This window comes from Hyposmocoma kahamanoa, unplaced genomic scaffold (genome assembly GCF_003589595.1).
Source record: "Hyposmocoma kahamanoa isolate Upper Pololo Valley unplaced genomic scaffold, ASM358959v1 263, whole genome shotgun sequence".
NCBI classification, from domain to species: domain Eukaryota; kingdom Metazoa; phylum Arthropoda; class Insecta; order Lepidoptera; family Cosmopterigidae; genus Hyposmocoma; species Hyposmocoma kahamanoa.
Window position 1 is genome coordinate 2,211,757 of NW_020653766.1, and position 116,516 is coordinate 2,328,272.

A 116,516-nucleotide genomic window follows, 5' to 3' on the forward strand; every position below is an offset into this window, starting at 1 on the left:
TGAAATATCTTAATGCTCGAGAGTAGTATTCTGAAATATTTTTTTTTAAATTCGACATTTATTTCAGGTCACGTGACCCATATAATATATACCTTAAGGATTAACATACAACAATATATGAAAACACTATTTCTGACTAATGTACACGAATTGCACTTGTCGGCGACGTGTGATGCAATCTGGTGTCAGGTAACCGGCCGCGGAACCGCCGATATATGACACCCTTCGGCCAAAATTCTTCCTTCATGAAGGTCAACAAATGTTCGGTCGGTACTTACAACACAAACGAATTGAAATTCTCATTGTGGCGGGACTCCAACCGCTCGATCCTCAGGGTGTATTTGGCTTTATGTCTGATGTACTCCACTGTCTCCTCAGACTTCGCCCCTGGTACAGCAGCGTCGTCGGTATGGCCGGACGCAGCAGGAGTAGTTCGGTCCTGTCGATGCTGTGCCACACGGGTTACTGCTGGCGGGCTTCCTCTTCTTATCCACTAAATATTATTTAATATTTCACGATAATATGCTCGAGTAATAAAAATTGTCACCGTAATGAGGCGGAGAAAAGAAATCTGAAGATTACCCAGCATCTGTCCTTCGTATTTGCAATAGTATAGAAACATCTATGCCTGTAGTGGCCTGGACGTTTACTTAGGTTTATCAATGCAAATTGTTTTTTTTTGCTATATGGTTTTATGGACTGATAAGATCAAGAAACATAAGACAATATATTAAAATGAAATAATTTAGAGCAGTCTACACAAAAGGCTTTGGAAAATTAAAATACAAGCTTAAAACTTTGCATTACTATATGGTATCTAATTACTGCGATAGCTAACCCTTGTCGCAATTCAGCAAAAAGCAGTCTGTGGAAAACGCGGAAAAGCTCAGAGATGGTAACCCTGACGTTAGGGCGGGGCGAGGCGGCGCGGGTGGAGGGGCCATCGAGGGCGCGGGGTGGGGCAGCCAGCAGCCGCCCGCCAGTCGGTCGCGGGGCGCCGCGCAGCCCGCTCTCGCGAAATGCGCGCCCTCTAACGTATTATGTTCCTCCCCGAGCTACCGCGAGCCTGCATGGTGGACGACGTAGCGACCTACCTCCAAGCGCCCTCCTCGGGACAGGTGGCTACAATATATTAACAACAACCCATATGTAATTAACAATGATCATATTAACAGATGTTGTGGGCTAATGTCGCTTGCCGAGGCAACCGCCGCCCGGGTATTTTCGGTACGTTCCGATTTCGCCGTCCGATCGATGGACGCACGTGATTGTCTGATGTGGTAGGTTGGATAAAGCTTTTGCTCGAAGTGTCTTTAAAATAAAAGAAAGAAACCTTTATTCCGAATCCAAAAAACGCACGTGTTCCCGCGGCACTCTGCCAATGTGTAAATCGATAACGAAGTATGAATCATGAAAGTAGACCAAAATAAACAAAACGAATCTAGAGTCAAATTCAAAATTCGAACATAAACTTTTTAAATCCAATAACAACGATATGAATCAATAAACGACTAAAGTAAAAATTTGCAAATATCAAGAAAGTTCCATAAAAAAAAACAAACTCTAAAGTCCTGATAACCCTGAAAAGGAACAAATGTAAAAAATACCAAGAAAAATAAAGAAAGAAAAGTCGGTACATAAAAAGAAGATAGTACTGTCGTAAAAGCGTTCAAAACAATGCGTGTAAACAGATCGATAATGAGCCGTGATGAACATGCATAGTAAGCCTTCGAGGTCGGGATATCTGGGAAAAGATTGGGAAAAAGGAAACAAAGACAGTGAGCTAAATAAGATGGTGACTCTGTGGAAAAGCAATGGTGAAAGATTGCGTAAGGGTTTATACTCAATTACTATTTTGTTATTGAACGGCGTTTGAAACAGGAAGTTCTGTGACGGAGGAAATGATCAAACATGTATGAAAATAAGATATTCCTCAAACGCGTGAATGATTTAAAGAATGAACAAAACGTAACGATCTAAAATAAACCACGCAGTAATTTTATAAAGTTCCAATTGTGTAAAAAAAAGGTTGAGTTAAAAAAAAAGAAATGTTGATTATGAAATGTAATTGCTTTTATTGAATATTATTATGTTTTCTGCCATGATTTTTTTTTGTGAAATTACTCTTACGGAGTATAAGTCAATGTTAAACCTCCTCAAGTTTTTATAGTTAATGTTGATTCATTCATACACAACGCGTAGATTTTAAAAATAAATATCATTATAACAGAGCAGTCGAAAACATTTTACAGATGCCGAAATTTATTTATTTGTGAATGGAATTGTATTAATGGATTTTCTAGACACGTTATTGTTGTGACGAATTATGTTAACATTAAAAAAACATTGACATATTTATTGTTATACATTTATTTGTTTAATGTAACTTGTTTTCATTAGAGATATAGCATAAATGATTGCAGCAAAAATTTTAAGCAATCAATTTAATCATGTTGTGATTGAGCCAATTAAAAATTCGCCAGGCAGACTAAAAATCGACTAGTTTGAATACGTTTTACATAAGACGTGCTTGACAGAAGCAGAAAAATAATTACTCAGAAATAGCAAATAAATAACGCATAAAGCAATGACAAATGTAATAGATGAATATAGTGACATTTAAAAATAAATTTATAAAAATTGTCAACCAAAAGTAAAAGACGTTTTCAAACATTGTAAACAATCACGTGTATTAACTCGTCTAAAAATAAAGAAATTACGTTAAATTCTAAATTTCGAATGTATTAATTTGAATATTTGAACAAAACTACTAAATCCTTGCAGAGCAATGCTGCAAGTTATGGATATAAACCCAAAAAACCATGCAGATTTATTGTAAGCCTCCGGCTAGATGGTAAATCGATATGGTGGAAGATGTGTAAGCTAACTGCAGTGCTGCGGCATAGAGTCGCATAACGCCCATATCTGCAGTTCAGTCGGACTTTACGTTTCTACTTTTTACATAGTGCGTCCTTTCTTTTACTCGATTTTGGGCTTAGATCATTTTAATCTGTATGATTTGTTTGAAACTAGAAATGTTGTAACGAAAAAGATTTGATGTGTCTAAGAAATATTTGAAACTTATCGTTCTAAAATTGAAATTGATAGCGTATATCATAAAGTTCATAGACTTTTTTTAAAGAAATTCTTTTTTTAAACTCAAAGAACATTAATATTACAACATACGAAAGATTGGTAGTTTTTCGAAAAATAATAGCAAAGCTATAAGAGTAACGCTATGTTAACAGTGAGAGCTGTAATACAATTAGAAATATAACTCACCTATACTTACCGAAAGATAAATATAATTTGTCATTTAATAATATTATTAGGCTCACACCAAAAGAACCTAAATCTGAAATAGAATTTAAAATAAAAAACAACATTTCAAATAGAAAAACAACATTTGAAATAAAAAAGCAACAACAACAAAATGAATTTCAAAAGAAGCCAACCTCTACGAAAGCATTTGTGCCTGTACATTTATGCTCCGTATGGGCTTAGTCAGCACTTGAGATCGGCAGAGCAGAACGGAGGTCTATGCCAGCGGTTCGGGGCAATTTACTTCTGTTTCAAGATTTGGGAAAATCTATTTTTGAAGATAGCATCTTATCTTTTATGCCACGATGGGACTAAATAGACAGAAACGAGATTTGAAATCGACATTTAAATTTTGAATATGTTCGGTTTTATTTTTTAGAAAAGTGCCTCTACTAATGAGATGGCGTGACAGTTCTCGCGCGTAAATATGTTATATACGTAATGTTGTTTTTTCTAGTGACCGCTAGGGGTGATGTATAATTTGCAATACAAAATTGTGAAGTAATTTGCGCGGTCGAAGTAATCTCGTGGTAGATGCAAAGGACAAACCATGACAATTTGTAATTATTTCAAAAATATTCTTAGACCGTGTAATATAAAATAAAAGTCTAAAAAGGTAATACATAAAAAAACAAATATGATGAAAAATAAATTTATTATCGGTGGACACTTTAAATAAAGATCTTCACGACATCGCGTCAAACCTGATGAAAGATAAGTGACTGTCTAAAGATAAATTCAAAATGCGTGGCAACCGCCAGCGTAATTTCAAATGCCGCAATTTAAAGGATACATTTAACTAAATATTTTACGCAAAGATACTTATAATTAGAGACAAAAATACATTGAAACATTCTGGATTTTAAACAACGTAATTTACAGAAAAAAAGAAGTGTTGTCATTAAAAAAATGTCCAAAAATACCCGGCCGGCAGTCGCCGTGCGGACCGCGCATCGGTGTGAAAAATTCGATGTTTTCTATCCCCCTCTATCTCGTTGTTTGTGTATATTTCTATCACTTTCTTGCCACTATCGGTGTTTGGATGTTTTCACTAACTGTTAATGTTGATAACCCTACCCTTTATTATAGTTTAATTTGGGTCCACATAGTTAAATGTCAAAATTGCATTTTGTAATTGCGATTTGTGACGTCTGTAATAAGTAAATTCAATTTTCGATTTAATGTAAAAAAAAATATTTAAAATTAGAACTTTTTATTGCTACATGTTGGCCAACCTAACCATGTGGTCCTTATGATTAACCTTATTAATGTTTAAAGTGAAACGTTACAATCTAATAAGTGATAAATACATTATTAATAGAATAATTTGTAACCGTTATTTTGTTATTTAAATATTAAATGTTGTAACGTTTCACAAAACATTCAATTTTATTTTTTAAATCTCAATGTCTATTATTTACTGGCTAGAAAAACTTTTGCCGCTCATAAATTTAAAATAAGAATGGCTCTTTTTTTCTAATAAAAAAAGGATTTGCGTGTTTTCACGTGCAAAGTCTCTTGCTTAATATAAAGAAACATGAAGTAATTTTCTGGCCAGTACAAAAAATACCGTAAATGTGCATGAATCCCGAATGCACCCTACCAGGAATGTTCTGCACGTTCCCCAGTGTTACTATTTTTTTACTTATTTTTTTAAATTTCCACTACGAAGTCAAAGGAAATTCCATTAGCGGATTAGTTACATATTGGGTGGTAATTTTCATTTCAACTGCAAGGTGGAGTTTACATTTTTGACTGGGATTTTACTACGTTGAATTTCTATCTATAGAGTGGTATTTATACTTGTAAAATTCACTTGTGATATAATTCTCTTTTTATTTCGATTAAACGTTCTGGCTTATAGTTCTGAATATGTCCATGGTATATTTTGTGCGACAGTAAAAAAAATAATTAACTATCAGGTTAGTTGTGGTTAATAATAACTAAAAACAATCATATTATTTAAATGATGTCACTAATTACAGGTTTCTTACCACGCTATGAGTTCTTTTTATGATATTTACGGTTACACGCACCATGATCCCTGGTTGACACTCACGGGTGACCTCGTGACTATGGCCCGTTCTAAAATATTATAAAAAAACCTCATACCGTGGTAAGAAACCTGTAATTAGTCATAATCATTTAGTGAATAACCACGAAAGCTAGCTAGCTAGCTAATTGTTAATATAATCTGCAATTTAATTTATTTGAATGGGATTCCTTTTTTAACCCGCCATACATGGACACTACTACATGTTTCCAAAGGAACGGCTACAACATGTGCATAAAAAATTGCTTGTGACAAATTATTTTTATAATGTAAGTACATTTAAATTTTGAAGCCTGCGACCGTTTATATATTTACTATTTTGACGTGCGATCCTTTTTGTTAACCTTCTTCAAAAAAAAAGGAGGAGGTGAGAACTTCGAACATATTTTTTTTGTACGCATGTTACGTGATAACGCGGCATCTGTGAACCGATTTTGATGATTCTTTTTTTGTTGGAAAGAGGGTACCTCAGTTTTGGTCCGATTGAAACTTGAAAAAAAGATTCCACCTCTAAGGTCGGCAAACTAGGGAATGAATCCGGTTTCGCGCACATTCCGGTAACCGATTTTAGTAAAACTTGGCGACCACGAACTTTTGAACTCTATTTTTTTTAATAAAAAAATAATTATATAATGTAATATGACTTTAACAACAAATGCGAACATTGTATACTTTGCTACTGATATTTGTATGCCATTACTGGCGCAACACACTGAACTATATGAGTGTATGAATAAACTTAAATAGGTAAACTGTATTAGCCGTGTATGCTAGCAAATAAACATATCTCATCTCTCTCTATCTCTAAAAATAACGCTTTTGCGCATGTTGAGAATTAAATTGACAATAAAAAGTTTTATTAGTACTTATTTTTAATAAGGACTTTAGTTTCCGAATTCCTTTTACTTTTAAATTTCCGAGTGACTCAATGTTTATAATTAACTTTTAAAATATAGTAAAGATTTAGTTGTATCATTGACAACGCTGAACGCAGTATTTCATGTCATAAGACTTTAACACTATTGGAATTGAACTTCTAAAAGTTTCTTCATTTCATTCTCTGATTTTTATGAATTTGTAATAGTTCGTTAAGGAGTATATTTGTAAAAAAATATATAATTCGTTTATTCGTTAGAAGTAAGCGATTCCACTATGGCAGGAATATTATGGATTTCATACAGAGATATATCTTTTTAGCAGCAGAGGAGCTCCCGTCCGTCCAGGGAAGTACTGCTACTAATAAGGTTGCTGAAATTGGTTGGTGAAATTACTGGCACATGGGACTTTCAACTTATGTCCCAGGGTGATGGGCGTAGAGACAGTACACAGATTTTTGCGATTTAAAGCTCTAAATGGCACTGCAACTGTTATGGACAGGCGTATCGCAAACCATCAGGCGATTTGTTGGTCTCATCACTTAGTAACATAAAAACAAAAGTGCGCCCTAACCCAATCTACCCTCAAGTTTCTCTTCACGTTCAATCTTGAAATTTGTGTCGGAATCCACCCCTTTCTATTGATGTACATAATTGATGACCTCCATGGTCGAGTGCTTGCCCGCTGGTTTTCATGGTGTCACCGTAGTAGTTAGTAGCAGTAGAGCTCCTTGTGAAAGTGAAAGAGGTCGTCCAGGGCAATACTGCCGCCTTACCTATGTAATGTTCACATTGCGTTTCGGTTTTGAAGGGTATAGGTGCTGGTGAAACTATAGGCACTTGGGACTTATCAACTTTTGTCTCTGGGTGTTGGGCGCTGCGGCTGTACCCCTCAGATTTTTGTGATTAAAAACTGAGTAGCACTGCAACTGTTAGGGACAGGCGTGTCGCTTACTACCAGGCACACGACTTGTTCGGCCCGTCACTCAGTAGTATATAAATAAAAACCTAATGGGGTCCTAGGTTCGATTTCCGGCCGGGTAAATGTAGAAAAAAACTAACGTTTCTGTAGTCTCGGGTCTAGGTGCTTGTGGTACCGTCGTTGTTTCCGATTTCCATAACACAAATGCTTTAGTTACTTACTTTGGGAGCAGAGTAACTTATGTGATAGAGTCTAGTATTTATTTGTTAAATTACACGATACAAAACTGCCGTGTCAAACCGATACACTGTAAAGTCACTTACAGTGTTTTTCTCTAGGCCTAATCTATACACTGACATTTCAACTTTGGAGGTATACTGATAAAACTTTATGCCTTTAAAAACCAAGATCTGTTTAGCTCAATCTCTAATTTTACCCTTCTTAAATTATGCAGATTCGTGCTATTTAGATGGCTAAATAAGTTTGAAAGGTTGCAAAATCTATGTATAAGGTTCATATTTGGCCTTCGTAAATATAATCGAATCTCGCACTATCGCAATCAGCTTAAATCGCTTCCCATTCGTTTCCGCAGGAATTTGCGTATCGTCTCTCTTCTTTACAACATTCTACATTATCCTTTGTCTCCCAGGTGTCTGAAAGAGCGTTTCAATTTCTCAGGACCCAGGATAAGCCTTGTCGCTCTCTCGTTAAGTCCCAGTTATGTTTTCCATCATTCAATTCCGGTTTTTATTCTCATTCTTTTATTGTTCATGCGGTCAGACTTTATAACGCACTTCTCATTACTGTACATGACAGTAAATCGTTAGCTATCTTTAAAATGCGAGTCAAGTAGCACTATTTATCCTCTGTACCATCCATTTTATAGATATTATAATATGAAATATTTATTTATCTAAGTATTTATAGAGTCTGTAGTAATTTAATATTTTTGCTGTTTTTTTATTATTTATTTTATTACATTATTTAATTTTGTTTTGTTGTGCACTTAAGCCCGTTATAATAATTATTGTGCCCAGTATTTTGGTCTGCAAGAAGAAATTTCTTGCAGAAATTAGCAGCACCTTTTCTTTGTGTTTTCCGTTTTACGTGTAAATCATGCCTGTGAACTAAGATGTCAAGCGGATGAAGGTGACGTATAATTAGCAAGTAGGGAGATAGGAATCATGTAGACAAGGGAAAGAAAATCCCCAATCTCATAAAGTCTTCATTTGATACTCCACGAACTTACGTGCATTGTAAAATTATCGAGACTGTACCTCTTCTATCTATATCCTTTTTTCCATTAAAACATAGTTTTTACTTAAATTGAAAATTTAAAAAAACTATTGCGAGTGTTGGGATCAAACATTTAAGTAATCAAAATTGTTAGCTTTTAAATACCTGTAAATAATTTATGTTTACACATTGGTACCGCTATAATAAAAAAATTTGAACTAAACCAAACCCGCGTTTATAAATACAGAGTTTCTACATATCGATAATTTGACTACAACACGCGGACCCAGTACCAAGTGTAATACGGCACTAGTGCAAGCAATTCATTGCGCGTCATTCGAATTGTTCTTTAGACGGCGGCAATGGCTAGCAACCAATGTATATTGTTATTACCAAGTTGCAAGAAAATAGTTTTGTTTCGAAATTATAATATTTAAAATATTAGAAAATACAGAGTTTTAGCACTTACCGATGGAAGAAAATCACTCCCGGAGTATTTTTTAAACTTTGGCTTCTTACGCTACATGATATAATGGCACAACTCGGCCGGCATATTTCTATTTTTTTTTCACAAAATAATCATGTATCACATTTGAACAACGACTGACGCGCTGTTGACACTCATATGCCCGTCTGGTGATAAGCTAGGTAACGCGGACCCCGCCCACTAACCAGTCTATTACTAGTATTTATGTCATGTGGTCTGTGGAAACAACTTACTTTCCAAAGTAAAATTATAAAGGATGTATAGATTTATTTAATATTTAATGTACAACGTAAGTTAAATGTATCTTTTTATGTTATTAACCTCAAAAATTACAAAAATCCTTTACGCAGCTTTTTAAAATGCTGTTTTTAACCGATTTCAAAAAAAGGAGGAGGTTCGTTTCCCGACCGAACCGACTTTGATAATTTTTTCTTGTTGGAAAAAGAAATTTGAAGAAAAGATTCCACCGCTAAAGATGGCAAACTAGGGGATGAATGGCTTCCGAGGTCGGTTTTTTACTACTCTGTACTGTTTTTTGTTAAATGTTCTATATATTTAACATTACAGTGCTTTGGTTCGACACGGTAGAAAATTTCATAATCATGTCATTAACCCTCATGGAGAACGGTATAAGTGGAGTTACGTCAAAAATGTTTATTGCTCCATTCCACAGAACACTGTTACCCACATCCTCTTCAATTCTTGTAACTATCGACAATATTAGTCGATAGAGTTACACGATGCCATTCTTCCATGAGAGGTGCGATTTGTCTTTCATTATTTCTAATTGATGTCAACAAACTACAAACAATACTGCAAATAACAAAGTTCCAATGCATGTAGCGGCATAAACTGAATTTATTCTAAATAAATTCATTTGATAAAATCGCAGAGCGAATTGCTAGTCGCAAGTCGGAACTCTCGAATGTGGACGACGCCTAATGAACTCGTTAGTTTAAGGGTTTTCGTCTGTTCCGTTCATTCATTTTGGGGAAGCGTTTCTGGAAACTTCCAGTTTGAAAAAGCATAAGTTAATTTTTTAAATGTGCTATATTGTTAATACTGTATCAATTCAAAATGTGTATTTTTTCACAATCGATGAAAAACGAATTGCTCACTTCCCGTGAAAGGTTATTTAAATTTATGTATTATAATATATATAATATAAATTTATATATTGTTCATAACAGACATCGAAACAATTGTCTGCTTGCCAAACATATGTAAAAATAAAAGGGATAAAATAATTTTATTGAATGACACGACAGACTCCTATGATATTCAATGATTTTTTGTGAAATTGCTTCATTAGTATGTTATAATTATTAATAACAAAGATCAAACACTTAGAAATGTTCCGTGGCTTAGTTCGCATAGCGTCTGCAAGAACGATGAAAAGCACGGTTTGCAAGAAGGCGTCGTTTCGATCGAAGGATTTTTTCTAAGTGTTCGATCTTTCTTATTAATAATTAAAACAAACCAGGGAAAAATAATTTCATATTATCGAGTAAAAACTGTTTTGCCCAGAACTAGCTCACATAAAGTATGCCTCGTTTTGAATGAAATAGATATCCAATAGTTGTTTCTTACAATGTTTTAACGATAATTTTATTGACATGCAGTGAATCAAATAGTTAGGCGGGGTAAGAGGAACATAGTTATTTTGAGTCAAATGTTTTAATAAGAATTTTGGAGTACACTAAACTTGCCTTTGACGACCTCCATGGTCTAGTGGCTTGGCTTGCCGGGTTTCATGGTGTCGTCATCTTTAAGGTCTCGGGTTCGATCACGGATATAGAAAAAACTAACTTTTCTATATTGTCTCTGGTCTGGGCCTGTACTCTCGCTCGCATTGTGCGAATGAGAGTACACATGATGCGAATGAAGAAGCTTCAGACTTCGTTTAGTTTACTTTTTAGTTTATTTCTCTCGACATTACAAATTTCATATAAATACAATTACATGTTATTTTATACTACTCTTCGAAAAGTGAGCGTCAGTTTGGAAAAAATGAAGAAATAATTATATAATAGTAAGTCACAAGTACACAATTCTGTACATAAACAAACCAACATAATTAATGAAACTAAATAAATAATTGAATTTAACAAACAATGTCAAGCGCATGCAGGAAAATGTCAATATGGATTTTTAATAACTAATAAATGAAAATAAAATTATAATAAATACGGTGAATGTCAAAATTCATTAATAATTATAATAATTTAATTGTTTATTAAGTACTTTAAGTGTACTCTGTTACTGAGTAAACGGACTTTTCCAATAAAAGGCTCAGTCTGCACCTAAACGTTTCCTCGCAACATTATTTTTTTATTTCGACAGGTAGGTGCTCGTAGTAGGTCGGTCCAATAACCATTGTCATTGGTTGAGTAATTACTTATTTGAGAGCATTGACTTACAATTATATGGAAGTCGGGTCCGCGCTAAAAAGAGTCCGAACTTATAGGGCGTTAAAATCGTATACAGAGCGTCATTCACGCTTTAGTCTTCGTTTGTTCGACTGACAGCGAAGCAAGCAAAATTAGACGGTACTGCAATGACATTACAATTTAAATTCAACGTTTTAGCTTTTTCATAATGCTTAGTTGGTATAGCGTCTGGCACGGTATGCTAGAAGACGTCGGTTCGAATCCGACCGGATCGAAGGAATTTTTTCTGAGTGTTCGATCTTTGTATTAATAATTATAACAAATTCTTTTTTGTTTGAAAGGGTGCACTCTCTAAGGGATCCATGGTGATCGAGGAAAATCCTAATACTTTTAGGGCATGTCAGTGTGCTTGCCGATTTCTCCGTCAATTGTGAACCGATTTTGGAAATTCTTTTTTGTTTGAAAGGGTACACACTTGAAGTGGTCCCTGCCGACAATGCCGTTCCGGGTTCGTTTGTGCTATCACAAAGTAATAAATTGTTTTCCGTAAATTAAAGTCGTCTTTTCACTTGATGAAATCACCGTGATCATGACAACCAGAAAAAAAATGTACAAGGGAGTCACAGTCCCATTGTCACCAAGAAGTCAGAATCTGAAAAAAGCCGATAAACACTTTATTTAGTTGGTTAGGTCGGTTTTTTTTTCAGTGAAAGTAATATATACTACGTATTGTCAAGATTTCACGAAATTGACCAATTTGTTTTGTAGATTTACAACTTGTATCATCCAAAAATATCGTTATTTTATGAGAAACCATGGTCTGAGGTCGGACACGTTAGTGTCATTTGGGTGTAGGAGCTTTATTAACCGAATGATTATCACTAGTATCAGGTTTCTTACCACGGTATGACTTCTTTTTATTTTCCCGATATTTCGGAACGGTTGCACGCTCCATAGTCACGGGTTGACTGGGAAGAAACCTGATACTAGTGATAATCATTTAGTGAATAACCACGAAAGTCTTAAAATCTTTATTAACCGACTTCAAAAATGAACGAGGTTCTCAATTTGACTGTATTTTTTTGCATGTGTCCGCGATTACGCGAATTTGTGAACCGATTTTGATGAAAAAACCACCGTAGTGGTTCCGTTTGAATTTGAACAAAATATTTCAGCTTTAAAGGAGGCAAATTACAGGATGAATCCGGTTTCGCGCACTCTCCGTTAACCGATTTCAATGAAATTACCAAGTTAAAACTACCAAATAGATGTAATTCCAATAAAAAAACCGATTAGCAAACTTTTCAGCTCGGTTTTTTTTTAATATTATAATTTTATGATATCAAGCGACTGGGCAAACAAATCGTGCGCCTGGTGATAAGCGACAGGTCTACCCATAACAGTTGCAGTGCCACTCAGGGCCTTTAATCGCAAAGATCTGAAGGTCACTGCCACTACGCCCGTCACCCTTCAAAACCCGAACGCATAATAACGTTACTGCTTGGCGGCCGAAATAGGTAAGGTGGCATTACTTCTCTGGACGTACTCTATAATAAGGAGGCTCTATTGCCACTAAACTGAAAATTATTATTAATATTATACATCCAGGAGTCCTATAAGTATGTTTAGTCGATTGCTCTGTTTATGACAGCAGGCTAGTTAAAACTTTATACGTAATAATAATAACCGAAGGTCAAAACAACCCTAAAAATTCAACGCAACGTTCATAAATGAAGCACGCAGTACTATCTTACGACAACGGAGATGTAGTAGAAAAATAACAATAAAAACATGGCGGAAAAGACGATAAATAAGAGGGGCGAAGTGGACGACAATTTATATGGAGAGACGAAACATAATTGCAGTTAGGCGGTTTATATTGCCTATGGCTGTATTGCAGACGGGGCGTAGACAAGAAATGCAGTATAACGACTTCTTTAAATATGCTGAAAATGAGTCCATTGGCTAAATTATAGAGTTTCATTAAGAGCAGTTTTCTCTTGAAGGGTATTAAAAAGGGGAAGGGGAATTTTTAGAGAACAGAAGACGCTTAATTGCAATGAAATTACACTGCATATTGATTTATAATGAACTGCACAATTGCGGGACACAGTGATCCCTCCCCTCGCATCGTCATTGAGGATAATTCTAATTAGTGATTGGATTAAGCATTGACTTACAATTATATGGACGTCGGGTCCGCGCTAAAAAGTGTCCGCACTTGTAAGGCGCTAAAATCGTATACAGAGCGCGACACTCCGCTTTAGTCTTCATTTGTTCTACTGACAGCGCGATACTGCGATGACATTACAATTTAAATTTCGAATAGGTTGACTTGGGACATTTTTTTCGTGGTTTTTGTATTAGACCCGTCGTCCATTTATTTGTAAGTCCATGGGATTAAGGGTAATTTTCAGGTAAGTTTTTTGTACTCAATTTTGGTGACAATTTCTTTTTATTTCAATATTTACAGTATATCATCATGAAGTATTATTTAATATTCGAGTGTGGTAACCTGAAATATTCTTTAATATTTCACGCTGATATATTCGAGTAATTAAATAATAAAAATGGTCACCAAAATTGAGTACAAAAAACTTACCTGAAAATTACTGAGTTATTGTAGTATGATGATACTATTGTTTTTGTAATAGTTTCCGTTTTTTATATACAAAGCTTTTTTTATAGACTTTTAAAATCGTTGATTGTATAATACCGTCTACTCTTTTGAATAGCGTTATGTGTTATTGTGCTTGTGCACGAAGGGGCGTAACTTACGTACATTTTCAAAGGAAAAAAGTTTATTTACTTTGTTGAATATAAGTTATAGAAACTTTATTCGCTTCCGGGATAACTTATTTGCTAAAATCAACTTACGTTTTATTTATTATATTAAACCATTTAAAAGTAACAAATATATATAACAAAATAATAATTATTATTGATAGAACTACTTTAATACGAGTAACATACACTTCATTGCCTAAACAAAATTCCCTAATGCTAGTTATGACAGTTGGGATAGCGATGAAATGTCATTTATTAGATAGCACATACAAAACTATACTGTAACTAAACGGAGGTATTGCTTTTTCAAATTTAAACGTGTTTTCATAAATTTTTTAAACGCCATTTTTTTTTACTTCATTGGTACGTATAGAGTGTTATACATTGGAATTAGGTCACTTTGTTCAAAGGAAAAATGTTATATACATAGTTCAATTCAGATTCTTTTGTTCCGTATAGTGATGTAGATAATTCGTTTTAGTTGAAATTGTAAGTTGCGTCTATTAGTGCTGTAAGGGGAAATATACTCCTGTTATATATCGTAGAACAGCATTAAGGGCTTAATGCGCAAGATAAGCTAGCAGAGTCTCGGTGCATCATATTGGAGCTTTAAGTACTGCCATCATCAACCAGGCAAGAGGGATTGTGTGTGCATAGGGGGTAAAGATTTATTTTTATTTTTATTTTAGTAATCAAATTGCAGTTGAAATTATCGAATTAAAATAAAATGTTATCAATTATTCGTAAGAATGATTCACCTGGAAAAATAAATAAGAAACTGGGAATTATTTGTTAATGTTTATTTACATTTATCATTTAGAAGCGGTAGAGTTGTTTGTGAAAGAGTTCGTCTAGGGAAATTCTGCCACTTATTTCTGCTACGTTTCGGTTTTTCGGTGCTAGTGACATTGCGGGAACATGGGACTTTTCAACTTATGTCTCAGGATGATGGGCGCGGTGGCAATGCCCCTCAGATCTTTGCGATTTATAGCTCCGAGTGGCTCTGTAATTGTTCATCATCAGGCACATGACTTACTCGTCCCTATACTTGGTATTATAAAAAACAGAAAATAATTCGTTTTATTTATCCAAATACCGTCGGTAGAAACAATCTTAAAAACAGGTAGCTATGAAGGATTTTACAATTACGTAGAACCTGTATAAAACATTTTGTATAAAGTTTTTGTTACACCATAGCTGTTAAACCTCGCGTAAACGGCAAATTTTGAATATCAACGGGAATCTTATTATAAGTGTATGCGTTAAATTAATTTGTGACTTCGTGAAGACGACTAACATGACCCTTGCATATTATTATGTCTATTACATTGACTTACAATTATATGGACGTCGGGTCCGCGCTAAAAAGTGTCCGAACTTATAGGGCGTTAAAATCGTATACAGAGCGTCATTCACGCTTTAGTCTTCGTTTGTTCGACTGACAGCGAAGCAAGCAAAATTAGACAGTACTGCGATGACATTACAATTTAAATTCAACGTTTTAGCTTTTTCATATTCCTTTACATGTCACTATGTTTAAATAGGTTGACTTGGGACATTTTTTTCGTGGTTTTTGTATTAGACCCGTCGTCCATATAATTGTAAGTCAATGTCTATTACTATTTTTTATGGTAAAATTAGCATTATACATTATAAGATTTTTAGTAAATGTATTTTTTCAACTTTTGTATTTTCTTTTGTTATAAAACATAACCTTATAACGCGTATATTTGTTTTTTTCAAACAAACCAACGTTTCGGGACTTCTACAGGTTCCATGGTGACCACGAGTGCATATACGCGAATAAAATCCTGCAAAATAGTTCAATTTACTATGTGTAACAATCGCGAAAACCTAAGAACTCGATATAATTTTCTAATATAAGTGTAACTTATGTATAGAAATTGTCCATAGTCAAATATCTTTTAACATCACTTAAGAAAAGAACACTTCGTTCATGTGTTCCTATGAACTATTCTTATTAATACTGCCACTTATATTTATTTTATTCACTATAATTAACTACACTACATTTGTATTGTATAGTAGATTATAGCCTTTATATTCACGTTATGTGTCTATATCTACGGGTTCTATACCTAAATGGCGATGCAGATCCTCATTTCGTATATACCAAGGTATATATTTCATAAATGTGTTGCGACGGCAGTATAATGTGGTTTAATTCCTTTAAAGTTATCTCTGGTATCCGGAGTCGCATACACTAGTATCCGGTTTGTAAATTGTCCTGGATGACAGAGATTCTATTAATGTTAGTAGCTTTAAATAGACACATAACACATAAATAAAGCAGGTCTTATCTCCGATACGCGACAACAAAAGTAAATTCGATATACTGTTATAATTTTTCTGTGGCATGACTGTAGAAGTTGCTTTGAAACTGCTATATGCGCTGTTTGGAGAACTTAATTGTATTTAGTATTTGAATGTATGTAGTAGTAAATCTGTTATGAAAGATTAAACTTGCTTTTAGAATTGGGTTCGTGGTGTATATAAGGGGTTCATCGAGTACATAATGGTAGGGGGTTAGGGAAAAGAGCTTTGTACAGAAAACTAAATCGTCTTAGACGCAGGATTTTCCTCAGCTTTCAAAAGTGAGCACTTTCCACTAATGGTCGTATAAACGACTCCAAAAAAAGGAGCAGGTAGTCAATACGGCCGTATTTTTTTGCCCGGCACTAGCCCGTAGAGCTAGTAGAGGGTAAGCTAGATATCCTCCGGTCTCTCCAGCTCCTTAGGTTACTAGGAACTGTAGAGACGTTATTTGACGTCGGGAAGTAAGCGTGTCTTACAGCTCCGCCATCGATGAGAAGATTTATATTAGTGGATTTAGAGTTGATAGCTTAGCGGTGGCAACCGCTGGTTGTGCATTGCGCAACGTGACTACAGCCTTTCCTACCTGGAAAATAGGGAGCGTGCTGCACTCGGGGCGGTTCATCCGAGGCAATAGCCTCTTGAGACCCGGATGAAGTTACTGACAACGGTTTTTTTTTTACAATACGTTACGAGACGAACAAGCGCCTGGTATCCATAACAGTTGCAGTGCCACTCAGAGCTTTAAATCGTAAAAATCTTAGGGACATGTGCCTGTAATGTCACCAGCACACTTACCCTTCTAAACCGGAATGCAGTCACATTACTGCTTGGCGCAGAAATAGGCAAGGTGGCAGAACTTCCCTGGACGAACTCTTTCACAGGGAGATCTGAATTTAGAGGGTTCCTGTGCACGGGTTATAGTGGTCCTGTTAACAGGTTATAGTGCCCTACTCGTATACCCTAAGGGTCGGTAGAGAGGGTACACTATAACCAAAACTAATGTAGAAAGATATGGGGCTGTATTTTTTTTGTGTGTACGTTAAGCGAATTCTCCGTCATTTGTGAACTGATTTCGATAATTCTTTTCTTATTAGAAAGGGGGTACTTCAGTAGTGGTCCTATTCAAATTTGAAGAAAACATTCCACCTCTAAGGGTGACAAACTAGGGGATAAAACCGGTTTATTAGATTTCACCCAATTTCGGTTAAGGAATTTCAGTAAAACTTGGAAAAAATTAAGAGGATAATTAAATTGATATTCAATTAATTTTTGTGAAATTACTCCGATAGTTTGTTATAATTATTAATACAAAGTTACCTAACTGGGTGACGAAAAACTTTCATAGATTTTTCATAGATATATCATCATTTCCTAGATATAGCGCTACGGCTAAAAAGTCGTTGAAAACCAAATACAAAGATCCGTCAAACAAGCACATGGAAAAAATCATGGTGAACGTTGGTTCGATCCGTGGTTTAGTTGGCATAGCATCTGCCACGGTTTGCTAGAAGACGTCGGACTTTGTATTAATAATTGAAATGAGAGGATATTAGTAGCAGTAGAAGTAGAGTAGTTTCCTTTGTGAAAATGTTCGTACAGGGAAGTACTGTAATTGAGAATCTCATCCTTTTTCGAAGTTGGTTAAAAATAGTTTCATTTCCAATTATATACCTTAATAACCTTCTTAACGTTACGCACTAAATTTAGAAGCCACAATGGCACATATCTTGAGAAATTAAAAAGATAAAATTCCAATCAATAATTACACGAAAATACGGTTGTGTACAGACAGACAACGCCACCACCAATAAAAATTTAATTACTACACGCACAAATTCCACAGGCAAAGAAACAATTTTATGTGTTAAATTTATTATATTTGCGAAACTAAATTACCACGTTGAAGGTTTCGAATGTCTGACATTACACCTTGAACAATTAAGCCTGAAGGGGTGGAAAAGCTCCTCTAAAAACACAGGTGATTAGAATTAAAAATTGCGAGTCACTGTTAAGCTCGAAACACACTGACAGCGGGTGCGGTTCGGATGTACAGCGCACAGTGGGCCCAAATTGATAATTCTTGGACATAGGAATAACTTGTGGAGTATCGAGCTAATTTTTTTTAATATGATAGATAATATAACAGTATTAACAATTTTTATTCTTGTATAATATAGAAAATGCAATGTAGAAAAAATAATCCGTCTGTATGTACTTGCGTCTTTGTAAGTAAAGGTGCGGCAAAATTTCTAATTTCTTTTATGTACTTTTTTAACAAAATACATGAGTTTCGACTAAAGAAAAATTAATTTTAGTGTAATTTAGGGAGTGTTATAACAATAACACGAAAGTTAAGTAGAAAGTAGTATATTGTGTTAAAAAATAAATAATAAATCTAAAATTTTGACCCCTTTTTACTCGTAAAGCCGCAAGTAACTGCAGATGGATTATTTTTTTCTTGATAGAGAATGATTGGACCTATGTTGTAAATAAACCACACACACAGACCACACAAAATTAGCTCGATACTCCACAAGTTATTCCTATGTCAAAGAATTATCAATTTAGGCCCACTGTGCGGCGGTGTATTTATATGAACGACAACACACCGCGTGCGAGCGCGCGACGGGCACAGATCTTATACGCCACTGAAAAATAGGCTTCTGAAAAACAATCTAGTATGTATAATTAAACTATTAATAAGTCATTATCATTGACGACGTCCATTAGTAGAGTGTCTTGTATACCGGTTTTTATGGTGTCACCATCTCTGAGGTTCCATGTTCGATCCTCGGCCGGGTCAATGTAAAAAACTAACTTTTCCATATTGTGTCGGATCTGGGTGTTTGTGGTACCGTTGTTGTTGCCGATTTCCACTACACAAGTGCTTAGGTTACTTAATTTGGGATCAGAGAAATGTACGTGATGTTGTCTAATATTGTCTAAATATTTATTTTACGATAATTATTTTCACAAAAATGATATTTTCTATACCTTCAACATTGACTTACAAATAAATGGACGACGGGTCTAATACAAAAACCACGAAAAAAATGTCCCAAGTCAACCTATTTAAACGTAGTGACATGTAAAGGAATATGAAAAAGCTTTTAAATTGTAATGTCATCGCAGTACTGTCTAATTTTGCTTGCTTCGCTGTCAGTCGAACAAACGAAGACTAAAGCGCGAATGACGCTCTGTATACGATTTTAACGCCCTATAAGTTCGGACACTTTTTAGCGCGGATCCGACGTCCATATAATTGTAAGTCAATGACCTTCAATGAAAACTAAGCCAACCTAATTTCTGGACATGTTCTGTTTTTAATTTGTTTTTGTTTCTTTCTCACAAAGTTTGTTTTTTGTTATTTTTCGAAATTCGTTTTTTATTTCTTTTTTTTCACCAAAATTGTGACTGTATTTTCACCAGCATCCTTACCCTTCAAAACCGGAACACAGTAATGCTGATATTATTGCTTTGCGGCAGAGATAGGTACTTCCAGAGACGAACTCTTTCAAAAGGTGCTCCACTGCTAAAACTAAAAATATAATATAATATACATAAAAAAGGATACATGTTTAAGTTAAACTTACGTGGGAGGTCTTGGTTAATGTTGGTTACATTTGCCATTGCTCTTTGTATAAAACGGCTTAAAACAAAAGTTGGTAGAAAAACGTTGCATCGTAGAGCGAAGAGCAATCAGGGAAACTAACTTTTTAATAGCAGAAATAAACGTTAGAGCGTGCGCGTATCTGATGCTGGAGTACCAAGTTTGGTGCCAAACGAGACCGTAGGCCTCACTACGTCTGTGGACCTTGAAATTGTGGCAGTTTTTAATGGGGTTCCGTTTTATATTAGGTTGACATTTGTATAAATGTTGTCCCACGCCCAGAGATGGGCAGTGGGTTAAAACCTAATCAAGCAGCCCGGGTTTTAACCGAGGTTTTACCCAAAACGCTTTGCCTAAAACGTTTTATACATTTCAACCCAAAATTGTGGGTGGAACGACGAATACGGAAATAGTATATATTTTTTAAATAATAACGCACACACTCAACATAGCCCCGCACTAGGGAAACCCTGTGTCGCGGATACCATGGACACACACATAGGCAACTACAAATTACACCCAAACTCACGAGAGAAATAAATGTAAGCATACAAATATTTTTCTCGGCCCGGCAATAGAACCTGGGACCTCTGTGTGGCAGTCCGGCACGGTAACCGTTCGGCCACGGAAACAGTTAAACTATACACTAAGTGATTTCTTTACTTTTAATTAGGGAACCTATAATATATGAAAAATTCAATAGTAAAAAATGCTATTTTGTGGTTTACAACACCTTACGTGTGAGGTATTGAGATACAGGTTCGCCTAGTTTGAGAGACAGGGTCGTACATAGCAGGATGCCCTGATCCACAATTAAATAGTGCCATCTTTGTTGAAAATAGATTTTTTGTACGTGTAAATTGTATTTCTGTAATAAATAAACAATTATTGTTCTTATAACGCAGTTGCATTTGACAGGAAGTTTTTTTTGCAGTAACTTTTGAGATATTGGCTCTTAATTTTTTTTTATTTAAAAAATGTCAATGACGTTGACATTGTGTAACAATAAAACTGACATAAAATTTTTATTGGTGATTTTACACCACTAGTTTGTTATAATGATTAATACAAACATCGAACATTTAGGAAAAATTGCTTCGACCTGGCCGGATTCGAACCGACATCTTCCGTGCCTGACGCTATGCCAACCAAGCCACGGAACGGACCAGCGGACCTCACGAATATTTCTATGTGCTTATTGTCGGATCTTTGTATTTGGTTTTTCAACGACTTTTTAGCCATAGCGCCATCTATGAGAAATATATGAAAGTTTTTCGTCGTAATAAAACTGAAACAAACTAAATAAGTAATAAAAAAAACCGCTTATAGGGGGTTGTAGATTTTGTTACGCTGATTTGATATCTAATAACTTCATTTCGACAAAAATGGCGATTACGTTAGTTATGATAAGGAAGACTGTATAAAGGTCATATGGTGACGGTTGACTTTGTTTGTAAGTCAATGGTTGACTTTTATAAAGTTAAACGAATGGCTTTGAAAGTTAGCAGTCCGATTGTCACCTAACAACGTGTACAGAAAATTCCGATATCCACAACTAGTTATTTTAGTATTAAGTGACTAGACAATGCGTCTATTCATTTCTATGACGTAAACAAAGGTAGGCGCTGGAGTTGGCAGGCACGTGCTGCTGCCTGGTGTCCCTGCCAACTGCCAGCTGGCCTTGACACCACAATGTCAATGCCACGCAGACATCTGTCAAGATTTTGGACTTCTATATGGATAATGGGGTCATGAATTAGGACCAAACTTTTTATACACGTTTGTGTAGGTCCGCATTAACGTTTACGTGTTCAGATATTACTATACACACATTTTACGCCGATTTCCCATCAGTGAAGACAGTTTTTTTTATAATATTATTAATTTTTTGTTATTTTATATTGTTTGAAAAAGCACATTGCATACATTTTTTTATAATACTGTAATTTTAATTAGTTTTGTTGTTTTAAAAGTTAAACACGGGTTTTTTGTTACGTCTATTCTGTTCTGCTCGGCTCCAACAGCAAATCAGCCAGTGTTAAGCTGAGCTGGTTAGCCTTTACGGCTATGAATTTTTTTTTTGAGTTTTAATTTAGATTCTTTGTATATTTTTTTATACCTGATAGCCGAATAAATGTTTCTTTCTTTCTTTCTTATATCAAGCGACGAGACGAACAAAGTAAGCGACACGCCTGTCCATACAACAGTTGCAGTATCGTAAACTAGTTATCTATTAAATCTATTAAACTCAAAGCTCTGAGGTACACAGCCACTGCGCCCTGTGACATAAAGTTAACAAATCCTATATACCTGTAATTTCACCAGTTTCCTTACCATTGAAAACCGAAATTTAGTAATGATCATGTTACTGATTGGCAGCAGAAATTAGTATGGTGGTAAGAAATCACTGCCTTCCACTTACTACGATCCTGACACACATATTTCTACTCATTAACACGCATCAATTCGATACTTAAGGGTAGGTACTCTTGTACTGGCCTTTTGTTGTCCTCAATTTGGTCGTGTGTGGTTCGCTTTTGAATGCCCTTAAAAAGTTATGAATCTGTTTTGTTTTTTTTTTCATTCGGCTACAAGGACGCATTGAACCATGTACCATAGTAACCATCGAGTATATAACCAGAAATAGTGGCGGAATAAGGGCCATCCATCCCTGGCAACTCATCAGGAAAATGTGCCTTATATCACTTTTAAATATCAACTCTCATTTGCGCTGAAATCACAAGTTAGAAAGCTGAAACAGTACAGCGCCAACAAATCACCTTTGTGTAAGTCTTTATATATTTCTCTAGATAATATCCCTAACAATTCCATTCTGTGGTGTGGAAAAAACTTCAAAATATCTAATTACAAAGCAAACCGAATCACATTTCGTCGGTAATTAAAACATGAAATATTTAATTTTTCAACTTCCGTCCATTATAGCAAAACTCAAGTTAAACTGGTCGATTTGAAGTAAAATGATTGACGACACCCGTCAAATGTTTCGATTTCGGGCTGACCAATCGGAGCGCAGCTGTCACCGTAATAATTTGGCAGAATAGTTTTTAAACGAATTTTGAACAAATGACATTTCGTCTCTATTTCTGGTTATATACTCGATGATAATAACTAAAATTACGTTACAAAACAAGAAACGCAGTTACTTATTTCAGGTCCTGTTCTCTCGTTCTCCAACCGACATTCATCGGAAACAATTACTGTCAAATAAGGAAGACTCAATCAAGTTAAAAGACGCATGATGCAAATGAAGCTTCATACTTGACATTGTCTGTCTGTTAAAATGCCCGGGGAACGAGAGTTTCATTCCCGGATCTCTTGGTGGCTTTAACTCTGTGGCGTTAGACTCCCAACCAGTTTGAGAAGCATAATTATTTCTAAATTCGTTCTGGTTTTTTTCTCTTTTTCTCTTTCTTCTTCGTACTGTGTATTTTATAGACAGTACGAAGAAGTATTTCCTCCAATGAAAAATCCCAAACAGACATAAGACTGCAGTACTAATTAATATGTTTTAGTTTATTCTAATTTCTATTAATAATAAATAATAAATTGAACTGAATAAAAATTCATTCAATAAAATAATTTGTAAAACTTAATATAGCGTAAATTGGAATGTTTTCTTTGTAAAATTAAAAATAAGGTATTTAATTAATAACTATTGTAACTATAGTGAAAAAATAGGGTGGTTTGCATCAATATTAGACATAACTGGTTGAAGACTGTACCACCTCAGTCAACCGTGACCATGGGACCTGTAAAGGGACCGAAACGTCGGTTTCTTTGAAAAAACAAATATACGCGATTTAAATCCGGAAAACTAGTTTCATTTCCTATGTGTAACAATCGCGAAAACCTAAGAACTCGATAAGTACGAAGAACTATTTAGTTTGAGACCTAGGATGTAATTCTATTGTTTTAGTAATTCATAAGGTTGCCATTGGAGATGTCAAACCTGAAATTTCTATGATTTTGGTACACTTTTTTAAATAACACTGCTTTTTAGCGAGAGAAAGAGTGTATCAAGTTTTTATTTTTCACAATTGTTACATAAATCGTGTACTTTTTCTAAACAAGCCTTCGTTTTGTGTCCTTTACGGATCCCATGGTCACGACCATAGATATATGACTGCAGTCTCAGTCAAAAGACGATATTGCATTGTATAAAACTAACTTTACCCGTAAGTCCAGTGTTTGCTTGTTTGGAATTAAAAAGTTATCATCATTCTGATTACGAGAGTCACAGTTTTTCATTGCTCTGTCAATCACATCGACCACTTCGCCGGTGGAGAAATTTGGCATTGAGTTTACATGACTTTGAAAATCAATATGGTTTTGATCCTTCATCATCCCCCTGATAATTAGTTTGGTTGTGTTATTAAAGGAGATCTATGCCTAGTTCTGGCACGTGCAATAGGTTGATGCTATTCAAGTTGATGCTGGAATAATGTCTTCTGTCAGAAGAGACTACGTTATAGTTCGCTAGTTCATCATAGTCCCCTTATGCAATTACATATTTATTATTTATTTATTTATTATTATTTTGCGTTCAAGACAAATTCATCAGATATCTTAAAAACTTTCTCAATTTCTTTAAAATGTCTTACGGAAAATACTCAACATTTTCAAAAGGAATTTATCTTCTGCCGGTGACAGGCTTGTTGATATTGTATCGGAATTGAGAGGTTGTACTTTTTGTTTCTTTTGCATCATCTCGTTTTAATCTTTTTCTTTTTGTCTATGGTAGGAAATATTGGAAAGCTTCTTATGTTGGTAGTATAGTCAAATTATTGACTGTATCAATTACGTCTGTGTTATGAATAAAAAAAAATTAAACAAAATATTTTGTTTATGGATTTTAGTAGTTACAGTTTTTACACGCATTAATTTTTAGTTCATAAGATATTACGTTTTAAGTTTCTTAATTATTGACCTAGTAGGTTCTTCATTATTTGCTATCTGTTTAAGCTGTTGGTTCTATAGCCAATGCAGAATAAATAAATAAATATATATTACACATTATGTACTCTGAAGGCGGAATCACCGTTGAGTCGATCTGTTTTCAGTTATTCCGTGAAATAAAAAAAATATTCTCTTTAAAAATAGGAGAGAAATGACGGATTTTTTGTGATTAAACATTCTACACAAATTAGTTTGAGTATATAACGTTTTGTTTTCCTTAACTATTTGTTACCTTTTTAGCTAACGGCTCTATGGCCAATGCTAATAAATTTAAAAAAAATAAAAGAGGAACTTAGATTCAAAATAGGTAGCAAAGATATAACGATTTCCCGTGAAAAAATTACAGAAAATGAAATTATTGAAGAAAAATTACAATCTACGATCTGGCAGAATGTTTAATTAGACGTTTTGTCTGTCCCAAACATTGACAAGGTCAATGGTCCTAAAGGACGGAAGAGGAACAACTTTAGTTTTTCCCGCGCTTGTGAGCCAACTTTCATAAAACCTGCTCTTCTTATTTAAGAATTCTCGTTGGTAGAATAATCGTCAATCATTTCTGTTATATATAGAGCCATAAACTAACTCCATAAAGTTCCATTTCGTAAAAACTCAGGAATTATCGAGTTCAAATGAATGTTCCGCGTTGAATATTGGCAAAAATTTGGTATTCAGTGCACTACTCGACGGAATTCCATACCGCCAACATTTGAACAATCAAAGAATCCAAAAGTTCGATGTTGAAAATTCGAAATTCAGAGCAGTACCCAATGGCGGCTTCTAGCGAGCATTTTTCCGATAATAGCACCCTCGCCCCGCGCGCCCGCCCTGCGCTAAGGCCCGGCTAAACAGGGCTCAGCCGGACTATATTTAGTTCTTTCTGCAACTGCACCGTGTCATGCCCATACCAAACATTAAACACGCATTAATGAGAACGTTCTACGTGATACTCTATTACCTAGAAATTAAGGGTCAAGACATTAGATTACAGCTTTTTTATTTTGTTGAATATTATGATTTCTACTTTCGGAGTAAACGCGTAAAATGCACACAACAAATTTAAAAAAAAAATGTGTTTTTTTTTTAAATAATGCTAAGAGATAGGAAGAACAAGTCGTGCGCCTTGTGTAAAGCGACATGCATATCCATAACATGCACATCCAGTCGCATTCGAGATATGGCAGTTTGAAGATCAAAAATGTTTCTCACTGTTGTATTATTTTCGAAACTTATAATGTCATGTAACTTCAGAGAAATTTATTTATGTTTATATGTTGTATATTTTTTACTGATCTAAGAGGTTAAACTTTAGGAACCGTTTGTTACATACAACCATTGACTTACAATTATATGGACGTCGGGTCCGCGCTAAAAAGTGTCCGAACTTATAGGGCGTTAAAATCGTATACAGAGCGTCATTCACACTTTAGTCTTCGTTTGTTCGACTGTTTTTATTTCCTTTACATGTCACTACGTTTAAATAGGTTGACTTGGGACATTTTATTCGTGGCTTTTGTATTAGACCCGTCGTCCATTTATTTGTAAGTCAATGCATACAACTCTTTTTTTGATAATTTTGTGGATTGGAACCTTTCTTTTCTTAACTACGCCCATTGCATTGTCACCCTGAGTCATAAGTTGACAAGTCCCATGTGCCTGTAATTTCACCACAGGCCTGGTGGTAAGCGACACGCCTGTCCATAACCGTTGCAGTGCCAGTCAGAGTTTTAAATCGCAAAGATCTGAAGGGCACTGCCTCTGGGCCCGTCACCTTGACACATAAATACACAAGTTCCATGTGCCTATAATTTCATCTGCATCCTTCCAAACCGGAACGCAATAATGGTCACATTACTGCTTGGCGGCAGAAATAGGTAAGGTGGCAGTACTTCCCTGGATGAACTCTTTGACAAGGACTCGCATTGCTATAAAAAAAAACAAATTGATAACAAAATAAATTCGACAAATTGGTCTAAGATTCTACGGAGGCCCGTGGCCTAAATTACAAACACTACTAAACAAAATCTTAAATATTCAGGAACTTTTTTATTATCACTCCCTACGTTGCCCTGCTGGCCAGGACCTTTTCTCTGCCACGCTGGTCTAATGTGGCTTGGGGACTTCACACTTTCCGAGGGTTGTCACGTGCAGTCTTCATCACGATGTATTCACAGAAAAGCTAATTTTAAAATTAAATCTCGCACTTAAATTCCGAAAAAGTCGATATCTGTAAAGATAACTTCGAATCCACGGCCTCTGCTCGAAAGGCGGTAGGTCAAACTATTAAGCTACCACGGCAAGAACTTTTTATTATTCATTTATTGAACATTGGTTAAGCGAAGCCAAGCTTAAAAAGTAACAAGCAATTAAGAAACTGAAACCTAATTTCAAAATTAATTCGTATAAATACTGTAACTATCTTTTCAAGAACTAAGAGTCGTATTCTAGAACTCTACTTAATGCTCAAGTCAGGATTTGAGTATGGTTAAAGCACTCGAAATCATACTCAAGTCCCTGCCATTAGGGTCGTATTTCTAGCACTTGTGTTTCCAGTGCAAACCTGACTTGAGCATTGATTACAGTTCTAGAATACGACCCTAAGAGTGCGGGTTTTAAAATATTTTCTTATGTATATACGGTATTCTTCATTTAATAGCAGTAGAGCTTCTTGTGAGTGAGCTCGCCCAGAGAAGTACTGCCGCATTACCTATTTCTGACGGCAAGCGGTAATGCTCACATTACAATGTTCCAGTTGTGAATCGTGCAGGTGAAATTACAGGCAGATGGAACTTGTCTATTTACGTGTCAAGGTGGCGGGCCCAGAGGCAGAGCCCTTCAGATCTTTGCGATTTAAAGCTCTGACTGGCACTGTAACGGTTACCACCAGGCGCACGATTCTTTTACAAACAGTATGGTAACTGGGTTAGTCAACTTTTTTACCAACACTCGGTTGTTTCTAATAAATAAATATTAAGTATTAGACAACATCACACGTTGCTCTGATCCCAAAGTACGTAACTAAAGCACTTGTGTTTTGGAAATCGGGAAAAACGACGGTACCAGAAACATCCAGATCCGAGACAATTTAGAAAAGTTAGTTTTCTACACAGACCCTCCTGGGGATCGAACCCGGGGACTCAGAGAAGGTGACACCATGAAAAACGGTGTGCGAGTCACTTGACCACGGAAGTCATCAAAATAAAATTGTAATAATTTATCTAAATTACTAAATTTATCTTTTAAGCCATGGGCGAGAATATGAAATAGTTATCCATAATATAATATGAAATTTATTTCTCTCTACAAACGTTGATTACAAAATATTTCTAACAAAATCGGCAGAAGATTGGAATCTAAAGCAGGTCAATAGAAACAACTCCAATTTGACTGTAGTCTAAATCGAACTTCTAAAAATTCTTCATTTATCGTCATTGACTTACAATTATATGGACGTCGGGTCCGCGCTAAAAAGTGTCCGAATTTATAGGGCGTTAAAATCGTATACAGAGCGTCATTGACGCTCTAGTCTTCGTTTGTTTGACTGACAGCGAAGCAAGCAAAATTAGACAGTACTGCGATGACATTACAATTTAAAAGCTTTTTCATATTCCTTGACATATCACTACGTTTAAATAGGTTGACTTGGGACATTTTTTTCGTGGTTTTTGTATTAGACCCGTCGTCCATTTATTTGTAAGTCAATGTTTATCGTAGTTTTATCAAATATTTGCAGAAAAGGTTACATAAATTCTGCGTGATCGGTAACGCCGTTGCCAGAGACAAAACTTCAAATAGTATACCATAAACGTGAATTTTCTTGAAGACTGAACATTCCATGAAAGAACTAATAATAAAAAAATGTGAGAACGTTTTCACGATAACGATAAGGTCGTAAAAAGTTGTGGTAACTTAGTAAATAAAGGGACAGAGAAAAGTTGAACTTTTTCATGAATACTTTCAAAATCATAAACGTCGCGGTATATCTTGAATTTTTTTATTTACGTATTTTTATTATAGTATTTTAATATACTCGAATATTCACATTAAATAAATTAGTTTTTCTGTTCAATTCATCAATTAAGTAGTTACAATTAATACTACAACATTTTAATATTATTCTTGAGGTGCCATCTCCTACAAGTGTATGAAAAGTCTAAAATACTATCTGTATTTTAGACTTTGCTACACGGAAGAAGGATCTAGTGCTAGTCCCGTCACTAGATATTAAAAAAAAAGACGGAATGATACTGCAGCGGAACTATTCCCTGATAACTTCCGTGGTCAAGAGGCTTGCACACCGGTTTTCATGGTGTCACCATTTCTGAGATCCCAGGTTCGATCCCCGGGTGAACTTTTCTATATTGTCTCGGGTCTGGGTGTTTGTGATACCGTCGTTGTTCCGGTGTGATGTTGACTAATATTTATTGATTTATTATTCCCTCAAATTCTTTCTTCTTCTCTCCTTACCAGAAGTACTGCCTTTTATCGACCTACGTTGTCGAGTGATTTTGCTCTGGATGATAAGATGGAGTAATTTGTACTTATTGTTCCTTGTGACGTCACAGAAGTACGACATCTTAATCACAAGCTCGTAAAAAATGGTTTTTCTTTAGTTTATTGCGTCCTTCTATATTTGTAACCCGGTCACGCCATGAGATTCCAAAAATACGACGGTAAACCCACGTCACACAATTCATAATTAATTTATTTGTGAAAACACAGGTATAGAAACTGTACGTACGACAATTTTTTTTATAAAAAAAAAACTGACATCAAACGTTTGTGGAATAACATTTGTTAGCCAAGTTTTATTGAAATCGGTTACCGGAAAGTGCGCGAAACCTATTTCATCCCCTGGTTTGACACCCTTACAGGTAGAAAATATTCTTCAAATTTCAATGGGTCCAATATTGAGGTACTGTAACTGGGACGTAGCTCGAATTGCGTAGCGAGAGGTACTTTTATGAATATAAACTGGAATAATCTTCAAAATATACTTTATTGCACTTTTTTACATGCTTACAGTGTTGGGTTACATTTCGATCTCTCAAGATGCTCTATTCTTTTTTTTTTTACATCATTTTCAAAACATTCTAATTACAAAACTATTCATTCAGCCAGTGATTCTATCTCATAGAGTAGAGCCTAGACTACATCTTTACTTTCCAGCAAAAAAGTATCATCTAAATCAGTTTACAAATACTGGTGAAATCGTGTAATATACATACAAAAAATAAAACAGTCGAATTAATAACTTCCTCCTTTTCTTAAAGTCGGCTTAAAATAATAAGTAAGTTTTACTAGGTCCAGCCAAACTTTAGGCATAACAATTTTGAAAGGTATGCTATACATTTACTCACGTGCTCTTCAACAGATTAAACCAGGTGTAACATGTTTGTTATTAATACTTTTTCGTAGCAGTTGACTTACCTGTTTCTGTCGCCAAGCAGTAATGTGGTCATTATTGCGTTCCGGTTTTGAAGGGTAAGGGTGCTGGTGAAACTACAGACACATGGGACTTGTCAACTTATGTTTCAGGGTGTCGGGCGCAGTGCCCCTCAGATCTTTGTGATTTAAAGCTCTGAGTGGCACTGCAGCTGTTAGGGACAGGCGTGTCACTTACCACCAGGCGCACGACTTGTTCGTCCCGTCACTTAGTATTATAAAAAAAAATATCACATGAATTTAAAACGTCGTTATATGGGTTAATTTTAATGATAACCATTGTAAATTGGAACTAAATGTCAAAATAATAGCAATAATAATTTAAATAACGGGCATTATTAGTAGTATACAGTAATATCAGCATTACTGTGTTCCGGTTTTGAAGGATAAAGGTGCTGGTGAAATTTTAGGCTCATGGGACTTGTCAGTGACACTGGCGCGCGACTTGTTTGTGTAGTAAAAAAATACAAATGTCAAAAATTAGACAATGAATTAGGGTATTTGTAATTTAAAAAGTTGGGACACTATATAGTACATTTTATTAGTTAATAAGTTGTTTAATTGTTTGTTATAATTATTAATACAAAGATCGAACACTCAGAAAAAACACTCAGAAAAAATTCCTTCGAACCGGGTCGGATTCGAACAGACGTCTTCTTGCATACCGTGACAGACGCTATACCAACTAAGCCACGGAACGAACCAACGGACCTCACGAATTTTTATGTGCTTGCGTCGTGTCTTTGTACTTGGTCTTTGAATGACTTTTTAGTCGTAGCGCCATATATGAGAAATCTATGACAGATTTATCACCCAGTTAGTACCTTTACAGCTACCAGTCCTGACGAGAGATGTCGCTGTTCACTGTATTAATTAAATTTTTATTGAATTGATATTCAATTATTTTTTGTGAAATTACTCCACTAGTTTGTTATAATTATTAATACAAAGATCGAACACTCAGAAAAAATTCCTTCGATCCGGTCGGATTCGAACCGACGTCTTCTTGCATACCGTGTTTAATTGTTTTTTAAAAGTTTTAATATACCTTAAAAGCCTTGAACTAAGAGGTTGGCTTACTTAACCTCTTTTTCACTTGCCTGAGTGGACATAAAAGGGTGCCACGGTGTCCATACAGACCCCACACTGCCCAGTTTCCATGATCTTTACGACATTTTTATATTCTAGTTATATAGAGAGAACACCGTACATTTTGGTTCATACGAGGGTGGCGTTGCAGAACTAATCGTATATCAGCGAACAGATGGCCCGACCAAAATTGCCGGCGACGTATCGGTGGCTAATTGAATATTATGCGGCAATTTGTGAGCCGAAAATCTGGCGTGGATTCCCTGTTATACGTGTACAGAGTTCTATAGGATTTACGGTAGGTTTTGTGCCGTTATGTCGATTGTACTCATAGGGAAATTATCAATCGCGATGACTAGTGTGCCCTCTACTACAACACCAAAACAAACAACAAATAAAACTGTATAAGTAGTACCTTCTTATGAAAGAGTTCGTCCGGGGAACTACTGCCACTTTATTTACGCCGCCAAGAAGTAATGCTGGCATTACTGCGTTCTGGTTTTGAATGCTGGTGACACTACAGTCATATGGAACTTGTAAACTTATTTCTCAGGATGACGGGCGCAGTGGCAATGCCCCTAAGGTTTTTGCGATTTAAAGCTCTGTAACTGCTAATGGACAGGTGTGCACAAGACCTTGTTGGTCCCGTCATTAAGTATAATAAAAAACAAACAACTAACAAAACTGTAGCAGTGGTGTTCGTTTTGAAAGAGTTCCAACTAGACAAGTAATGCTAACATTACTACTTGGCGGTAGAAATAGGTTAGATGACTGTACTTCCTTGGACGCACTTTTTTACAAAGGGACTCTACTGCTACAAGTTTTTGGAATTGACTACGTGGAGACGATTATCATTTTTTTATCTATTTATTAGAAAGGTAAAAACAATGGTTAGTGTTACTTTCGTTGTTTGACATTCTACAACTGAGACCACGAACAATAACATTAGAAATCAATACTAAAGCCTTTCACGGTCCCAAAATAATTTATCAACCACATTTACGTTGTTTTATCACGACGCATTTTCTTAAACTTTATTCCTATCTGAGAACAGAATCCTTTTTTATTATCTGTGGTTTTCGTTTTTTCTTCAGTTCTAATAAAGCTCTAGGGTGCAACTTATAAAGCCTATTTTTATTAACACAATTACAGGGCATTCGGATTTTTTTCTGAGTACGTTCACCTCCGTTTTTTTTCATGGTTCTGATGTAGACAATTTCTTAGCTTGATCCATATCATTCATATTTAAATATCGCATATATAACGTTACAATTTGCGTTATAATTTGGGCCTTTTAAAGGCGAGAGTGAAAAGGCATTATTTAGGTGTGCATGCTTTATCGTCGACCTCACCGTTACTTTTCATTAGATGCGGTGGATGTCAAATGCGCACTTATTTTATATTAAAAAAATACTGCACACAAGAATGTCAATACTTTTCTTGTCATAGCGCTTGTATTGATTCAATATTTATTATATTTATATATTAAATTAAATCAAATTTTAATTAGTAGCAGGTAGAGCTCTTTGTGAATGAGTCCGTCCAGGGTGGTACTGCCACCTTACCTATTTCTGCCGCCAAGCAGTAATGTCAGCATTACTGTCTTACGGTTTTGAAGGGTAAGGTTGCTGCTGAAATTACAGAGACATGGGACTTGTCAACTTGTATCTCAGGGTGACGAGCGCAGTGGCAGTGCCCCTCAGATCTTTGCGATTTAAAGCAATGAGTGGAACTACAACTGTTATGGACAGGCGTGTAGTTTACCATCAGGCGCACCCGTCACTTGATATTATAGTAAAAATGTCTGTGGAAACGCAGTAAGTGGCTATTACACAGATCTTGTAACTCGCACTGTAAAGGACGTACTTGGTTTTTTGAGATCCATAATATAGTAAATTGGGGTGCCCCGTAATATCATATTCTGATATTTTGCAGTTAGCGTTGTTACTGTCTGTGAACGGGTTAAAACCAGGTAATCGGAGTGGCTGTATGGTGCTTTATTATTATTTGGCGTGCAGCCATTTGATTCTATAATACTTCGTCTGCGTATGTTATTTTGACAATAAACATAAGTTGAATAAATAAATATTAGTACATTATTGTGTAAATGTTGCGCAGTTTCGACGTCATTATTCTATGTCCACGAGAATTACAATTTGAGTTAAAACAGCACTGGTTTAACTGTTATATAGCGCGGAAATTGTGTCGTAAATCTCAGTTAAAGAATACGTTAGTAGAGACTAACTTTTCCACTAAATTAGTATAATGTATCTACTTGTATACTAAATAAAAAAATATTTGTTACATACACAATTTATTCACGAATTTGACACAAGAGTCAAAATATTTTTTTTTGTCATAAGGACTATGACTCTATGAAAGTTTTTAGTAGCACTAGAGCTTCTTGTGAAAGAATTCGTCCAGTGAAGTACTGCCATCTTTCCTATTTTTGCTGCCTAGCAGTGATGTGAGCATTGCTGCGTTCCGGTGCTGGTGAAATAACAGACATATGGAACTTGTCAACTTATGCCTCAGTATGACAGCCGCAGTGGCAATACCCGTCAGATCTTTGCGATTTAAACCTCAGAGTGGCTCTGTAATTGTTATGGATAGGCACCATTAGGCACACGACTTGTTCGCCCCGTCATAAAAAAAAGTTCTTGTAACTAGACTATCTTCCTTGCACGTCGATGGTTTTAGTGTCCCTATGTAACCAGTCCAGTATTTTGCATCCGTATTGTGTAGTCAATGTTAACTATTTATAAGCAAAATGAGTAACTAAAAGGAATGCCGAAAATGTGCTATGTTTTCTTACGAATCTAGCAGGTTTTATCCGTCCGTTTGTCCCTCAAGGTGCGTCGCGGGGACATGGCTAAATTTAACCACACACGAGGCGGACCGTCTGATTTTTCACCGCTCCGTGCGCGTACGGCCGGCACTGTGCCAGCTACACGTCACACCTCTATTACCTCATAAACGAACTTTCAGAAAGGACTTTAAAATTAGCAAGGACGCCTGTTCACCATAGAGTATAGTTACACAGCGTGAAACACCGTTCGCGAACGACAAAAGCGCGCGGTAATTACGCAAGATGGCCGCCCGATCATGGCGGCAAAAGACGCGGGAGAGGAGAGATGAGCTGTCACGGGATATTTATGAAATTGGAACTAAAATAGACGCACTAGTAGCTGAACGACTTGAACGAGTCACCTTGACGCCGCGACCGTTATATAATTCGAAACGAATATTCGAAATTTGGAATTTAAACGTGACATTTCGAAATTTCAAATCCAAAATTGACGCCATCGATGACGTCTCGTGACGTGTTAGGGTTGCCACTCCTCCGTTCGACTAATAAATTTATTGTTTGGCATGTAAACGGATGCGTTCGAGCCAAGAAATTACAGAGTTCGGCAAAAAAAATATTGAATGAACCAGCGGAATGATGGGGCAGTGTAATCGGGCGCCTTGCAGCTTTGCCAAACACTATCGTGTTTATAGTTCCACAGTTGCACAAGATTTTTTCGATTATGGAATGTTTACCTTTCGCTTGATGTTTCTTTGTAAATGAGCGGACTTTTGTTCTTGAGATTTTTTTTATTGGACTTTTAATTACTTCTTTCTCTCCTAATGGCGGCGGTTCTATAGAGACCGGGTCTACTTAAATTTAAGAGTAGACGTGACTTCAGTTTCTTTGTTCCTAGAGCCTTGTACTTTTTGTTCCATATTTCCGGTGGCTGTTTTTAAAGATTTTCTTTTTTTTGGGTTTTCTTAGACGGCAAGGTTTTTTAAACAGTTTTTATTTAGACTTAGTGCAAGTATAATTCTTCTTTTTGGCCTTAGGTGTATATAGCATCTGAGTATTTAAATATTTTCGATGTTATTAATAATGTATCTTACGTAATTGTCGTTTCTATTCTTTCATAAAATAATTTTATTACAGAATTTCATTATTGTTTAACACCTTCATGGACAGTAGTAAAATAATATCGCACACAATAAGTCACTAGTTTTCTTTATGCCGTAGTGACCATATTGATTCGACATAATTATTACGCTTTATCACTGACAGCTGATCCAATCACACTCGTAGCAGCACTATAAGTACGGCTACGACAGAAGTATAGTGTTTTTATTTAATATATTTGAGCAAAAAAAGTCTAAATCCGTAAAATAACCCTTGCAGTATAAGAAGACAAATAAAAGTTAGTATGTACTAACAATTCCAAAAGAAACAATTACTAATTAGGTGATATTTAAGCAGTGAAGAAGGTTAGTAAGAGAGGTGATTTTTATTACTAATAGTACACTGTATGTATTGTTTAGTTGTTCATAAAATTTAAACGAAAATTAAGTAATTCATTTCACCTAGATAGCATAAAATACCAACCTAACTAATCTAATTTTAAGTGTGAAAACACGTTCAATTATCCCTTATTATAGTATAGGGTTTCTGCAGTACACGTTATTGGTTTATTGAATGACTAAAAAACTATGCATTTAGAGAAAAAAAATTGAGGGATTTTTTACTGTCAGAAAGTTCCAGCGCGCAAACAAACTACACAACCACAAAAGTAGCTGGCGACGCACTGACATGTATAAGTCTTACATTACCTAATACAAAAACGTCGGTATTCACCGTACTGTCTTGGTGTGCATATATGTGTGTGTAACGTGCACAAATATATCTCAAATAAATAATTCAATTTTGTCAGGACATTGTTGATACTTCTCTATGGAGAAGCAGTAGGCGGTACAAAGAAAGCACTTGGAATTCGCACGATATAGCCCGTAGTAGTTTTTATAAGATCCATAATCGAAACGTACTGCCCATGAAGGGGTTAAGAGATTTAACATTTTTACGTTACGTTATCTCTAGCAGGCATTATGTTAAAACCAATAAGTGTTTTAATATTTTTGTCTTTTTTTTTGTTTGGATTAGACAGACTATGTTTACCTAAACTTCAAGATATACATATAGAGTGGATATTACCTCCATCTAATATCCTGTAGCGACCAAAAATAAAGGGCAAAAATTGAACACAACATAATTTTAGTAGCAGTAGCGCCTTGTGAAAGAGTTCGTCCAGGGAAGTACTGCCACCTTACCATTACTGCGTTCCGGTTTTGAAGGGTAAGGGTGCTGGTGAAATTACGGGCACATGGGACTTTTCAACTTATGTCTCTAAGTGACGGGCGCAATCGGAGTGCCCCTTAGACCTTTGCGATTTAAAGCTCTGAGGCACTGCAACTGTTATGGACAGGCGTGTCGCTTACCACCAGGCGCACGACTAGTTCGTCCCGTCACATGGCATCATAATTTTTTTTATAGGAATTAATTAGTAATGAAAATGTTTTAATTTATATCTAATTTCCGTTTAAAAAATTTCAATTTTATAAGAAACATTCAATATTGCAGAGTGTCCTATCTTCAGGCGATTAAATAGTAATTTCTTAAATTCTGCACAATTATCGCAATTATAATTACACGTCTAAGTTTGTTGTAGACCTTCGTAGCTATTACTATTACACTCCGTTGAAGTAGAGCAGTTTTACATGATCTAGTTTTCAGTTAATCAGAACGAGGCGGCTGTAAGTAACTATCCGTTATTCTTGCTCTCAAACTGCAGGTACATGGGACTTGTCAACTTACCAGATCTTTGCGATTTAAAGCTCTGAGTGGCACTGCAACTATTATGGACAGGCGTCTAGCTTAGCATCACGTATTATAAAAAAAAGATCGCTATAACAATAGTTTCAGGATTACAGAAAGAAGTAAAAAGCACTCTATGTGTATCTCTGATATAACATAAGTTTGTTACACAAAAACATAACAACGACTAATAATAAAATTAATAGCAACACACAGTCGATAACGTGCACTGGGTTCAAGCCGCACACCGCAAACTGACAACACTATCATAACTCCACCTATATTTGCAAACCACTATGTTGGTATTTGATGTCGTTCCTCCTAAACTATAGTTAAACTTCGTGTACATAAGGGCGTATTTCACCTATCGTTTTGGACCTCTGATTTTACCGTTACACACACCATTTAGAGAAACAAAAAGTTGAGAATGTATTATACAAAATATAAATGACGAAACCAGGGAAAGATCGACCAAAGTTATTTAAAAACATGTTTAGAGGTAACGTCGCCATCCAATTCGTTAAACGCAAAGCGTATTTTGCCTAAATCAGGAATACTAATAAGGTTCAATATCCTGAAGAGTAAATTTTTGGTTTTAGTGGTTACACATGGTGACGTTAAACAGCAATGCAAGTGCGTGACTGCATCCGAAACAAATTCGATCGCGCTTGTAACCGCTCTTAGGCATAAAATGCTTGAGACTTCATGGTTGAAAAGTTGAATAACATTTATAAAGGTTTTTTTTAGGTAAAATGGATTACATAGGGTTACACACATTAGGCCAATATTGACGAAATTCCAAGTATCATTTTGCATGTATTTTCACCAACACTAAACTGTTTTCCAAATTAAAAGTTCTTTTTCTTCTAAAGTTCTTTTCCAGTGACTTTGATTATTCTTTACCTGGACTCTTTAAAATGACAATGACACTTTTTTGGACAAAAATAATATAAGCGAGAAAAAATCTATAACGGCACGCCAAACATGGCAGAGGGCAGAAGGAGGTGTCTCATCTTGTGCTGCCTGGAGCAGTTGTAGTAGGCAGCGCTGTTTTTCAGTCACTTTCTTGTCTTTAAGATTTTAGGTGGGTTTAAATGCAACGAATTTATATAGATTTCATTTAAGAAATCGTTTTTGACGCATGATCACATGAGGCTTTTTTATACCAAGGGTATTTTATAAGGGTTACGTTGTATGTCTTCTAGGCTCGATGGCCTAGAGAGCATCTCTCTATGAATTTAGCATTTTACTCATTGACTTACAAATAAATGGACGACGGGTCTAATACAAAAACCACGAAAAAAATGTCCCAAGTCAACCTATTTAAACGTAGTGACATGTAAAGGAATATGAAAAAGCTAAAACGTTGAATTTAAATTGTAATGTCATCGCAGTACTGTCTAATTTTGCTTGCTTCGCTGTCAGAAGAAACAAACGAATACTAGAGCGTGAATGACGCTCTGTATACGATTTTAACGCCCTATAAGTTCGGACACTTTTTAGCGCGGACCCGACGTCCATATAATTGTAAGTCAATGATTTTACTAGAAAAAAATTGTAATTTACGTTTTTGCATACAAAATGCGTGTAATACTTGTTAATGGCCATATATTGTTAATAAACAAGTTCATATATTTTTTAATCTTACTTGTACACTTAATAATAAAGTGACACATTTCCAAAAGCAAAATTTTTGGGTTAGTTACGGTACAAATTTAAAAAACATGATTTAAAACTAATTAATAGACAATTAAATTTTTATTGAATTGATATTCAATTCTTTTTTGTGAAATTACTCCACTAGTTTGTTATAATTATTAATACAAATCGATCGAAGGAATTTTTTCCGAGTGTTCCGAGTAATTTCACAAAAAAGAATTGAATATCAATTCAATAAAAAATTAATTAATACAGTGAATAGCGACATCTCTCGCCAGGACTGGTAGCTGTAAAGGTACTAACTGGGTGCTAAATCTTTCATAGATTTCTCACAGATGGCGCTACGACTAAAAAGTCGTTGAAAAACCAAATACAAAGACACGACGCAAGAACATAGAAAAATTCGTGAGGTCCGTTGGTTCGTTCCGTGGCTTAGTTGGTATAGCGTCTGGCACAGTATGCAAGAAGACGTCGGTTCGAATCCGATCGGATCGAAGTATTTTTTCCGAGTGTTCGATCTTTGTATTACTAATTAATAGAATTTTGTAATATTTAAAGCACCAGGCAAATGGTACATATACTTGTATTTTATAAAATGCATACAATAATCATTCATCTGTATTCTATTGATGAAACCATAAAATAAACAAGTAGTAGAAGGCAAAAAAAACCGAACACATTAAATAACAAAAACTTGAAGAAACTTAATAAGTTACTCACAGGTGGTGCTGGCGGCAAAAAAGAACGTTCAGAAATTTGTAATCTGCTGATTCGTCAGTAGTTTAGTTGGTTAAGTGCGGTAGCCCCGGCATGACAACAGACACTGGTTCCAATCCAGGCAGATCTAAGAAATTTTTCTTGGCGTTGTTCAATCTTCATTCTATCTAGTAGCAGTACTGCCACCTTGCCTATCTCTACCGCGAAACAGTATTGTGAGTGACTTGTCAAAATGTCCCAGGATGACGGACGAGTAAAAAATACATACAATTAAAAATTTGACTTGGTATGATAAAAAAAACTTTGTTTATCAATAACAATAACAAAAACTCGTTCATATTCATGACAAAACATGAATTCACATTTTAAGTTACAATGTTTACGTAGAACACACGCAGTACTGACTATAAAAAACAGACTATACAGCTTAAGCAGTGGTTTGTATACATAATTCACAAGATCATACATTCTCTGTTAGGTGGAGGTATTGTCACCTCGTACGTAACTATGGAAAGCCCACACGTAATCCCACTGTCTACAGGCAATACAAACTTACTAGCACAATATCTTAGGGTAAGCCATGACTAGCTAACTTGCCGGGATTAGGGTGGTAATCCGGGTTTCCGGAACTGCGGGATTTGCATGCAATTGCCATTAGGTGTCAGACGTCTTCGTGTTTGGGACGATTATGAGTGTTTGTTCTTGATGTTGGCCAACATTTAGTGACAATAGGTGTTTATAAAGTTTCAAATACTTCAGTTGTGTGGAACTAGGATGTCTGTACATATGGATAAAAATAAACCAGTTGTTTTTGACAGTTGTCTTCGTAGTAGCAAATTTATTTTTTTACCTACTTCAAAAAAGGAGGAGGTTCTCAATTCGACTGTATGTTTTTTTTTGTATGTATGTTACGCGATAACTCCGGTATTTGTGAATCCATTTTCATGATTCTTTTTTTGTTGAAAAGAGGGCACCATAATGGTCCCATTTGTCCATTTAACTCATTTTAACTGCCTCTGTGGCCGAACGGTTACCATGCCGGACTGCCATGCAGAGGTCCCAGGTTCGATTCCCGGGTCGGGAGAAATATTTGTATGGCCTACATTTATTTTTCTCGTGAGTTTGGGTGTAATTTGTGCTCGCCTACGTGTGTGTCCATGGCACCCGCGACACAGGGTATCCCTAGTGCGGGGCTATGTTGAGTGTGTACGTTATTATTATTATTATTTCATTTCGAAGAAAATAGCATAAATAGCGCCTAAATTTTACTTAAGGAGCAATTATTTTAATGGTTGGTTTTGCTATTCTCCAATTCAAGGCGTTTTTCTCTCTCAATATACTTTGAGCAGTGAGAACCGATTTTTATTATCTCCAGTGTCAAATCCTGTATAGTGGCGAACTAGGGGATATTTCAATGAAACTTAGCAAATAGACGTAATTCCACGTACTTTTGAGGTAGGTTTTTTTTGGTACTCTGTACTGAGATTATTTAATTTTTGTAAGGTATTATTATATATTACATGGTAATGTGACGGGCAAACAAGTCCTGCATCTGGTGGTAAGCGACATGCCTCTCCAAAGATCTTAGGGTCACTGCCACTGCGCCTGTCATCCTGAGACATATGCTGACAAGTTCCAAGTGCCCGTAATTTCACTAGCACCCTTACACCTCAAAACCGGAACGCAGTAATGTTCACATTACTGCTTGGTGGCAGAAATGGGTAAGGTACTTCCTGGACGAACTGTTTCAGAAGGAGGTCTACTGCTACTGAAAAAAACTCATACTCAAAACTCAGCTTAAAACTTTATTAGTCAAACGGATACATCCTAAAAAGAGGGTCAAAAACCTACCGTCTTACGCAACACATTAGCATATCACATAATAATACAACGATTGTAGTCGCATTGTAAAAACGTGCGCGTGCGCAGCGTGCCGAGTGGACATTTGCAAATAATTGGCCAAGTGCATCGGCCTCCACTCACCTTGCGTTACGATTGTGGAATCTCTAATCAAGTGCACTTTGCGCCTTTTGTTTGGTTACGGACTTGGGAAAGCTTTGTATAAATCTTCATTGCACAAAAAAATTAAAGTTACAAAGGATATATTATGCGAAGGTGAGCTTATCTTTAGAAGAGGTCTCTTCCGGTCAACCCTAGCTGTGGTGAATAAACGAAGTTTGCAGGACATTATTGTACAACGCATTTAGTAAAATTCAAATGTGAATATAATTATCAAGCTTTTGTGCAATTATTTTATTTCTTCAGTAATGGTAAAAAAAACCAACTATATTAAAGATAACATCATGACATTCGATCAAACTTAAAAATCACAATTATTAAAGCGACATCTCTAGTCAGCTGCTGGTAGCTGTAAAGGTACCTGGCTGTTTGAAGAAATATATTTCTCACAGATGGTACTACGACAAAACAGTCGTTTAAAATCAAAAACATAGATCTGCAACAAGCATATAGAAAAAGAAGTCCGCTATTTTGTTCCGTGGCTTAGTTGGTGTAGCGTCTGGCACGGTTTGCTAGAAGACTATGGTTCAAGTCCACCAGTATAATTCTGTATCTCCAGTGTAAATGGGTTAAACTCAAAAAATGCTATTTTACTTGAGAGCGAAAACTCGTTTTGAATCGGTTTTTTCTCGCTCATTCACAAAAAAAGTACTTTTTCAAATCTTTTCAGATAGAATAAAGGGTAAGTAATAAGTTGATGTTAAAATTAACCTGTATTTTGCAAAAATGATATTGGCTTACATAATTTGTTTATAACCCTTTACACAAAAAATGGAAATGTTTAAAATTGTTAAAGTAGAGTTTATCTAAAGAAATAAAAAAATAGTGCCGCTTTACACAAATTCACGCTCTTAAAATTGTTTGCGGGTATCGATAAAACATAATTTTTACCGCTTTACACAATATTAGGCCGATATTATGAAACAAAATATATATAGTTTCATCTCTTTACACCAACACTCGTACGACATTTAATTTGTTCATACTGGTAAAAGTAGACGTTAACCATAATTAAAACATACGATTTGCGAATGTCGCTATTGCTTGTGAGATAAATTAAAAATAAACCATTTTGAACAAATTGTAGCATATAACAAAATGTAGCATTACGAAAAACACGCAATGGTATCAAAATCCACATTTCGGATAAACTCGAGTTTAACCGTTTTACACTGGACGTACACAATTATAATAAACTAGTGGAGCAATTACACAAAAAGAATTGAACATCTATTCAATAAAAAAATCACAGCTCTAGCCAGGTCTGGTAGCTGTAAAGGTATCTGAGTGACGAAATACTTTCATAGATTTCTCATAGATGGCGCTACGGCTAAAAAGGTCATTGAAAAACCAAATACAAACCGACAATAAGCACGAGCGAATCGTAAAGAGTCTGTTATTAATTTTGGTGAGGTCACTGTTATTATTAATTATGCTTCTTTTACAATAAATTAGGAACCCTGTTTTCACACCGCATGCTAATCAGTGTACGAGTATGTCCTCAATTTTGCTATACATATATTTTTTCCAATGTGATCGATTCAACATTTTCACAGTTGATTTGATGTTATATCTACTTTTAACAATTTTCTGGTTGCCCATTTTAAATAATCTGCTGATATTCTGTGGAGACCCAGGAACGTCTGCTAATTTTTTTAGAACCTCAAGTCATTGTAATTCCACTGAGGCTTCATTGCAATCATGATATTATAAGCTTTTTTTTTAATATCTAGTGACGAGACGAATAAGTCGTACGCCTAATGGTAAGCTAGGCGTCTGTCCGTAACAGTCGCAGTGTCCGTAACAGTCGCAGTGTCACTGCCACTGCGTCCGTCACCCTGAGGCACAAGTTGACAAGTCTAATGTGCCTGTACTTTCACCAGCACCCTTAATATTTGCTATTCTATTAAAATCTAGTTTCAATGTTGAGTCCATGTGAAATGGCAGTGATGGTATTCATTTATTCAATTACTAACGATGCATATCTTGATTTTCATCTACTTTGAACAGCCATTTAGTCTACAAATTAAATTAGTAGACTACAGTGCCATCGACTCACTTCATATTGCAATGGTTGTGTAGTAGCTCGATGGCTAGGGATTGACAAGCTCTTAACTTATAGCAGAATAATAAATGTACAAAAACCTGTCACTGACACTCTATCGACATGTACCTGATTTAAAACTAACGGACTTGGGGCCTTGGGCGCCTAATCAACAATAAGCTAAGTATAGGGATTCACAAGTCCAGCCCTGTGGTGACATAGTTGTAGATATTTTTGATGTGATATGAGTAGCGAAGATACCGCCGTGGGATTTTCCAGTTTAGATAGTTTCTGCGACCATGTCCTACATGCCAACAATTCATATGTGGGAAAGCAACACTGTTAATATCAATTTGTATTGCCGCGAAATGGAATGAAAGCGAATGACGGAATTGTACATAGCATAATAAACTATTTGGCAATAAAATTGTGTAACTTATAATCTCAATACAGAGTACTAAAAAACCGACCTCAAAAGTCATTCATCCCCTAGTTTGCCACCCTTCGAGGTGGAATATTTCCTTCAAATTTAAATGGAACACTATTGAGGTACCCTCTTTCCGACAACAAAAGACTCGTTAAAATCGGTTCACAAATGGTTCGAAGTTATCGCGAAACATATGTACATACAAAAAAAACATGCAGTCTTTTTTTTGTTATATCAAGTGACGGGGCGAACAAGTGGTCCGCCTGTTGGTGAACTGTACGCCTGTCCATAACAGTTGCAGTGCCAGTCACAGCTTTAAAGCTGAGGGGTGTTGCCATTGCGCCCGCCACCCTGAGACATAAGTTGACAAATCTCACGTCCCTGTAACAACACCAGCAGCCTTACTCTTCGAAACCGGAACACAGTAATGGTGACATTACTGCTTGGCGGCAGAACGACGAACTCTTTCACGAGGAGCTCTACTGCTACTCAAATTGAGAACATCCTCCCTTTTTTGAAGTCGGTTAATAAAATAGATACGATGCGTATCTCCCGAAGGCGAGCGACCGATTTTTGACGTATGACGACGTATCTAGTTTGCACGAGTTCGTAAACAATTTCAATTTTTTGTATATATGTATATTTATATTATATTTTTATTGACCTTGTTACAAAAGAATGTCACATCTGAGTGACATTGCAATCGCTATAGACAGGCGTGTTGCTTACCAGGCGCACGACTTATTCATCGTGTCACTTGGTGTCGTAAAAAATAAAAACAGCTTTGCTCACGAATGTCATCTAGTTTCAACAGCACTATTTACCCTTTAAAACTGGAACGCGGTAATGCTTAAACTGCTTGATAGCAGATGTAGGTGGACTTTTTTTCACAAGAAGCTCTACAGCCACCTTGTAGCTTTAAGGCGAGTCGGAGGAGAAGCGGTAAAACTGTTTCGCTACATCATTTGATTTATAGAAATAGAAATAGAAACCACTTATTGCAACGCCACATTATAAAAAAAGCACAAAAACAACTAGAACAGAAATAACACAAAAAACTGCGTAAAAACATTTAAACGACAAGTTACATAATATTATACTGTCATGTGTACGGCTGTGGCGTGTACAAAAGGATTTCATTCAGCTAAAGTCACAACCAAGAGTAGGTTGTGACGCTGGTTTTCAATAAGCCCTGGACGAGTGAGCGAGAGTGACGGACGTACGCGTCCCGAAACAGAAAAAAAAAACTACGTAAATAATTGTGTCCTATGTGTGTATCGTGTTATTGTAGCGTGTACTCTTATATCGAATAAATACTTACATAATCTTTGCGATATATAGACACAGTTATAAGTGTGTGTAGAGTGAAAACAATTTTAATACATATTTAAAGTACACACAGTACATGTTTATGATTATTAAGTTAAATAAAAATATACTATTAAAATAACGTTATCATTGTATTATTTAGGTATTTATTATGAAATAACGGTCTCACAAAAAATATTGTCTACACTAACTACACCAAAGGACATTGTCTAAAGAATAGGCTAATTTGTTACACGATAGAATGTACTGTATCTGATCATATAAAATCCTAAAAACGGGTTAAAATAAAACGAATTATTTAAGGACGAACTCTGCACAGCACTCTGTCATCTTACCTATCTCTGCCGACAAGCAGTAATGTCTACATTACTGTATTAACGTTTCGAAGGGTAAGATTACAGGCACATGGGACTTGTCAACTTATGTTGACGTAAGGGGCCACCCTTGGCAGTGGCATTGTGGGTAGGGCTCTAAGATCTTTGCGATTTAAAGCTCTGACTAGCACTGCAACTTATATGGGTATTTCTCCTCAAGTACTACAGAGAAACTGCTGAATTGTATCCCAAAATTTGCAAATTGCAATCTGTAAAATTTTCTCCGCCTGTTCTTTAAAAGAGGTGGCTTTCTGCATCTCACTTCCTAAAATCTAGGCTCCAGTTGAAACACGCCAGCTTAATGAATGGATACAGTTGAACAGTTTTCTTGAAATATTTCGCATTGTCAATGAAAGAAACGAACTCATCCAACTACAATAAGCAATTAGTCCGAAACACGACTTGGCTCTAAAGTGCGGACAAAACAAAACTTTGCAAGCTTCTTTCGAAGCAGTCAATGGAAAATTGCTATGAATCGAAGTCGAGAATTCACAAGAAATTCGTCTGGAGCCAATATTTTGTTTGGCAGTGCAACAACAAGGGTTCCAAGGTTAAGCTTGTAATTGATCAAAAAGCTGATTATTTGTCATCTTTGATTGTTAACATTCTTCTACTAGCGTCACAGTAATACGAAAGGAATTTGACCCCTTCGTGCGCCTGGTGGTCAGCGAAACACCTATCCATAACAGTTGTACAGCCACTAAGACTTTAAATTGCTGAGATCTGAGGGGCTCGGCCACCGCGCCCATCACCCTGAGCCATAAGTTGACAAGTCCCATGTGCCTATAATTTCAGCAGCACTCTTACTCTTCACTCTTACTTCTCAAACCGGAGCGCAGTAATGCTCAGTTCAATTAAATTCAATGTTTATTTGATTTCCACAATACAAGGTGTTATATAATACAAGGATCACATCATGGTCCCTCTCGGGCACAACAAAGTAGAAGGGAAATTTGTTTTCGAATTTACCCTTTTGCTTAAAGGTTCCATTCAGGAAGTCATTAATATCATAACATTTATTTATAAGCAAATCTATTAGTTAAAAAAAATTCTATCAGGCAGTTTATTATACATTTTTATGCACGTGACGTGCTTACATTACTGCTGGTGGCAGAAATAGGTAAGGTGGCAGTAGTTCTCTGGACGAACACAAGGAGGTCTACTGCTACTAAAAAAGTATTATCTCAAACTACGGTAGCCATAATTAAGAAGTAGAATTCCAAAAGTATAAAGTGGCGGCTGTTATTTGATTTGGCACTCACTCAAATAAAGTGTTTGTCAAGGTTGGAGAAGTAAAGAAAAGTCGTTGTCGGGCTGACAGCTGAAAAATAGAACCAGGTTTTTCAGGCGCGGAGTGATTAGCGGAACTAATTGATGTTCCGAGATTAAAGAAATTCAGTGTGACGTAAACACTCGTAGTACAACATTTTAAAGAATTTAGAACATTTTTTTAATTATATCAAGTAATGGGATGAACAAGTAAAAAGCTCGGTCTTACAAAGCTCGGAAAAATGTTGGCTTTGACATTTGGTATCGGACTGTAAGCTGAGGTTGAAGTTACATAGACAGACTTTTTCTTTGCGGTCATAACTAGTGAAGTAAGTTTGGGAATTTTGGTCATACTTATTCAAAATGAAGAATTTGCCATAGTCGCTTATGACAATGCAGAAAAGCTGAAATAATAATCGGAAAGGTATATTATGGTAAAGGACTATAAACCAATAAAAAGACTTCATTAGAAACTGAACTATTCTTCGGATCTAAGCGGCAGACGGACCTTAAAAGTATCTCGTATTCAGAAAACTCTATAAGAAATTTTAATATATCCATACAATTCTACTCCCGTATGCATAGTAAACTACACGCAACCGCAGAATCCTAATACACCTGGTGTAAGAATTCGAATTCCAATACACGCCGCATGCGTGATGGATATCTTTGATTGATTGACAGATTTTGCGATGCCTAGTATGACGTATTTAACCTCCGCAACGTCTACGTTTGTCGTATCTTTGGCAATTCACGAAAAAATGTTAACAGTTACATTGACGTATTTGAACGGATTGTTGTTACCTGATTTAAAAACATAAATCTATAAGCATTTTGATTTCCGACATTGTTACACATTGGACATGAATCCACTTTTCCGGATCCAAAATTGCGTATATTTTTCTCTGTTCTGTTCCTCTCTGAGGGCGTGGATACGAATCCCACTTCGGATAATACGTACCAACGAACCATTTCTTCTATTTTTATTTCATAATAACCTATTAGAAACGGTATTACATAAAAATTTCGTCGGGGATAGTGCAATTACGCTTAGCTAGCATTTCTTTTTGGCTTTTTACCAAAACTAGATTAGATAGAGTCATTCCCGTACCGGGAATCGAACCCTAGCCTCCTGGGTGAAAGTCAGGTATTCTAGCTACTAGACTATACGGGAGAAACCAACGTTTCGTGTTCTTTACAGGACTCGTGGTCACGGCTGACTAAAGAGACTATTTACAGTATAAAAAGAAAGAAAGAAAGTAAGAAAGAAAGAGTCTGTATCTATAGCTGTACATTTTGATGGAAGTATGAAACTTTGACGTTAAGTCCAATATATAATATATACTTTTGTCTTTGTTCTAAGCGTCTAACATAAATACAGTGTACATAAATCGCGCAACTCTAAGCAGACAGTTTGTCTCCAAGATACCCTTGTGAGGTATAGTCGATGAATTTCGTTGCTTACCCCATAAGTGATCAAAGTACGTGAAGACTGACAAATTAGCAAACAGTATAGAAAGTAAGTTCTAAGGTATTCGCGCTTGCTTCACGTTACGAATGAAATTTTGTTTTTATGGATTTAAAATCAACCGACGTGGGGCCCAATTCTGATAATTTTCTTTAAACCATTGGTCTAAGACATTTGCTATTCTGCTAAAATATATTTGCAATGGCAGTTGAGCATATTCATTAATCCAATAATTAACGATCGATGTCGCCCATCGAATATATAACCAGAAATGGAGACGAAATAAGGGCCATCCATCCCCGGGAACTCATCAGGCCTTTATATCACTTTTAAACATCAACTCCCGTTTGCGCTGAAATCACAAATTAGAAAACTGACACCTGACACCTGACGCTGATACAGCGCCAACAACTGACCTGTGTGTACGTCTTCGTATATTCCAAAAATATTCTGTATTTATTTTAATAAAGATAATATCTATAACTATGGGGGCTGTTCCATTCGGTGGTGTGGGAAAAATAGCAAAACATCTAATTACAAAACAAACGGAATCACATTTCATCGGTAATTAAATATTAAATAAGTAATTTTTAAATTTTCGTCCGTAATTGACGACACCCGTCAATTGTTTCGAATTCGGATTGGCCAATTGGAGCGTAATTGTCACCGTAATGATTTGGCAGAATAGTTTTCAAACAAATTAAATGACGTTTCGTCTCAATTTCTGGTCTTTTTCTGGTTATATACTCGATGATGTTGCCTTACTATCAACATCTAATCATATATTAATACACTACGCCATCGAATTGCGTTTAACTCGCCATTAAAGAAAGAAAGAAAGAAGAAAGAAAGAAAAGTAATTTATTCAGCACAATACACGTGGAGTACAATATTAATACCATTAAGGTATAGCATACCAAAAAATTGCAACGGCAGTTGAAAAGCGTTTGGATGGCTAGCCACTTACAAGCTCTTAAATGCTACTTTCATAGATTTGGCGCTACGGCTAAAAAGTCGTTAAAAACCAGATACAAAGATCCGACAAGTAAGCAAGAAAGATTCTTGAGGTCCGCTGGTTCGTTCCGTGGCTTAGTTGGCACAGCGTCTGGCACAGTTTGCTAGAACCGACGTTCAAATCCGGCCAGATCAAAGGAATTTTTTCTAAGTGTGAATCTTTGTATAAATAAGCTCTTCACTTTTAGCAGAATACCAAACGCACCAAAACCTCGAACACTCTATCGACACACAACTGAAATAATTGATAGTTGGAGCCCTGTGAAGATTCCGAAAAGTTGGTTTGTGTAAAAAACGAAATTTTATCACTAATTACAGGTTTCTTAGCACAGGTCATTGAACCTAGTTCGGAAGCCAGAGCCTAACAATGAAATGTAACTTTTTTAACCTAAGAACTCGATATGTAACTTTTTTGTTCAAATAAAGAATTGTTGTTATTCTAACCACCACGGTATGAGATCTTTTTCTGATGTTTCGGAACGGTTATACGCTGATCACGGGTTGACTGGTAATAATTTAGTGAAAATCATTAAAAGTTTTAACTTTTACGACAAATTTTTAGATCCGAAGAAATAGTTTCATTCTATGCGTGCGAAACGAGTACTTGTACGACGCCAGTCAGGACAACTCTATAGGGCTCGCACGACAGGGAGTGACCCTAGTGCTGGCTTTTGTATATACCTTAAGAGATCAAATTTTAAACTTTCGTGTTTTAATATTATTTCCAAAAATTACTTTCTAATAATGAACTATGTAAACAGGCAAAAGAAAAATTCATACATCCTACTGCCCAGTAGGTGCGAGACTTAGAATAATAACGCATGGAATGATAGTTTCATATCAAATGAACTGTCACAAGTGAGGCAAAAATCAAATTCATGTAGGCTAGTTTTAGTAGTAGGTTAATTTTCGGTTTTAGTGAATATTTATAAAAATACAAGTTGAAACGCGTTACTTCCTTGTGGAATGTGATGTTAGTATCTATTTTATGTTTGTCTGATGTATTTTTACACTCATTTACCGCACATTTCGTCATTTTTAGCTAAAATTCTGGAGCTCACTTAGCGTGTGCGGACTAGGTTTCTATGCGTTATTATTCTAAGGTGCGAGAATTAAAAATACCTATTTACTTTACTTAAGTAAAGAAAATGGCGGTAACTTAATATACATAAAGCAAAGTGTTTTATGTTATGTGTGTATTCTTTTGTTTTTTGTATTTTGGTCGCGAAAATGAGTGCTAGTGAGAAGAGCGACAACGAAAATGCAGTAATAGATACACATTCAAACAGATCATCAGAAGTTCAGCAGACTAATATTAATGTGGCTGGAAAAACAATAACATTTTATCAAGTGTTTAACAAACAAAAAACAAAAGGAGTGTTTAACAATCTTTTCGCAATTGTCATAACACGTCAAATAAATATTACCCTTAATATTAATTATTTTCTCACATTGTTTGAGAAAAATACTATACATGCCCCGGCGGAAACAGCAATCCCTTATTTCCCGGCCTCTGTAATAATGTACTATTACTGCAAGTGTACCTTACCCATTTCTGCTGCCTAAGCAGTTGTGTGCACATTTCTGTGTTTTGCTTTATAATAATACAACATGCAGAGTGTACAGTATGCAAGTGTCAAATAATCAGAACATATAATAGCTGATACTTAAGAAAGGAAAACCTGTGCTATAACTACTAGCAAGGTTAAATAAGGTTATATTGCCGCCATTTTGGAAGAGTTAAAATAGCGCGAAAAGATAATTAGCATCACAATAACAACACGGACGATAAAAATGCATAATATTTGGTAAGGACGAAAGATGTAGTGAGATCAAAAACATTTGACATTGTTGGCAAAGAGACTGGATTACGCTGTGATACTGATATCATTCGAGTCAACTTTTATATACGGAAGGCGTGGGTGACTTGGTGGATGAGAAAGCTCTATTTTGACACAATAACTTTGGCAATATTAGTGAAAATAGTTCCGAAGTTGGCATTGGCGTAGAAAACTCAATTTCTGAATCGCGGTGTTAAGGTTGTCCCTAAAGTAATGACCTGTCGCCAGTATTTTGTACGAAATTGATCGATTCAACGATTGCATTTCTACGGTAATCCTCACTACTAAGCGGAAGCATCTCGAACTCGCGCCCATCTTTCGGGACAGGTTACGAGAACACTTCTGAGTGAGTGTCTTTTTGTAATATTCGAGCCCACCGGGACTTGTCGCGGACTCTGAAATCTGAATGAGTCCCTTTTATTGGACACCCTTGTATTGTAAGCCTATTGTAAGCTGTTGTACAATAAATCAAGCCCTCTCACCAAATTCCGTCGTTCGATTTCTGGACGTCGTAAGGGGGCACCAGTTAGCCGAGCGAATCTCTACTACACTGTACGGGTGTACAGGGTGGTAGAGACTCCTACTACAAACTACATTTGTTGACAAAGTGTTCTCCTCTAAAAGAGGCATCTTCCTGGACCCATTGGTGAAATTACAAGTACATGGGACCTGTTAACTTATGTCTCAGGGTAACGGGTGTAATGGCGGCGTCCCACAGATCTTTGTAATTTAAATCTCTTGAGCAACACTGCAACTGTTACCAACAGGCGCACGATATGTTCGCTCCATCACTTGATATCATAAACAACGTTTCGATTTACAAAAGTGGCAGTAAAGTTAAAAATAACGGATGTCAAATGTGTGTAGGTGTCGAAAGACTTAGTTTATCTCAGTTGTATAAATAAAAGCAGAGAGTGGATAGCAATGGTTTTCGGTGACTGTACATTGAAAACTAAATGTAGGCATAGTTGTGAAACTTCACCTACTAAACGTTAACTGAAGACGGAACTATGTCGAAATACTTCCAATTAGTTTAAGCGAACTATGTCACAGGGAGTAGTTGCGGATGAATTTGAAATGGAGTGATAAAACAAGGAATTGGGTTCGGAATTATCGCTTTATTGGCAATGTTCTGTTGTTGTCGAAGTGTTAGTCCTATTACCAGGCTTATTTTCTGTATATGTAAATGGCAGTCTTAGGCCGCAAATTCGGAACGGTGGTGCGTTGTTTGCTATGGTATACACGTTCCAACACCATGTTGTTCTTTACCTTAATAGAGGTATTATCATTATTAATACAAAGATCGAACACTCAGAAAAAACACTCAGAAATTTTCTTCTATCCGGAAAATTCCTTCGATCCGGTCGGATTCGAACCGACGTCTTCTTGCATACCGTGCCAGACGCTATACCAACTAAGCCACGGAACGAACCAACGGACTTCACGAATTTTTCTATGTGCTTGCGTCGTGTCTTTGTACTTGGTCTTTCAACGACTTTTTAGTCTTATCTTATATATAGAGGTATTATCACTAAAATAAAATCACAAGTACCTCTTTTTATAATACCAATCGTCAGAACGAACTAGTCGTGTGGCTGGTGGTGGGTGACATGCCTGTCCATAACAGTCGCAGTGCCACTCAGAGCTGTCTTGAGACAATACTTTTTTTAATAGCAGTAGAGCTCCTTGTGAAAGTGCTCGTCCACCTTATCTATGTCTGCCTCCGAGAAGTAATGCCAGCATTACTGTGTTCTGGGTTTGAAGGGTAAAGGTGCTGGTGGAAATACAGGCACATGGGACTTATCAGTTTAGGTCTCAGGGAGACAGGCGCAGTGGCAGTGCCCCTCAGATCTTTGCGATTTATTTATTTTGCATCTCATGTACTACAGCTAAATGAGATGCAATTCCACCAGCATCCTTACCCTTCGAAACCGGATTGCAGTAATGCTCACATTACTGTTTGGTGGCAGAAATAGGTAAGGTGGCAGTACTTCCCCGGACGAACTCTTTCACAAGAAACTATACTGCCTAAACTCTACGTTACTGGGATATGAACAGGTAACCTCTCAATTGCGAATCAACAACTATTCCACTCGGTTAGACACTGAAGTAAATACAAATAATTAAACGTTAGACAACATTGTATATGTTGCTTCGATCTCAAAGCAAGTAACTAAAGCATTTGTGTTATGGAAACAAACACAATTTATAAAAGTTAGTTTTTCCACATTTACTGTATATTTTTTTCATTACAAAAATAGTGACAGACATAAGATTAACACGAGAAATAAAAAAAATCAGCTGTTCTTGACAATGTATACGCTTCTATAATAAGATTCCGGTTGATATTCAAAACGTGCCATTTACGAGGTTTAAAACTACAGTGAAAGAAAAACTTAATACTAAAAGTTATTTGCACAGCTCGCAGAGGAACTTGGTTGATAAGAATCTGTGGTAATGACCCGTTTAACTCCTGCAGGTAGTCTCAATCAAGATGTTTGAAATAAATATCGTAAATATTAAGTGTATTCAATTGCATATTTATAAAAAGCAACTCTTAGAGTTTCTTTCTCATACTTCTCGGGGGATTCTGCTTTACGAATAAGCAGTTCCATATCTTTCTAGATAAGTTTTGTTTATAATGCCTCTCTCTATCAACCTCTTGGTTATACGGGAAGGGTACTATGTCCTGTGCGAGCGACTATCTAACTCAGGTTTCAACCCCAGATCAGCCCGTTTGCAAGGACTTCATCTGGTTCTCTGTAGGTCACGAATGAGCAGTAGAGTTTAATTAATATATATATTTTTAATAAAGAGTAAGTGCGCATTTGACTTCCTCTCACCTGGTGGAAAATGACGATGAGGTCGACGACGCATTCTCGCCTACATAATGCCTATTCATTCTCGCCTTGAAAAGGTCCAAGTTATAACTTTCAGGGAAGAAGTTTGCAGGCAGGGCATTCCATCCCATAGCCGTTCGCCATATAAACGTAACGCTTCGTGTGAGTCCTTGGAATATCCACAACATAGGGGTGGAATATCTACGCCTAGTCTTCCAATGACGGAAAGGGGAAGGCGGAATCAAATTATTAAATTCCATCGCACACTCTCCGTGACATATCCTGTAAAATACCGACAAGCAGGCAACTTTACGGCGGTGTTCAAGGCTCTGCAGCTTTGCCTCTACTAATTCTGAGTCACCTATAAGCCTCTTGACACGCTTATCAATACGACAATTTCAAGTGTAATTTGCTTACCTATGCAATAAAGATGATTTGAATTTGAATTGACTCGGCCGGGGATTGAATCCGGGACCTCAGAGATGGCGACACCTTGAAAACTGGTGCGCAAGCCACTCTATCACGGAGTTCCTCGAAACAGAAGTAATCTATACACAGACATGGCGATCGCAGTCGAAAGAGCAAAATACATAAGTTGCATTAGAATCGCACTGTGAATAAGATCATCTACGCTCGTAAGCTCCGAGAAGGTCGGGTGGATTGCATTTTGGGCATAGTCGCTCTTGTAGCGGGAATGTTCATGAGTGGAAGCGATTTACGGATTTTAAACAAGTCAAAAAGGAGAAATTCTGTTGCTTCGTCACAAGTGGTTATAAATGTCGACCTTCATGTAAGAAGAGTTTTGATATACAGTGTTGCCAATTAGATTAAAGTAAATGTCGCTAAATCTTTGTTGTCGTCCCATATGAAAATGAGTCGCATTATAAGGTCCATTCAATTGGCAAGAACTTTATGGACATAGCACAGTCAAAATACAATCATATTAAATGTTAAAAGATTGAACTTAATTAAATACGCTCCAAAAAATCGTTTAATCTTAAGATAAAGTCACTATAAATTGGCAACGCGACAGGTTACCTGACACCTGATTGCTCTCATGTCGCCGACGAGTGCACTTCCGATAGATTTTAAGTTTTTATATATAATTTTATGTATGCAAGTTTGCTTGATTTAAATGAAAATAAAAAATAAAGATCTTATGAGGTTATCGTTGTTTTTGAGATCATTAGAATGTCAAGCGTAAAAGGTATTCGTAGACGGAAACTACGAGTATATACTCTAGAAGTGAATTGTTTTAAGTCATAACTCTTGTGGTTTGTTTAAAAAAATGTTTAACACTTATTCTGTTAAAAATTTACATTGCTGTAAAGTATAGCAATGTAAACTATAAATCGCTTCAGAAAAGAATGTATCCGTGACCAGTCACGAAATAATTTATTGCAGCGTCATGTTATATTAAAAAACACAAATAAAAAATAGTTTATAGTTGATTTAAGCATTCACGATTTTCACAAATTATATGATTTTAAAATCCGAACTTAACCGTGTATAAGAAAGAAAATATTTATCTCGACATTTCGGACGTGTTACAACGTTCATGGACTCGAAACTTCGACGGGTGACAAAAGATCAAGAGCGGGTATTTAGAAAAATTCACACGGCTAGAAGATGTTGATACCTGCCTTTTGAGTCCTTCTAGAGACCATAGAAGTTGCAACACGTCGGAAACGTCGAGGTAAATAAAATGTTTATTAAGTTCCGATTTTAAAATCAAATAACAGATTTGAATAATCTTCTCGCTACAACCATAGCCCCAACTTTAGTTCTTGAAACTATTTTCTATTTGTGCAAACGGTTTCAGCTGTTGCCTGTGCGCCGGTGTATAAATACGATTACATTTGGGCAACGCCATAAACCTGGAAGGTCGAATTGTTTGGTCGATTGAATGATCGGTAGAAAGCTTTTAGGGTTTTTCGATGTGTATTTCAGAGAAGAAATCCGAATTTAAATTTGTCGTTGCAATTTCAGTTAGTTTAGTTTTTTGAAATGTAGTTAAAGTCAATTATATACCCTTACAGTCAATTGAGAAAAGATTGAAAAAAGACGCGCGCAATGTAACGGCGGCGGCGGCGCTGGAGAATATTTGCAGATGCCCGCAAAAATTACGGTTATTCAAAAACTACAAAACGGTCTCACTGGAAATAAAAAGGAAACTATTCTACGATAACATAGTGTTTTATTTGATAAGAAATTCAAAGTGATTTACCATCTCACACCATCACAATTTCTCGCCAAAAATACACACAAGAGAAAATAGGTGTTGAACTTTGATGAATACGTACTACTTTTTGAAATGTTGAATATGTACCTAAAAATCCTACATAAGTAGTTGTATGTCGGTCATTTCACATAAATTACTTGGAAAAAACTGGCCGGTTTTCTTCATTGGTCGTATTTGTCAACCAGCAATTTCTAAATGGAATCAATCTATACAACAAACAAGACGTCACAAGTATTATACGTCAAATTAAAGAGCACACCATCTTTTATCTTTTTCCTTGCAAACCGTTAGGGCAGGTTTTCATGATGTCGTGACGACAGACAGTACAACATGTTTAAGCAGTGTGTCGTTCAGGACTTTTTCGACGTTACGATGACAGACTATGGAAAACGTTAAGGTGACAATGGGAAAAGCTGGAATGACTGTCATCTGACGATAAATATATCGCTCAAACGATAAAGCGTGTGCCGTGATCTATTGGGAATAGCTAGACACGACAGTTGTTCAACGATAAAATAAACGTCCACGACACAGTCACGACAGATAGTCGTGATATGGGAATAGGCTAGACGCGACAGCCGTCTAACGATAAATAAAACGTTACGACATAATGGAAACGGGCGCGTTATAATGATTAGGTAACAACATAATTCACTTTTGAAATTTCTAGGGTTTGCGTACAGATTCACACGTGTTCCGAGTGAATTTGAAAACGAAGGCGGCCATATCGTGTCTTGCGTACGAATTCATATGCATTCCGGGTCAAAGGTTAAGGGAAGGGCAACGGGTTTGGGGACTTGTTTTACAAGAGTTGTGAATCAACGACATCCAGACTCTATCACGAAGTTTTAGCTAGAGGTTGACAAATGTTTACAACAAATGTTTTGTTGACTTAGGAATTGAAGTCATAGGTACAATGCGCCCATCGAGTGTATAACCAGAAATAAAGACGAATGCAATTTAAATTGTTTGAAAATTATTCTGCCAAATCATTATGGTGACAACTGCGTTTGGATAGGCCAGCCCGAATTCGAAACAATTAACGGTTGTCGACAATTGTTTCACTTCAAAACGACCAGACGAAGAATGGACGAAAATTGGATAATTACATATTTAATATTTAATTACCGATGAGATTTGATTCCGTTTGTTTTGTAAATAGATGTTTTGCTGTTTTTCCCACACCACCGAATGGAACAGCCCCCATTGTTAGAGATATTATCTTTATTGCAGTAAATACAGAACATTTTTGGAATATACGGAGACGTACACACAGGTCAGTTGTTGACGTTGTACTATTTCAGCTTTCTAATTTGTGATGTCAGCGCAAACGAGAGTTGATATCTAAAAGATATAAGGCCCATTTGTCTGATGAGTTGCCACGAATGGATGGCACTTATATCGTCTCTATTTCTGGTTATATGCTCGATGAATGCGCATAATGGTCTGATCAACCGCCTCTCAAGCATAGGGTCGGAGGTTCGTATCCGGACTTGCACCTCTAAGTTTTTCAGAATTAATGTGCGCAATTTAATTTGAAATTTATTATGAGCGGTGAAGTAAAACATCGTGATGAAGCCTGCACACATCTGCAAAGCAATTTAATGATGTGTGTGAGGTTCCCAATCCGCATTGGTAAGAGAAGGCCTGTGCCCAGCAGTGGGACTGTATATATGCTTTTGTGCTCGAATAGCAGCAGCACATACTTTCTGATATAGTTTATAGCTTTTTTAAATTTTGCATTCCTCTTAACGTTTTGTTTTAATTCTTAATCGTCATTGCAAAATACGTACCGTGTAATCCCAAATGATTTTTATTTCTCTACCCCTTTTCCCCTCTCATTAAACACACTACGCAAAAGTCTCGCCAACACTTTTGAAGTGTAGTATTTCAAAGTTAATTACTGGACGTTTGATTTACGTGGATCGTTTAATATATTTATGTAATAAACATGCTTTATATCGAGTTCGTAGGTATTCGCGATTGTTACAAACAAACCAACGTTTCGGACCCTTTACAGGTGCTATGGTCACTGTTGAGTCAATTTTTCAAATTTCATTTCCTTACCATACTTTATGCTTAGCAGTAAGACATGACAATGACTCGATGATCGAAATATATTATATACAATGTATCCATACATGTGTATAGTATTTACAAGTTCAAAGTGTTGAAAAACTATATAGAAATTTGACTTTATGAACTTGAAACATGAAGTCTGTGTTAACGTCACCATCTGGCCCAAAAATAACTTTTACCGAGACCGTTTCCGAACTTTACAATAATAAATTATTGCTTAAAAATCCTATATAGAAAAATTAAAAAAGATTTTTACGTAAATTCTTTACGAAAACGCTCGATCAACTAATAAATACAAGAAACATCGAATGTATGCGTGGAAGACGTTAATAACGAAATATAGTCAAAAAAGAAGCCGCAATAACTAAATCACAAAATGGCGGACAGAATTACAAACGTTACGACAGTGTTAACGACTAAACCGAGAGAAAACCAACAAATCAACAAACATCAAGGACATTCAGTCAGAAATAACCCCACATAACCTCGATCATAGTTTAAGTGCTGCGTCTTAACAGTTTATTGTTGATCGTTTCTGCTTTTACTGCTTTAGTATAATCCTAAAATCCAAATATGCCAGAATTCGAAATCGGCGATTCAACGGCAAAAGAAGTCGACTGTCAACTTGTAATACTTTAAAAACCGTTAAGAATCGTTTGTTTTGTTGCAAGATTATGTAAAATCGATCACGTCTCAACAATAACTTTCGGAAATTCAAAAACAGCTGCATAAATGCAATTCGCGTTAACTACCTCAATGCATGTAATTGTGTACGTTTTGCATTCTGGACACAGTGGGATGAAGGCATCGACATTCAACGGATTTATTTGAGAACTACGTGCGTTGTTACTTTGAGGCTTTAGGATTCTTGTTGATATCAAACAATATCTAAGTCGCGTAATGCCACGTTGTCAATGTTAAACTGTCTATATCAGTATTAGAATGTTGACTCTCATAGTTATTTTTTCTGGTTTTCCTTTATTGGGTAATCTCATTTCGGAAAATGTCTTTTCACGATAGACTTTAGACGACTGACTAAACATTCAAAATGTAGTTTCAAACTCATGACATTTTAAACTTGTTACTATTTTGTGTCGGTTAGGTGATGACGTCACCACTACGTTTAGTGGTTTGTCTGGAGAATTGTTATTTATATTACAGAAGGAATAATATTTGAAGTTCACGATAAATATAATGAAAAAAGTAGTCAACCCTAATCTCACCTGTGAACCGGTGATTTGCGCGCCAAACGGCCGCGTGGCAAAGATGGCGGAGGCACGCGTTTTTTCGCAGCTTTCCGGGTTTTGGCCAGCGCCAGTTCTGACGTGGCGACCCAGTTAGGCACGCCAACCAGTGCCACGGCCACAGGCCAAGTCCACGGCATCCCCGATGAACTGCCGCCAATATCTATAAAATAAATTGGCCCACGAAATAAACGCAAAAAAATAATAATGAAGGAAACGTCAGACGGATTTGCCGCCAAAACGTTTAGGGTGAACGCACTCCAGTGTTTTGGCATGGTCCGGTGTTGGAAGTTGTCCTAATAGTTTGTTTGATTCGATAAGGAATTCCTGTTTTATTCAATCGCTGGCCGGTGTTTGTAAACTCGTTGTTAACATTGAGCTTTTGCGTATTTGTAGCTTCAATTGTACATCATATTCTCAAATTGATATCAAACTAGTTGCTAATAACGGTTTTTATGGCTTTACTGGAAAGTTTCGGCGTCTGTTCTAAACAACATATTATAAACACTGCAACTCAATGTAACTGTGAAAGAACATACAATGTCATTGTGTTTTGTAGAAACCAGCTATAGTTATGATTACAAATGTCGACTCGAGCTTAACAATTTGATTATTTTCTTCAAAGCTTGGACTTAGTTTTACTTTGAGCTTTGAACCTCGATGTAGAAGCATAAAATTACGGCTACAAACGTCTTAACTTTCTGAGTCCAGTTGGCCCCGGAAGGTGCAATTGGGCACTAAATGCTCTTTGTAGGGGAGACCATTGTAACAGGTCGCATATTTTTTGATGAATGTAATTTAGTATCAAAATCTTAGAGGACGGAAAAAAATAATCAAAATAGAACTTTTCATCCACCCAGTCACCCACACCTTCCGTATATAAAAGTTCACCCGAATGATATTAGTATCACAGCGTAATCCAGTCTCTTTGCCAACAATCTCAAATGTTTTTGATCTCACTAAGTCGTTTGTTGTCCTTATTATGCCAAATATTGTACATTGTTATCTTGTGATGTTATTTTTATTTACACACTATTTTAACGCTTCCAAAATGGCGTCAATATTTGGTTTTGAAAACATAACCTTATTTAACCTTGCTGGTACTTATAGGTCAGGGTTTTCCTTTTTTACGTACCAGCTGTTCTGATTCATTGATACTTTCTTATTGTACACTATGCATGTTGTAGTATTATAATGCAATAAATTATCATTATTATATTATTCCATATGTGTTAATTCTAGAAATCTTATTTTTCTTTCTCTTTTTTCTTCTTTCTCCTTTTGCTTTACTGTGTGCGGGGAGAGTGTGGAAACACACTCTAATTTGTATTTCATGTCTCGCTCTTTCGTGCCCTCTCGCTCGCTCTGTCACCGCATTCAAAATGGTGTAAGCTAAATAAATAATTCATTTACCTTTAATTTTTACAGTACATTAAGAATAGTTACATAATTTTCTTTATGTGTCACATGTGTTAGTATTTTAAATTAAAACTTCACATTAATTAAGCAATTTACACACATTTGATTCATTGACTACGAGTTTTATACCTCATTGAAGATGTTTATACAACTGACGGTTAGAAGTGCGAATAAGTTGTTGTTTGGGATATTCATAAATAGTCAGGTTTTATTGTTATTATTAGCTTTTCGCATTTTTAAGTTTTGATAAATTTACTTTTGAATAGCTTCGTCATCTTGTATCATTTTAAATCATGGTTGATTGCTTGGTCAACATTTTTACTATAGCGAAGATCAAGTTAGACTCAAAAGTCGATACACCTCAAATGGCTTTGATTGATTCCGTACAACAGTAAAATTGTCGAATCCATCACTTTGGAAAACATATATAGGCAAAATGAGGATATACGTAGAGCGTACTAAAAGTTTTCGGAACTGGCCACTTACATAAACAATATTTAAAAAGTAATTATAACATTTGGAAATGGAACTCTTTGGATGTAGAATACAGTTTGTTTCATCTGACTGTCACTTGTTTTTATATTGTGGCGTCATTGGTTGTCTACATCACCATGGATTTAACTGATGAAAATTTTAGTAGTATGACATTCTACGACTTTAGGAGTAAATTAACTGCTCAGCGGAGCTTCGCTCGGCTTCAAACTGCTTTTGGCAATAAAGCACCATGCGAGACGACTATTTAAAGCTGGTTTGCAGAATTCAAACGCGGTCGTGTGAATCTCAATGACAAATTTCGTGATTCGTGAACAACAAAAATATCGATTCTGTGCGCCGTATGATCAAGACGGCTCGGGAGATTCGGGCATCTTTAAGCATAGGCATGAGTCAAATACAATCAAGACTACACAAGCATTTGGGTGTGAAAAAGCTGCGCTCTCGGTGAATCCCACATAATTTGTCTGAAGCTCAAAAAACGGATCTCGTCACTTGATGCAATGCCATGCTTACCAGATTCAACGAAGGGGCGTCAAATTTGGTGTGGGACATAGTAACAGGTGACGAAACATGGATTTATAGTTACGATCCCAAAACAAAGCAACAATCGAGCGTATGGGTTTTTCGAGATGAGCCAAAATCAACCAAAGTGGCGCGCGTGTAAGGTACCTTTAAGCGAATGATTGCTTCTTTTTTTAATAAAACTGGACACGTGGCTACTGTTGCTTTGGAGAATCGTTGTACCATTAATAGTGATTAGTACACGACCATTGGTTTGTTTGGAAGTTATTGACAAACTCCGTAAAAATAACCGTAAATGCTGTGTCATCTTGCACCACGATAATGCACATTCTCACACGGCCAGACAGACAAATGAATTTTTGAAGGTGAACAACGATGACCTTGAGCCTTGAACCTTGTGACTTTTATTTATTATTAAAAACTAAGAACCAGTTACGCGGGCAACGATTTTCATCACCTGAAGAGGCTATCGAAGAGTATGAGAAATACGTTTCAGAGATTGTCACCGAGGAGTGGCATAAATGTTTTCAAAATTGGTTCATTCGTATGAAAAAGTGGTTAATGCACAGAATATTTTGAGAAACAGTAAATTAATTTCTGACCATTTCTAGTATTTTTTCTTATTCATTCCGGAAACTTGTAGTGCGCCCCAGGTACACTGAGCACTTATTATACGGTGTGAAAACACGATTCGTAAAAAAAATTCACGATAGATATAAAACACAAATTTAGCTGGAAATTTTACAAGAAAATAGCTGCATTCAGTACCTATTGAATGCAGCTATTGTAAAGTACCTACTTTACATATACCAATAATTTTTTTATATTAATTGAATGAAATAGAACACGTATACTATACGATATACATTTTCCAAATTTTGTTTACTTTCGTTTGTAGATGAATAAATTCTGACCAGAAAACCAGTGTCCCTGCTGCTTGACCTATGCAAAATGAATCGTATTACTACGGCAAAAGTTTGAATTCGCTGAGGTATCGACTCTTCAGGCGAGAAATTTCAACAAGAGCCTAGATTTTTGGAGGTTGTGGAGGCGCGCTGTAAATTAATATGACTAAAATAAGATCAGGCGGAGAAATTTTGACACAGATCCGATGTCAAGAAGCGCCCGATGGCGACTGACGGGGCAACGGGTGGCGTGTTGTTAACCTACTGGGCATTTTGCAAATTTTGCGATAAATATGCATTTAACTAACTTTAACTATAGGGCTTCAGTTGAAAATCAAAATTTAGCAGGTTCTCTTTAGTACTTCAAGACAAATATCTTAATGCAATAATAATGTACAAAATTAGATATTTTACTTTTGAATAACTCATTTTAGGTTTTTATTTTAGCATGTGTTTAGGATTTTATATGATTGGGTAAAGTACATCCTATCGTGTAACACATTAGCACACTCTTTGGACAATATCCTTAGGTGTATCGTATATTTTTTGTAAGATCGTTATTTAAGAGTAAATACCTAAGTCATGTGATCTAGCAAAATGGTTTTTCCCGATTCTCGTCTAGTGACGCGCCTTAATTGTGGAAATCTGATTCGTATGAATTTAGTTAGTATTTATGTTATAATAACACTCATTTACGTATTTACAGATACTACGTGAAACGAATCCCTGAAATTACTGATGTTCGCTGGTTATGCCAAAAATTATACAACAATTTGTATCAGTGGGTAGTATTAGCTACAAATTTTCATTTTCTGGAACGTACTGCTCAAGGAAGCAACAATTTAGTACAATATCCACAAACAAATGTCCGTATTGACATACAGTGCTACTTTATTAGTTTTGAAACCTACCCAAGTGTCACTGACCCGTCATCGGAGTCAGGGCAGGCGATTCCGTGACGTCACGCATGCCCGGGTCCAGCCAAGTGGCACTCGCTCCTGGCACAGTTTGGCAAGCCGTTTGTTTATGTTTGACCGAATTCTTGATAGTTTAAGATATTTTTTGTCTTGAATGATAAATAATAATCCTTTTACAACGTCTACTTCTATTGATACTATTTACGCTCTTTGTCTTTTTTTTTAGTTACCATTTTGTTTTTAAATTGATTTTCCCGTTGCTTCAGTAAAGTCAGATCAAGTTGTACAACCTTATTTTGGATAGTTTCGATTTTGTCTCACCGTTTCTAAGGATGTCATCGTTATCATTTTAATTTTTTGTTGTTTCACCATAGGTTGTTGTAAGTACAGGGTCAAGAGCATGTCAAGCTTGATACTTAAGACTTAACTCTATGCCGCTTACGATAAGAACGGTCCAAAGTACAAAGTATTAAACTTGACGTGCTCTACAAGGCGTACCGTCCGAAATAGTTTTAATATTTGAGGTACGGTGTCCAAATCAAAATACGATTGGACATTTTTGACACACCTTCTAATGACGTATTTAAACTTCTACCCTATTACAAGTTAAGCGTCTAGGTGTTCCCCAAACGTCACAGATGCCTGTTGTCCTGCCAAATGGCACTAGTTTTCTAGTTTGCCATCGTCATCGTCCAAATTATACAAGTCATTGACTCCTTTTGTAACTTCATTGATGCTCTGTCCAAAAGTCTTTTGAGTCTGCCAGGGGATTCCGTTTCGTCATGCTAGGGTCCTGCCAACTCACAGATTTGGCTAAGTGGTGATGTTCGCGTACGCTATTATTGTGTCTGGATAGTTTTTGGACGTTTTCTCTTGGATCATGGCTTGGGGAATGCCTTGGCGCGGAGGTTTGTTTTGGTTTGGGATGGCAATGAAAACACAACAATACTATGCGTGTTGTATACACGTTGTACTTGTTGAGAAAGATGCGAATGCAAATTGAGATGTTGTCGCACAACAAAACCTAGTAAGTGTTGTGGATAAAATTTTACTTGTAATTTGTGGATGAGTGCGTCCATGACACCCGCGATACAGGGTTACATGGTTCATTGGTTACATCCACAGACCACATAAGTTACATCGTTACTCAAAAATGTATCTTACTAAGTTTATTTTAAATTTAATCTCTCGTTAAAGCGACATCGCGATAAAATTTGCAAGTCGAAAGAGGTTCACAATCTTCGAAAAAGTGTCAAAAAAGGAAAAAGTGGAGTACTATGGCTTACTTTTCAGTTCAAAGAACTTCGAAGAATCGTAATTCGACCATCTAACATTTCAACCGCCTATATAAAATGACACATTTCATTTTTAAACTCATCGTAACAAGACAATTATTTACGTATGCATCGTGTGTCGCCAACGAAGTGTATTGTGTTGTTTAAATCATAACTTAATGCATGCAAATGTGCCGTCACGATTTATGGGGAACCCAGTTTGTGCGGAATTTTGCTGGTGGTAAAGTGGAAAAAAAGAAAATGGGTTTTATTAATACTAAGATCGAACACAGAAAATTTTCTCCGACCCGATGGGACTTGAAAACAAGTCCATACTGCACGTGTGTTGTTTGTGTATTTTTTGCTAGTGAGAGATAGTAGAACCTTCTTCACCACACCAAAAGATACAGTACAAAGATCTTTAAAAAAAAACTCACAGGAGAATTTCGACAACTCGATAACTTGACCAGTACATCAGTTGGTAAGCGGAATACCACTGTGCAGTATGGTCGTGGGTTCAAGTCCCATGTTAATAATCATAATAAAAACTAGTGGAGTTAGTTCACAAAAAATCCCCATAATAATAGGTTGATCTGAAATTCTCGATGTTGAAGGTTTGTTCTTTTATTTTCGAACTGATAGAGAGATAAGTACTTATCATCAGCATCACCAATACGGATCTCCTTTAAGGAGAAGGTTTCGGTTATGGACCGCTACGCAGGTCCAATGTAGGTTGGAGACTTCACGTGTTTTCCAAGGGAAGGTTTTTTGTTTTTCAAACATACATACAGCCGACTGTATGTATGTTTATTAAGTGTGTTTTCCGATTTCTCCGTCAATTGTGGACCGATTTTGAAAAGTCTTTTCTCTTGAGGTGGTCCCTGATGCCGACGATGTTGTTCCGGGTTCGTTTCGGCTATCACAAGTAAAAAAAATATTTTCCGCAAATCAAAGTCGACTTTTCACTTGGCACAATATATACAATGAACAAATCACCGTCATGACAACCAGAAAAAAGTATAACAGTCACATTATCATCAAGAAGACAGAATCTGAAAAGCCGTTAAACAGACTTTTGAGGCCAGTTCTCTTTTTTTCAATGAAATTACAATTATCACCATGCAGGTTTCTCCTTACTTTTTTCCTTTCCGGTTAGCGAGAGGTTTTGCTATTGAAAATAAACAAATGGACACAATTTAGATATTAAAATCATAGGTACAGGCTATTGCTTGGATTGCCACTGCTCTTAGAGGTATGTAGGTTTGTAAATCAAAGTCAAAGTCAAAGATTATTTATTCCACACGTCACATTTAAGCTACGAGAAGAACGAGTAAGAAATTGTAGGGATTGCTCTTTTCAAAATAAACTTAAATGCCCTAGAATACACTCTGAATCAAATTTGTGTGAATTCTGGAGCCGTGTCGTCCTTCCATACATCTTTATCTAACACGTAGTCTTCAATTTTGTAATATGACTTTTCGATCAAAATATTTTTAACGTAGTTTTTAAACTTAGGAAATGATAAACTTAATATATGCTCCGGATACTTTTTGTAAAAACGCGTACAGATCCCCATAAAAGAGTTGTTTACCTTGGTTAAATGAAATCGTGGTACCATGAGTTTGGACTTAATCAGTTTTGGATCCGAAAAAGATGGCGTTACTATTAATTTTTGACAAAATCTTTGGGTATAATCTAGAGCATAGCAGTTGTTATGTCTGCTCCTACAAGTAATAGCGCGTTGGTATTTAGCGATGCGTTTTTTAACGTTGTACTGAAGTACCGCAGTTTGTATGGAAAAGCGCGGAGCACGCGGTTTTACCGCGCCCCCGCGCCGAGGGGTGCGGCCAACCGCAGGGTTATGGCAAACTGCGCTTCGCACTACCCCGCAGATTTTTAATCAATTTGTGGCTATTCCAGTAATTGTCGTTCGGATTTTCCCTAACAAATAATCAAAGTTTGTTATAATTGTTAATACAAAGATCGAACACTCAGAAAAAATTCCTTCGATCCGGTCGGATTCGAACCGACGTCTTCTTGCATACCGTGCCAGACGCTATACCAACTAAGCCACGGAACGAACCAACGGACCTCACGAATTTTTCTATGTGCTTGCGTCGTGTCTTTGTACTTGGTCTTTCAACGACTTTTTAGTCGTAGCGCCATCAACTGGGTGATAAATCTGTAATAGATTTCTCATAGATTGACATGCGTGAGTAGTTCAAAAATTTCTTCTTCATATTTTTTTAAATCTTTGTGATGAAGTTGAATGTTATCTTTGGTGCCTTTTTATTTTAGTGAACAAAAACCAGATGGACAGTATAACTGCAGCGTCCTGAATGAGTTCTGTATTATGAACCATTCTTGTCAAAGAAGGATCTCAAGGATCACTACGGGGCGATGAACTACGAAGCGAGTACTTAAAGTGGCGCGGGGACGCTAGACCGCTGCCCCCGCGCAGATTAAACCGCGCGTTGACGCAGATCTGCGCCTGTCGAACACTGACAGACCCCTTCCACTCTCGCACATGTAACGTATGTTCGAGACAAATCACATAAATCATAGACAATCCATATACACTACTGTAATCTTGACCCATTAAAGCGGTATAGAGTTTAGTAATACAGCTTCTTTAGAAAAAGTTTGTCCATGGAAGTACTGTATTTTACTAATTTCTGCTTCCAAACAGATATTGTAAGTATTACTGCGTTCCGGTTTCGTGAAACTACAGGCGATTTAACTTGTCATCCTCGTCTCAAGATGGTGCCATGTTATTGGCAGATTTAAAGTTTTGAGTGGCACTGCAACCTGTTTATGGGCAGTCACATCGCTTACTACTACTACAGTCACTTGGTTTTAGCAAAAAAAGTTAAATTTACATCATAATTGTTAAACTTTGCGTGCTTTTGACACTGTTTGCAAAGGTGTGCGTGTGGTTGTAAGTGTCATGGCTATCAATCACAGTTGCAGTGCCATTCAGAGCTTTAAATAGCGAAGATCTGAGGGGCACTGCCACTGCTCTGCTCTTTGAGACAAAGTTGACAAGTGCCATATTGTAGTTTACCAGCATCCTTATTCTTCAAAACTGGAACTAAAAAACTGCTTGGAGGCAGAAATAGAATGATAAGCACAGCTTCCTTAAGATCCTGGGTTATTGTCCATTTTGTCCAACAACCACGTCACAGTGCAAAATTAAATGTTCATAAAGTACCTATTGTAAACATTTACTGTTCTAAAAGTTATGAATATAAGTTCGTTGACCTAAATCTTAACAAGACAGTGGGGTGATGTCATATTATAATGCATTGTTTATATTATAATTAGTAATACGCAATGACAATGGATATCTGCCATTCTACGTATAATTGTAGTACAAATATGAACTCTGAAATGTAGTAAATAAATCTTCGGGTGATTTCATGCTAGGGACTTGACGCGTCACCACGTTTAGGATGGAGTGGTACTAAAAGAACAGCGGCCGGAGGAGCATTTTTGGTGCAAATTATAACTTAGCATTTTGAATCTTAGGGTCGTATTTTAGAACTCTACTCAATGCTCAATTCATGATTTGAGTATGGTTTAAAGCACTCGAAATCATACTCAAGTCCCTGCCATTAGGGTCGTATTTCCAGTGCTTGTGTTGCCAGTGCAATCTTGACTTGAGCATTGAATAGAGTTCTAGAATACGACTCTTAGTTTCAAATAAATAGCGCGGCACCGAGAGCGGCCGCGAGACTTGTATCGACTAGTTCAAAGAGGCATCGTGTCAACCCTCCGGCCGCTGCGGTGACGGAACGAACAAGTCGTGTGTCTGGTGGTAAGCGACACGCCTGTCCCTAACAGTTGCAGTGCCACTTAGAGCTTTAAATCACAAAGATCTGAGGGGCACTGTGATATAAGTTGACAGTTCCCATGTGCCTGTAATTTCACCTAACCTAACTCTTCGAAACCGGAACGCAGTAAGAACAGTACTGCTTGGCGGCAGAAATAGGTAAGGTGGCAGTACTTCTCTGGACGAACTCTTTCACAAGGAGCTCTCCTGCTACTACTCTTCAGTGTGCTCTTAAGGGTTCTATTTGCGTGTTATCGTGTTTTTGCAGCACATGGAACTTGTCGACTTATTGTATCGTATCGTATCGTATCGTATGTTATGGATAGGCGTGATGCTTACCAATAGGCGCACGGTTTAATCGCTCCACAAAATGCAACAGCGGTCAGTAGCGGTCACCGGAAGCTTGATTATTCTTGTCAACCAATGGCATTTAAGCGTTAAGTAATGTTTATCTAAAGAAAAGGTTTTTGTAAAAAAAGGGTTAACAAACAAAGGAACGGGGGCTAACCATAGTCTTCGTTTGCAAATATAATTATTTTGGAAATTTGAAGGCTTCAACTCTGCTGATAGCATTGCTTTAAATAGTAATTTCGTGACCTGGCTTTTTACAAACAGTAATTACAAGGATAGTTACCACTCTTTATGCCATGTTAAAAAATAATTGGTTTTGGTTAAGAATCTTATTTTATTTATTTCCCTTTTGTTCGATCGAAGTCTGGACTTTATTATCAAAGCTTGTTTGTTTGTTCCCTTTATTTGCGCATGCTTTCCCTGTTCACTAAATGTTTACCGTGTCAGTAGTCATTAACTTTAAGAAGCGAAATGCCAAATCTTTTAACAACTATAGTATAGTTAATAACAATATTTTGGGTGTCATTTGGGTTCTCACAAAATGCTTCACAATCATTAGTTATACTATTAACTTCATTAGAAATGATAATCAACTCTAAATTACAAATAAAAAAACACTAAATGGTTTCTCTTTAAAGGCGTCCAGAGTCCCTAGCAATGTTAGAATTTATCTAGTCCCGTGGTGGGCGCCAGAAATCTGTTAATAAACAAATGAGGTCTAATTCGTGTGGAAATGTTTGAATGTTCACAGGACGAGTTCCATCCGTTCATAGAGGCTCTAATGCCCTTTGTAAAGTCCTTTTCGTACACGTGGTTCAACCTACAGGCAGCAAAACGGAAATATTATAAGAAACACGAAAAACGGATGAGTCTCGAGGAGGAGCGGCATACTAAATATGAATTACAGGTATGTTTCATATTTATTTAGTTGCGTTTTATTGTTCTCTTTCCTGGTAACATTACAGAGTTTGACAACATGGAAATTTTGTTCCTGTGGCAAGGTATACAAAATTCTACCCTCAGTGAGTATAGCTACTATCTATTTTTGAAAGTGACTAGCAACTTATGATTCCAGAACGAAAAAGCAGAAGTAAAACAAAAATGGGCGTCAAGACTGTTGGGCAAGCTGCGGAAGGACATCACCCAGGATTGCAGAGAGGATTTCGTTCTCAGCATCACGGGAAAGAGGCCTGCCGTGTGTGTGCTCTCAAATCCCGATCAAAAGGGCAAGATGAGGAGGATAGATTGTTTAAGACAGGCCGATAAGGTGAGAATATATTAAATAAAAATATATAAATTCTCACGTTCGTGTCAAAGGATCATCAGAAGGATCTTCTGCTGTGATCGAGGAAAGCAGAAGTCAAATTTAATAGAATGTTTTTTCATACAGCTTGTTACCTTGATAGAACTACTTAATGCTCCTATAAACGTTCAATATGATCTCCTTCTTGCAGGCGATTTTATAAAATTTTACCAACTTCTGCTTTCCCGATTTTTTCTTCTGATACAATGAAATTATCTTTACAAGAAACTGAGTCGATTAGCATTAAATAGTTTTTTGTCAACATTATTGATTTTTATGGCCAACTCATGATTTGCCAAAAAATTGACTATGTCAAATTTGTTTTCACAAAAAAAAGAAACCTAATGGTTCCTAAGGCAGCTTCCTTGTATCTCCTATGGTTTCGAATTTCCCCATATTGTCATAGTTAAAAAAATCAGACTGTATATGTAGCCACAAATTTTATTTATAACCAACAAATAATTAGCCAATGTCAGTTATAAGTTTGGTAATTGGATGCCTTTGTACGATTTTCGCGTGACTAATACTGGTATAAATAGTTCAAGACAAACTATTTGATAATGTTTTTTATGTCAAGGTTTGTGAACTATCCAATTAGATTTAAATTCACAATTCTCATGCTCGGATTGTCGCACCCTATTGTGTAATAGGGCCACATCTGCAAACTGACAAATTTTAAATATTCTACTAATGAAATTAGTCGATGACATTTCATATAGTTCGTATTATTTTTATATTTTTTCATGTGATAAAAGCACTTTGGACGTATGAACGCATGTGAATTTATTATACCAAAATTGATATAGTGTTTACACTAAAGAAAAGATATTAGTTACTTTTCAATTTCACAATTTGTGAATTTTTTTTAAGCCACACCAATTGTCTGGTCTCAAAACTAGGGCACTTCCCAAAACACCAAAACCATAACCAATTCAGAAAATTTCATCAAAAGTCTACCGAGATTCGTATAATCGAACATGGGACCTTCTCGTTCAAGTAACATTAACCGTTGGGCCGGCGAGGTCGTCTAAAGGTCGAATGTGTTCTATGTTTAGAAACCTAAACTTTAAAAAAAATACAGTTAATTGCAGCCGGTTATTGATTGTTTTTAGGGTTATATCATTTCTATATGGAGTCAATTCACACACGTTGATCGACCATTGTTCCAAAATTCCAGGTATGGCGTTTAGACCTCGTAATGGTGATCCTGTTCAAAGCAATCCCCCTTGAAAGCACCGACGGGGAGCGCCTGGAGAAGCATCCAGAATGCACGCAGCCCGGACTTTGCGTCAATCCATACCACATCAATGTTTCTGTACGAGAGCTAGACTTGTATCTAGCAAATTTCATCAACAGCTATGGTAATGGGAGCGACGGTCTGCCAGGTCTCTCGCTCTGTATTTTATGTGCTTCTTATTTTCTTGTGTTTAGCTACATTGACGTCTACTAAGGTAGTTTGAAAATTGACAACAATTTGCACAACTTTGAAATACATATAAAGTCATTCTTTTAAAGGAGTAGTCAATTTTAAAATTGTTTTGTTTCATGTCTTCAGAAATCATTTCAGGTTTTTAAATCGTTACCTTTGTTGACGTCTGTAGAATTTGGATTGTGCGTTGATGAGTGGTTGAACAATAAAAATAATACTACAGTCATATTTGCAATCATTAAAATGTTGATTGATATCAAAAAGTTTATCAACGCTTCTTTATATTCTTTCCTTTAGTTGCGTATGTAGTTTAGTGTAGAACGTGGTTTAGATTTTGCAATTGTTTAAAATAGTCTTTTGTTTTTTAATTTTTAAGACTTTTTTGTACACTTGTCTAAAGGGCACATGAAATAATGCTACTAATTTTAGAATTGAATCTCAAGTAAGTGATCAAATTGACCACACAAAGCAATAGTATAGCTTCAGAGCCTGAATTTTGATTTATAAGCTTTGCCGCTTGATAAAACCTAAATCCAGAGTAGACTCTGATTAAATCAGATAGCGTCTTACTATATGAGTTTTGATTGACTGGACATCGAACCTAAATCGAATCGACAAGGATGCTACTTATTGCTACAAATTACCACTACACGCAGTTATCATCTGTTTCTATATTTAGCCTCGCTGTGAAGACTGAGACAGTTTCTGAACCACGACAAATAAAAGGACATTTAGTTTTTGTAATTTTTCCCAGGGTTTTAAATTTTTAGGTAAACTTCAGAAAAACTACCTGAAAACTTTTCCACAGGTTTCGTCAGCTTTTAAATCCAAATCTTTCCTTTCCCACTCCAAATTCCAGTGGACCTCTGTAACAACGTGGTGTGTTTCAGATATCTTATCGGGCTCGCTCTCGCCGCACACGCCTAGGGACAAAGAGAACGAACACGAGGCTAAAAACAAAGGTAACCGCGGCCGTCTTTCTTTAGTGTACAGTGTCGTGGAAAGCACAATCTTTCAAACCGTCTTTTAGAGCTTTAATATCACTTAAGTTGGTATAATAAACACATGGATTATTTTAAATTGAAAATTGGCTAGAGGATCTGAAACCATGACACTTGACCGGCGACTTCTGATCAAACAGAAATGTTTATGCCCCAAAAGTAGTTTATTAAGCGTTTGTAAAGCTATAAATGTCATTTTGAGTGTTCAATATTTGTGATAAAAGAAAACTGCATTATCTTTTATCTTTTGTCTTCAACTTTGAACCAATTCAAACCTGGATGCACATAACTTTTATCTCTGTCAATAGTTTTTAAAATCTATTTAAGGGAACCGTAAAATCAGAACTAAATTAGCGAATTGATCTAATTTCACTGCTTCCACAACACTGTTTATCTGCAAAAACTAAAGAAAGAACATTTCCTAAATTGGTGTTGCACAAAAACGTGTTTTTGAGATCTATATTTTTGTTATTTTTTTCCGCAAAATACCAGCATTGGCTTGCACTCACTCATGCTTTGAAAATCCAATTTCTGGAATTGTATGTTTGATCGTTTCTTTTGTTGTATGTAGTCGGTGTTCCTTCTCTTTTACTCTTTTTGTCTTTTGTGTATGTTGATGCTTTTCTAACATTAAAATTTAACACGAGAAAAGATAGAAGTTCAGAATCAAGAGATTTATTGCAAAATCTGAAATGATCATTGTTTAATATAACTGAACGTACACTTTTATTTGCAAGCTCCTGTTTGGAAAATGGTCTTAGCCGTGTTCATTGTAAAATAGGTATACCTATATTTAGAATCATCTTCACAATTTCTGAAGGTATTTTGTCTTATCGAGTTATCGGGTTTTCGCGATTGTTATATATAGGAAATAAAACTGTTTTTTTTTTGCGTATCACTTCTCTTTTTATTGAAATCAATGTCTTTGGCTTATATTATTACTATATGATTCTGAACTTTCTCCTCCTCTATAATAGTTAGAAAAGCATTAGCTTTCTATTTGTTGATATTGATGTTGTGATCCTGTAGGTATTTGTGTTTGTACATACGTCCTTGTTACACGGGTTATTGTTTAGCTAACTTTGTAACACATTAGTTTGAATTAGAATAATGTTCCTTTTGATTGTACTTCTTTCCACGAAATAGGAAGATGTTGTATTTATATATTTTAAGAACTCTCCAACATTCTGGGCAATTCATATCTCCCGACTTTGAGTCACCGTTTGGAACCTGTTTGGAAAACCAAATTTTATCGATTCGTGTTTCGATGTGCTGGAAGATTAAAGATGTTTGTTACTAGGTACTCGTATATACAGGAAATTTCCTGGTTCGAGATATGGTAATCACTGTAACTGGCTCTAAAAGGAACTAGGTAAACACTTAAGATTTTCTGCCAAAACGTTTTATTTCTAAATATGGTAAACATTTTGACGATTTTGAAAGTGATTTCATCTATGCACTATTAGAGTGATTTAATATTGGAGATATGACGTCTTCCTACATACCGTTTAAGTGGCTGCCACTTTCCTGCTAGAATAACTAAAACTACGTCCATAGTTTGTTGACAGAGACGACCGAAAGCATAATTAACCTTTTCGGCCCTGTCGGTTGCAGGCTACAGCCACAATCCGTACAATGGGGTGATATGCAACGATATCATACTCGCCACGGGTGTCTTCTCTTCTAAGGAACTATGGAAGTTGTCTAAAGGTATGTTTTGCCTTGTAGATAGTTTTGTAACCATATGTTTAGGCTTAACGCAGAAGACATAATTTTTGTCCGTGGAAGTGTCATATCTAGCACTGACTAAAGTGATTCCATGATGATGATGGATGGAAATCTTTTACATAGTATTTTATTTTAAGTACAGATGAATGATGAACGTAAATGATATTGCGAATGTAATAACAGATGTAAGGAATGACTAGAATGTGTAATGGAAATATGGAATGAATAGAGATAGATATGTGGAAGGCACATTGGGATTGGTAGAACAAGGAAAAAATATTGTTTATGATGCAAATAATCTAGTCTTGCAAGGTTGTTAAATTTTAAAAAAGTAACCCTGTATGCATGGAGGACAACGATTCTTTCGCGGATAAAAAGTCTGTCCTCTGTTTGCGACTATAATGCTGAAACTTTATATCAGCGGCGATAGTGACAACGGTGCTGGTCAAATTGATATTGGAGTAACAGGACTTGCTGAAGGCAGAAATAATGTAAGAAAATACACAATTGACATTTCAAGACGGGAATAAACAATTTAGTAGGTATTTGCACACTTACTTACTATCCCGTCCACGGACAGTGCAACCTGGGACAATAGGTAGGTTAGTGGAGGCGGAGCTGCAAAGCCTTGAATACCGCCGTAAAGTTGCCTGCGTATCGGTATTTTGCACGGAAAGTGTGCGATGGAATCACACGATTTAGTTCCACCTTCCACTTTTCATCACCGGGGGACTAGGCGTAGGCTTGAGTTCCACCCTTATGTTGTGGATATTCCTAAAATTGGCACGAAACGTTACGCTGCCACATTTATATGGCGAACGGCTATGCAGTGGAATTCCCTGCCTGCAGATTCGTTCCTTGAACCTCGCTCCATCGTCGATTTCATCGTCATTTTCCATCAGGTGAGATGGAGGTCAAATGTGTACTTATATCTAATAAAAAAAAGATTGGTGCACAAATACCTATTAATTCGTTTAATCGCGTTTATTCCCGTTATTTTAATCCAATATGAAAGTTTAAAAGTTTACTGTTTGTTTCCAATGTATAATAATCGATAAAACCTAAGAACTCGATATCAAATATTTTGACTGTCATCGCCACCGCTTTTGCAGTTAATTGGGCTTGTTTTAAATTGTTTATTTTTGACAGGGGCGGAAAAAGAAAGGTTATAGACGTTTCAGCATGTGCAAAAACAAATAAGATGTAATTCACAATGAATGCTTTTTCGGTTGCTGATATTTACATTTTAGCGATGTCGTTAGTTGTAATTTTGGACTGCGCAAAAACGTCTGTTTCGATTTTCTGTTACTCTCCCTAGTTAAGGTTCTCGTGCCAATAACCGCGACACTGCAAAACTGCTGCAGTCACATTGTCACGTTCGTTTAACCCGATTTAATCTTGAATCTAGAACTCTATTAACTAACCGTCTGCGTGGGCCACACAAAAGCAAACTGAAATACAATGTGTGGTAGCATTAATAATCAATTGCCAGCTATCTTTAGATTAAACCTATTTATGTGTGGTTTGATTTAGACTTTACTATCTATTAATAGAATTACAAATTGTATGACTAATGGATTATTAACTTTTTAATTTCAGCCTCAATTCTCCAAGAGACGGGTTCCGAGTCCCCTGGTGGCTCCGGCGGTGGCATAAAGCTGGAGTCGGGTTATTATTGTGGGTATAACAGTCCAGCGCCCCCCGCCTTCGAGCCCCCCGCAGAGCGAGCTACTCCGTCCGCAATGCTCGTGGGGCAGTGCTTCAGTGAGTTTTATTTTTAGCTTCATGACCTATTATTCCTCTTCGGTTATTAGATACGACTTGCATTTGTTGCAATAAAAGTAAATTACAATTATAATTGATTCGTTAATTTATTATGTTTAAATAAGTATCCTTGCGTATGATGTTTTGTGATACCTTTATGGTCCTAATTGTAAATTAGAACTGGGAACCTTTTTGTTGCCGCAGTTGGCACTATACGTCGTTGTTTTTGCAAATGTTTTATTTTAATTTTATTTTTGTTGCTTTGTGATTTTGTTTTTCCATAATTGTGTTTTATACCACCATTGCATGATCAGGGTTCTTAAAGTCGAGTGTTTAGATCACAAGGATTTGCTAAGTAATAGGTAATAGATTTTAAAATCTAATTACGTGGTGATAGCACACGATCCTTCTTTTTACTAGAATTAAAATAATGAAACACAATCAATATTTAAAGATTATTTGTTAACAGTCCAAGATATCAAACCCCAACTAAACCCACTCAAATGTTACAAAATAAAAAATCTAAACGATAGAAGTGTCCGTGATTGGCCAAGAACCGCTTATATTTTAACCAATCAGGAGGCAGTAGATTGTTTAAGTAGCATCATATTTATCAAATGGTTACACTTTTGTACCAGTTATGTAACATTTTAAGATATTGTGTAATAAAATAATTTGAATTTTAACAGTTTCAAAAGTACAGTGACGTTATTCTATTTATGAACACAGTGACGCGTTTAAGGAGACTCTGGATTAGCAAAAATAATACGTTCTTTTTTTGAAATTTTTCATTTCAGTACTGATTACCATAGACAATAGAATTTTGACATTAAAATTCGTACTATGAGCTCACAAAAACAATTCACTGTCCATGCAGCTTACGGTCCCCATTCGAAATCCGTTCACCTTTTCTTTCATAGCAAAATCTTATCATGACGTGCCATTTGCCATGCAAATCTGTAAAAATAAGCAATTCAAAAAAAGTTACTCCGTGACTAACTTTTTTTAGATTTTGTTACATTTTTAAGGAATTTCGTTGATCTTTTTATGATATACCTATAGCCAATTGTCAATAAATAAATACAATTAACTGTTGAGCGTTTTTTGAAAATTTTAGTTTGAGTTTCCAATCTTTAAAGTGTTGTTGATAAATTATTGGCATGAATGTTATTGCAATTTTTAAATGGAATTTTAATTATTTTAATAATTTCATTGACCGAAAATCGTAAAATAACTTAAATAGTGCCAAATTTGACTATTAACGCAATCAATGAAAATGTACGAATACAAGATACGTTCCAATAATGTTATCAAATTACAATCTCACCTTATTAATTTCAATGATAATGACTAAACATGACATGTAATTTCGTCGTACGACAAATTGTAACGTATAATTGAAAAGTTGCCGATATTACAAAACAACGTAATAAGTATAATTAATAATAAAATTAATAAAAAAAATTAATTATTCTCATTTTCAACACAATCGGTTAGCTACTGCTTGAACGCTCCCGTGATAGTACATCTGTCTATTTCTTTCATATGATTTAGTATGTACTTCCATCTCGCTCTTGTTAGATGTCAGCCAGCCATTTAAAAAGTAAAATTCATCATCCTGCCATGCCATTCCCGTTCAACTTTGTGTAGGTCATGATACGAATTTAAGCAATTCACGTTTACCACGTCAAGTGAATTGCAAGGAACTTGGCTGGCTTATAAGCTCATAGTAGGCCCCTAGGAGTAGAAAAAGGTTTTTTTTATGGAACCAAGCGACAGGACTAACAAGTTGCGCGCTTGGTTGTAAACGACTGTCTACAACAGTTGCAGTGCCACTCAGATCTTTAAATTACAAATACCTGAAGGGCACTGCCACAGGCTCGTCACTGCGAGACATGAAATCCTATGTGTCTCTAGTTTCACCAGCACCCTTATGCATAGTAAATATGTATATTTATGGGGTCGGTATCTTAATGACCATATCATCATAATGACCTGATCAGCATAAGGACTAGACAGCAAAACGACCACCTTTGCAGAAGGGCTAACTTACAATGACTTGGTAGCAAAACGACTAGATATCGAAATTACCGTATCGTTAAATGGACCACATGGTAAAACGACAAGGTAGCAAAATAACTAGATTTATGTACCTAACTTTCAAGGAAATAGTACATAATGTTGATTTTATGGAAATACCTCCTTCTGAAGTCCCAGAATTATTGTACTGCATTTGTTCTATATTTTTGATGTGTAATTAGCCAATAGCTACTGTAGTGTACGAGTGTTTACAAAGTTTTACATTATAATTCGTAAGTTGAAATATAACCACTCCTGAGTGATACTTTAGATCAAAAGTAAGCGACAAATTTACCTATATCAGGGCTTTAATTAGCAAAGCCCTGATAGGCACTACCATTGGACCCATCACGCGGAGATTTAACTTGACAAGTCCCAGGTACCTTTAGTTTCATATTCGAAACCCGAACACTGTGATGGTCACTTGCAGTGCAGATGCAGTACTTCCCAGGACGAACTCTTTCACAAGCCTCAGGCGCTATATTATTATTATAAGATGTCATCGGCCTAACTCCATAAAGAAAAACAATGGTCCGTGACCAAATTAGAGCCGTGCAAGTCTGGGCACACGCACGTGTTGATCGCTAAATATAGACAATGAATATAATTAGTATTTATGTATTACTATTCATGAATCACGCCGGTTTGTAGCAGTTGAGCTCTTTGTGAACGAGTTGGTTCAGGGAAGAACTGCCACCTTACCTATTTCTGCCGCCAAGCAGTAATGTGAACATAGCTTGTCAACTTATGTCTCAGGGTGGTGGGCGTAGTGGAGGCGCCCCATAGATTTTTGCGGTTTAAAGCCCTGTGTGGCACTATAACTGTTATGGACAGGCGTATAGCTTTCAAAAAAGGTCATAACCGGTTAACGTACGGTTGATAAAATTCACATGCAAATAAAATCACCTCTATGTCATCATAATCTTTTATTTTCATTTTAATTACATTTAGTGACAGTTTTTTTTTTAAATTTTATTATTTATTGCACATTGAAAAGTACAGAATACATTTAATAAAAGGCAAACACAAATAAAAATACGGGACAAAATAACTATAATAACGGGCTCACGTGCACAAAAAAACAAAATTATGTAATAGGTAACTAATGTATATGTAATGTTATACAATAGATAAATAATGCTCCTTAACCATTGACTTACAATTATATGGACGTCTGGTCCGCGCTAAAAATTGTCCGAACTTATAGGGCGTTAAAGTCGTATACAGAGCGTCATTCACGCTTTAGTCTTCGTTTGTTCGACTGACAGCGAAGCAAGCAACATTAGACAGTACTGCGATGACATTACAATTTAAATTCAACGTTTTAGCTTTTTCATATTCCTTTACATGTCACTACGTTTAAATAGGTTGACTTGGGACATTTTTTTCGTGGTTTTTGTATTAGACCCGTCGTCCATTTATTTGTAAGTCAATGTCCTTGTAGCTAATGATGTTCTTTCGTGAACATAGGAAGTGCGTTCCAAAGTCTGACCGCATGAACAGTGAACGAGTGAGAATAAAAACCAGAATTGAAGGAAGGAAAAGATAACTGGGAGCTAACAAGAGAGCGACAGGGTTTGTCCTGAGACCTGACACTCGGGAGACTAAGGGTTATGAAGAATATTGTAGAGAACAGAGACAAAAACTCAACAACAACAATTTTTATTGAAATCGGTTAACAGAAAGCGAATGAAATTCATTAAACCGGATTCATCATTTCATTTGCCACTCTTAGAACGTCTACGCACTGCATGCGATACCTACGTATTCGTTCCGAATTTGAGACTATACAAATGTAGAAAACTTCGACCCACTTCGGATGTCACTGGAGCACTAAGTCCGTTTCGAACCCGAGAAATAACAAATATCGCTTGTACACCTAGAGATAAAATAATCCCTGTGACATTTCGGACTGAATCGGACGTAGTACGGTACGATGTACTACGTAAACGCTCTTAGAGGTGGGACATTTTCTTTAAATTTGAAAAGACTACTCACTGAGGTACCTCCTTTTTTAACATAAATAATCTCAGTACAGAGTACTAAAAAAACCGACCTCAAAAGTACGTGGAGTTACGTCTATTTGCTAAGTTTCATTGAAATATCCCCTAGTTCGCCACTATACAGGACTTGACGCTGGAGATAATAAAAAATAGGTTCTCACTACGACACTACTCAAAGTATATTGAGAGAAAAACGCCTTGAATGGAAGAAATAGCAAAATCAACCATTAAAGTAATTGCTCCTAAATTAAAGTTAGGCGCTATTTATAAAAATGAATCTTCATGCGTGAACAGCCACCGTTAGAGGTGGATGATTTTCTTCAAAATGAAATGGGACCACTGTGGAAGTGCCCCTTTTCAAAAAAAAAAGAATCATGAAAATCGGTTCACAAATACCGGAGTTATCGCGTAACATACATACAAAAAAAAAGAAAAAAAAAGAACATACAGTCGAATTGAAAACCTCCTCCTTTTTTGAAGTCGGTTAAAAAAGGTTTTGATTTTTAGTCTGCCAGTGAAAGCAACCATTCGGTCGGTGAATGACGTTAGATGATGGCAGTCAATTCAAACAAATGAACGAGATCGAATTCTATTCTTAAATGTAACACGTGTACTGCACATTGAGTATATAACCAGAAATAGAGACGAAATAAGGGCTTTATATTCCTGGTAACTCATCAGTGATACATCACTTATAAATATCAATTCTAGTTTGCACTGAAATATAGACAGCCGCCAACAATTGACCTGTGTGTACGTCTCCGTATATTCCAAAAATATTCTGTATTTATTGTAATAAAGATAATATCTCTAACAATACCGTGCTGTTCTGTTCGGTGGTGTGGCAAAAACAGCAAAACATCTAATTACAAAACAAACGGAATCAAATTTCATTAGTAATTAAATATGAAGTATGTTGTTTTGTCATTTTCGTCCATAATAGCTCAAGTTAATTGGTCGATTTGAAGTGAAACAGTTGACGACACCCGTCAATTGTTTCGAACTCGGGCTAGCCAAGCGGAGCGCAGTTGTCACAGTAATGATATGGCAGAATAATTTTCAAACAAATTAAATGACATTTCGTCTCTATTTCTAGTTATATACTCGATGGTACTGCACGTAGAATCAGCTCGATACTCTCTGTTTTATTGAAATACAAAATTGTTATGTCCCCATTGAAAAACCCACATATTATTTTAATTTTGTTATCCGTTCCAGGCATCCCGCACAGTTCTGCGGGTCTCACTGCGCAGTCGCCGCTGGTTCCATCAAACACCATTTTTTACCAACACCCACCTCCCACCGATACGCATCCCACTGGTAAGTTAATTTATCTGCATATATTTTTGTTATCGCAATATGTATATTATATCGGGTACTTACCAACGCTAAACTAGCTACTGGGTAGCCGCCGTGATAGCTGTGGGACATGGTTGCCATCGTGGTAACAATATTAGTTTAATAACAATGTGATAGAGTTACAAACAGGCGATGTTTTCAAAATATAGTCAATATTCTTATAATAATAATAATAAAAACAAAACCAACATAAGTGTACCACATGGTACAAAAAAAAATTGTCAGATTGACTCGACCCCTAGAAACAAATCTATAGTACCGATTTTTGTCTCACATAATTAAAATTAGAATTTAGATAAAACGGGTCAATGCCATCTAGCGGATTTATAGGTACTATAAAATGAGCAAAGTTGCTTAAAGATATCTACTGTATATTACAACTTTTTTTGTAAAAAAAAACCGACCTGAAAAGGTCGTGAAATTACATATTCTATTTGCTAAGTTTTATTGAAATCGGTTATCGGAAAGTGCGCGAAACCTATTTCATCCCCTAGTTTGACAACCTTACAGGTATATACATGTATATACTTACAGGAATATTTTCTTCAAATTTAAATTGTGCCAATACTGCGGTACCCTCTTTCCAAAAAAAAAGAATCTTCAAAATAGGTTTATAAATGCCGGGGTAATCGCGTAATATATATGTTACCGGAAATGTATGTAATCCGTCATTGTATACAATACCTAGGAAATGTATGTAATTCCTAAAATCGCAAGGAAATGTGTAAAATAAATTATATTAGACACATTTCCTAGGAAATCTATACATTTCCTAAATAGCAATCGGAAATGTGAAACATTTGAGATTTCAATGGGTACGCGGGGATAGCGGGGCGAGGGGAGGGTATTGCTTCGTCTGATCAGGCGATCGCGCTAGTGCCGCGTAAACTGTCAGTGCGTACGCGCGTCGCAGTCCCTCTGGGCAGAAACGAATTGGACTATTTAGGTTAAGTTAGGTTTTTTTTATACAAACGCGGAAGTCCCTCTGGGCAGAAACGAATCGGATTATTTAGGTTAAGTTAGGTTTTTTTATACAAACGCGGAAGTCCCTCTGGGCAATGAGTGGTTTAATAAAAAATATTATTCTCATTTTAACAACGTGTTTTATTACAGAAAGCATTATTTTTACACATTTCCTAATACGATATTGGAATTATATACAATTCCTAGGAATTGTACACATTTTCTAGGACATTTATGTAACAAATAGTTTTTGAAACAATATTTTATACATTTCCTAGATAGCTTCGGAATTGTATACATTTCCTAGGATTTGTATACAATTCCTAGATTTCATATATTTCCGGTAACATATATACACACAAACATACAATCGAATTGTGAACGCTTTTTTTAAGTCGGTTAAAAATAGGTTTGATACATTTGGTATTTTTCAAGATTCTGGTATAACTGATACAACACATTCACATCTAATTGGCTATAATCTTATACAGTTGTTACCTTATTAAATTGTTGTTATTGATATAAAGAAAAATTATATTTGTTTGGATTACAATTAGTGTCTGTTGCCATGCTGAGTTGCATGTTCGATCTTCGTTCTCCAGAAATTTCTGTGTCTAGGATGTTACACGTCAGTTCTATTCGTCTTCTTCCAGCATCAGACGGCATTTCGCAACACTCGAGTGGCAAGTACGACAACGCGCCACAGGACTCCCTCGGAGATTTTGTGACCTTTGTTTGTCAGGAGCCTTCAGATGTTCAGCAATTACAGGTACGGTGCTCCGCTTTGTTTCTCAGTTCCACTAAATACATTAGCTTCGTGGATAACGACTAAACGACTCTTTTATGGGGAACTGTATACATTTTTACAATAAGATTCCGGGGCATATATTAAGTTTATCATTTCCTAAGTTTAAAAATTACATTATATTTTGATTGAAAAGTCATATTACAAAATTGAAGACTACGTGTTAGATAAAGATGTATGGAAAGACGACACGGCTCCAGAATCCACACAAATTTGATTCAAAGTGTATTCCATAGCATTTAAGTTTATTTGAAAAGAGCAATCCCTAGAGTTTCTTGCTCGTTCTTCTCAGGGAGGTCAGCGTAGTGAACGAGCAGTAGCTTAAATGTGACGTTTTCAAGTGTAAATTTATTTTACCTATGGAATAAATGATTTTTTGACTTTGGCCTTGGCCACGGAGGCCACTGGTTAGTCTCATCAACTGATATTACAAAAAATATATATTATCAACTGAGTAACGTTATTTGCGTTTGTTGTTCAACAAAAATAATACGTCTGAACCAATATATTAACCAATGATTTGAAATTTTTCAAATTTCAGTTTCTATAAATAAGTAAATACTAGACAACATTTTTAGATTTTCATAAAACCTTTACAATAACTCATAATCGCGTTCCAGGTACACAGCCTGTCACGGAGTCCAAAGCCAGCATATTTCAGCAGCTCGATGCTGCCTCCTCCTCCATTACCACCGATGGCAAGACCGGTCGCCATTATCAGATCTACAGGTATTTAATCTTTTGGGGATTTCAAGAATCGTGCTCATTCCTCCAATAACAGTAACCTACAACCTCCATGATTATATTTCTTTCAGCGAGCGAGCTAGGCGTCAGTGGAGGCACGTCACCGTCGTCTCCTGAAGTAAGGTCACCACCCACCTCACCGCGGAGGCGGTCGCCACTCACCTACCGCACCTCCGACTGTCACCCACCGATCAGCCATTTCAACCACTTTCATCCGCAGCCACAACAGGTATAAAGTTCCACGCGTGTCACTAAAATTAGATCTGAAATCAGAAATTTAACATCAATTGAGAATTTGTAACAGAAAGAAGATGGAAATTAATAATAATTGTTACTGTTTTACAAAAAAAACCGACCTCAAAAGTGGAATTACATCTGTTCGCCAAGTTTTATTGAAATCTATTACCGGAAAGAAGTTTCATCCCCTAGTTTGCCACCCTTAGAGGTGGAATATTTTCTTCAAATTTAAATGGGAAAAATACTGAGGTTTCTAACAAACAAGGAATAATAGAAAACGGTTCACAAATCGCGTAACATACACACACAAAAAATACCGTCGAGTTGAGAACCTCCTTTTCTTTTTGAAGTCGGTTAACACAATTAATAATGTGAGACCATCACGCCGATTGCGTGGTCTTAAATTAGGAAATTCCGTGTACTATGAGTACCAGAGAAACGGGTTTCACACTGCGGAACTACCCAGAATACCCAGAAATAAATCAGGAAAGTTCATTTCCCAAATGGGACTGCCTCATTCAGCGTCTATTGAAGTCCTCAATTAATATCAGAAAAAACAATTATACTAACTGCTTCCGTCGCCGAACATGCTTGCTGGATTGCCACGCAGAGGTCCCGGGTTCGATTCCCGAGCTGGGAGAAATATCTCTATGGCCTTTTGTATTCTTGTTTATGGCACCCGCGAGACGGATTCTCTAGTACGGGGCCATGAGTGTTATTATTATTATAAAAAAATATAAGACAACAAAAGCAAGCCATCACATATCTCAACCGAGAAGTGAAAATAGGATAATAGTAATCGGTTAACAGATTCTTCTCGGCCATTAAATTTTGGCCATAATGTGCTAAAGAAAGAAAGAATACCCGCCAGTGTCCTTAAAAATCTATGTAATAAGCGCCATCTAGTTGATTTGTTTGTTATCACTAGAAATTAGAGTATTCATCGCGACATCTGGTATGCCAATAGGTACTAAACATCCCAGTACGCTGCCTTGTACCGCGATTACCAACCCCTTGAATTATTGGTCCATGCTGACACAAAGATATACTAAGAAAAACTCCTTCGATCTGTTTAGATCTTTACGTGCTGGTTTTTAACGGCTTTTTGAGACCCAAGAGAAACTTATATAATGTACTATTTTCAGGTTTTCAGCTATGGCTCCCTCGGCAGCGTGGGTCTGGGCGGCGGGGTGTCAGCGGCGGGCGGCGGGGCAGTGATGGCTGGAGGCGGCACCATCTCACCACCGGGAGGTCTCGGGCTGTATGCGCCCAGGGCACCAGCTAGAGCTCCTCCTAGGTAAATTCTTCGCATAGCTCCTTAGGGTTGTCACGTGCTTGAATATTACAGTTATTTAAGTTAAACAAACAAGTCGTGCGCCTGATGGTAGTAGCTACGCGCCTGCCCATAACAGTTGTAGTGCCACTTAGAATTTTAAATCGCAAACCACAGCCAATTTTGAATTTCAACCAGAATCTTATTGTAGAAGCGTATAATTGTTTTTTTGATATTAATTATTTAATTGAGGACTTCGAAGACGCTGAATGAGGCAGTCCCATTTGGGAAAAGAACTTTCCTGAAATATTTCTGGGTATTCTGGGAAACCCGTTTCTCTGGTACTACATAGTACATAGTACACGAAATTTCCTAATTTAAGACCACGCTATCGGTGTGATGGTCTAGCATAACATTATTAATTTTATTAACCGACTTCTTGTGACTTTGTGAAGATGACAGCCAAAAACAACTAGTTTATTTTTAATATATTCATCTTAACATGAATTACATTTTCATAAATCTACTGTGTGTGTAATGTTTATCTTTCAAAGACACTCTAGGGCCCAGATTGTTAATGTTGTGTTGTGCATACATGCAAAACTCGTTGTTACGTTGTTTTGTCTTATTATTCTATGACATTAATTCGAATGCAATTTTCGAGAGCGAAATTCCCGGGAATAAAGCCCTAATATAAAATAATATAAACCGAAATTAAAGAAGACGCGTCTACGGCTACAGCGGAGGATACCTGCCCGACAACATCGTCACGATAACCACGCTGCGACAAAGAAGAAACAGCTCGAGATAATTCGAGCAGATATTACAATGAATAACACTTCTGCTTCAGATGGAACGCCCCTTTCTCGACTTTAGAAGAAGAGTTCAACATAATGACGGCACCGGGTGGACCTGATCATGTCGTCCTGCTCGATGATGGTAAGATTCTTTTATTAAAGAATTTCCTGGTATTTTTAGTTCCAGTCTGTTACCACGATACAAGTCTGTAGGTGAGATGTAAAGGTACAAAAAATACATGTACGTTAACCGTACATTACAATGCGTAATAACATAATAAAAAAAATAAGGTGACGCGGCTATATAGCATGACACAGGTAAATTGGAATTTATAAAACATTGTTTTAGAATCACGCAATGGTAAAAGACATTAAGTCTTATCATTATTTATTATATTTTGATGAAAATGAAGCAAAGTCGAAATAAAATAATGTTTGCATATGTCACACTGTATGATGAGAAGACAGAAGGGCGAACCTGTGAAATAAAAGAAACAAACATTTAGCACTTAGAGTCTGCTCTAAACAAAATAGTAGGCTCTTTTGCGTTCACTTTTAAATATTTATTTGACCTTAAGATTGATTTTAAATGTCTAATTATGAGCCCCATTCTCTTTAAAACACTCTGCTGTAAAGCCTACTATGTGGCACATAGGGAAGGTTCTTTACCTTTCGCTTCTTTTTGTTATTATGCAGGTACTTCGAAACTGTTGCACACGTTTTTTTATATTACGTGCCTATTCCGATTTTTGACAACACTTGCGGCTATAATATCGATTTTACTTAAAAAGATAATTATAGAACAGTAAAGAGAAAAAATTTCGACAGACACCTTTATTTTCCAGACCGCTTCTTCCAATCCAGCGTCATAACATCTGAAGCGACGGCGATGGACACATCGGCCTCTGTCGGTCAGTCAGTCGTCGAGCCGTCAGACGACATCGCCCCCGACAAACCAGCCCCCGATTTGCGATCGCCGTGATCCACGCCCCTCGCGTCCTGCGCGAACGAAACGACAGCTTCATCTAACTCACATGTTTCAAATATCAACTCACAGGTCTCAAATATCGACTCACAGGTTTCAAGTAGCAACTCACAGGTTTCAAGTAATAACTCGCAAGTCGCAAGTTACAACTCTCATGTTTCGAGTTACAACTCGCAAGTTTCGAGTTATAGTTCTCACATTTTGAGTCCAAACTCTCATGTTTTGAGTGTACCGAGTATGTCGCACTCAGATACTGTCTTGAGTCTGACAGGGTCTCAGATTTTGAGTCCGAATTCTCATGTTTCGAGTATGAACTTGTCAAATTCAACTGTTTTGAGGTGGACACCGGCACCGTTGCCTCATTGGCGGCCAGTGACACATCGGACTGTTTAATATTGTTTGCTTTTTATATATTATGAAGAGCACGTTTGGTTTTGCCATTAAAAATGGCATGCTATGATTTTCGTTTAAAAACAATTTAACGGAAAAAAAAATTGAATACTTACCAAGTTATTAAATTGCTTTAGGTTTTGCTGTTATGGTAAATTTCAGAATAATAAGAAAAACATTCGGAAATCTTTTTTTTGTGACATTTCGGTCAGCTAAGAGACTTGGATTTTTTTTGTTTATTCAAAACAATAATAATTTCGTTCGTTCAAGACGATGGCGATCGTACGGGGCAATGTAAATAAAATTGAAAACTAAACGCGACAGAAGTTGTAGAAGAAAGTCTAGATTTAATCATTTTTCAACTACGCTTATCCTCTGTGCAAATCTTAACGAAGTGACATTGGCGCGGGGCGCAGTCGAAAATTCATTTCAGTGCCACCTGGTGATGGAAAAGGGTAGTTAACGGCTAGCCGTTTTCAAGGACAATTTACTGCAAAATTAACGTCGTTACAAATCGGTAATGTTATTAAAAGACACAGAGGGTCAGTGTAGCTTTCCTTAAATACTCGTTAAGGCAAACAGAAATACAATACTCCAACGGTACTTATGTAAAAAAGTAATAAAGGTAAAAAAAACAACATATTATATTCTAATATTTTTATAGAATACAAATCGAGTATGATATGATCAAGCCTTCCAGTAATTTAGTGAAATGTTAATATGAGATGCAGCTTCAAAATTGTTTTGCTAAGCTGTAAGACAGTCTGTATGCTTTCATGAGGTGATTTACCACAATGATGAGTATTTACTCTTTCTCTCTCTCTCACATTCATACAGTAGAAAAGGGATGTAACCGTCTGTGTTGGTGGAAGTCACTTCATGAAAATGTACATTTATAGGAATGCGATTTATGAAAAACAAAATGCTTCCATTACTATCGTCACAACTCGATTGGTTGACGTAAGTGTGATATTATAAGTTGTTTTTGTTTCATTGTTGTGTGTTTTTGTATTGAAATAATAGAATAAGCGAATGTAGTTTACATTTTTTAATTTATTGAACGAATATTTAAGAAAGACGAGCCTTGCTTAAGAGATTAGTTTAGATTATAATTAGTAGCCATGAGATTAGGAATTGTTGTTGGATTTTCAATTCAGGTTTCGCGTAGTAATATTTCAGGCTAAATATGGAAAAAATATGTAACTGATCAAAAATGTTCGTATTTATTTTGTTTCAAAATTCAGCAGGAGAATTGTACTATGTTTTGATCTCAATATAATGTTTAAAACGTCAATTATATAAATATGAATTGAAAGACAACAACTGTTTCAAGTAAAACTTGGTTCTAATAGAATAACACAAATAGGTTCACAAACGACGACAAATGAGCCATTTCAAAATTGTATTAGAACAAAGTTTTGCTGTAGTTCGACAAATGTCGCGGGTCATTTTATAGGTGCCTTTCATAAAAAAAACGTATAATAAACTTATATAATAGGGACTTGTACATTGTAGTGTTCTTTAAAATCCATCCGCTCACACCTGTAACATGGACAGTTAATAATTAAATTAAGATTTAGTTTTGTAACCAAGAAGTTACAAAAGAAGACATGAATTTTCACACAAGATATTTTGAATAATGCTGTTAAATAAAGCCTTCAAGATACCAACGAAGTAGACGGTGTCTGTACCGTATTGTGTTACTCAGAAATGTGTAGTTATGAGATGTAGTCGTAAATTCATCATTTTGACGAAAATAAATTATCACCAGCTTAACACAGATAACTTAAAATTCTGAATCCAAGTACGTAATAATTTTTCAAAATTGTAAAGCTAATAAGAATTTTGTGATCAACGACTTGGAAAAAAGCACCTAAAATGGTATTCTATGACCACCTTTTGTAGTTTCCGATTATGAAGATAAGGATAGTGCTACATTCGTCAACCTCACATGCTTTAAATACATACTGAATCTAAGACATGTAGCGCATTAGGTTCAATTTATATTGCAGCGAAATAAAATGCATAATGAAGTTTATACCTAACTTACAAACTAAATACTGCGCGAAAGTTCTCCAGAAGACGCGCCACCTGTTTTTTTGGCTCGTATCCAGTTTGTACCTAACACAATTAGTATAAAGGTTATTATGTTAAGGCTACAAAAACTTGCTTCTTTTCGGCGGTAATGTAAACTGCGCCTTAGAAGTAAGTGCTTTAAGTGATCTTTTGGTTACAAAACAGTATTTATAATAATAATCCTTTAAACTTAAATCCTAATGCATAAGAATCTCTTTCATCAGTACAGCGTTTGATTTGCAACCCAGTGGCCATACGAGACAAGCTAGTCATTAGTATTACAATTGTAAATTTAAAATTACATTAAATGAAAATAAAAAAATATTTACAATTTCTCCTTACATTTATTAGTAAGGAGTCAAAACTAAATATTGTGGCCAAATTACAATTAATAAAATTTAAATATATATACACGATTTTTAATAGAATTTAGCCTTATATAAGTACATTAAGTTGACGATTTGTATTTTGAATTTAAGGTGACAATGACGGCAAAGGAAGACAATTGAAGGTAGACACGGAATCATCTTCGTGTGTGTGTATCTCAAGTGCGTTCACCTCTTGTGTGATTCATTAACTTTAAAGAATTTTCGATCTAATAACAACCCAGTCACGTCCTCGAATGGAAAGACAAAAATTATATTTGGAATTTTACAATACACACACCAAAGTCACAACTGTTTATTATGGATTCTTTCAAGCTTCTAAAAGCAAGCCTTAGTTCATTTTATAGAGATTATAATTTCTCATAAAGTCAATGCCTTTTTAAACAAAGTAGGAAGATAGTAAGTAGGAAACGTAGCAATAAATGACGAGCAATAAGTAAAATTAATTATTAATATTAAACAAACAGCTTTAGGAAAGCTAGAATTGGTACTGAAATTACGTAGTTTCCTATATTCATAACGATTGACTTGCAAACTATTTTTTCTATAGACAATCTGGCAAACAGACTGTAACAATAAATAAATTAATAATAGGAAAACGGTTTGGTACAATTGGTAGCTGTTTTCACAGATAATAACTATAATGTTAGAATTTATTACAGCTGGTATAGTTCAATTAGGCAGAAGAGCAGAAATTAGTCAATTGCTAGCTATAGACATTATAGAAAAATATAAAACAGATAAAGAAATAAAATAGTAATGTCACTTAAGGCTTGTTGATCGCAACGGTTCGGAAACCTATTCAATTTCGTCGAATAATAACCGAAAGAGGTAACCTTGTAACGTGGTAAGGCAATATTAAAATAGGTGACGAATTTAAAAGCTCATTGGTGCCGAAAATTCTAGACTGTGATTCAATTGTTCATTATGAACGTGTCTTATATTGAAATAGTTGTTTTTGTATGATTGGCAAATGCACAGTTAGTGTTATTGGAAGGAATTAAAACGCGCTATTGAAAATTGACAGACGGAGACATGTTGTATGAAATGCATTTGTTATTATTATTGTAATAAAGGATGTATTCGTAAATTGGAAGCTAAGAGTTAACTTTTTTGGACAGCGTTAGTAGTTTTGGTAGTATTATATTCATAGCTTTGCAATAGATCGTGTTAGTAACATGTACACCATCAGAAAAGTTGTATATGTTGCTAACATTGAGTTATTTTCCTTTAAATAGCACCATTGTTACGATATGGAGAATAATTGAAAGCCTAAACATTATGTGCCTTAGATACAACAATATTGTATGATATTTATGATGCGTTCTATACAACGTGCTAACTAGAAATAAATAATAAACGTTATTTTGAATGCCTGGACTTCGAATCGTTATCTCCATTGTTAGAATTGATTTTCGCAAAGGCTTGTAAATCTATTAAACGATCACTATCACTTCCTACTTGTATGTATAATTTAAATTAAAGGAACTCACTCAATGTCAATGATGTGTTTTGTTAAAATTTAATTTCATTTTTTAATATTATCGTTTTCAGTTTGTTCAATCAAAGTTTAACTATATACGTAATATTAACTAATTATTTTGTTCTAATTAAATGTGTAATGTAATTTCTACCATTGTCTTTATTGACAGTTTTTTGCCACACGATAAATAAATTATACTTATTATATTTATCGAAATTTTTATATATAATTGGGCGTCCAGCAGTCTGGAACTTTATTTCGAATCCACTGTATGATTGTAATCCCTCATCTAATAATTATATTACAATTAAGTAACGCTTCTATGCGTAGTTTTGCTGAAATATTAATACGTCTACTATATTATATAATTTAGTACTTACATACATTTAACCCATTTAAGTATCTACTATATACTTTACTGTATATCTTAATCTATGCAATTTGAATTAGGCATGCTTTTTTATTTCAAAACAAGGTGTAGACAATATTATTTTCTCGCATGGCTTCTTCGATATCTATTCGTACTTCAAAACCACGTATGTTCTGTATAACAAAAAATAGCACATTGGGACAATTAATTTCTATCTGATCATTATAATTGTTGAAAGAAAAAAGTAATAATGAAACTCAAATCCGTCGTAATGTTAAGTTTTGTGAATTTCTCAGATTGAACTAACAATACGTAAATAGAAATAATCGTAAGCATAATTAGTTATCCAATAAAAAAAATACTCCTAGTTCTGAATTTCTTGTGCAATTATAACTGTTTTTAGGCGAATTTATTAATTATTTTTAGCATATTATTATTATTGTAATTGTGTCCACGACCATGTCTGTAAATATGTTCTTTATTTTTTATTATAATTCATTTAGTATGTGAATTTTACGTTACTTAATTATGTTTGTCATTAGTCTGAATTCATGTCGTTTATTGCTTTTCAAATTTCCCATATTACTTTAAAGCCTTTTCAACTAAATAGTGTAACTTAGAACGCGTGAAAATACCAAAAAATACCGACATCCCTAAGGTTTTGGGTTACACAATTTGGTTAACAGACATAAACTAAAGATAGACTTGTAAAAATGTTATAACATGTATTTTTAACCTATACATAGTAAGATATTTATAGAATTTTAGTCGTTTAATTATTTCGAACGACTTGTTATAAAGAAAATTGGTGCTTAAAGCTTAAACAAATACGAAACGGCTCGTGTCGGGTGTACTACTGTACTGTCTTGGAGGGTCAGAGCATTAGCATGCGTTGTTATGCTTGCGTTTCACATCGAATTATTTATTTAGAATACACCCCCAATTGCATAATAAAAAGGCATATTTTAGGCAAGCACATTTACTCGACTACATCATAACTTTGCTCACTAGGCAAGATTGTAGTCAGTCATTGCGAAATTGCTTTATCATTAAATTAAAAAGCGTGAACAAAACCTTTTTCGTAAAAAAATATTAATGCCGCTGTTACAAAGACACTGCGTACGGCACAATTATTGTAATTCGCACAAAATGTTACCGTAGTTCTATTTTCACAAAATCTCTCGGCAATTCTTAAAGCACAAAGTTACTGAAATGGAAAAAAGTTAAAAGGTAATTTAATCAGCCATGATTTGATTTTAGTCAGATTTCACTTTCTATTCAATAATTTAATTTTCTGACATGTTTTTGCGAGAGATCGTTACATTTTTACGGTGGCCATTTCGAAACTTTCCTTATTTAAACATCAAAACAAAACAATAAAGTTTGTAGTTCTGAATGCAAATTATTATTGATGATAAATCTAATAATTACTATACATGGAAATTTGTATTCGGGTGCATTCGAAATTCCGAAGATTGCCTGTAGATTTTAAAATAATTGTACTGTAAAATCCTTTCTATTGCTGTTGCAACTAAGTATCTCTTCATTCTTAGCCATAAGGTCGTAATTAGCTTTCTTACTACATCATGATTTTAAAAAGAAAGTCATACCGTGGTAAAACACAAGTAAGAGCGGTGTTGCACGATGCTTGCGATGGCGGCGTTGCGTTGTGACGTGTTGCATTTAAACGGCGCGCCAACGTAAGCAACTTAAAATTTGGCATACGTTTTTGCAACGCTATTATGTCAACGGCTTTTCAACGCACTATGTGGCATGTCGTTCTGATTTATATGTAGTACAACGCAGTTATGACGACGCAACGCCCGAGTGGCATCTCCCATGGCGTTGCGACGGCGCAACGTCCGCGTGGCATCGCTCTATCTAGTGACAAACGTATAGTAAATTACCTGGACAACTTAAATTCTATATGGTTAGGTTGTTTGCTAAATATTCCTATAAATAAACAATTCGATGTGTAACTTCGAGCAGTTATAATAAAGTAGGTGTAAACTTTGCTCAATAAAGATGAAAACTGAAAGTGTTACAGTTGATGCAATACAAACAAACAAACGTACAAGTCGTGTTTTATTTTATATATACCCGATTATCCTGCTTATTGTTTTTTTAATACTGTTATTTAGTTATTGAACACTGGCGCACTATAAGTTTCCGGAATAAATAACCAAAAAAATACTATAAATGCTCAGAAATGAATTTATTGTTTCTCAAAATGTTCTCCGTTAGCGTTTATGCACTTTTTCATACGAATGAACCAATTTTGAAAACATTTATGCCACTCCTCCGTGACAATCTTAGAAACATATTTTTCATACTCTTCGACAGCCTCTCTAGGTGATGAACATCGTTGACCGCGTAACTGGTTCTTAATTTTTGGAAATAAATAAAAGTCACAAGGTGCCAGGTCGGGACTGTACGCGAGTTGGCTCATAAGGTCAACGTTATTCACCTTCAAAAATTCATTTGTCTGTCTGGCCGTGTGAGAACTGGCATTATCCGGGCGCAAGATGATACGGCGTTTACGGTTATTTTTACGGAGTTTGTCAATAACTTCCAGCAAACAAATGGTCGTGTACCAATCACTATTCACGGTACAACGATTCTCCAAAGCAACAGTAGCCACGTATCCAGTTTTATTAATTTTAAGGCTTAAAGGCACTTTGCACGCGCGCCACTTTGGTTGGTTTCGGCTCATCTTGAAAGACCGATACGCTCGATTGCTGCTTTGTTTTGGGATTGTAACTATAAATCCATGTTTCGTTACCTGTTACTATATCCCACAGCAAATTTGACGCCCATTCGTTGAATCTGGTAAGCATGGCATTGCACTAAGTGACGAGATCCTTTTTGAGCCTCAGTCAAATTGTGTGGTATCCACCGAGAGCACGGCTTTTTCACACCTAAATGTTTGTGTAGTATTGATTGTATTTGACTCATGCCTATGCCTAGAGATGCTCGAATCACATGGTATGTCACATGATTGTCTGTATTAATTACACGGCGCACAGCATCGATGTTTTTATTGTTCACAGCAGTGGACGGGCGACCATCACGAAATTCGTCACTGAGGTTCACACGACCGCGTTTGAATTCTGCAAACTAGCTATAAATAGTCGTCTTGTATGGTGCTTCATCACCAAAAGCAGTTTGAAGCCGAGCGAAGCTTCGCTGAGCTGTTAAATTACACTTAAAGTTGTAGAAAATCATACTACGAAAATTTTTACGAGTTAAATCCATGGTGATGTAGACAACCAATTTCTAAAATGACGCCACAATGTAAAAACAAGTGACAGTCAGATGAAACAAACTGTAATCTACAGCTAAAGAGTTCCATTTTCAAATGTTGTAACTACTTTTTAAATATTTTTTATGTAAGTGGCCAGTTCTCGAAACTTATAGTGCGCCCTATGTATAAAGCCTTCGGCCTAGTTTGAAGAAACTCATAATGTATACTAATAATAATTATAACTTTTTTACCGACTCCAAAAGAAGGAGGAGGTTCTCAATTTGACTCCGGAAGTTTGTGAACCGATTTTGATGATTCTTTTTTTGCAGGGAAGAGGATACCTCGGTAGTTAAATTTAATGAAAACATTCCGTCCTCAAATGGTCGTGGAATTACACAAAAATTGCCAAGTTTTATTGGAATTGGTTATTGGAAAGTGCGCGAAATCGGATTCATCCCCTAGTTTGCCACCCTTAGAGGCGGAATATTTACTTCAAATTCGAATTTGAAAGGGTGTACTCTCGTGGTGGTCCCTGAACCCAATGGATGCTGTTCCGTGCACAAATTAAAATATTATACATAAGGAGATTTACGATCAATATTTCTTTGTATACGTTTAGTCGGATCAAAACATCGATGTGTAATTTTTTTGAAAAAGTATAATTAATAATATTTAAATTTTTATTGAATTGATATTCAATTATTTTTTGTGAAATTACTCCACTAGTTTGTTACAATCGAACACTCAAAAAAATATTTCGATCCGGCCGGATTCGGAACAGGTATTACCTGACTAGTATAATACAAGGCCTCGCTCCGATACTTCTCCGCTTCTGCAATAAAGTACTATTAATTATATAATTATTAATCGGCGATCCGGCTAGATTCGAACCTTCTAGCATAACGTGTTAGATGATAAAATACACTTTGTACATATAATATAAATAAAATACACGTTGTGTAATTAGATGTTTTGCTGTTTTTTCCACACCACAGAAAGGAACCACCCTCATTGTTAGAGATATTATCTTCATTACAATAAATATACAATATTTTTGGAATATACGTACACACAGGTCAGTTACCGGCGCTGTACTATTTCAGTTTTCTAATTTGTGATTTCAGCGCAAACGAGAGTTGATATTTAAAAGTGATATAAGGTCTATTTACCTGATGAGTTGCCAGGGATGGATGGCCCTTATTCCGCCACTATTTCTGGTTATATACTTGATGATCTGCTTACATAGCTCTTTTGTTAGTATATTATAAGTTTAGAGCACTGAAAAAAAAATGGAGTTCCATAAATGACAAACCTTGTGGGTACTTTTTTTAAACGTGAAGAAAACATTTACGTTCGAGAAAAAAAAACAGTTTTTTAACAACTTAAAAAGGAAAAGGAAGGTAAAAATAAAACGCAAAACCATTTGAGACCAATAAAAAAATATTGGTAATGGCGGTCATTTGTCAGTGTTGTTGAATTATTGAAATTGAAGGTAATGGAATTAAGCTCATGGATAGATAGTGAATTAATAACATTGTACAAATAATGTTTACATAAAGGTTAATAGGACGGTAATTGATTTTTTTAAAGTGGTTCTTTCCATCAAACCGCTGAATGGAAATAATTTGACGTAACAGGTATTTTTAAATCGATTTTATTCAAGGGAAACAAACCGATACCTCACACGTAAGTTGTTGTACATTGACTTACAAATAAATGGACGACGGGTCTAATACACAAACCACGAAAAAAATGTCCCAAGTCAACCTATTTAAACGTAGTGACATGTAAAGGAATATGAAAAAGCTAAAACGTTGAATTTAAATTGTAATGTCATCGTAGTACTGTCTAAATTTGCTTGCTTCGCTGTCAGTCGAACAAACGAAGACTAAAGCGTGAATGACGCTCTGTATACGATTTTAACGCCCTATAAGTTGGGACACTTTTTAGCGCGGACCCGACGTCCATATAATTGTAAGTCAAAATACCATTTTTTGGTTTTTCATTTAAACATCGTCGGGGACAGCGCAAATCCGCGTATGTAGTATTTGTAAAAAGCGCGTATCTGCCGAAACCAAATTTCACAGGAGAGGAATTTAACGTTAATTTATGTTGTCTACGGACTGATAATAATTAGATTCCCGTGAATTACGCTAATTTGGTTGCCACTACATTTAAGCGGATTAGATATGGCGACTACATTACCGAAAAGGAAACTCGTAATCAAATGCTACTTACGCGTAATTGCACTGTTCCCGACATTTTAGGTTCCTTGTTTGAAACTAAACACTAAGGGCTTTCTCTAGTTTTAAATAAATTTTATAAAGGTTATATTCAAGTTACAAACTAAAAAATGGTATTTTCACATACAAGAACTTACGTAAGAGATATCGAACGTAAAACAAATTTAAGAGATACCAAAAATGGATTTAGAACAGACCTACTGCTGGTGAAATTACTGGCACATGGGACTTGTTAAGTCTCAGGGTAACGGGCGCAGTGGTAGTGCCCTTAAAATCTTTGTGATTTAAAGCTCTGAGTGGCACTGCAAAGTGTATAATAAAAGACACTAAGTTAAACAAAATAAAATTGGACGTTGTTAAGTAAAAATGATCCCATCCACAAAATTATCAAAAAATGTGTACCAAACGGTTCCTAAAGTCTAACCTCTTAGATCAGCAAAAACATCCAACATATAAACATAAATAAATATCTCTGGAGCTACATGACATTACAAGTTTTGAAAATAAAACAAGAGTGAGAAACATTTTTAAACTTCAAACTGCCATATTTCGAAAGTGACTTGGATTCTTTTTGTCTAACTACGTCCAATTTACCAAGCAAGTTCGGTAGTTGTAGCTTGATCAATTTATTATCTTAGCGAAGGAGTGAGTGAAGACAAGACTCTGGAAGCCCTAACACAACGCCTTGGTGACACGATAATTTCGCTTAAATTCATCGTCGTTCATAGCAAGGGCTTTATCGGCGTACCGAGCAATCCTACGCAAATTACGCGTTTCTTGCAAATCCTTCGTTTGTGCGTCACTAAGTATAACGTTTTGCAACACCAAATGAGCCATTTTATGCAATTTTTCACTAATAAAAATTAAACTTAATTCTAACAAAGTTACTCTTTCGCTATTATGACAATATCCAATAATAACACAACTTCAACGCGATATGGAGCTGTCAAAGTGGCTTCAAGAGTAACGTTCGAACCCAATCTCAATGAAATTTAGTTCACTCAATATCCGCACCAATGTGGCGCTAGTGTTGAATTCAAGAGTGCCAATTGACGTTTTTTGCATTGAGATTGGGATCGTTTATTGGGATTGTGATTCGAGAGTAAGCCTACAGGTCGTTGCAAATGGTGTGTTGATTACAGAAAGTCGAAATACGCTACAACGAGATGGTAAACAACATCAACAAAGATAAGTAAATCGTGTGTTCCACATTTGCTAGTCATTTTGTGAGGGCGGGGTGGTTCTATTCAATATATTGTACGAGGACTGGGGTTTCTAAGTTATGCAAGTGAATAAAAATATCGCACGTCGAAGAAGGTAGAAAAGTAGCAGTAGAACTTCTTGTGAAAGGGTTTGTTCACCTTACATATTTCTGCGAGCATTACTGCGTTCCGGTTTTGAAAGCTATGGGTGCTTGTGAAATTACAGGCATAAAGGACTTGTCAACTTATGTGTCAGGGTAACGGGCGCAGTGGTAATGCCCCTAAGATCTTTGCGATTTAAAGCTCTGAGTGCCACTGCAACTGTTATTTCTAATTTCTATAGGACTTGGTCGTCCTGTCACACATGAACACATGGACTAATAAATAAGCAATTGTTAACCACATTATAGTTTGTCACAAACACACTAGTAAAAGTGAATAGCATCGAGTATATAACCAGAAATAGAGACGAAATGTCATTTAATTTGTTTGAAAAATATTCTGTCATCATTACTATGACAACTGCGCTCCGATTGGCTAGCCCGAGTTCGAAACAATTGACGGGTGTCGTCAATGGCAGTCGTTAACTGTTTCACTTCAAATCGACCTTACTTCGACTTACTTTATACTGGTCGTAATTCGATCGCTGAGCTCGGCAAATAATTTTATTTGCACTCTACCTTATATTTGTTTGTATTAAATTATAACAAATCAAAATATGAAAAGAATTAATAGGTTATAAGTGATCAATTACAATGATTCACACTACAATCCTAGTTTTACGATTACGTCTTGTAATTACCGTACTTAAGCATTTATGATGTAATAAGAAATATTTGTAAAGATGTGTATAAAATTTGATGTTGTAATGTGTAATTTAGTGTTTACATATGTAACTTGCTTACTTAAATAAATCATTTTAAAAACAAAAACAACTTCAAATCGACCAGTTAACTTGAGCTTTGTATAATGGACGAAAATTGCAAAATTACATATTTAATATTTAATTACAGATGAAATGTGATTCCGTTTGTTTTGTAATTAGATGTTTTGCTGTTTTTCCCACACCACCAAATAGAACAGCACGACATTGTTAGAGATATTATCTTTATTACAATAATTACAGAATGTTTTTTGGAATATACGGAGACGTACGCACAGGTCAGTAGTTGGCCTGTCTACATTTCAGTTCAAACGAGAGTTGATATTTATAAGAGCTATATCGCTAATGTGTTACCAGGAATATATGGCCCTTATTTCGTCTCTATTTCTGGTTACATACTCGATGGTAAATAGTGATGAGAAGAAGAACATCACAAAATAAAAAAGAAATGTTACTTATATACGGTTTAGTTGTTTTATTCATTGTAACCTTTTAACTGCGAATGACGTAAAAGATAACCTGTTGTTTCAAAGGCTTTTCATCCGTGTGAGCTGCCTAGCCCGCATTACTTTGCCGTGGTATCTTCGCAGTTCATGGCCTTACTTATCTGTGTACGTGTGACACGTATGAAACAACACTACCTCAAATTTAAAACAGTTTTTGGTACTGTTTTTTCCATTGGAAAAGGCAAAGGCACTAATGGGCCTTACAGCCAAGACTGAGAGTAATTTCTTTCTTGGATTCCATTACAAAATATCTTCGATAGTGCTTGTTACGAAATGATATAAAATTGTATAACATTTTTGATTTTTCAGGAGACCTGGTAAAGAAAGCGAGATGTTTTCAGGAGTTTCAGTTCAAGGAGGTTATCAATGAGGATTATTCCAGTGATAGCAAAAAATGGTTACAGTGAGCGCACGACGGCGAGGAGATCATGTACATTCTATACAGGTGTTCTACACCAGTTCTTCCATCTGTCAATTATAATTTTATCGACCATATCACAAACGCGGTCTTTTTAGTTGTCAACCAAAATTCTATTGTCTATTGTACTCGCTACTGAGGGTCTACTTGACGAATAAGTAACACTCGACCGAATTAAAAAACAATGACAAGTATGGAGCTTGTTTCGCATCATGCATCTTTTAATTCGGTCGAGTATTGCTTATTGGACAGGAATTGCTTCGGACGGACAACGAGTACCTTACGATAACTCAGTTGTCAACCTATTCGATTTGATATCGCACGATTTCTTTTATTTTTTATTCACAACACCCGAATCGAACGTCAAACTGTCGTATTGAAAACCGAACCGAAATGACGTCACACCATTACTCGAACTTCTTGATCGGCAAAGGCTACAAGTTATCGAATGAAAGCTACCGAACGTCTTATTATTTACAAAGCAATAATGTAATATGGAAATCTCTTTTTATTTTAAATAAAGTCTGGATTCTGTTAAATTTTATTAATGTAAGACCAATGCGTTCCTATATTTTAGTCCTTTAAATTCTTTAAAACGTATATATTTTTTTATTTTGTTTCTTTATTTTATTTATTTATTTCAGGCCACATGGCCCACATAATATATACCTTAAGGACTAATATACATACAATATAATAAAACACCATTTCTAACTAATCTACACGAATTGCACTTGTCGGCGATGTGTGGTGCAATCTGGTGTCAGGTAACCGGCCGCGGAATCGCCGATATATGACACCTTTCGGTCAAAATTTTTTCTTCATGAAAGTCGACAGACGTTCGGTCGGTACTCTCACCACAAACGAATTGAAATTCACATCGTGGCGGGAGTCCATCAACCGCTCGACCCTCAGAGAGTATTTGGCTTTGTGTTGATGTACTCCACTATCTCCTCAGACTTCGTGGAGTAATGCAATCGCGACAGGTACAGCAGCGTGGTTTTTCTTTTTCTTATAATCTATTTCAATCAACTCCGTAAACGCTGTTGGTGAATGATATCGTATCCGAATCGGAATTTTACTCGGAATGTTCTGAAAACGATGTCCAATTCGGTTAAAATATCGAAGAGCTCTGAATCGGAGTCTTGAGCAGTGAGCAAAACGCCACACCAGCATATTGCTGTTATTGCTTTTTAAATAATAACACCACATCTGCAAAATGACAACTTCCCAGGAGAAAGGTGCAAAAATTTATGAATATTTTTTTAATGTATAAATGGGAGAATTATGAAATTCCACATTATATGATTTGTTTCATGTAATTCGTAATATTTTTATACTTTCACGTGTAAAAGCACTCTAGACATATGATCCCGTGTAATAATAATGATAAGCCCTGTACCAGCGAAATCCTGTGTAGCGGTATGTGCGGTGTGTGCGGTAGTATACAAATATACTATACAAATATTTCTCCCGGCCCGGGAATCGAACTTGGAACCTCTGCGTGGCAGTCCGGCGTGGTAACCGTTCGGCCACAGAGGCAGTTAATGTGGCTTTAAAATGGAAGGCAATCGATTAGACATCAATAAACTATGGACGTGTATTTTTAATTATAATTTTGGCATTTATTTATTTTATTTTTATGACCTTTTATTGTCTTTTTGACATGCCTATCCATGACAGTTGTAGTGCCACTCAGAGCTTTAAATCGCAAAGATTTTAGAGGCACTGCCACTGCGCCCGTCACCCTGAGACATAAGTTGACAAGTCCCATGTGCCTGTAATTTCACCAAGACCCTTCAAAACCGGAAAACAGTAATATTCACATTACTGCTTGGCGGCAGAAGTGGGTTAGGTGGCAGTAGTTCCTTGAACGAACTCTTTCACAAGAACCTCTACTGCTACTAAAACTTTTATTAAAATCGGTTAACGAAAAGAAGTTAAAATGTAATAAATGGAATTTATAAAACGCTCTCTAAGAGAGGCACGTGCCTAACACTGGCACATAATAGTAGTAATGGTGGTACAGAAATGTGAGTTAATAAAATGTTGTAGAAAAATCGCAACAACCAATGATATGGGTTTATTATTACGTGATATATATAGAACGTAATTTAAATTGACCAATGACATGAGTTTATGGAGCCATCAGATTAAAAAGATAATAAAAAATTACGAAACTTAAAACGTAATACAGTTGAACTATAAACAAAAATCTGTAATTAAAAAACCAGTACTTTTTGTCAGTTTTGTTTATTCATGACTTAGTTTGCCACCCTTGGCGGTGGTCTATTCTTCTAGTTTTAATAAGATCAAGACATTTTCTTCCCAACAAAAAAAAGAATTATCGAAATCGGTTTACAAATGTCGAAATAATCAAATAAAATAATGTCGAAAAAACATATTGAGAACCTCCTAATTTCTATTTATTCGGTTATGAGAATTCTATTCTTACATTGGCGTCGTAGTATATTTACGAATTTGTAATTTATGCTAAGAAGAATACCAATTTCAGGATAAATATTGTCAGATGTAACATTACGTATAAACTCAGCTGTTTTGGACAGTCATCTTCAATGACATAAATTCAAAATTTGCCATTTACAAGGTTTAAAAACTATCGAAAATCAAAAATCTTTTCACCAAAGATTATATATTATTATATTACAGACTCTGCGTACACATTTAGCTCTTCTAGCTACCAGTTCGATCTATGATATTTGAAATAAATACTGTAAATGATTAATTGTATACCAATGTTTATTTACAAAGAGAAATCTCTAGAGTTTCACCATTCTTCTCATGGAAAGCTGTCTTACGAATGAATAGTAGAGTTTAATAAATGCTGATGAAAATAAGGATATGAGTTTGAGTTATCTTGGATGATAAAAAACTCTGAGAGTGATCCGTTTGGCCGTCTCTATTTACGCTATTTGAAAATAAATGTAAACAAAAATCTATTTACAAAGAGAAATCTCTAGAATTAGTTACTTAATATTGTCAAGGGAATCTGCTTTACGAATGACTAATTGAATTTATTTGACGCTATCATGTGTGTAATTTCCTTACTCAAGAAATAAGGACATTTTTCGAAGTTTGAATTAAAAGTCTAAATAGCTCTTAAACAAAATAATAATTATAATTACACGAATACGCCATCATTTCATATAAGTTATATTCAAACAGCATCCATAAGAGATCGCGCACCCCATTCCACCTGGCTTGCTAACTTTTATTAAAAAATAAAGAGGCATAGGAACAACCGAATATTAATCCAATAAATCGAATTTCGAATCAACTTGGGAACGGGATCGCGAAAATCAATAGTCGATGTCGCGTCCCTACAACAGCCTACAAACTTACATTCCACATTTGAAAGTTGCGAAACGTAAGGACTTAAATACGAAATACACATTTACGCGTATATCCATAGAGACTGATATCCAATGCACGGCATTTCAATATAGAACTTTGTTCCACGAGGCGCGAAAACGGATAATCGACGTGTACCCTTGTGCGATATCGATTTTACTCAGACCCTGCTTTTCCTTAATTACACTCAGCAATGTCTATCTGTTTCGTTTTCTCTTATGCAGGAACTGCGTGCACGGGACAGAGAGAGGTATATAGTTGTTGTTGTAGAGTGAAGTAGGGCAAAGTGCGGCGGCGTTGCCATGGCAACGGGTCACACGAGGGGTACGATTTCCGATACAGTGATATAGTCTACATTATCAATTTTCGATAATTTTTGGGTCGAAATGTCTGAAGTTGTTATAAATGTATTTTTAAAAGACAATTCTATAACAATACGTATGGAAAATGATAATAAAACTAGAGACAGAGAGAGAAAAAATTATTCTACTATAAATATCGATTCGGTAAGATATTCTTTTAGGTTAGTTTTCACTAGTCGGCCATGATTGTAATTTTGAATATTGATTTTTAAATTATTGATTTATCGACCCGTAATGGTAATTCGATACAATTTAGTGTTTAATGTATTTATTAGAAGTAAACTTAATAGTAAATTTAGTAATAAACTACTTATTAAGTAATTATGTAAATATATACACTTATGTAGATTGTTAAGTAATTAGGTCCGTACATTAAACTTGACGCTTATAAGAATTCTGGACGCTTAGTTCGAAACACCAAATTGGTTTCCAGTAAGAGTATTTTTTAAATTCTTGCTGAATGGTATGTCGTACGGTGTATGACACAAAAGTTAAAGATTCCCTGTGTTGTGGCCTAAAACTAAAAATAATGATGGCACAGAAATTAAAATCCAGTAAGTAACCAATCATATGTGTTTATTATCACGTGATATATACATATAGAGCGTAATTTAAACTGGCCAATGATATGAGTTTATTCATGATTTTTATTTATTTATTAAATAATAAAACCCACGAGCTTAAAAAGATAACAAATAATTAAGAAAATCAAACCTAACATACTTAAACTAAAAAATAAAAATCTGTAATTATAAAAACCAGCTATTTTTTTGTCTGTTTTGTTTAATTATGACATGATAATTACGTAACGTATAAGATTAAACAGTACAATGAGTTCATAGTATATTAAAATACGTCTTCTTTTACTGTATCATGTCAAATCCATTGAAAGTCCCACAGTACAGTATTTTGTAATTTCATTACAACAATAATCTTTCGGCTGTTATCAAGGGAAAATAAATTTATAACTTAGTAGCAGTAGACTTTCTTGTGAACGAATTCGTCCAGGGAAGTACTGCCACCTTACTTATATTTCCGCCGTTAAGCGGTAATGTGATCATTATAGCGTTCCGGTTTTGAAGGGTACGATAGCTGGTGAAATTACAGGCACATGGGACTTGTCAACTTGTGTCTCAGGGTGACGGACGCAGTGGCAGTGCTCCTAAGATCTTTGCCATTTAAAGTGGGGTTTTTTCAAGTTAATTAACGTGGAGATTTTAACAGTTTATGGCAATGCACTTATTTGTTATAAAACCATAGACCGTGAATGTTATACATGTGCTTCAGAGCACGGGGTTCCTCTGTAGTCTGCCACTCTAGCTTCATGCGGATGTTGGAAACTATGTTTTTTTCAAGAATTGTGAACCTCTTTTGAAATCAAAGTTTTAACACGAACCTTACCTAGCCTCTAGGAAAACTATGTGTGTGAAAATATGAGTGCCTGAGCAAGGAAATTCGTTCCGGGGCACTACCCGCAACACTCGAGCGGCAGAGGCTCGAGCCCGGGGCTTCCTCATCTAGTACCTGCAGCGTAAGCCGTTCGATCACCGTAGTCAGATTCGTATGTTTACTATGGGAAGGCGTATTAGGTCCATAGGAAATAACCCAACTATAATTGAGTTTTTATCATTTATTGCAAAGACGAAATAGAGCAGTAATCTAGGAAACACTAAAAGGACTAACTTATGAATCACAATTGACAAAATGACTTTTGACACATTGCTTTTAAAGTAATAAAGAATATTTAGAAGTTACAAACACCAATGCACATCTGCGTGCAGGTTGTATAAAATGGAACTAATTTTACTCAAGATATGTTTATACATGTTAGTACTATGGGAGCGTAGCCGTGGGTTTAGCGTTGCGAGAAGTACTTTTTAATAAGTATCGAGGAATATATTCATAAATAAAGATTTACTGCGTATATACAACTCAAGAATTCGTCTAGAACCTGTTCGTTTTACCACAATCCTCTTTTATTTTTATCTAATTTTAAATACAAACCTATATTTATTTAGACAGTTCAAAATACAATCTATGCAGCCTGCTAATGTACTGTATTCTGGCAAATAAACGTATTCTAACAAAATAAAGACGTGAAGAAGTCAACATTAAAAAAATGCTATTGTTTGTTGACAGCGCTTTTGCGCTTTGTTTTCATATATAATGGTCTTTAGTTTTAATATACCAAGTGACGAGACGAACAAGTCGTGCGCCTGTTGGTAAGCGACACGCCTGTCCATAACAGTTGCAGTGCCACTCAAAGCTTTAAGTCAGAAAGGTCTGAGCGACTGCCACTGCGCCCGTCACCTTGAGACATAAGTTAATAAGTCTCATGTGCCTGTAATTACAACATCGCTACACTTCACAATCGGAACGCAGATTATTGCTTTGCAGAAAAGGTAGACTGACAGTACTTTTCGAGACGAACTCTTTCACTTTCAAGGAGCTCTACTGCTACTAACTGTTCTATAAAGAAGTAGCATGAATCCTGCAGATTTACCTAGATAATAAATCAAAGTAGACTTAGCAGTGGGATGACTATGAGTTGACAAGAGTCATACGTATTAACCTTATTATTATACATTGAAAAAAAATCGTTAACGATATTAAAACAATCTGTAAGGTTTCATGGCAGGAAGTCGGTACGAAAGGGTTCGGTACGAAATTGACTCTACATACTGCTTTCTTGTTTCTTTTTGTATTGGGGTAATACTCTGTTGCTTACCACAAAGTAAACAATGTAAGCAACACAGATTGTATGGTGTTTTACTAGAGAAACATAAATAAATGAATAAATATTAGACAACATCGCATACGTTGCTCTGATCCTACAACAAGTAACTAAAGGTGCATTTCCACTGGCAAGACGAGACGAGGCGAGATGAGGATTGAAATGGTCTGGATTGACGACGATTGGCGAGGATAAGATTGAAATATTGTATGTTGATATGATATTGGACCGTATTGCTTCCTACCTGGTATAATATATACTAATATATACTCTGCTACAGAAACACGATGACAAGAGCTCGTGATGACTAGTAAAACAGCACTATGCTGAGATTTCGTTCTTTTCATCACTCATAGCTCATAATTTGTTAGTACGTAATATCGTGTGATGTTCTATGTATATGTGTGGGTGTGTTTGATGAATAAAGTCCTATTAATTTTTTTTTAAATTTAATTTAGTGCCAATCGCGTGACTGTCAGGTACGTACGATTTGAGATTTAAAAGAAATGGTTTCTGATTCTTCTTCTGTTAACATATTTAATAATAATAATTTACGGGACATGTTACTCAGCCGCGTGTTTATCGCTAGACAAACTGAGCAGCACTTCCACAACCACAGCGCGAGCAATGGCAAGTTTTGGTAAAATAGACCGGCGAGATTTGAATTCTCGTTTCGCCTTGTCTCGTCTCACCTCGCCGGTGGAAAACCACCTTAAAGCACTTGTGTTATGTAAATCACAAACACCCAAACCCGAGATAATATAGAAAAGTTAGTTTTTCTGCATTGACCCGGCCGGTGATCGAAACCTGGACCTCGGAGAAGATGACACCATAAAAACTAGTCAGCAAGCCATTCGACTATGGAGCATATATACGCATACTACTTTGGAATTCCACTGAGGTTGACAAAGACTCGATTGCCACTTTTTAAACCTGCTATAATAGAGTCATAAATTCCTTTTTATAATAATTTCGATTTTAAATTTCTAAGGCCAAACAGATATATAAGGCGCGGGCAAGTTAGTAAGGATTCACCTAAAATGAACCTCCCAGAACCAAATTGCAAACGAAATAAAGGCCAGACAGGCAGGAACAACGACGTGTGTAGGTACTTAACATCGTAAAGGAGCATTTTTTATCTTTAGCAACGAAAAGCGTAAACATCTTAGCACCCTTTGCTTGTGCTACGACAAATAGAAAAAAAAAAGTTCAATGCCCCCGGATGACATCAGGCACGAGCCACACACAGGTGTGCGCATCGATAACATCGATTTTTGAAAAAAGATCGATGCGTGACGTCACGCAACATGGCGGCTGCGCGCGCAGCTGGCGCTGATATAAAAGATATGCTAATAGTTTAGGGTGTATGTGAAGGGTGCCCTTTTTTCGGGTTCCGTCAAATTTTTGGCCTTACGTGTACAATACCATGGCAAGCACAGAGATCGTCTGGAAGTTTTTTCTTTCTTACCTTGCGATCATCACTCTGAAAATATATCTATATATCTTTAAATTGCGTTGTCGTCATTGCCTTTATTATTAATCAGCACACCTGTAATTTATGACTGTGTAGTTCTATCATAATCTTTCAATCAAAAGTTACCTTGTTTGTTTTGTGGGTATTCTATATTTTGTACACTGCCATTGCAAAATTTAACGCAACGTCCTTATGCGGAACCTTTTATAAATAAATCGCAATTAAAAAGGATTTTTTACGCATATGCAACTTTTTTGGACATGTCATTGTTTAGTTAGAAAGTTGATAAATTGTGATTTCGTTCACGGGTCGATTTTATCTAACAGGGGTGCGTTATGTCGAAATGTTAAGTTGGGGTAATAAAAGTAAGTACGTCTAGCCTTTTTAAGAGTTCTGTAAACTTGATCGGCATAACACAACCAATAAATTTCATCAACGATATTCAACTGCTACGTAATATAAAAAAACTTTTGTTGTCGAGAATCTCTCTCAATCAAAAACACAGCGACATGGCGAATTTGAAATCAATCTTAGGAAACCTGAGTTCTAGATATTTAATACCTGTACTTAGGTATATAGAGCGGTATATTCCGTCAGTGTAACTATACCAGGACGTGGCATAGGGGCGGCTGAGTTACAGAGTTCTAGATACGTTTGTAATTTTATCGATATCGATAAAAGTTCTCTACAGTTTAAAAGCCCGAAAGACAATTACCTTTCACCCATGTAAGTATAAGAGCCTGTGAAAGAGTTCGTCCAGGGAAGTACTGCCGCCAAGCAGTGAGAGCATTACTGTGTTTCGGTTTTGAAGGGTAAGGGTGCTGGTGACATTAAAGGTACATGGGACTTTTCGACTTATATCTCAGGGTGACGGGCGCAGTGGCAGTGCCCCTCGGATTTTCGACTTCAAGTTCTGAGCTCTGCGACTGTTATGGACAGCCGTGTAGCTTACCATCAGACACAGTATTCATCCAGTCACTTGTTATCACAAAAAGAAAACTTCTAGATAGTTGCAGACTTATTCACGTCTCATTATTGTTTTTTCATATTGGATTTAAATCGCATATATTTGTTTTTTCAAACAAACCAACGTCTCATGATGAACCAAGGGACCTGTAAAGTGCCCGATTTAAATCCGGAAAAATAGTGTCATTTCCCAAATATATATATTTTCAGATACGAAAGTTAGTCATACTTAAATTACGTGTTTCATTCTGAATTAAACTATTTCCTGTTTTACATCACTTATCGATTTAGAAATCGATTCCCATCCCTATAAATCCCTTTGTCGCTCGCCAGGTGTCGGGGTCGTAAGCTACTGTATTGTTGTTTCTATGCCTATGTGTACGTCCTGTGCGTACACAGCACTCACACAGACGTTAGAAATACGGGGAATGTCCCTTGTTGGATAGTTTTTAAGGGAGGTTTGTTAATTGCGAGGTATTTTTAAACCAGGACTATACATGAGACTCTTCCAGCGAGTTGTAATGTTTCATATAGCTTGAAGTATATCACTTTGTTTTACTCTATTGAAGCAAAAGTTGAGACAGTATGTTATTTAAAAGTGGACTTTAATAAGAAGATATTATGACCAATCTTCCTAGAGAAAACATATATACATACATATACATATATGTATGTATATATGTCCTAGAGAAACATATATACATACATATTCCAACGTAGAATCTAATGTCATAAACTTTTGAAACTTTTTAGTAGCAAAAGAGCTTATTTCAAAAGATTTCTTCCAGTGAAATACTACCACTATAATGAGTACTACTGCGTTCTGGTAGGGTAAAGGGTAAAGGGTGCTGATGAAATTACAGACATATTGGACTTATCAGCCCCTCAGGTCTACGATTTATTGGGCCCGTTACCTGATATTATAGAACATAATATACCTCTTTTTAAAAAAAACCGACCTCAAAAGTTAATGGAATCTATTTGCCAAGTTCATTGAAATTGGTCACCGGAATGTGCGCGACTATTCCCTACTTTTGCCACCCTTAGAGGTGGAATATTTTTTTCAAATTTAAACGTGACCAAAACTGAGGTACCCTCTTTCCAACAAGAGAAGAATCATCAAAATGAATTCACAAATGCCGAAGTTATCGCGTAACATACATGCAAAAAAATGCAGTCGAATGAGGTTCTCACTCCTCTTTTTGATGTCTGTTAAAAAGAGACCCACGCGCAGTTGTGACAGGTACATCTAACTAAATAGCCACAAGTTGTGACATGCAAACGATCTAATTTCAAATTTGAACATTATAACAGTAAAGTGCAAACGTTCAATTTTCAATAAAGAATTTTAACATTGCGTATCCTTACATGTTTCCCAGTTTTCTTCACTTGTGCCATACTATGTGCAATATCACACAACCTATTCCAGCTTTCCCTTCTCATCGATTTTCCAGACAGAGGTCTAGGTCATATGAGTTCGTGCATTCAGTACCTAGGTAGGCAGGACTCTATGATTGATATTTCTTCATCATCATAATAGTTGCAATACTCCGAGCTTTAAATCGCTGAGATCCGAGGGGTACTGCCATTGCGCCCGTTGCCTTGAGACATAATTTGACAAGTCGTCATGTGCCTGTGATTCCACCAGCACCCTTACCCTTCGAAACCGGAACACAGTACCTAATGCTGACATTACTGCTTAGTGGTAGAAATAGGTAAGGTGGCAGTACTTTGCTTTTCGAACTCTTTCACAGGGAGCGCTACTGCAACTTACAATTTCAATATTATAAAACTGGGTTACGGTATTTTTGTGATATCTCAAAAAATGATTTTGTCGCGTGACCGCGTTTTGGTTAGCAGACGACAGTAGTAGTCTGTAATTTCATCAGCACCCTTAGCGTAAGTCCCACTGTTGGGTGCTGGTCTCTTCAAAGGTGAAATGTATGGTCGATTGATTTTCTAGTACACACCATATCATGTGTCATAAAACTGTAGTGGGAACAAAAATTTTATACTAAGGGCATTGACTTACAAATAAATAGACGACGGGTCTAATACAAAAACCACGAAAAAAATGTCCCAAGTCAACCTATTTGAACGTAGTGACATGTAAAGGAATATGAAAAAGCTAAAACGTTGAATTTAAATTGTAATGTCATCGCAGTACTGTCTAATTTTGCTTGCTTCGCTGTCAGTCGAACAAACGAAGACTAAAGCGTGAATGATGCTCTGTATACCATTTTAACGCCCTATAAGTTCGGACACTTTTTAGCGCGGACCCGACGTCCATATAATTGTAAGTCAATGACTAAAGGTTATTATTATACAGCTTCTGCGTGGCTGGATGACAAAAATATGTGTTAATGACCAGTTGAGCCCTATCACGCAGTCGAGAATACCGATTAAAAATCGATTTAATCGATCGATTACTTTACAATTTATTATTAAAAATAAATATGGCATTGTTATTTTTTTTATCAATATAATGCTTACGCTGATATGGCCGTTCAATATAAGAAACAGTTATTACTTAACTTCCTTTCTGAAATTTTTGTTTCTGTCACTTTAGCCGACGAAAAGATATTTATTCGCTGACAAACGTACTTTACAATGAAGGTTTATTATTATTAGATCGTATATTCACCAAAACTTGGTACTTGAATTACACGCTTCTTAATTTACTTTTAATGAAGCGTGTTTTAAAGTCCAATTTATCAATAGCGTGAATAACAATAGGAATTTAATAAATAAAATGGAAAGTTAAAAATATAACAAACATTAAAATCATCAATACTGTAGTAGTATTACCCAATGGTAACTAACAAATTACGCAATTTCTTTTTTAATTGCTTACAAAATATTTCTTTTACAACATTTGGTAATTAATTAAATCGACCCTGGAAATATAAAACGTCTAACGTGCATTTGGAAAATATTACCAGATTTAAAGTTATGATGAGACAGAAAGTTACAGATTGCTCCAGCTTATCGAGTTCTTAGATTTTTTCGCGATTGTTACGCATAGGAAATGAAACTATTTTTCCGGATTTAAATCGCATATATTTGTTTTTTCAAACAAACCGACAACGTTTCGGGCCCTTTAAAATGTAGCGTAAATTGGAATGCTTCTTTCTAGAATTAAAAATAAGGTATTTTATTAAAACTTTGTAAATATAGTGAAAAAATAGGGTGGTTTGCATTAATATCAGACATAACTGGTTGATGACTGTACTATCTTAGTCAACCGTGGCCATGGAACCTCTAAAGAGCCCGAAACGTCGGTTTGTTTGAAAAAACAAATATACGCGTTTTCAATCCGGAAAAATAATTTCATTTCCTATGCTCCAGCTTAGTTTAGTTACATGTAAATATTTAATTGGTAAATCAATCGAAAAAAAACATACATACACAGACCTTTACACACACGGACAATCACACGCAAACAGAAAAAACTAACCCTACTAACACTAGATTCTAACACTTTCCTTTTTCCGTTACAATTAATTAAATTTGATTAATTGTTAACTCCCTCTTACCGCATTGGAGAGTTCCAGTAATTTCATATATATTATTGGAAATGTTATCCTCAAGGGTTGGTATCCTGAAATACAGGCCTTGAGCCACAATAAATAGTTCATAACTTTTATTTTATTACGTTTATTGTCTTGTATTGTGGCGAGAAATAAATACATTTATCGTTACACTCCCGGACACGTAAGTCGAGCCACCTTGCATTTTCAGTATTAATTAGCCTAAGCTTAAACAATGTTTGATTGATCAAAAACTATAAAGCTATTTTGAAATTGGTATACTAAATATCATTTCCATCAGTCCTTGTTGAAAATTTTAATTTATAAAACCGGGGAAAACTGTTTTCTTCAGTGATAACAATATTTTTGTGTTCTGCCCTTTAAGAATAAAAACGTAAGGTGGTTCGATTTATGTATTTATGTCCGGGAGTATATTATAATTTTATTTGTGGAACAGCTAAAACTTTCTAATATAACAAATAAAATTAGAGTTATGATTATTTTTCTTAAAACACTAACTAGCTAACTTCAAATCGCTCCTTGTAATATTTTCCAAATGTACGTTAGACGTTTTAACTTTCCATGGTCGAAATATGCTTTTACAAAACAACGTTCTACTGTAAAATTACAAATTAGGGCGTTGCTTGGGCCGTATTTCTATTTTATTCCTTGTGTTACTAGTATATCTAGTTTTGACTAAATTGAAATTGCTTAGGAAATGAAACTATTTTTCCGGATTTAAATCGCGTATATTTGTTTTTCCAAACAAACCGACGTTTCGGGCCCTTTACAGGTCCCATGGTCACGGTTGACTGAGGTGGTACAGTCTTCAACCAGTTATGTCTAATATTGATGCAAACCACCCTATTTTTTCACTATAGTTACAATAGTTATTAATTAAATACCTTATTTTTAAGTTTACAAAGAAAACATTCCAATTTACGCTATATTAAGTTTTACAAATTATTTTATTGAATGAATTTTTATTAAGTTAAATTTATTATTAATTATTAATGGAAATTAGAATAAACTAAAACATATTAATTAGTACTGCAGTCTTATGTCTGTTTGGGATTTTTCATTAGAGGAAATACTGGATCCCAAACTGGTGGTACGGAGAAACCATCTTCCCTGTTGAAATTAGGATGTTTTTTAATTTCAATGGCCTCTCGCAGCATCCTGGGTAGATAACTTCTTTTGCAAGGACCTGTTTGTCAAACTTCATTGAATGTGTAGGTTTATCCATGACATGCTCGCAGACTGCAGACTTATTTACGCGACGGTGTTTGACATCAGCTATAGGTTTATAGCGGTTTGTTTGAAAAAACAAATATACGCGATTTAAATCCAGAAAAATAGTTTCATTTCCTATGTGTAACAATCGCGAAAACCTAAGAACTTGAAATTGCTTGCTTAGATTTTATTTGGCGAAAATAATTGCATATAAAATATTTAATACTTCATTTATTTTTAAATACATTTATAATACGTTAATTTAGTTTTAACTTCCAAAATAGTTCTAATCTAAGGCATAATTTATGAATCATCACAACTGTGTATGTCCCTTCTGGAAGTTCCGCTATGAGACAACTCTAGCGGGCATTCAAGTACAGCGAACGAGGGCAGCCCCCTCTACCAGTGACAAGTAAACATTTGAAATTATTTTGAAATATTTTTATACACTGCAGTTTCAGTATAAGTATATACATTCGATGGTAGAAATGGGGTAATGTAAATGAAACTAATGAAAGGTGACTTTGTATGGTGTATTCTCGTTGTAGAGTAGGTTAAGGGTGCATTGTAGACTGTAGCTGGAAATGTCGGATGTTGCAAAAGTTGATGTCGGGAAAACGGCTTTGTGTAAAAAATGGAAGGTTGAGTTTGGTTTGTAGCGATAGGGAGATAGTGTTAGTTGAATGTAAGGTGTTGATACAGGGGTGTTTGGTAACGTTGATTTGGGAATTGTGACTTTATGTAAACGCAGGAGAGTTGATGGATATATTTTTGGGGTACAAATATGGTGTGCGTGTAATACCAGGTTTTGATGTGGGGGTGTTCGCAGGGTGAGGGGTACGAAATGAGGCGCGGGGGAAGGGAGAGGGGGAGACGCGCAGGCGTGGTCCAGTCGCCCGCGCGACGCTGCCGCCGCCGGCCGCGTGCCATGGACGAGGGCCGAGCTCGTGACCGTGCGCCGCTCACCGTCATCGTCGCGCCCTCCAACGCCTCCCCGCCCCGTCTGTCCCCCGCGGACCTCCTGCCCGACGCCGATGCGGCCTTCCACCCGCTCTCCGCCGTCAACGGCCGCCTCACCCCGCCGGGACTCGAGCCCGCTTCCTACGCCACCTTGACCCCACTGCTACCACTGCCTCCTATCAGCACAGTATCCGACAAATTCGCTTACCATGCCGGAGGAACGTTCACGGTCATACAACAGCAGCAGTCGTACGCATCATTATCACCGGCCGGATACAATGAGCCTTTATCTCCACAATCCGCGTATAGTCGGCGGAGTGTGTCGCCTAACTCCTTCGAGAGGCGGTCGCCGACGCCGCCGTTGCCCAGCCCTGGCCTGGACCTTAATGCGGCGTTAATGGCCCGGGAGGAACAACAGGCCCAGCAACAAGCACAGAACCAGCAACAACAGCACGACTCTGAAGAAATCAACACAAAAGAACTAGCCCAAAGAATAAGTGGAGAATTAAAAAGATACTCAATACCTCAAGCCATTTTTGCCCAGAGGGTACTCTGCCGATCGCAAGGAACACTAAGTGATCTTCTTAGGAACCCGAAACCCTGGTCAAAGCTCAAGTCGGGGAGGGAAACTTTCAGAAGGATGTGGAAATGGCTGCAGGAGCCAGAATTCCAGAGGATGTCCGCGCTCAGATTAGCAGGTAAGAGTTGCATGATGCTTTAGTACTGGTGTCTTAGTTGTTTTTAGAACTAGTAA

The 116,516-nt window shown here is 36.1% G+C and overlaps 2 protein-coding genes across 8 annotated transcripts in view; both read left to right on the forward strand.

Moving 5' to 3' along the window:
- The first annotated feature begins 983 nt into the window (after positions 1 to 983).
- Positions 984 to 88,471, forward strand: LOC113228966 (nuclear factor 1 B-type). 7 transcript variants are annotated; one of them, XM_026462416.1, is made up of 14 exons: positions 984 to 1,118; positions 70,212 to 70,367; positions 70,536 to 70,727; positions 71,941 to 72,148; positions 73,083 to 73,154; positions 74,808 to 74,903; positions 76,521 to 76,685; positions 81,986 to 82,087; positions 83,743 to 83,858; positions 84,515 to 84,623; positions 84,710 to 84,867; positions 86,021 to 86,172; positions 86,999 to 87,087; positions 87,791 to 88,471. In XM_026462416.1, the coding sequence occupies exons 1-14, from the start codon at positions 1,041 to 1,043 to the stop codon at positions 87,925 to 87,927; spliced, it is 1,830 nt and encodes a 609-aa protein (XP_026318201.1). In that variant the 5' UTR covers positions 984 to 1,040; the 3' UTR covers positions 87,928 to 88,471. The 7 variants fall into 7 exon arrangements, with proteins under 7 accessions (XP_026318201.1, XP_026318202.1, XP_026318204.1 ...); XM_026462417.1 differs by having other exon boundaries at positions 71,941 to 72,124; positions 87,791 to 88,470; XM_026462421.1 differs by having other exon boundaries at positions 991 to 1,149; positions 87,791 to 88,470.
- A 27,228-nt stretch (positions 88,472 to 115,699) lies between these two features.
- LOC113228953 (hepatocyte nuclear factor 6) overlaps positions 115,700 to 116,516 on the forward strand; it is a 19,981-nt gene continuing 19,164 nt past the window's right edge. The window contains exon 1 of the mRNA XM_026462396.1: positions 115,700 to 116,460. Coding sequence (XP_026318181.1) covers positions 115,731 to 116,460 — 730 coding nt within the window. The 5' untranslated portion in view covers positions 115,700 to 115,730. The remainder of the gene's footprint in view (positions 116,461 to 116,516) is intronic.

Excerpts from the sequence above, each read along its gene's own strand:
- LOC113228966 (XM_026462416.1), top strand. The coding sequence starts at position 1,041 with ATGTTCCTCCCCGAGCTACCGCGAGCCTGCATGGTGGACGACGTAGCG. Across the intron at positions 70,368-70,535 it reads ATACTAAATATGAATTACAG|AACGAAAAAGCAGAAGTAAA; the intron begins GTATGTTTCATA and ends TTATGATTCCAG. Across the intron at positions 83,859-84,514 it reads CAGATGTTCAGCAATTACAG|GTACACAGCCTGTCACGGAG; the intron begins GTACGGTGCTCC and ends ATCGCGTTCCAG.